Here is a 142,757-nt window from a genome sequence, read left to right as displayed (position 1 = left end):
GATGGCTCTTGGGGCTCTCAGAGCCATCGGGTTTCTCCTCGGTGGAACAAAAGGCCCTCAGGGCACGGTGGGGAAAAACCCCCATGGCACAGCTCACCTGTGGGGATCTGTCAGGGAGATCACCCAGGAAAATGCACAAGGCAATAATTAATGTGACACACCGATCAATAATCGAGATCATTTCTCAGAGCAGCCCTGCTCGCCCCACTGACTCTCTTCCCGGAGAGGCTCCCACTGCATCCCCAGCCCAGGTGGCGAGGCAGAACACCTCCTCGTTAGCCTCCATGTCCCCATTTCCCCCCCTGACGAATCCACCACTGCGTTATCTTCACATTGATTTCCACACTATCACCACGGTCAGACCTCGCGGCACCCTCTGATGGAAACCCACCAACACCCAAAGCTTCGCCGCAGCGCTTTGGTGTTACGGAGAGCCGCATCCCCCCGATCCCCATTAATATGATTAATAATTAGGGAAAAAAACACACCTCAGCTCGGGATAAAATAAATGTGTGAGTAAAAGACAGATCTAATAAACCTGGATAGAATTTATGATTTGTTCAGACATCGCTTTGCAGGAGATAATGTTGCACAGTAATGTTGATTTGCTGGATGAGAACCATATAATTTATCCTGTCACTGTACATAAGAAATCTTATCTATGCGGGGAATGACTGATGGTCTCATGAAAACTGGCAGGGAAGCAAATAAAATAATTTTGTCCTTTTAAAAAATATCTAATTATCATGTCCTTGTTTATGACAACGCATGAGGGTGAGGACTGTGGCGATAGCTACGATATAGATTTCTGGTTGGTGCCCAAACTTTCTTTTCATTTCAACCATTTTCCAAGTTCTAGAATTTTAAAAACTAATAATTATAGCTGTTAGCTCTCTGCTCTGATGCGAGCTGCTCTTCTGCAGAAGCAGCTCAGATATGGAGCTGCCGCAGCTCCCCTTGCTCGCATCTGCTGCTGACTTACCCCAGTGACAAAAGCACAAGCTCGGGTCAGCTCTGAGTCACCAAAACCTCATGGAACAGTTTGTGACTGCTGGGGGGGGCAGGCATGCATTTTGGGGTGCAGGCTTTCACGTGCATGTGCAGCAGCTTGCATTCACATAAACGGATGACGCCTGGCTGTTAGGGTATCAGAGGATATACATTAGGATAACAGATTTCAGCAGCCCCAAAGGCTTCCCCTCACTCTTTGGTTTTGCACATCTGCACGTCCGTCCTGCTCTCCAGGCAGCGGGCACATCCAGCACCAGCACACCCAGCACCTCCAACCCAAAGCTCCCGGGAAATTAAAGTTCCCCGCGGTGGAGCAGGACAGGAAAGCTCCAGGGGCTGCGTTTGGCACCGTGTGGTCCCAAAGCAGAGCTGTGTTGTCGGGATCTAGGCTGGGGCAGGATGGGGCAGGATGCTCCAGGAGGACTCATGCAGCAGGACGAGTGCCCAGCCCCGGAGGGTAGCAGCCCCCCCGCCGCCAGCAGCGTGCGCTCCGCTCGCTTCCCATCCCTTCCTTGAGTGCTCGCAAACACAAAAGCACAGTTTGCCTCTGCAATACGTTCTGCAAAGCATTCTTCCTGCCCATATGGGAAACGGCGGTGGGTTTTATGGCTGGTAGGGTTTACTCAGCTTTTACAGCTGGAGGAGGAGCGGGCAGGGAGTGCGAGGCTGGGAGGAGGCTCCGAGCACGGTCCGGAGATGTGGCACCTGCCTGCTGCTCCTGCATCCCCACCCGCACTGCTTCACCCACACCCGAAGCCTCCTTCCCACCCTCGGGGGCTGCACCCCCAGCTATTTAGCATTCCTCCCTGAGAAAAACAGATCCCAGCTGAAAGCAACCTCTTCCCCAACAAAATACCCCTTTGGATTGAAGTCCGAGGGCTTGAACAGGAATTAACATTTCCTTTTTGTTTTGGTGTTTCTGGAAAAAAATAATCTGCAACTTGTTATTTTCTCCTGAAATCTCTGTTATTGAAAGAATACACGCCAATGAACAAGGAGAGAGAGAGAAGAAGGAGGCTTCCCATCACATCTTCCCTTTTCCCTACAAATTTAGAAGTTACTGAGTAGGAGAAAAAGGCAGCAGAAAGCATTTATTCATTTTATGTTAGACTGTGGCAACACGGGGAAATCGTCAGCAGCAAAATCCTGACAAACCTTAAAATAAAAATGCTGTTTCTTTTTTGACTTCCTGAAATGGGAATGATTTTTAAATTACAAATGTTTGCCCATGCAATAAAGCTTCTATTTTTTTTCAGCACCGTCGAGCTGCAGCGAGCTCCTTATGCAGACAAAGCCCCGGAATAGAAGGAAGCATAAAAGCAGAAATGAAGATATAATTAAAATAAATAAAAGAAACAAAAATAATTAAAGATATAAATAAAGAAAAAGCAGATCCTCACTGACTCCTGCTACCTCTGGCTTGACCTGGGGGCAGCTACCCCAGCCCTGCAGCATCCTTCATGGCCTGGGGGGCAGAGAGGGGCACGAAGGTTTGGGCAGGTGGCTGGGGGCCCCAAAATAAGACTGGCCTATTTCAACCCCCCTGTGGGCTGATCCTCGAGCACCATGTGGGTTCTCCTTGCTGCGGGGCCGAGGGGCTGCCAGCTCTTCCCCAGACTGCTCCCGGAATAGCTTCGTGCAGAGGGAGAGGATAAAGTAAACAGCGAGAGGAGCTGAGGTGCTGGAGAGCTGTATAAAAATCCCTGTTTGCTGAAATCCGGCGAAGAGAAATAGAAAATGCTCTTCTGTCTTAAAGCCACTGCAGCAAGAGCTCGAAAAGGTCACAGGTTTTGCATTTTTCTTGCTGCGGGAAGGTCTGCTAATCGTTATTTAAGCAGGGTTCATCGGTGAAGAATGGTTTCTGTGGCAGGGCTCATTCCTCGCTGGGAAGAGGAGAGCCAGGTTAATAACACCTTATTTTGCAGAAAATTCCACTTCACTGGAGCATGTTTGAGAAGAACTTTGATTTGAATGAGGATTGATACCAGTCCTGCAAAGGAGGGCAACTAAAACAGCAGCGAAATGAAGCATTTATCACCAAACTACCGAGCTGTGCACTAAATTGTAAACTTAGCGCCCAGGCTGATTACCTTGCAATAATCTGAGAAGAAGCTTCGTGCTCCTCTGCCCACCGCAGATGTATCGTCAGGTCATAAAGCCTTCCTGGAACCGGAGCTGGGGGGGGGGAGGGCTAATTGGCATAATTACAGCTGATTGATTGCCAACAGCAAATGCTGCTCGGAGCAAAGCTGCTGCCGCAGTCCAGGGGAGCACCCTGGGGGTACAGGAGGGGGATCAGCACCCCAAGACTGCAGGGAGGATCCCCCAGCCCCAAACACGCTGCTGGTACATCGCAGGGGCTCTGCAATCCTTGCTGATACAGGAAAGCAGATTTTTGTCCCCAAGGCTATTCCCACAGGGAGCTGGGACACAGGAGGGTCCTGGCAGTGCTGGATGGATCCCTAGCGCTATTTTTAGGACACGTGCGTGCAGGATTTTTGGTGTCTGTTTTGTTTTTATTCTCCTTCCATATCAAAGCAGGGAATGAGAGGAGCACACTTCATTGTCCTCACACGCAGGGCCTGATAGGATCAGAAGTGGCAGGTGCAGCGAGGTAAAATGCCAGGAAGAAAAACTGAAAATAATAAACAGGTACAACAGTGCAATAAATAAAGGGGATTAAATCAGAACAAAATCGGGTGACATTTATGTAGAGCATCTTCTTTGCAGATTACTCATGTAAAAAATGTACCCGTATCATCACACACATCAGTTTTGCTCCACGATTAGATAATACTCAGGCAAACGACTCTCATATTTCTGCATTTTATGTGCCAGGAGCGAATCCTGTTGGTTTCCAGAATCACTTCTGCGTGCAGCTGTGAGCCAAGGCGCAGAAAAACCCAAATTCCCAGGGGGACCCCTGTGCCACGGGTGGCTGCAGGGCAGAGGGTGCCAGGGGTGGGCAGGAGCAGAGCCCCACGCTCTCGGTCCAGGTTCTCCTGCTCCTCTGGATCAGCCATCAGAGCCCAGCGTGTGCTAATTACTGAAGCATCACGTTATGGGCTCGCAGCATCGCCTCTCTCAGCATCAGCAGCACCGCTTGGCTTGCTGGGCACCACGCTGCCCGCTCCTGCTGTCGGGGTACTGCTGGGGACAGCCCCTTGCCAGGTAATTTGGGGGCTGCAGAGCCTCTTCTTTCAGAGTTAGGAGTCATTCCTGGCGCTGGCCATGGCTGTATCCGTGAAATGAAGACTGTGCCCAGCCCAGCACAGTCCTGCTTGGACACAAACCGGTTCCCTTAAAAGCACATCTGCTTTACTGCTGTCTTAATCTCTGCTCCTAAATCCTTCTGCCACCTGTTGTGCCAGATTCAAAGCTCAGAACACCAGACTTTGCAGAGACACCAGCTTTTTGCTGCATGTTTGTACAGTTTAACAAGGCCAGAGCCTAATCAATGTCTTCGAGCACCACCACAATGCCGAAAATCACGATAACATGCAAGCAATAACACCACCACATCCTCTCCATCTGGTTCACAGCAGGGCATTTAGGGCTATTCTTCTTGGGAATCTCTGCAGTAAGTGTACTTTGTGAGTGATAAGGGCCATAACTTTCCTTTTTTCCCCCCCCCCATACCGTTTTTGGCTTGCATCCTGTGTGGTTCTTTGTGTCATTTTTATAGTGACTTATAATGGCCCCAGCGGAGCCGGCCGTGATTTACTTCGGCGAGAGGCGTGCTCGCTTTTGTCTGCTCGGAGCTGAAGTGGAAATTTTCCCATTGTTGAGACTCGTATGGTACTTAGCTAAAGAAAAAAAAAAAAAAAGAAAGAAGAAAACATTGATAGTCACTTCGTATTAAACACTTATTCTCCCTCAGAACACTGCTGCTCTCCGTGTTTATGCGCCCCTCCAGTGCTGTTGTGCAAGGACTTCAAATCGCCTGTGCATATTCCAAAATAAAAGCAGCCCCTTCTGGCCAGATGCCATCCCATGCTTCCAAAAAACACCTGTGAGCAAGAAGTGATCCCCCCCGGTCAGCTCTTGCTGCTCTGGCTCCATGCTCCTGCTGGCCACATCCTGCACCATGAGGCTGAGCGCAGCCGGGCTGGGACGGAGGCAAAGGTGCATCTGTTGAGGTTCATCTGCCAAGTTGCTCCTGCTCCCAGTGGAGTGCAAATGCCAGATTTTGGGGGAGATGCCAGCAGCGTGCCCTCCTTAAACACGGAGAGAGACGAGATGAAGAGTTGCCTCCGGCTGTGAGCCTGCACCGCTGCGCACCGTGCCCATGCTCGGTGCATCGCCATGGCAACTTGATGAATAGATGAGGTGGGAAATTAGGGGGTCGCCTGGCCCCCCCCCAAACGCCAGGCTGGTGGCTGTGGTGCCAGGGGATCTGCCTGGGTGCGAATTCTCTGCCTGGTGCCCCAACACGAGCTTTCCTTCCGTCCTGCTGAGCTCCTTTCCATGCCAACACAGACCCGGCTTCAACTCTGGCCACAAACAACCAGGACACGGCGGCAGCAAAGCCCCATGCAGGGTGAAGGCTCTGCTGCTAAAACCACTCTCCCTGCTCTTGCCCACAAGAGGAATTTCTCTCAACCAGGTTTTTCTCAGCACGCTCTAACTGCACCCCCAGAGTAGGAGCACACCGGCAACTTTTTGGAGAGATTCGGGAGCCAGCTGTTGGAGCAGGAATGCAGGACATCAGCTGAGCCATCCAATCCCCATGGAATTACAGATGTGCTTTTTAGGCAAAAGGAAGAAGAAAAGAACAAAGACTCAGGAAAGCATCCAGAACTTCTCTTCCCATTCAAACCAAGATTATTTACTCTGTCCTGGCCTGTCCAGCACTGATTTCCCTTGTGTAATGCCCTCCTTCGCCTTTACGCCTTCTGGAGGTTTTGCCTTCCTCCTGCTGACAAATTACCTTCTGTAAAGCACGTGCTAATGAGCCAGTCCTTCACTTCACCCATGGAAAGATTCCTTATTGACAAGAATCAAAGAGCAGCTCTGTAGCTGTGCGTGGAGTTAATTCTGTTACACAGACGACCATTGATTTGTTGTCGCAAAGCATTTGCTAACCAAAAGGCGTTTCCAGCTGAAAAGGATGGAAAAAACCCTGCTGAAGTTTAAACTTCTCGCAAATTCAACAAACTTTGTTTTACAACCAAGTGCTTATTTCCCAAAGGAGATGTGGCCAAGGGATGAAATCTGCTGATGGCAGCTACGCTGAGCATGCCACCAACAGCACCCGCACACCAGGAGCCATCAAATGCTCCCCTCCCTTTGTAAAGCTCACCCCTAGCATCTGTCTGTCTGTCTGTCCATCTGTCTGTCCGTCTGGCCCCATGTGCCCCCCCCCCTTCTCCCCATTCTGCAGGGGAGTTAGCCTTGCTTTTAAGTTACATTTATTTAAATGTAAAATCCCGAGCTTAAATTGCAGCGGGTTTTGTGATATTTAATATCCAAAGCTAGGAAAGGTCACGTCTGTCTGAAAATAAAGTGAGGTTTAATCTGGAGATTGTGTGTGGCAGGTTTTTTTATGAAAATTTGGTTTAGAAATAGATCTTAAATCCATAAGGTCACGAAGAAGAGCGTTGTTCTTTCTGAGACTTATCACTCCTGTATCTCAGAGGAACTGAGGGCATTTCAGAGGAGAGCAAAACAAAATCCTGTCTTCTGTTCAGTTCCGCACCTGCCTCCAGAACTGCTTCCTTCAGTACCCATCCATCCTGCTCTTCTTCTATTTGTTTGAGTATTTGTGCTCAGGGTGTATCAGATAAGATACCTCTGCTGCATTTTCCAACGTTTTAACACTGTTTTTCAGCACCTTCATGTTAAGTTTGTGACAACTGCTGTTTTCAGTGACCCTGCCAAACAGAGCTGCAGGAGCCATCCCAGCTGAGACTGAGAACTTCATCATCCCTAATAAAAACCTCACTTTGCATCCTGCACCAGGGAAACACAGCACTGAGCTGGAGGACAAAGCCACTGCACCCCCATGAAATTTCAGCAATGTTTTGGGTACCTCAACGTCTCTCAATCCCTTCCTTTTCTGACCAGAACTGGGAGAGGTGAGGCGGTCACACATGGGCAGCTTCAGCTCCACCGGGGCCATCAGAAATAAAGGGACACGAACCCAAAGCAGGTGCCTGGGTGGGCTCTGTGAGGACAAGTCAGGGGTGCTGCCTCCTGGGGAATGGGGGATAGAGCACAAAGCAGTCTCAGACGAATCTTATATCCTTATATGAATATCAAACAGATGTTTTTTAAAAAAACTATGTGGTTAGCTTCATTCCTAGCTCTCAACAGCACCTGTAAACCCTCCTGCCTGATGTCCAAGAGGATCTGGGTCCAGCCGACCCCATAATCTGGACGCAGCCAGGACATGGAAGGTGCTGTTACAGCTCTGCTCATGCAATGAGCTGAATTTCCCTGCAAACTCCTCTCGCCTCGCAGACTAGCAGAGAGCTCCACATATTTAATCATTCATGTACCCAGCATCAGAGCCTGGGAATCACACGTAACGCAGGGCGAAATTATACAGCGGGGTGATAGCTTCCTACTTGTGCGTGCAGCGTTGGAATAATTGTGCGGAGCGGGATCAGATCCAGCCCCTGTTATGCTGCCAATGAGTTGTGTCGTGCTGAAACATCATTACTCTGCTCTCTTTGCATTTACCCAGAGCAGCCTCATGCCTGTTCACTGCCTTGACCCATTTTACCCTACACACCGAAGCAGGACCCAAGGGAATGCAGGGGGAAGGAGCACGGATCCCACTGGACACCGGCGTCCCCATGCTAGGCATCGGCATCCCCGAGCTTCTGCTGGGCACTGAGAGCTCAGCCATGCCTCTGGCCCATGCAGATGTCCTTGGAAAGAAAGAGGTGCTGACCAAATTGCTTTCCCAGCATCAGTTCCTCGAGATGCAGTCCCTCTCTGCCTTCACAGAGCATCGCCCCGCAGCCAGCGCTGCTTTTAGGCGTGAGAGGCAGATATATGCATCTGCTGGAGTAAGTGAGCATTTTATGAAACCTTTCACTGGCATTTCTGTCATTCTGTTTGATCTTGTTAAGAATCAAAGAAAGCAATTACATCCTTAATCTTGTTGTATAAAACTGTAGCTACAGATGAAACCACCACAGGCAGCGTGTACTGTAGCACGAACACAAAACAAAAGAGTCGAAACGGTACCTGATCTTTGATGCCAGCCTTACGACACCTATCAAGGAGCTTCAGAAGTTCCTAAAACTTCAGATCCCTCTCAGACAGCTCGAGTGCAAGTTACAAGCTTGCAAGCTTTTTCTTCTGTCACTCGTGTACCAAGAAAAGAAAATATTTGCAAGACCTAAAGGTACAGCTTCCTTCAATTCTAGATACGTTTACTGATACTGCTGCAGATCTACCAGATTTCAAGGGCCCAAAGGGGAAGCAAGACAAAAGGAAGAGCTAAGAAAGGAATTTCAGCTTCATAAGGATGGGGAATGACAAGACTCGGCGAGCTATGTGCATAGCACTTCTTGTGCTGAAAAAATATATTTTTTTTCAGTTTGGGTGAAATTCAGCACCATGGGAGTGCGAGCTACTACTTGCAGTCTCATCTTAGCACCACAAAGCCGCTCTCCTGCTCCAGTCCCGTGGCAGAACTCGCGCTGCAGACCCGCCTCGGGTTGGCTTCTTGTGCTCATGTGAAGTCGCTCGCGGCACAGCTCCGAGTGGGAAATGGGGAGAGCGGCTCGGATGGTATTTGCTTTTTGCTAAGTACCCAAATCCTTGTAAAAATATCCACTTTAAAACCAGAACCAGTGCAGAACTGACGGTCATTGGTGCCGGTGATTCCAGGCACCTGGCACTGCTGGAAAAGGACAAACCATGGAGCAGGCACTGCCGAGAGCTGCCCAAATTGTGCACCAGGGGCTGCTTCCCTGGGGGAATGGCATCAGTGTGCCACCAGGGCATGGCTGTGGCAGGGCACAAGAGCTCTCCGTGATGAGGCAAGGAGGGAACAACACCCAGATGCTCTCCTACCCACCCCCTGGCCTTGCTGGAGTTAGAGAGGGGTCAGGAACGAGCACTGCCCGTGTTATGATGCCTATGAGCAACGCAGAGCCCACAGGGATTGGTGTCTCCCTTTAAAAACAAAACAAATGCAAGTAGCTCTAAACCGATTCCCGCTAGGGAAGCGATCATGTATAATTCAGTGATAATGGCGACTACAAGAAGATGTTAAAACCACCATGTGCTCAGCCCGAAAATCGCAGAAATAACTTAGCGCCTGCTTCCATCCAAGAACCCTCGGGTGGGGAGCTTTTGCCACGGGGAGCACAGACTGTGAGCACAGGGGGATGGGGCTGGGGAAAATTTGGGGGGCTGATGGGGCTAAGCATGTCCTAGGGGACTCGGGTTTGGTGGCAGCACAGCGTTTCCATCCCCTCCTCTGGGGCACATCCCGTGGGTCCTGCCTCGGGCGATGGACATAGGAGGACCCCTTGCCACGGAGCTCAGCCGAGCAGGCTGGGAAAGCATTAAAACAGGCATTTGGAGAGGAAATGTGACACCTGGATATTACACCACGTAATGGAATCAGCCAAGTGGTAAATGTAGCTTTTAAATAGGTTTTGTGTTCCCCATTAGCTCCTCTGACGCTGATCAGTCCTGACGGGGAGGAAAGGGGCTGGGCAGCAGCTCTTCCCTGAGGAGCTGCTCTCATGCCCTGGGCAAGGGATGCTCCAGTCCCTGTGGCCTCAAAAAACTCAAGCAATTGCTGGCATCATCACCGCAGGGTGGGTGCAGGCATCCAGGCAGCGGGCAGAGCAGCAGGTGGAATTCCTGGGGGAATTTTGGAATCGCTCCTGAGCACAGGGGAAGAAAGAGGTGTCCTCACAGACACCAACACCAAACGCTGCAAGCCAACTCCAGGGATTAAGGCACGTATTAAAAATGTTCAGTACTGAATCAGAAACAGGTTTTATTTAAACACATGAACATTATTCAACAGACGGGGCAGTCCCCGGCCACCCCAGGGGCTCACGGCCACGCTCCCACGGCCTCCTGTAATGCACCCTATTTGCTGGGCACCCCGAGCCTGGCTCCTCTCTTAAAAAATATAAAAAATTACATGTTCTGGAAGGATTATCTATATAACTAATTTCTCCTTAAGAATCCGGGTTTATTTGTTGTGGTTGTTCTTTTTTTTTTTCCCCCCTCCTCTGTGGTTTCAGCATTTCACGCTGATCCAGTGTGCTCTCCCCTCCTCCAGGAGGAATTAGTCCCCAAACTCCACGTACTGCCATTTAGGAAGAGAAAAAGGATGTGGAGGTCTCCTGCTGCTTATTCCCCTATCTGCAACTCACATGAGCACTGTCACAGGTTTTTCTAGTGCTGTTACTCTGCATTTTTTTTTCAGCCACGCAAGGTTTGCGAAAAGGTTTTATCTTCATTCACAGTTTCTTATTAGAACAGAGCTAAGATTTCTTCATTGCTTTGCTTTTTACTATGAGCTTCCCAGTACTTAACAGATTTTCAGAGCTATGCAGCAACTGCCTTTATTCTTTTCACTTGCAGTTAGCTCTCTCATGTTTTCCCAGGATAAAGCTTATTAAAAATGCATAGAGAATAGAGGCTTATGTAGAAAAAAAATGCTATGAGAAATGTCTAGTTAATTGGAATTTGGAAAGAGTTGTACTATCACAGGTTTAAAATCCAAATCAGATTTCCAAACCCAAGCTGGTTGGATTTGCTTTGGCCCCAAACCCGTTTTTAAGGAAGGGATTCAACCAAGTGGTGAAGGAAACATCCAGTTGGAGTTCCTTAAAATCCTGTGGCAGGGATGCTCCAAGTGGAAAAGCCATTTTGCTTCAGCGTGTCTAACTTCCAGCCCCAATGTCCTCCACAAACCCTTATTCCAGGTTCTGAACCCTGAGCATTTTCTGTTCCCAACATGGGGATGGCATCGTCATGCTCCTGCCTTCCTTCCCTTCTTCTCAGCAGGTGAGAGCAGAGAGGAGCGAGCAGCGGCGAGGACAAATCACGAAACCCTTCCCAGCTCCTTTAGGAAACGTTCCTGATTTGAAGGGTTATTTCTGCCCAAAAAAGCAGCCTGGGGGAGCTTTCCTGTGGATGCTTAGCTGGAGGGTGGCTGGGTTTTCCATCAGCCCTGACCAGCAGCACCGCTGGGTTTTCAAGCCCTGAAAATCCCGAGCACCCCCACGGCAGAGACATGGAGCTGCACCAGCGTTTCCTTTCCTCAATAAACCGTGCAGTTTCTTGGTGACGTTAAGTAAAAGCTAGTATTTTAATTGTACTCTAACATCTTTCATAAGCAATCCCGAAATTCACTGACTTGCTTCCTTTTTAAATGAGAGCATTTAGTCAAAGTGGGTAGAAGCACCCTCTTTGCCTACTGTGACGCTGGAATATTGCCTTTTTTTTTTTTTTTTACTAGAATAATTCCTGCTATTTATGCAAACACTGATGTGTTATTGATACGCTGGGAATTTTCATCATCTGTTTATGAACTTGCAAGCTTAAAAACTTCCCCATTCAACCTAATGAAAGCGCTGCCTCACAAGTGCATAGCGGCTTCCTAACCAGCTTCCAAAGCATTTGCTCACGGAGCTAATTAGAGCTCTTGTTAAGCAGCAAAGAGAGCTCCGTAGCTCAAGCTGCGAGGGGATTGAGGAGAGACCCCAAATTCGGAGCTCAGGCTTCAGTGCCATGGGTGGGGGCACTCCGTGCCTGCCCCCAGCAATGCCAAATTCAGGCTTGAGGGTCTGCAGCGCAGCCGTTCTCCCAGCGTGTGCACCACTGAGCCCTGAGAAGCACAGGGAAGCATCACAAAGTCTGTGGGGCTTGCTTTTATTCCATATGTAGAACATCTTGGGGAACGAAAGGATAAAGGTTTTGGGTAAAGGATAAATAAGGTTTTTAGGATAAAAGATAAATATGCTACGGCTTTTTTACCGGTGCTTAAGAGTTCATCAATATGCTACGGCAACGGTTGCTTAAACTTAAAAAAAAATAGTAATAACAACGCATGGTCCTTTCAAACTTTACTCCTGGGTGTCACCAACTTTACTGGGGGCAGCCCTGGGGCCGTGCCGCAGCCGCTCCCTCGAGGACCCCTCGTGGCCCCTGCTCTACGCGCTGCTTATTCCCATTTTCCACGTCAGAGTTTCCAGCATGGCTAAGTGTTTCCCTATAATTTGCACCATATTCGTACCATAATCCCCTTTCCCAGCACACGGGGTAATACCAGAGAACTGGGAAGCCAACTCGCCGCAGCGAGGTGTTGTGTGGGGACATTGGGGTCTGCTTCCAGTCCCTGCAGCACCTCCAGAGCTGCTCCAGCGCTGCCCGAATGTGCCAACGCAGCAACTCCTAGCGCTGCCTACAGAAGCCATAAATGCAATGTTGATACAAGAACGGTGTTTTCAGCTAAATTGCCCCGTTCCTTTGAGCTCATTTCAGATACCCACACCCACATTTCAAAGCCGCAGTTCCAGCAGCTCGCAGCGCTGCAGACAAGGAAGCAGGAGGACTTTCCTAGGCAGCCGGGGAGCGATGACATCCAGTGGAACAAACCCAAAACTCTTCTTTCCAGGCTCTGTCTGAATTGCCTCCAGGGTCTCACGCAATCAATAAAATATCGCTGCAGATGTAGCCGAGCTGCAGAGGTTTTTTTTTTTTTGCCTTGGCTTTGTGTTTCAGGTGATATTTTCTGGTGAGCTCCAGCCAGCAGATCTTGCTGCATATTCCTGGCCGGTGCCTGGCACCACGCTGCTGTGATCCTCCTGGTGCCTGCTCTGCCGTGGTGCTCGGTTCTTTTGCCTCAGCCTACACAGACGTCCCTTAAAAATAAAATGTTGCCGGGGCAGCGATGCCAGAGCTGCAGATGTATTTGTTACGGGACTGGGCTGCATCCTGAGGGGCCAGAAGCGAGCGTGCAGAGCTGGCAGCATGCCCCGCTCCTCGCCGCGCTCGCTGGCTTTGCACCAGGGCACCTGAAGCATCCCCCTGCACGCCGCAGGTGCGAGGCAGGCTGTGGGGAGGCTGACGAGCCCAGCGAGCACCAGCAATCAGTGTGTGCATGGAAAAACACCAGGCGCCCGGGCTGAATTATTAACCACGGAGCCCTTTTATCCCCATCACTTTCTTCCAGTAAAACCATAAATAAAAATGGTCTCCGGCCCTCAGTCCTGTGTGTGCTTTGGGAGCTGGGAGCATCCCTGCTGCCACGTACCTCAGGTCCAAGCCACGAGTCCCCAAGGGTGTCACCAATACGTTGGTGCCTGCACCAACCTGCCTCTCCACACCTTCAGGTCCTCCATCTCAAAAACCTCCCCGCACTCCCCCACCGAGGCACCATTTCCAGCCCTTTATCAGGCTGGCAGCAGCACAATTCCTTGTCTACCACCCCGTCGTTAATTCAGGGAAAAAAATAAGAGGGTGTTTGGTCCAAAAGCGAGGGCAGTGCCCGGTGCAGCACCCTCCAGTCCTGCCCGTGGGTGCTGAGGGGCGCAGCCCGAGCAGGATGCGGTCGGGGCTGAGCTGCAGCTGCACCAGGGTGGCACAGGGGGGGCAAGCACCGAAAGAGAACCAAGCCAAGCCCAACCCAACCAACTGGGTCCCCTTCCTTCAGTCAGCAGAGTACAGGGGAAATTAATTGCGGAAAAAAATTGAAATTGATTAAAACTCCCCTACGCAGCAAGCCCTGGATGTCAGGAGCCCGCTGCCTCTCCCTCCACGGCAGGATCACAACCTGCCCTCTCCCCGCAGGCACTAAATTTCGCTACGACAGCTCCCTTTTATTAGCCTAATAAAATAATGGCCCTATAAAGCTTCTGGACCTTAAAGGTCATTTAGTCAAGTACAGGGGCAAGGGAAGGTGACAAGCGCTCGGCGCGGCGGGGGGGCTCTGGGGGCACAGCCTGTCCCTGGGGACACTCCCCAGCGCGGGGGCAGCTGGTGACAGCCTGAAAATCAACATGTGAAATACTTTACACAAGGGGCCGATCTATGCCACACTTTTAAAAGGGATCTCTCTTCCTATGGGGCTCTTTTAATTCATCTGCTCAGCTTTTTTTTTTTTTTCCTCTTCTTTTTTTTTTTTTTTTCCCTTCTTCCTTTTTTTTCCTCCTTTGCAAGAATCCTTTGCGGGAACTTGTGACTGAGGGGGAAAAATTCCTTTGTTCGGAAAATGGAAGAGGAGAAAAAAACACTTTTGAAGTGTAAAATCTATTTTTTTTTTAAATTATTATTATTTTTTAAATATCATCAAGTTTGGGCACAGCGGGCTTTTCAGTCCTGCATGAGAGCAAATGCCCTCAGAGATGCCAACAGGAGGGAACTCAGAAAGCAGCGGGGACGTCACCAACCCAGCACTGGTGTGGGGCAGGCGCTGACACCCTTGGGTGCCCAGAGGGGACTGAGGTGGGCTGCAGCCACACAGCCCCGGGAACACAAACCGGGCAGTGGTACCAGCAGCAGGGCACGGGGCAGAACCCTGGGAAATGGGGGGCACCGCTCGGGCTGGAGGAGCCAGCAGCTGGGGGTTCAGACGGGTCTCCTTGAAGGGGAAAAAAGGAAAAAAAGAGCCAAGTGATTCTCTACTTTTACAAAATTCCCCCTTCCTAACCTGTTTATATTAGCCGCAAATTGGCTGATTTCCCGTAATATGACAGAAGTCACATTAATGTGGCACATTTGGCTGAGACTTTCTGCGCTTAAAATCCGGAATTGAGAAGTTATGGTTCCCACAGCAACCACAGGTAGCAATTATCCTGGTTCTGCAAATTTCGAGAACAGAAGGAATATTTGCTTTCTGCAGCCCTCGAAATGTACAGCCAGGAGTGTGTCTGCACACAGCACTGAGTGTGTTTTTCTTTATCTGTGTTTGTATCTGTTTGCACCCTGGAAATCTTTTCTGTATCAACATTTTTGGACAGTTTTTTTTTTTTTTTTTCACCCTGCTGCTGAATGCAGAACATCCTAAAACACATCATGCTTAATTTATTTCCACTTAGCTCCACTCTTTGCAACAAATATAATTCATTGCACTGGCTGCATCGCGCTCCCTCTCTGTATATCACACATAATGAATATCACTACAATAAAATTCATAGTTTGTGACACTCCTTATTAATACCAGCTTCCCACAGAAAAGAAATATTACCGTGGCCATTACGAATTTATACAGATCTTGTGTTTCCCATTAGGAGACACAGAGTGACGCACGCTGCTTTCAAATAGGGGGGAAAAAATGAACATTTCTTGCCTGCTGGAGGAACCAATGCTGGGGAGAGGAAGAGACGAGCACAAATCCCCACGTGCTGAGGAACCAGCAGCAGATGAACGCCCTGTAAACGCCAGGCTCTCCGTGAAGCAGAAAGGAGAGGGGTGATGCCTCTGTTTGGGTTTGTAAGGACTGGACTCTGCCCAGAGCACGGCTGCGATTAGCAGACCAGCAGCTTGCCAGAGGGTTAGTGGTTTATGTCTTCCTTAATTAGCCAAGCTCTCCTAACTGGTAGCCCTTCATCGCCAGGACCTGGTCTCCCGAATGCAGATCAGTTCTGGGAAAGGCAAGTGGAAACCACGCCGCTGCCCGGGCTGCTCTGAAATTGGCTCTTCCATGTGGCAAAGCTCAGGAGCACCGCGATCGCCCGGAGAATGCTCTCCCTTGCTTCTGACTTGAGATGCAGCTATGTGCTCGTGCTGCCTCTGCAAATTCCCTCCGGTTCCCTCCCTCCCCTTCCTGCATTATTGTCAAAATTGCAAAGACTGAAACCTGCTTTCTCCCCCAGCTTTGCTCCCAGCAGCGTGAGCTGGCTGGGGCTCCGCTATCAGCACCCATTAACCCCAGCTCATCGGGGCTGGCTCGGGGGCTGAGCAGTCCCAGCACCACCACCCAGACCCTGCTGCGAGCCCTCGGTTCAGATCTCCCTCCCCGAGGCTCAGCTCGGTGGCAGAGCAGGGATAATTAAAGCCCACGGCTCAGCTGCTCGCCCGTGTTTAACACCGCGACCTGTCCAGATGAGTTTGGTGCGTTTGTTAGGTACTTGGCCCTCTTACAGCCAAGGCACAACACCTGATTTAAGTTTTTGCTGTCAGATTTGATTAAAAATTAATCCGAACACAGTTGTAGGAAGATTAAATTAACATTCTTTTTCTATAACACCGTATAATTTAATGCAACAATTCATACAATCGAGTCACGCCAGTGCTAATATATGTTTAGTGCAGCCCCGGGTTGGAGGCAGGCAGGGAAACCTTGCTCATTTTCCACTCCCAAAAGTGGCCAGGCAGATGTAGGGGCACAAAAAAGGGACTCACTCATATTTTGGCCCCCCAAATTATGGGAGAATAAATATTAGGCCATCAGAGCTGCACCGAGGCAGTTCCCTAGGGCACAGCCTCCAAGGATGGGTGGCGACTTCCATCCTTGCTTTTATTTTAGGACGTTTGGAGGACGCTCAGTCAGCTGAGCACCACAGATGTCTGGAGATTCCTTTCAGCCCAGCGCCAACGGATGGGATGTTGCTTATCCTCCTCCTAGTGCCGCACATGTTCCTTCCCACAGCCCACACAACCCACACACAGGAGGCTCGTGAGATCTCAAGGGGATGGGTACGAAGTCGTTCCTTCCCCATCACACCGAACAGACACCCAGATGATGGAAATTCAAAAGAATTGCAACGGGAAACACCCTGACCAGGTCCCAGCTGCTGCTCGTTCTGCTCAGGCACAGCTTGATTGATTTCCAGCTTTTAGCTCCGAGCACATCGGGATAATCAAAAACCCATCACGAGCACAAGCAGTTCAGAGCTCACTGTCTCCAGGACCATCCAGGCCGGTGTCTGAGCGCGGTGTTTTGGAAAGGAGCCAGGTCCTGTGTCCAGTGCAGCAGGGCAAGATCCTGGGGGGGTGTGCAGCACGGGGACGTCAATAGCATCAGCTGCCAAAACTTCATGAGGAAACGAGCCCAGGAGGAAGGCAGGAGGGGTTTGGCCCCATCAGAAGCAGCCACAAGCTGCCCAGGCAGATGAGGTTTCCCAGCCGGCTGGAGGAGCTGTGCCAACACCCCACACTGTACTGGGGCAGCCAGGAGGGGACACTGGGGTCCAGCCCCTCTCTGCTGGGTCACACATGGTCAGAAACATTGTGCTGGGGCTGTGCACACACAGCATGGCACGAGGAAGGCTGCATTTCACAGTTCTCCACCGTCTCCCCAAAACCTCTCCAATACACCTCGCCACGCTGGCATCTCGTGCACCCACCTGAAGTTTGCTCCACTTACTCTGCTCTGACAGTTTTCCTGGCGTGGTTTATCTGCAGCATCCAAGGGCTGCAGGACATGGGGTTTGCAGGAATATTTGCTGCTGTCAGCAGGAAGAGCTGGAGGCAAACCCTGCACCAGACACCTGCAGGGTGCTGCAGCCCCCAGCGAGGGGACCCAGTGCCTGATGTGGCCACGTGGGATCCCTAACGGGGCTCAGCAGAGCAGGAGCAGCCTGCAAGCTGTTCAAATGCAGGGCTGTAACCAGAAGCTGGCTGGTTTTTATTGTTGTTGTTGTTTAAATGGTTTCTTCAAACATTGGTGACAAGTTTTCAGCAGTGACCGGTTATCCCCAGGCGGTAATGCCTCCCCTGCCTGCAGCATGCTCCTTTCTCCAGAGGGTAGCCTGGTTTAATTCCTCCCTCCTAGAGAGAAAATCTGCCCTGGATGTGGTTCTGCTCCTGTCCCAGCATGGTGCCACCAAGGAGGGACACGGCTCTGACCTCAGCCTTCCCAGGGCCTCAGCAAGCCCTGGCAGCACGGAGGACCTTGCTGCGCTGCTCCCCATGTCCTGACACACAACAAAGTAAAATAAAAATAAAATCAAAGCATAGGGTCTATGATCAACACTCTCAGTCTGAAAGCCACAGAATTATGGCAGCTCTGCAACAAGATGGTTAAAACCATCTGCAGAGAGAGCCATCCCCTCTCCAGAGGCTGAGCAATTCCGGACGGTTTCTATTTCTTTGCAGCTTTCACGCTGAATGGAGACAGCTCATATACCAGGCTTTCAATACAAGGGCCATTTAGGATTGAAAAATAGAGAGAGGTTTATATACAAAATGGGAGCATTTCACAAAAACTCTGCCTCTCACTCCCTTCGAGAATTATTGTCCCTTATTATACCCCAACAATGGAAGGAGCCGCTTCCTCACCCAGGCGAGCACGATCAGTTCTGCTGTCATTTTGCACAATGGAAGAGGAAAATAACGTTGACCTGAAAGCTGAGCTGAGGGGCCCATGAAGAGCTGGCACCCTTTTTGCCTGCTGCTCCCCACCCCTCCGGGGCAGGAGGGCACAGCAGGATGCGGCCACCTCCAGCTGCCCGGGGCGGGGGGCTTCATCCTGCAACGGGGGCGGCGCGGAGCACGGCAGCAATTTCTTGCCATTAGCAGCATCCTGCAAATGTCACTCAAAGCACCCATCGTTTTTGTAGGTATTTTTGGCTCCCGGCAGCACCGAGGTCCGTTGTATAACCCCCTCACTGCCGTGGCTCTGTGTTATCTATTTATATCCACGCGGGCAGGGAGAGGTTGGGTTCTCCAGACAGCCAGGAACTGAAGAGCTGCGGTCAGCCTGCTGCCTTCTGCTTGATGCTCTCTGAAACCTGCCTCAAAGCAACCCAGAGACCCCAAGCTGGGCTGGGCACACTCACCTGGATGCTGCTGGACACGAGCAAGACTTGGAGGGGTCTGAGAGTCCTCGGCCTCACCCTGCTGTGGTGCAGTTCCAAGGGCAGCCGACCTCTGCCATGCCACAGGGCCCCATGGGGTGGGCAGGAAGGGCTTCAAGGGCTTCTGCTCAGCCCCCAGGGGATGTGGAGCTGGCTCCCAGTGCCCCAGACTGGTGCAGCCTCGTTGGGCTGTGTTAGCGGGGTCGGGAACAGGCTAGCATCAGAACCACGCCTGGAACAGATGGAGACTTCTACTGCGAGCACCAGCCCATGCCCCAGGTTTCTCTACAGCGATGGAACCAAACTGGGAGAGCTCAGACGAGCCTGCTGGGTTCTGCACAGCGTTTCCCTGCCCTGTGCTTCCCAGAGCAGCAGGCACAGAGACCTCGGGAGGGAAGCGATGCTGCAGGGAGATGACTGGGAGCAGCTGCTCCGTGGGCACGCACCCATTCTGCCCATTAGTGAACCTCGTGCAGGTACCCTGGGGGTGCCAGCAACGTCCTCCTTCCTTTGCTGGAAAGCACCAGGAGATCCTCAGGTGCTAACACATCACAGAGACGAAGCAGAAAGGAGCCAGGCTTTAATCACACTGAGCCCGGGCACGGCTTTCTGCAGCACCACAGGACCACGAGCAGGAGCAGCTCCACAGCACAATGTGCCCATAGACACCAGAACCAGCAAATCCTTCCCATACAGCTGCCATATCAGGCCTTTTAGGTCAATTTTGCATGCAATTGGAGGCAGCTACATTTAAAAAACGTGCCCAGAGCCTGGGCGTTCAAGGAGCAGCAGCGAGGCTCCGTGTGCTGCTGCATCGCCGCTCTGGTGTGCAGCCAGCTCGAGGAACTGCAGGACTTCTGAAGTGCCTTACCAGGCTTTATTAATTCTTTCTAGAAAGTGCTGCCAAAACAGACGGTGTGCAATTATCCACAGACGTATCCGCCACCAGGAATAAACATCTGCAACGAGACCTAGTAAAAAAGCTCTCTTCCCTTTGGAAACGTTCAGTCCTGAGAATTTACAGCAAACAGGAGGAAAAAAGGAAAGTAGTGAGGGGGCTGCAGCAGGACGGGCAGAGGCAGGGCTCTGCATCCCGAGCAAGCTGCTGCTGTTTGGAGTGATGGAGCCCCTCCACCACCAGGCTCCCACCTCCAGTGGCTGCTCCGTTACGCAGGGGAACAAAGCAAAAGGCGAGACTTACAGTGCCAAAACTCTGAAAGCAAACAAACTGCATCTTTTCGTGCTTTCCAGCTGGGATTCCAACGGGCACCTCTCCAAAACAAGGCTGAGGGGGGGTGTACCAACCTGCTGGCCACTTGTCTGCTCCAGAAACTATTTCGCCCTGGATGTTTTCTACCAGGCAACTCAAGCTGGACTCAGCTTTATGCCTGGTGCACAGGCTGAGAGGGACAGGTTCAGTATCCAGAAGCAGAAGATGACTTGGCCGGCCTGACCCATGGGACCTGGCTGTGGGGCAGCAGCGCCCAGCGGGCCCCGTCCCTTCCTCGCTGCAGCCGCACGCCCCAATTCTGCTGCTGGAAACCTGACTGCAGGCAGCAGGGATGATGAGGGCAGGAGGGCTGAAAATCCTCCTTGTAGGGGCTGCAGCTCTGCCCCATCCCAACCCCAGAAGCAGCAGCCTCATCTTACCTAGGGGAACGTTTCTGTTTGTGCGAGCCTGGGAAATAAAACAGCTTCATCCCCCCCCCAACGGGCATTATTCACCGCTTAGCACAGGTGCTCCAATTCTTCCTCCTCCAAATTAATGCCTGGCTCTTTGGATCTTGTTCAAGGTGTCTCACCCTGCCTCCCTTTGCTCCTCGCGGTGTCTCTGCTCCAGAATATAGCAGCTGAACGTTTTTGCCTTAGGTCTTTAATAAGAGGAGTTTTGCCATAGCTTATTATCGCTAAAATTAAATGTCACCTTGGGTTTTCCTCGCTCACTTTAGCACACTTTGCTGCTGCCTGCTCCATCTATAAAAGGAAATTTTATGGCTCTTTGCTCTCCGCTTCTTAAAAACTGCATGCAAAGAGGAAAATATCACCTTTCTTTCTTCCTTTTCTTTTCTTTTTTTTTTTTTTTTTTTAAATACGCAGAAATTGTTTGTGAAGTTGTGTGTTCATCACACAGTGACCTTCTGGGAAAAGCTGCGCGACCGCGCGTGAGTGATGCAAATGAGGCTCTACAGCAGCAAGGGGAAAACGGGGAGGAAGTAAAGATTCTTCACCGATTTTTCAGGCCTCTGGGACTCCACTAGCTCATAAATGCAGGTAGTATTAACCTACAAAGCACTTCATCCTGACCTGCTTTTACTGCTTTAACCCTGAGCTGAAGGAAGGTTTGCCTGCTCTTGGTGGGACAGGGACCACAGAGGTACCTCTAAGGAGAGCTCTGGGGACGTCGCTCCTGTAACAACGGGGATGTTGCCAGACAAGCATTTCAGAATGAGATATTTAAACCCAAATCCCTTTACTGCTTTCCAGCAACAAGAGCCTCATTCCACAAGACCACTGAATTAACCCTGTTCCCTTTTACTAAACCACGCTGGGGCACGAGAAGCCACTAAATAGTGCTCCTGCACTTGATTAAATCCAGGGAGGGGATGAGGCTTCCTCAGTCCTTCACCACTGAAGGAAAACAAAAACTGGGGTACCACTAACCTAACACAGAAGTTCATCTTTTATTCTACCCATTCACTGCTCTTTCAAGCCCAAAGAGAGCTGGGGTTGGATGATGTAGCACGGACTCTCCATGGATTCCACCAGGATTCTCCATCTCTCATCATTTGCATAATTTCTCCAACTTTACTTAGAAAAAGGACAAAGATTGAGCTAAATCGGAGTCCTAGCACTCTGATTTGCTATACAGGCTGGCATGGATGTATGGAGAGTAAAAGGGCCATGTGCAGAGTGACATTCAGGCAGATATTCGGGAATTTCCTGGCTGGTCGGCTCCTCGATGCTATCAGCTGCCCCCGGACCCATCCAACAGACTCAAACCCTCTGCACTAGCACAGCATCACATTAAGCATCGCTGCTCCCGTCTCTCCTGCCTCAAAGCAACACTCGGCTCTGTGCAAGCTCAGGGGCTACCCCCAGCAGTTATTTACAGGCTCTCCAAAGCCTACAGACAGATTTTTATTCATTTGTTTTCGGGAGGATCCCTAGGCAGCCTTCCTTTCGCCTGTGACCAATCCTTCCTTTAAACTATTCTCAAATGGATTCTTTCATCCGACGAGAACACAGCTCCTTCCCCCCCAAAATAACCGGGATACTTTTGAAGTTGTTTTGCCAGCATCCAGATCAAGCTGGGTTCATTTTTAATGATATCCTTATGCTTCTGTTACACAGCTACAAAGATTGTTTTGATACTTCAAGAATATTTGACTCACCCATCAAAATAAAATACTGGAAATGAAATAAAAAAAAACACCCTCGAATGCAGGAATCACTTATCATTACCACGAACACGTTCTGCGCGACGCGATCCGGCCTGACTTCCCAATTAGCTCCCATCCCAGAATCTTCTCTTGGAACCAACGTGCACCAGAAGTCGGGCTATTAATTAACTGCAGAGGCTTTCTGCAGCTTTTGTCAGCTCCTAAATTGGTTTTTCCTCGATGAGACAGCACGCACGGGTACGACGAGCGGGCAGCTGAGGAAGGGTGGCAGCGCGGGGCAGCACCGCATCCTCGTGCCTCCAGGTTTGGAGCTGTAGAGGTGCCTCCAACCTCCAAGTTTGGAGCTGTAGAGGCTCCTCCAGCCCCCAGGTTTGGAGCTGTAGAGGTTCCTCCAGCTGTGGAGCCCCTGGCGAGGCCACCGAGCCAATTCCCTGCCCAGCAGCCAGCTGGGGAGCTCGCTCTGCCCCCGTTCCCATCTCAGGCACGGATGCAGGACCCCTCCATCCCCCATCCCACCCCATCCACCTCCCGCACCCTCAGCCTCCAGCCTAATCCCTTTATTATTGCTGAAATACACACAAACCAGCCCTCCGGGGACCTTGCAAGTTTTTATGATTTTTTTTTTCTTTAATTTCGCTAAGCTGCATTTCTCTTTGCCAGGAACCTTATTTTGATGTAAATCTTGTAAACAGGGGACCGGCTCGTTCAGATGCTGAGAAAAAACAAAACAAAAGCTCTTCCAAAGAAGTAGATCAGAAGTCTGCAGTTGGCTTAAATAAAGCCAGACTGACAATTAGGTTGGGAAATTCGGCATGGATTGAGGGGGGAGAAAAGTGACAGATTTAAGGGCTTTATTAATAGGAAGGAGAGGTGCAAAATAGCAAGAAAGGGTAGGGGGGATGAACACATCTTCAGTTTTATTGCCATAAATACCCTCCTGTAAAACGCCCATTGTTCAAGCCGGTACAAAATGGCTGCACAAAAAGCTAAGTGCTGAGGCAAATAGAAAATGTAGACCTTCAGAAAAAAAAAAAATTGTTCAATATTTAAAGTGTTTTCTTTGCAATCAGGTGTACCCATTTGGATTTCTTTTCAAGTTGTGTGCCATTCCTGAAATGACTACCAGGGGATAATTACAGTACTTTTCGCAAATGAAGTATAGACGATGCAAGGAAAGAAGCCAAGCTGTCAATATCATGGCAATAACGCACAGACATTGTCTTGCCTCCACACAGAAAGCATTGATCCTCCCTTCGCCGCGACGAGCAACATAAAAGAGAAACGAGCAGGGGAGGACCCCGCCGCGGCGAGGCACCCCGCTCACACGCCGGGGAATAATGCTCTCAGCCGAGGTCTGAGCATCCCCCAAAGCCGTGGTTTGCATGGCTTTGAACTTGGAAGGGCTCAGTCACTTCTTGTGGAGGGAAAATAAAGCCTACTGGACACGCTCCGTCATTCTGCTGGATGCCAGCACGGTGCCTGTAAGCTAAATTCATCTCCTTAGGGCTGCCACCATGCCAACGGAGGGCAGGAGGCTGACGGCACGTGGTCAGCAGGGAAGTGATGGACTCCTCGGGTCACCTAATTGAGAAGGACGAGGTTTCTGTGATGGACACAAAAAAAGTTCAACCCAAGCACAACCCAACCAGCCGTCGTTTGAAGCCATCCCACCGAAGCCAGGCAGGGAATTATCGCAGCCCCAAAAATTTTGCTAGGAGATTTCTGCACTTCACACCACAACCTGAAGGAGGTGGCTGCTGTAGCACCTGCACCAAGCAGCAACCACCCAAAAAACAGCCATCCCCATTGAAATCTAGAGCCAAGAGGAGTGCGTTAAGCACCGAGTCCTCATCTCTGGGTAAGGAGAAGGAAAACAGTTAATGCTGGAAAGGAAGGAAATGATCCTGCTGTTATCTGATCTTAGCTGGACACAGCAGATTATGCAGAATACCAAGGAAAGTAGCATAAGCAAGATCCTTTGGAACTTGAAATTATCCACGTTATCTTAAAAATAGATCAGGCCCAGTGCCCCTTTGAAGTTCTGTCACTATTTTTAACCGCGGAGTTGCGACTTGGATTTTTAGGTGAATTCATCAGTAATTTATGCTAATGGATCTCTGCGCTAACGCTCCATGCCTATCTCCAGATCTGTCTAGATGCCAGCACCACGATAACCACGGGAACAGCAGTGCAGGCCCCTCGAGCCCACAGGAGCTGGAGCACCCCTGCTCTGCCGCGACCGGGACCGCATCCTGCCATCCCCTACGCATGGCTCACATTCACCCGCGCTCTTCCCACTGCATCAACGCTTGGAAAAACTTGAGTTTTCTTCTTGACAGGCCTGCACCTTTCTGTTGTGGTGTGGTGGAGACTGAGCGTGCCAGGGGGCAGCCAAGGGACCAGGGGTTTTGCTGCTCTCGCTGCCCCCGCGGCACTCAGCAGCCTCGTGTAACTCCAGCACTAGATTTTATTGACACATCAAAGAGCTCCCTGTAAAACGTATTGAAGTTACGGTGCCGAAAGGAGAACGTTTCAGCAAACTTCTTGTAAAATAAAGCCGTAAGGAAGAGGAAGCCCCCAGCTGGCTGCATGCACCCAGCTCTCGCAGCAGCACACGCTCACCCAGCTCAGCGTGCTGGAGCTGGCCCAGGAGCAGCACCACTTCCACGCACCCTCTCCTGAGCCACGCCACCAAAAGGCACCATTTAAATCTCCACCTTGTGCCTCCTGGAAGGGAAACAGAAGGAGGGCTGGAGCCCAAGGCTGCTGGTTGCTGGTCTGGGCAGCATTCAGGTGCAGGAATTTAAGAAGGGGCTCCTGCGAGCACAGGCAGGTAACACCAGGATGCTGTGAGCCCTCTGGATGGGAGCAATCACCCCAAGGAGCGATTCATTCTGAAGCAGGAACAGAGATGGTTTCTTCCGAACACCAAGGGATGCAGGGCTGCAAACACCACTGCTGGTGGAAATCCCACCCAGCTGCCTCCCTTTGGAGCGCAGATTCCACAAGCAGCCGGGTTTGCTGCCACCGATCCCCTCTCCTGCTTCCCTAAGAGCTGCCATGAGAGCTTGGTTGTCCTCTGCTGACTCCTGAAATTAAATCAAAACCATGAGAATCCCTCTGCTTTCCGTTTCTTGGCTCATAACATTAACGTCTTGACTTTTTTTTTTTTTTAATATCTATAAGAGCAACACCTCCAGGTGTTTTTCTGCTTCCATTGTCACTCGAGTGTCACTGCCAGCAAACAAGGATTTTCCCCTCTCCCATACTGCAGGGTTGTTTTGTCAGGAGTGTAACAAGCTGTCTGTTAGCTTGAATTATTCAGCCACACAACATATGTAAATCTGACCAATTTACAGCAGCTGTAAGCCTTGAACCACCTCCAGAGTTGACCCTAGAGGTGTTTAACCATTTTGATAAGGGCCCTGGAGGCAGCACCAGGTATCAGCCACCCCAACCCCAAACAACCCGGGGTCTCACATCTATACAAAGCACGGGCACGACACCCGCCTTGCACCAGAGAGAAGCGAGGAATCATTTCTGTGGTCCCATTACTCAGCGACAGGCGCATCCACGAGCACCCCAACACCCGCAGCGTGCTCGTGCCGAAGCAGTGTGATGTCTCGCCCTTCTCACCCGCCTCCTCCTTTTAATACAGGCACTAAAAGTTTAAAGTGAACCCGTTTAATGTAGAATAATGTGAAACGAATCCCCACAGAATATCTCACCCGTGAAGGGTGATTACATCCTTCGTGTAAGAAAGACCTTAAATAATATCGGGGCTTACAGTCCTCGCCTTTGGTTTTGGGGAGGACGAACAGATGCGTGACCTTCATGGGTGAGGGGCTGTGTATTTATTGTTGAGCGGTGCAGGGACAGAAGACCAGACCAGATCTGTTTAGAGGAAGGTTTGTGAAATTATTCAGACAGTTGGCAGCAGGGGGACAGCATTATTTAGCACTGGGGAGGGGAAGAGGAGCGTGCACGGAACCCCTCATCCCCAAGCCCAAACCCTCTGAGCCCCCACTCAGCCCCATGAGCAGAGGGACAGAGCAAAGCCCATGTGAGCAGGAATTGGTGATAATTACCACATAACCTGCCCAACACCAGTAGTATCTGCCCTGTACAACTCAGATCAGACTCGGGATTCTTTTTTTTTCCTTGGCACTCTGGAGAACCCGTGAAGCATCCAGTGTCACAGCAGCTCATGCCTTTTGGCATAAACTTTCCCCACGTTTCAGTTCAGCTCCACGCTTCCCAACTTGTTCGGCAGTAGCACAGAAGTGGAAGAGAAAGAAAAAGCATTAATAAAACCTAAATTAAAATCAAATCTCAAATTCTACTGGAATTTGCTCAAAAGGAAGGAGAATCAATTGCAGCCCATTCCCAGTTCTTTAAGGCAGTCTCATATTGTTTCTAACGGAACAGAAATCAATGAGAAATGCTTCTGATGGTTCATTTTTTAAGCTCAATACCAGCTATGCAATTTGGTTGACAATTATGAATGATCTGTTATGTCATCCAGCCCTTTTTCTGCTACCCAGCTTGCCAAATCCTGCAATCATGTGTTATTGCTTGCAGGTACATCTTTAAATATTGGTTTGCTTTCCACTTTTCTACAATGATCACTCAGAAATAAACTGAATTCGCTGATCAATTCCATTGACTTGAAAGCAAAAGTTATTAATGCCTTCAGTTTGATGCTGGCTCCTAAACTTTTCTGATCCATTAGTTATGAGAGCCCATTGATTGAAAGCACACATCCTCCTTTCTTTGTTTTTTCAATGAAAAAACAATGCTCTTTTTAGAGCCCCTCTTCCCCAGGAGGCACAGCTTGGTTTTTCAAACCAGCACGAGACGACAACGTAATTCCACCACAATAACCTCCTTTGTGGGTAAAAGTGACAAAGCTATTTTTGAAGCGCCTCATTACGGATGATTTCATTTTACTTCCAAACTGTGCATTCTTCTTTCATCTCCTGCGTGCGTTTTCCTGGATCCCTGCGCTCCAGTCTTTGGGAGGGTGGATGTGCAGCTACAAAGGCAGGGTGCTCCTCAGCTCCGCTCTGCAACGCCTGCAGGAATTCATGTTGGCTTCGCTGTGAGCATCAGAGCAATCACGGTGCAGCAAGTTGGGCTTCAGGCCCTGCTCTGGACCCCGATCGATGCAGATCCCGCAGCACTGGGCTGTGCCCCAAGCTGCCCTCGAGCCCTGTTGCATGTGAGGGGCTCCTCCAAGCCTTCCAACCCCAGAGGAGAGCAAGAGCACGTTCATTTCTGAGCAACACATAACCGAATGCTGCCCTCGGCGAGCACAACCCTCCTCCCGTCCCTGCTCAGGCAGATTTGGTTGCATCAAACAGAGAGGGCAAGGGAAAAAAACTCTTCCTCCTTACCCAGAGGGAGGCACCAACTAGAAGCCTGTTGCTATTAAAGATGCTTTTCTTCTGAATTTGCCCCCATTTTAAGTTACTGTATTTTTTTCTTCTTACAGGAGAATAACATTTGAGCTGAAGTGTGCCTGTTCAGAAAGCTGCTGTTGATCAGTGGAGACACGGGATGGACTCACCCAGTCTCTGCTCTAAAGCAGGTCGTAGGAACTGCCACAGCCTTCCCTCCAATGTCCTAACCATCTAATCAACCTGAGGAAAAGAAAAAAAAACCACTGAAATACATCTAATTTGAAAACCACGCTGGCTCCATTCTGCAAATCATTAAGCACATCCTTAACTTGAAGCTAATGAATCAACTTACTGAAATCAAAGATACTTAAATGTCTTTGAAGCTCCAATCTGAAGCACTCAGCACCTTACAAGCTCAGAGCCCTCCAGAGGTCAACAACAACGAACTGCTCCAACAAACTTGTTCAAAGCTCACCGCAGGCCAATGCAGAAATAACAATTTCTACATCTCCACGCTACAAACTTAGCCGTTTTCAGTGCAATTTACAAGTGTTTAAAGTGGTCATTATGTCTCATTTGGTGATGAAAAAAATCACGTTTTAATTTTATCAGTCAGCTTCCCTTAATATATCTAATCGTGGCAGGGAAATCTTGTGCTTGAGCAAGTCTGACATCAGTTGCCTTTCCTTTCAGCTGAAGATATTCCTGAAAATGTCCTATTGATCCTGAGGAGAGAGCCATTCATTCTCCCCTGAAGGCTGAGCTGGAGCCGATCAACGTGCTGACATGAACGTACAGCATTAGATCAGCATCAAGGGAAAGGCAAACCTATAAAAAAGGCAAACCCAAACGCCATGCCAGAAGCCTCCACGAAGGCTCTCAGGATTTTCCCTTATTAATGGCTCATGATCTGGAGCACGCCACGTGTGCATTTGATGGTGGACCAGAGGGGCAGGAATGAGAAAGGAATGGGAAAGAGAGGAAAAAACCTCCCCAAAGCCCTTTCTGCTTCTTCTTTTTTTTTGCTTTTGGAGCATCTTTGGGGATTGCCCTTCTCATGGAGGAGCGTGGTTTGGAGGAGAAAGAGGGCGACACGTTCTCAAGGAGGTTATTTACAAGTGCTCTTTCGCTGGAGATCAATGTGTTGAGTCTGGTGAAGAACGATTTCAATTTTGCCTCTAGAACTTGGATCAAACAATGCTGACGATGCAAACTTCCCTGCCATCCAGAGATTAAACTTGTTCTGCTGTTTTTAATAGGGGGCTGAGCACATCACTTGCCAGCGGGCACTCAGTGCCGTGCTGCTTGTCTTTAAGCAGGCTCTGGGAGCAGAAATAACTGATGTGCGGCTGCATCCTGCTCGAGATGCTCCCGAGGCATCAGCGCGGTGGGGGGAGTGCCCCATAGGACGGAAAAAAAAAAGCATTCCTGAAACCAGGTACAAAGATGAGACAAAGTTAGGGCAGCCAACCAGCCTGGATGTCATTCTGGGCTCTTCCTACGACCTTGAACAACTCGCAGTGATTGAGGGCAGGATGACAGCGCAAGGACACAAGCGTCCTGTGCAGTGCTGGAGTTTATAAGAGGTCTACATTCAACCATCCAAAGCCATTTATAGCACGAGGTACCCTTGGCATGCAGCATCCCCTGGGAACTGACTGCCTCGCTGAGGCTGATCACCCTTGACTTCACCTAGAGCTGGTTCCTCCCTGAGCCAGGCATTAATCCCACTGCCTCCCCATCCTGGACTCAGCTGTCAGAGGAGCACAGCCCGTGAGTGATGGGCTCCTGCTGATGTGAACGGCAGCTCCTACCTAGCAGGAGCTGCACCTGCTTCTGCAAAATCCTTCATTCCACCAGTGTAACACAGAGCAATGCAGAAGTCCCAGGACCCCAATGTTTCAGTAACCACACAACCCAATTCTTCTGTTTGCAAGGGCTCCCCGATACACACAGCTCATTGTCCAGGAAGGACAAGGTCAGAACCCCTGCCTGTCCTGCGAGGCATCTCCTGGCCACATCTCCACGGCACTCAAGCACGAGCCAGGTCTGCCAAAGCCTTCTCTTTCTGAAAATAAAGATGTTCCTGCTGTTCTTCTGTGCCTCAAGGACAGATCGTAATCTTCTGCTAGGATTATGTTACGATATTTCGGTTGGCTATAAAACGATAATAAGCGCTGGATTATGCTTTGGAGCACGTTAATATCAGCTCAGCAGGATCTGCGGGTGCTCCACAAAACCCTGGAGAACCTTCAGCCTTCGCAGCCACCCGCGCTAGCAGCAGCCCTCTCCGTGGAACGCTTCCCAAAGGCTTTGATGACTCATTAGCTGCCTTCAGCTAACTAGCAAACAGCAGCAAACAAAATAAGGTGCATTTTGGCTTTTTCCAGAACAGCACCATTCCAAAAACATACTTAGAACTACCCCTAGGAGCAGATGGCAATGCCTCGCTCCCCGTTACTTATTCCAGCACTATTGAATCCAGCACCAGTTAGAATAGCCTCAGCTCTATCCACGCCACTTTGAGAGGGGCATGGACTTAATGCCAAGGATCTCAGCTCTCCTTCCCTATCTGCAGGGCAGGACTGCACAAGAATTTTACCTTTTTATCTTTACCTGCACAAGAATTTTGCCTTTACCTTTACCTGAATTTTAGCACAGCCCCCCAGTAGGGAGGACCAAGCCAGGAGAGCACCGTGAGTGCCTGCACAGAGGCTCCAGCCTCCTCTCACCATAATCAGCAGCTGAGGCTCCTGCTCATCCCCCATCCCCTCTCCTGCACTGTTCTGGAGCTGGCAGGCGTGCTACTTTTCCCTTCTCTTCCTGCAGCCTCTGCATTGTAAAGCAATATTAAACTTGTCCTTAGACCCCTCGGCGCAGCAGACGAGGCGGCCACGCTTCACCAGAGGCTGATTAGTCAGTCCTGCAAGACGTTAATCTACTCGGAGGGTTTTTTCCTTCTCCTTTCTAATTCATAAATGGCTATCTTTATATTTAATCTCTAGTCAAACCACTCCTTGCTTGATCTTTAAACTGCTAACACGAGGGGATGTAATTGCATCTCTCCAGGGCCGCCTCGCCCAGCGGTGAGCGGCGCTGGCAGGAGAGCCGCAGCGTGCTGCTCTCGCCCACTCCCGGGCTGCATCTTGCTGAGATGTACTGAGATGTGCCAAAATACTGCCTTAAAATTGGGATCACTTTTCGGGAAAGATGTACTTTAGATTCACTTCCAATCTAAACATCAAGGAGCCCGACACCCGCGTTGCCCCCAGGTATGACAGGCAGGCAAGTGTTAACTGATGGATTTGGGGTCATTTCATCCCTAATTGATTAAAAGCAGGTGCCCAGCACGGTGTGCCGCCACACTGGGATGGAGCAGGCAGCACCAGGCACTGGCACACCTCTGGGACACAAACAAGGGGATAGATTTTGATTCAACAAAAAACCCATCCAGAATGCTTCATTTTGCTTTATTCCCATCCGAGTCCCCCTCCCCCATATAGAACAGAAATAGTTATGCAGAATTAATCATTTTTTTTTTTACATTTGATAAAAGCCAACATGAAGTACTCCTCTATATGACATCTTACTTTAAATATCCAATGTTCACTGGTTTACTGGACACGGTTCCGTTTTTTCCTCTTTGCATTTGAAAAAAAAACAAAAGCTTCCCATAGAAAATTATGAAAATAGGCTGTAAAGAGAGGCTCTTTATTTTCCAGTCGGGTTTCAATATGCTGGTCATGTTCTCCACCATGAAATGGAAGCGGTGAGGAGCACAGATACAATGCAGGGAAGATTCTGCACACTGGCTAAAATAAAGCCTCATCAGCTCTGTTTTATTTGTACTAAGACCCGCTTATAAATATTATTCTTCTGTCCCACCATCAAGCGGAAAGGGTATGTAGAAATAACAGGGGTCAAGTTTAAGCAAGGGATTTCCAAGCCTAAAGAGTCCCTGGTTTTTAACCCAGAGCTCCATCACTCCGGTCCCTCCAGCTCTTACAGCACAAACACGACTGAGCGCTTGGAAACTGGGCAAATTCTGAGCCCTCCGTCTGCTGCACGGCCAAAGGAGGTCTCCAGAAATGGTGCAGAAAAGAGACACAAAGTGCACGGCCCGAGGCATGCGAGGTTTCAGCTCCTCACTCAGGATGAAGCTGGCAGTCCCCAGAGGAGCTCAGAAAAGGGGTGCTGTGCCGTGCATGCCACCCCAACACACGCATCCATCCCTGGACACATCCACCCACCCACCCCAGCCCCTGGGTGCCTCACAAGACGTGGGGAAACCAGAGCGCATCTTACAAATCCTATTTCAAAACGCAATGCATTTCCAATCTTTTTTTTTTTTTTTTTTTTCTGTTTTCTTAACACTTCCAAAATACCAAATAAACATCAGATTTGAAGAAGTAACAGCAGAACATTCCTCCCTTCCTGCGAGGAGGGCCGCAGGGTGCGCAGGAAGCCTCCCACGCTCCCCTTTCACTCCACGCACACCACGAGCTCCCTTCCAGCAGGAGAAAACAGGAGACTTTATTGCTTGCTAAGCTGAAAAGCACCAGAATTCACCCTGTGCCCAGGCTCTGACGGGCATGAAAGACAAGCATTTAGCTGGTGCAATTGCTCAGCACCAGCTTTACGAGGAGCCCACCTGAAACCTTTACTGCAGGGACTGGTGCTGACATCTCCTCACAGCTGGTGTGCCGAGTTAGGAGCCAAGTGCTGCTGCCAGCAGCTGCTGGAGGTTTTTTTCCCTCCCTGACTGCCTCCATCTGGGCCATCACGTCCAGAAGAGCATCTTTCCCCATGGCTGATGTTTCTGGGAAAGTTGTTTTCCCCCCAAATATCCCGCCCCATGCCCCACATCGGGTCACGATGAGCAGTGATGCCCAGCCCTGCCTCGTTTTGTTCTGTATAGGAAAGGCCAGATGCAGGCACAGATCCCCTGCCCGACATTTAAACTTCCTCCCTTGTTCCAGCACACCCAGAGAAGTTCAGCACGAATTGGAAGCAGGCCTGAGTTTGTCAGGGGACTGGGAAACACGGACGGGCTGCAGCTGGCCAAATTAATTCCCTGCATAATTCCACCGACGTCTGATCTGAACAGGCATCTGAAACAACATGCTCTTTCCTTGCCCTTTGCATGCGTGGTGGGGAAAAAAATAAAAAAAAGGTATTAACAACTCGTTCTGCATCTTGGCACGGGTAATTAGGCACGTGGGGAGCAAAGAGCCCTGGCCACTGGCAGGTCACAAACCTTTTGTTCTGCCACCATGCGAGGAAGCGAGGAGATCCCTCCCGGCCTTCAGACAAGGGGACACACCTTGATGTTGACAGGCCAAAAATAAACCGCTGGAGAATTTATCAGAAAGCCAAGGAGCATACCAATGTTTTATGTTTTATTTTTTCTGTAAACCGGTTCCATGTAAAGATAATTGCAAGCAGAGTCTAATTCTGCAGTCTCTAATTTTCTTGTCTGACTAAGCAGGCATAATTTACACCCATCATTCGCAAATGGCTTCTCCCACCAATCCTAAAGATAGGGATTTTATTTTTTTTTAAGGAAAAAAAAAAAAAAAAGATGATTTCCTACCTCTGCAGAAAGAGGACAAAAAATGCACACGAAGACCATTTGGCATGGATGTGCATCTCCGCTCAGCCTAGTCCAAAAGATTATATTGTAGCGCAGGAAGGGGAGCGCTTGACAGAGCTGACTGGCCAAAACAGCTCCTCCTGTCAGGTGCTGGGATAAAGATAATAATTTGCACTGGTCTTACTTACTCATTTGTTCCCCGTTGCCCTTTTCAGCCCGTAAGACACGCTACAATTTCACAACCCCGCCTGCTGCTGCGCGGACCCTGGGGTGCTCGGATGCCCAGGCAGCTCCTCCCTCACCCCAGCACCTCCGTGGCTCCAGGAACACCGAGCCCCAAATTTCCCAAATTTCTGCTGCCTCTGATAACTTTGCTAAAGAAAAACACCTGCTGATGGGGGAGCTGGCTACGTGCAATGTGGCACTGTGCTGCAGGGCCACCGACCCCGCTGGGCTCCTGCCTGGAGCTTTACGCAGGTAGGAGCCACAAGGGCATCTCCAGATGCGTAATTAAAATAAAAACCAAGATCTCTTCCTGCCCCAGTTATTATTTTCTTATTTTAAGGGTGCCTCTCAGGTGTAATTAAGCCATCCCCAGGTGACAAAGCCCGGCACACATCCCCAGCATTGTGGTTGCCCCAGTGGCTGCTCGCTGGGCTTCCCAGCACCCCTGGAAAGGGCACAGCGAAGCAGTCAGGACGGGTGCAGCACCAAGCAAAGGACACACACATCCCCACCTCCTGCCCACCCAGGAATGGCTCCACCATGGAGAGGAGCCCCCCGGGACCAGGGCAGCCCCAGCCCCAGCTGCATCACCAAGCGGCAGTGACAAGGTTTTGATCCCCAGAGATGTGCCGGCCACACACCGGGCTCTTGTCGGCGTTTTCGCTGCAGCATCGGCTCCCCGCGAGCACCCATGTAAAATTAACGGAGCACAGCAGCAGGTGTCAACGCCCTTCTCCTTCTCAGCTTCTGATCTCGGGTTTGACAGGAGCTCACATTCTCCCAGTGTTTGCCTGACTTCCACGATAATATATTCAGCAGAACTGGATACATTTCAAACCAGCTATTACACCACAGTGTGTTCCAACACAAATATATGCAGTGTAGCACAGCAACAATTCTGCTAGGAGCATTATTCAGTAACACAGATTGGGGGAAAAAACCATTTCCCTCCATTCCGGCATCCACTCCACCTGCCCAGCGGCTGCACGGAGCGGAGCGTGCCACAAAATGTGCTTTCCTGGCAAACTTGTGTGAAGTTATTTACAGAAAATAGACCTGATAAAAAAAAATCTAAGAAGTCGGAAATCCGCAGACTTTTAAAGCACCCTGGGTTTGAAGTCTGGTCTGTCTGCTTCTGGCATTTTCCTAAACCCTCCAGGGCAGGAAGGGCAGAGCGGGGCAGCAAGAGCTTGCACCACCTGATGCACAGGGACAAGACAAGCTGCCCCATTACGAGTGAGGATTTGGAGGAATAAAATCAGCACTGCAATTGGTTTGTGGGGGCCAAAGCGGTTTTCTTGCTGTCTGTTTTCACAGGAGCCCCACTGGCATGGGTTCTCCCTGGCCCAGGCACCAACACGAGCTGTCCCAGGCAGCACCCGACTCTCCCCAGCGTGGTCCTCGGCACCAAGCCACGCATCTACAGCCACGCACTGCAGAAGGAAACCTCACATACCTGTGCTCACCACTCAGCAACAGATGCGTTACAGCATGTACAGAGCTGCAGGAGCCAGAACCAGAACCAGAGAGGTCAAAGAAGAGAAGCGAGCGTATGCTGAGATGAGAGGAAGAGGAGCAATTTTTCCCCGATGGGTGAACTTGCCAAGTGCAGGTTTGGGGCTGGTTCAGCAGCCCGTCCATCACGCCGCGAGGTGTCCGAGCTAAGGGATAGAGGAGAACGTTTCAGTAGAGGGCACCCAAGCCCCAGAAATGTGCGTCTGCCAGCCCCCGTGTTTACTCGCCGGTGTTTTAGGAGACGACTTCGGCACATGAATCTCGGTAATGCGAGCGCTGGGCCTCATAACTCACCCTGATTGTAGTTGTATTACACTGGATGCATATAAATCTGAACAAAATACATGTGGATGCAGCTAATTCAAATGAACCCGTTTAGGTGCCATTAAAGAAAAAGAAGCCTCTTTTTCTTCATTAGTATGGAAAATTGTCAGAGCCATAGAAATGCTTACGTCTCTCTCCGAGGCTCATACGTCCTCTTAAGCACAGATCTGATTTGGAAAAGTCCTTACTCCACCAGTATTTTCCCCTAGATATCAATGAAATTATTTCAACTTCTTTTCCTACTTCTGCAAGCGGTTCCTTTCATACTGAGCAGTGAGAAGCCTCGCATTAAATTCATCTTCTTTAGAACAACCACAAGCCTACAGCTTTATTTAGGGGCGAGAGAACCGAGGCTTTATGCATCTAGGAAGTGTAAAGCACACTTGAGGATCCTACACGTGTGGGAAACAGAGCTTTAAATACCACAGGCAGTCACTGCGAAGAAGGCAGCATGAAAATCCCAACGTATCTCAGCACCTCCCTAACTTGGAGTAACCAAACAGTCCTAGAGCACAAGTGGCACCCTACGAGAGGAAGTTGTATTTATAACAAAGAATTCACACTAACTGGTACCAAACACACTACGAAGTGATGAATCACCACGGTGAAGCCACTTGCGCATCAGCTGGGAGCTGGACAAACACATCGTATTTTTAGCAACACAGCAGGGAACCATAAGAGAACACCAGAGCCCTTCTGCTGCGTCTGGATGTCCTTCAGCAGGGCGCCAGCACAGACAGCTGCAAACGGCCCCAACTTTATCCTCTACAAGCCCACCCCCTGGTGTCCCCCACTCTCTGTAGGGCCAAGGACCACCGTGACCCCACAGCTCACGCAAAACCCCAGCAGCAGCACCAAGCTGGAGCCCTGTCCCCAGGAGCTGCTCCGTTCATTTCCCAGACCCCCTGTCCTTTGGCACATCCATTTTGTCATGCTTTAATTAGAGGATAACGATGTAACCCCACCAGAGCTGATGGGAAGATATGGCCTAATTGATAAAGATCATTACTCACAGGGGGGTGACAAAAAAAAAGGGGGGGAGGGAGAGAAAAAAAAACCCTAAGGCAATTATGGCACGTCACCTGGTAGCTTCAAATCGCCCCTTTTCCATCACTTGAGGAGCAGCCCAGGGATGGCCCTAGGGGGCAGCTGGGGGCTGCTGAGGCTGGGGGCAGTGCAGGAGCTCAGCACCACGAGGGGGGCAGGATGGGCAGCGCTGCATCAGTGCTCGGCTTCTTAGGGGAGGGGAGGATGTGCAAGTCCCGGGATGGGGCTGAGTGCACCCCTGCCTCGTGTCTGAGGGTGTCTGATTTCATACACTCATCAGATGCTAATCGACTAAAACAATATGAAACATATTCCATATGTTTGTGCTGTTCCTGCAGCAGATTCCAGAAGCCGAAGCAGAAGTCAGAGCCTTATTAGAGCCTGGCGCCAGCAAGCAGCAGCACCTCGTCGCTAATGAGCGGAATGCATCATCCCAGCAACTTCTTAATTTGAAGTTTACAAAATCAGAACTTCTTGTCCTGAGTTGCTGAAAAGCAAACTGTTGTCGATGTACAGCTTCTAAAAAGAGTAAAATAGCAACAGCCCTCTCTGCCCTCTTCCTCCCACTGGATTATTTTTTACCTCCAGGTGCAAAGATTTACCAGATTGTGACATTTAATTTTCTAATAATTCCCCTGCAACAGCTGTCCCTCATGTAAGCAATAAGTAAAGAAAATTCCTTGCATGCACTTTTGCCGAATCTTATCCTTTCTGGTGCCCTGAGAGATAAAACTGCCCTTAATGCAAGGCTCCCTTTTTGGTAACTCTGATTTGAGCACGGAGATTTCCTGCTGGCAGTCGGAGCCCGGGCTGCCCCCAGGAAAAACAGCCCCGGAGCTCCTCGGAGGCTGGACATTTGCACAGGGCTTTGGAGGCGTTAAGCAGTGCCTTTGCCTCTCTGCCTCGGCTCTTAGGGAGGAGCAAGCAAAATCCCCTCCGTGGCGAAATAAAGCAGAGAGCCAAGGTCACACTGGGGGGTGCCTTCCCCTGCCCCAAAGGAAGCGCAGGCAAAGGCGAGTTTTTGGGACAGTGGGGCCAGCATCCTCCGGAGGGGCTGGCGCTGCCCTGTGCCTGCAGCTCCTCCCCAGCCCCTCGCAGCCTTTCCTTGGGGCTCGTGGTAGCTGCAGCCGCCCTGCCCAAGCTCCCTCCTCAGAGCAGGGACCAGACGCCGCGGTGACGGGCGCACCGGGTGTCCCCGCGGCGCGGGTGCCTCGTCGGCGTGCTGCGTCTGCTCCCGTCAAATGCAAACCCCGGGAGCTTTGCTTTGGCTTTCAGACCACAGCGATTCGCATTTATCCCCTCCTCCAGCTCATCAGAGGCGCCCCAGCCGGGGTGAGCCGCCCGCAGACAGGACAGAGCTCTGCTTTCCTCACGGCGCGGAGCGCTCCGAGCTTTGCTGCCGAGGAGCGAGAAAGACAAGGGAAATTAAAAGGATGAACAGATACGGACTAATAGTATGTTTGTAAGAGAATTAAAGATTTGCTCTTCAGATGTTCCAGGCGATGTAGTTAGCAGACAGCTGGCAAATGGGAGCGATTGGAAATGATGGAATAGATCAAATTATTTAAATGAGAAAAATAAATTCGCCCTAGCCTAGCCCAGCAAGTTGACAAAGCAGCCTACTTACCCGGTGCCTTCGCGGCGCTTTGTCTCCGTCACCGAGGTCATTACACTTGGCAGTGACAGCCCACGGGCACCAAACAGAACCGTCCCCAGGCCCCCTGCACCCCCCAGCTTCAGCCCCACTGGTCCAAGCCCCCAGCCCCACCACCTCACCTCGCCCTGCACCTGCTGTCAGGGACACTGGGGACACCGGGAGCTCTGGGGACACAGCAGAGAGGGGGATTCCCAGGACACAGGGGACAGCGGGGACCTCGGGGGACACCGGCATGGTGGGGTGGCCGGGGCTTAGGTGGGAGCTGTTGGGGTGGGTTGGAGCCACCCCTGTGTCCATCCTGTGTCCCCCGTGACCTGTGTCCCCTCTGTATCCTGTGTCCCCTGTGTTCATCCCACATCCCCTGTGTCCGTCCCGTGTCCTTCCCTGTGTCCTGTGTCCCCTGCGTCCATCCCATGTCCCGTATCCGCTGTGTGTCCCGTGTCCCGTACCCTACATCCCTTCTTGTGTCCTGTGTCCCCCGTGTTTATCCCACGTCCCCTCTGCGTCCCGTGTCCCCTGCGCCCCCCTCGTGCCCCGTGCCCCCCTGAGCTGCTGCTGCGGTGCGCGCAGAGCTGGGCGCAGCGGTGCGTGTGCGCGCGTGTCCGTGTGTGTGTGTGCACGCCTGTCTGTGCGCGTGTGCTTGTGCTTGTGCTTGTGCTTGTGTGCGTGTTCGTGTTCGTGTGCGTGTGTGTGTGTGTGTGTGTGTGTGTGTGTGTGTGTGCCCGCGTGTGCACGCTCCGCGCCGGGGCTTTGTGCGAGCTGCGCGCAGCAGCGGTAGGAGGGGACAGAGCCGCTCCGCACCGCACCGCCAGCCCCGGCTCCGCAGGTGCCTCCCGACCGCCACCGGCACCGGCCCCGGCCCCGGCGGGACGGGAGCCCTACGATGAGCCCCGGGCCGGAGCCCCCTGCCCCGCTGCCCCTGGGGCCGTAGGGCCGAGCCCCCCCCCCCCTCCGCCCCAGTGCCCCCCCCGACGATGCCCCGGCTCTGGGCGGCTCTGGGCGGCGTGCTCTGGGAGTACTGCGCTGCGCTCCTGCTCGGCGGCTTCTGGGGCCAGGGCTCGCAGGGGATGCCGCATGTCATCCGGATCGGTAAGGGGGGACATGGGGGGCTGCGACCCCCCGGGGTGGGGGGGACGGGGAGCCGGGGATGGGACCCCGGGATATGGGGGGGGACTGGGAAGGGATGGGGGGGGATATGGGGACACAGAGGGGACGCGGGGGGCAGCAGCACGGTGGCCGGAGCGGAGCGGGGTGGCCCGGGGGGGGGTGGCCCCTGGTATGGGGCAAGGGGTGAAAGGCTGGGGAGGGAGCTGGGAGTGGGGAGAGGAGGGCTGGGGGCTGCTGGAGAGGGGGTGCAGGGATCCCGGAGATGGGGTGCTGTGCCCAGAATGGGGTGCTGTGCCCCCCCAGGAAGGGGTGCTGTGCTGCTGGACACGGGGATGCTGTGCTCCCGGGGAAAGGGGTGCTGTGCGCCTGAGAAGGGAGTGCTGCGTGTCTGGACGGGGGGATGCTGTGCCCATGGAGAAAGGGGTGCTGTGCTTCGGAGAAGGGGGTGTTGTGTCCCTGAGAAAGGGTGCTGTGCCTTCAAGAAGGGGGTGCAGTGCCCCTGGAGAAAGGGGTGCTGTGCGCCTGGACAGGGGGATGCTGTGCTCCTGGAGAAGGGGGTGATGTGCCCTGGAGAAAGGGGTGCTGTGCCCCCCAGATGGAGATGCTGTGCCCCGGAGAAGGGGGTATTGTGCCCCAAAATGGGGATGCTGTGCCGCAGAGAAGGGGGTGCCACGCCACGGAGAAGGGGATGCTGTCTTCTTAACGAAGGGGGTGCTGTGCCCCAGAGACGGGGGTGCTGTGCCCCAGAGACAGAGGTGCTGTTCCCCAGGAGAAGGTGGTGCTGTGCCCCGGAGAAGGGGATGCTGTGCCCCCAAGAAGTGGAGTACTGTGCCCTGGAGAAGGGGATGCTGTGCCAGTGCAAGCAGCGTGCTGGGCGAGTGGTGTCAAGGCTGCTGTAGCAGTGGTGCTGAGCAGAGGTGCAGGGCCAGGAGCAGCCCCTGGTTTTGGGGTCCTGCTGTGGGGTCCGTGTGCCCAGCACAGGGCTCGGGCAGTGCTGGGGGCCGAGGCTCGGAGCCCCGCAGCAGGAGGGTGCCAGCAGCTGCCTTTGCCGCAGCCGCTGCTGGGGGCCAGGCGTTTTTCATTAAATTGCTGAGGTTCTGGGAAAATTTAATTTTTAATAATGTTACATAAAGTAATTGCACAGATAACAGCTCGGGAAAGAGTCTGCGATCTTTCTTTTCTCTAATTAAAGTAGATTCTTAAGTGTGTCATGTAAAGAAAGTCTGATTTCCAGCTCCAGCCTCTGCACCTCGCCGGCAGCGCGCGTTCCCGGGGATTTGCTGCCTGCCCAGAAACACCGAGGACGGCTTTACCTGCCTGCTCGGGGAGCAAATCCTAAGCCAGGGAGGGAAACAAGTGGATAACGGAGAGATGTCTGAGTGTGCTTGAGGGAAAAAACGGATCTGATTTATCCCGGTGCAACTACACGGCAGCCCAGGGGAAGGAAGGAAGAGAAAAGGGAGCGCCCTGCGGGGCAGCTGCTGGCTGCCGAGGTGCTGTCACCCCTAGGAGGGCTCCGAGGGGGTTGTGGCCCAGAGCAGCTCACGGACTAGGGCCCGAGCCCCGCAGGGTGACCGTCTGCCCCCCCACGGGCTTCTGTGCGGGGTGCTTTGCCCGCAGCCGTGGTGCTGTGTGTGCTGCAGCACCACCGATCGCGGCTGGAGCTGCCTGGGGGGCCCCCGGGGCTGCCCAGCTTCCCGCAGTGCCCAGCTGCTCGCTGTGCTCAGCCAGACCTGGGGGCTGCTGGAAGCATTTTGGGCAACAGACCCCACAAAAAGGCTCCCCAAAAAGCCTCCGCTACCACGGCCGGGGTGCTGCAGCGGCGCTGTGCAGGCAGGGGACGGAGGCTCAGAGGGGGACAGGGTGAAGTCAAGACTGGCGGTGCCGAGAGCCCTGCGAGCACCACGGCTCCAGGGGGGCGTTGGGGGCCAGGAGGAACCCCCGGGGCTCTGTTCAGCCTCCCGTGTCCTGCAGATGGATTCAGGGCAGGCGCAGGGCTCAGCGGGTGCGATCAGGCGGGTGCTGCAGCGCGGCCTCGCTTTGTCCCGGAGAAACGACGACAAATTCAGCCCCTGAGGACACCATCCCTTGTCAGGAGGGAGAGCAGGGACCTAAAAGTCAGGGGGAAGCTCTCGGTGGGGCTGCAGGGAGCTCTGTGTTCACCTGTGCTCTCGGCTGCAGCTGGAATAATTCTGACCTCTCTCTCAGTTGGCTGGGAAATTGCAGCTTTGTGTGTCCCCCCCCCTCGCATTAATTTGTGCCAAGCTGCCCTGGCTTTCAAGCAATTCGTTTAATTATTAGGTTATGCCAAGACGCGGGAACAATTGCGTGAGAATTGTTTTAAAACGGCAAATTAAAGCAGAGGGAAAACAGGTAACTTTTCAAAGCGCCCTTTTTCTCTGTGAAGCTGACTATTAAAATAAATACAGCGGCATTTTTTTATCTACAAGAGATAACTAAGAAAAGAGAGGAAAAGCCAAAAGCGCCCTTTTTCTCAGAAGTAAAATATAAATATTTAATCTGCACATCTAAACATAATCTACACGTACAAAGAAAACCTATGCCTCATTGCTGGATTTTTTTTTTTTGGCTAATAAGTAGGAGTTTGCGTCTGAAGCTCGCTCAACAGCTGTTTAATTATTATGCAATCTGCTAAATATTTGAGAACGCCGGAGCAGAACGCAGTGCCCAGGTCTGCGCCGTGCTCCCGGTGCTCGGTCTGGCGCCGTGTTATCCTGGTATAAGGATGGATAAGTAAGGATGGGAGCGCAGTTACTCCACCTTTACACCGCCATGGCTGGGAGCCTTACTCTGCGTTTACACCTCCGGGAGCAGGCTGAGATGCGCGGATTGTACCCGTTGTAAACACCGCACCGAGCGGCTGGGTATTTGCAGGATCATCCCCTCGGTGAGCGCACGGTGATTGCTCTACTCACGACATCCTGCTCAGGGGGTGGCTGTGGGACCCCCCCAAGGGACAGCCGGGGGCTCGGTGCCATTCTGAAGGGCCCCAGAGGGGAGGCCTGGGGTCAGCATCACGCTCCCCAGCCCTTGGTGTTGGATGGCGCCGTGATCCCAAGCGCCCAGCTCTGCTGAGGCACCGCCAGAAAGGACTCGGCGCCCTGACGGATGGCCCACGAGCAAAATGCATGCACGGATCAGACGCGTGCCAGCGGTGTGAGATTAATAAGGGGTTATAAAAACCAGACAGCGGGGGCAGCCCGCCCCATTCTACCACTCGTGTGTGTGATCTTTGGGGCTGTTGGCACTCGGGAGCTGACGCCCAGGCGGTGCAGCCCGGCTCTTGGTGCTTCCCTCCCCGCGGAGGCAGCAGCAGTGGTGGCCACACAGAGCCCCCAGCGGGTCCAGCACCGTGGCCCCCCCAGCCCTGCACCCCCTCGCCCTTCCTCTGCTGGAGAAGCTTGGCCTGGAAGAGATTTCATTTTGCTTTCTACTTTTTTAAAAGGAACCACCTGCACCTCTGGCTTTTTGCTTTTTTTCTTTGTATTTTTTTGCCTTTTTTTTTTTTTTTTCTATTTTGCTTTGATTGGTTGATTGTTTTTTTCATTTTTTTTCCCTACGATCATATTGCTGCTGATGTTTGCGACAATAATCATACATCAAGAGGTTCTGAAACTTCCCCTCTCGCCTCGCTGAAGTCTCCATGCACGGGGATGGGTTTTGGCCGAGCTTTACCTGAGCAGCCCGGGTTTGGTTCTGGCTGCCTCCTTTGAAGCTCCGTTTGCCGAGGAAAGGGGTCAGGGCATCGATTGTTTGTGTGATTTGCAAGTAACACAGAAAAGACAATCAAATTGGATTGGAGTCTGTGCGGGGAAAAAAAAAAAAAAAAAAGCATTGATTATTTTGTAGAAATAGGCAGAAAACAAATTCTGTGGGCAGTAATCCTCCGCCGTGCGATTGGCTTTTCTGAGGCTCGTTCTGCCTGCCTGGAATTTTATTTTGCAATCACCTTCCCACACTCTGCAAATGAAGTTTCACATTAAAAAAAAAAAAAAAAAAAAGACAAAGCCAGGCTTTTCCAGGCTGAAAAAGGCAGTGGGCAAGGGCTGGGGACCGCAGTGTCCCCGGGTTGGGGAGCCAGGAGCCCCAGATGGGATCAGAATTTGGAGCACGAGTGCCCAAAAGGGGAGCTGGGGCCGAGCTGCAGAGCATCGGGACCCCTCCTGCCACTTGTGGGGTCAAGTGCTCACATGGGTTTCTTTGGGATTCTGTTTTCTGCGTGTTCACTGCTGCAAGTAAAGTGCTTTTTTTTTTTTTTTTCCTATTTTTTTTTCCTCTCCTATTTTTAAATCACTCGATTGCCTTTGTGGCTTCTGCAACATTTCGGTTTGTCCTCCCGTGGCCGTACACCCACTGCTCCGGCACTTGGTGGCTGATGAAGTTATTTCAGGTCATGAGATGCTTTGTGTGTCAGATAACGTATTCGAGTAATTTCAGCAGGATATAAGGACGGCAGTGTAAATTGTTTGGTGGTAAATTAATTCTGAATACATTTGAATAACAATGTTACCTCTTTATCGCAGAATAGTCTAATTATTTGATCTTGGCATCCTCTTGAGAACTTCATGCAGGAAATTAAGATCAAACCGCAGAGCAGAAAAAAAAAAAAAAAAAAAAAAAAAAGAGCCCCTCATTCATCCTGGGGGAAGGAGTGCCGCCAAAACACACAGCCCTGCTTAGTGCTGGGCTGCTTCCTCGGACACAGCGCGTGCTTTCTCCTGGCCGCGTGCCCCAAACCCGCAGATTTCTGCAGAATTTGGGGGCTGGGGGTGGCTCGTGGGGGTGTGCAGGGAGCCTCCCTGCTCTGTCCGTGCCGCCGGGAGCCCCGCACGCAGGCGGCTCCGCGGTGAAGCCGCGCGCTCGCCCCGCGCTGCCGCTTTCTGCCTCGTCACCAGCAGGTGCAAATCCTGAAATCCACCGCTCGGCACTTCATTTCTCTGTCTTTTTTTTTTTTTTTTTTTTACCAACGGGGCCAAACGGAGGCTGGTAGCACGGGAAGATTTTTTGGTAAAGCCTTCGTGATGCAGTCCTGCACAGGACAATACAAAAGGGATGGGAGCAAAGCTTGTCTCGCCCTGGGAAGCGAAGCGCTCCTCGGGCACGGGTCGGCAGCCTCGCCAACTTCGCAATCCCAATGCAATGCTGCTCTTCCCTCTCCCAGCTCCGGGCCCCGCAGCAGCAGAGGGCACTGTTCCTCGCCTCTCCTGCGGCTGCAGGTGGGAGGCAGCCGCCTCGCCGGCCACCCTCCTGCCAGCTCCTGGGTGCTGCTCGCCTGTGCCAGCAGCCAGCAGCAGCTCCGTGGAGTGGCTCTGCCCGAGGAGCCGCTTCTCTGGGGCGTTTTGGGGAGACACAACACCAAGGAAAGCCCGGCCCCATGCAGGCTGTCTGTAGCGAGCGTTAAGCCTCCTAATCCGCTGTATTGCATTTCTCCGCCCGTTACGCCGTGCAATCATCTTTCCCTCTTTCTGGCTGGAGGTTTAATGGGATGCTGTCTAGACTCCTTTTCTTTTCTTTCCTTTTTTTTTTTTTTTTTTAATTTTTCCCTTTGCATAATTAGAAACCGGAGCGGTTGAAGTCTCTGGGCAAGGCAGGAAACAAGCAGAAAGCACCAGAACTCGATGGGCGTGGGGGGAACGGGGCAAACGATGAAGAGGAGCTGGGGGCTGAAGGCGAGGCTAAAAGCTCTGCTACCAGCGATGCTGCCAGCCAGAATACACATGAAACGAGCAGTGCTGGCTGGCAGAGCTGCTGAATTTCAGCTGCTGCAGCTCTGCAGAGGCTGCTGTTAGTGGGGGCTGCACGGGCAGCTGCAATGATCTGCTGCTGAACAGCGCGGGCTTGGGGGCCCAACTCGAGGCTGTGTTTTCAGACAGGAACTGTATTTTTGGGCAGGGATTGTTTTTTCAGGCAGGGATGGTCTCGTTTTGGATTATGTAGATGGGATCCGAGCATGACGGGGTGGCACAGTACTACCGATGTTCATTAACAGTAAAAGCAGATAATGTGCTGGTGTTTAGTGCTCCTAATAAAGTCCCAAATAGATTCAGGTCATTGCTGCAAGAAGGAGCCACCTTGCCCGTGGCTCCTTGAAGCACAGCCAGGCCTTCTTGCTGAAGTCACACCACGATTAACACCAAAACAAAGAGTATTTGCACCTTGGATTAGGTGTAGTCAGCGCAGGTACCACATCAGCAAAGCACCCCCAGCTAAAAGTCTTTAGCCATTGACATAAAACCAACTAATATCAAGGGAATAAAGCAAACACCCCAAAATACAGAATTGCCCAGGTGAATTCTTGAATGAGCACCTTGCTGCTGGCTGGAAAATGGGCACCGGGGAGCCCCGTAAGGGGCCTGCAGAGCACCAGGTGCTCCAGCAGTGAGCCCACACCAAGGCTTTTGAGGCTGATTGTTGAAATTAACCTTCCCCATCCTCGACATCTGCAAACAGCAGCTTCAGGAGCGTTCATTAGTGCCGCTGTGGTGGTTCGGGTTATCAGGGTGGTTGGTGATGTCCAATAAGGAGCGGGAAGAGGCCATCGGCTGCTCGCACATCGGCCACGGGGTCCTCGTTAGCGGTAATGACGTTTGATTGCTGCAGCACGTCCCTTGTGCAAATCAGGGCCGTAGAGGTGAACAGCCCAGCTCTTTGAACTCACCAGCGCCCAGGTGAGTAGGAACAGAAGCCGTTCTTAAAATAACAAAGCTAGTACTGCGGAAGCCAAATTTGCTTGAAGACGTGGAAACGCGGCGCGAGAACCAGCGCGAGCTGTGGGCGGCTTCTCCCCCACTTTAATGACTAGATGGCTGTCATCTCTTACTGATCTCCGGGATGAAACAGTAAATAAAATCTGGTATAACCCACAAATTTAGCTGAGTTATGACTGTCTATTGGGACTGAAGTGTTAGACTTGGTGGTTAGTTCTGCAGCAAATTCAAAGCACTCAGTAAGTCACGGCAGTGATTTTGCATTTCACCCCCTGCTCGATGCCGGGCTGCCTGGCTGCAGCCTTAGGTAATTTTCCCTGGCTGCAGCAGAAGTTGCATGCTGAAACGGGGCTGGTTTTGTTACCAACAGAGCAAATGGCTACAGCACCTGCTTAACTCAGGACCCCAGAGCAGATCTGCAGATTTTCGGGCTGTGCTGCCCGCCTGGGTCCTGCCAGGGGGTGTGCTGGGGGGAGCACACCTTGCAGACATCCACCCGAAATGGTGTGTCCTCGCCCCATGGTGCTGGGGGCTGGAGAAGCAGAGGGCTCTGCTCAGAGCCCTATAAATAAAGGGTTTCTTCAAACTGAGCAGGTGCTGCTCGGCCTGAGTGTCTCTGATTCACGTCCTGCTAGAGGTGAATTATTAATCTCATATATTCTGCGCAAAGACGGCTGGTATCTATCTTCTAGTAAAAACCTGAGCAGATCGAGACCATTTCCTAATGGTTTCGGTAACTATTTGCTTTCTTACATCCATTTAAAGAGTTCTGACAGCATTACAGGACTGCTGCGGGTTGGCTGACAGCCTGACCACAGCACGGGCAGCGAGAGGTTCTGGGTCCTCCATGGTGGAACGAAGGAAAAGCTCTCCCCAAAGAGCTCAGCATCAGCTCTCACCTCGGTGCCTTCCCTGCCTGCCACCTGGCAGCGTGGCCAGCACAATGACTTAGCCACAAATTCATTTTCCTGCAGCATTTGGTGTTTCAGCCGTCCGGGGTGGTGTCAGACCCCCTGCAGGACGTCCTGCAAAGGTTTCCATCACCACCAATGCTGCTGCTTTGTGTGCTGACAGTCACAGGCATGTTAAGGCACCAGGATATGATCTAGAGATTTTTAGAAACACCTGAGCTCTGCAAGATCCTAGCCCTGACCTGCAGAAATATCTGTACTCTTTCCTGCAGATTCCTGTTACAGGAAGTTTATCACAGACTGTTTCAAGTGCTTTTCCCTAGGGGAAGCATCCAGCCACCAGGCATTTCCTTTCTAAAGCACGGCTGTTATCTGAGCTTTTGCTGTTGTTTATTAATACTGCTGTAAGGCATTCCGACGACATGCTTTGCCTCAGTTTTTTAGAAGCCTCTCCCTTCACCTGTTTCCTCCTTCTTCCCTTCGAAGGCAGATGTAAGCTCACCATGGAGAAAAAAACACAAGAAAACCAGCCAGAAACAGACCCCAAAAACCTACCGGCCAGATCCCTAGAGTGACAGAGAGGCAGGTGGTTTTTCTGAGCCACTTTTCATTTTGATTTCCCTTTATCCTCCCTTTCTGCTCCAATTCTTGTGATGCTCCTGCTTCCTCTGCCCGTCCCCTCGCTGCACCTGACCCTCTGGCCCTGCATCGGTGCCGTGCATTGCGCTGCAGCGCCGAGCCCAGCTCGGGGCAGGTACAGCCACGCTCATCTTCACCAGGCTTGGAACCCAGGCCTCTCTGCAATGTTGGATTTGATGCTGTGTTTTGGGGCTCTTTCTTCCTTTGCAGTGATCTTCCCTGGCTCCCCAGCCTGGCAGCAGGGCAGTTTGGGGTGCCCAGGGCAGCCCGCAGCACTCCCACCTTGTCCTGCTCCACGCTCAGCACGTTGCTGCCCAAGAGAAGGGCTCGGAGCAGTCCCACGGCCCCACACCGATGGCAGCTGCAGGCGTGGGCACTTCCCAGAGAGCCTGGGCAGGAGAAGTGGGAACAGGGCAGGCAGGAACGCAACGCGCTCTTCCTTCACTGGAGGGGCAGGTTAGCCACGCATGGTTAACCTTACAAGTGGAGGCTGCTTCTTTGCCTGCACAAGACAGGTTTATAATGTTTTCCCTTCCATTTTTTTAACACTGGGTCCTTAGTGCAGCTGGTGATTTATTGATTCAATCCATTTCCTTATTGACAGAATCACAGAATCATAAAATCAGAGCGTGGGTTGGGTTGGAAGGGACCTTGAAGCCCACCCAGTCCCAGCCCCTGCCATGGGCAGGGTCCCCTCCCACCAGCCCAGGCTGGCCCTGAACACCTCCAGGGCTGGGGCATAATGCACTGAAGTGCCCCATCAGCGCCAGATCATCAATCCAGATTGTGATTTTAAGTGTGCAAACCTACATCTATGCGTACTTGGGTATATATTTTCACCCTGCACCACGCCGTGTCATTGTCAGAGCAAATACAGCCTGCCTCGCTGTGTTCCCTTTCCAGTGGCTTTTGTTTATGGTGTGTAAAAGAAAATCACGACGTTCCATTACACCTTGTAAGTTTTACAGTACTTGAGAGGTTTATGCTGTATGAATGTAAAGGGCAACGCAATAATGCAAAGGGCAGTGAGACATTTTTAAGCACAGACGGATACACAAGGAGCTGCAGAGATAAATCTGGGTGGATAATCATCCCAAAGTGTCTCTCCTGTTTATGGGATAAAAAGACATTCACTGCAAATCGTGCTCCAGGTCACTTCTGCCCTGGTTTCTGGCTCTGCTTTGCATTATAGGCTGGCTAAATTGTTCTTAATCGTGATCTCTGCCCTGGCGTGCAGCCCGGTCTCTGCTGTGTCCTGCGCACAGCGCTCACCCCGGGGTGATGCTGCAGCTCCCCATCACGGTGTGGCATGTTGGTCTTGTCCAGTTCAAGGACTTGTGCACAAGGATTGCTTTGTTTGTTGTCCTCTGTGAATTAGGAAGGGCTCATCTAAACAATTAATGACGGGAGGAAGCAAAAGGAGTTGAAATTACCACGACTGATGCTCACAGAGAGTTCAGATGAGAAAGAAGAGCCAGGGTTCAATGTCTCCTTGCTGGCTGGGTGTTCGCTTCTCCGTTTGATATGGGCAGAAAATTGCCCGTGAGCACAGGTCAGGAGTTTTGGCAAAGCGGTGGTCATGCTAAAACATCAACTTCACAGCATACTGCTGCTCGCAGAATTTTTAAATGGTCGGTCCATGAACCCTGCTCCAATTTGAATGCTCAGAATGAGGCACTTGTAAGTAGAATATGAGACAAAATGTCATTACTTTCAGAGGTCACACTGGGTGGTACACACGGGTCACTGTTCCAAGTACTTCATGAAAAATCTCATTTAATGTTTTGTGAGCTCACAACATCAGAACCCCTGATTTTTTATGCTATCTCCATGTGCTCAGCACTTTCTGCTGTGGGTGAGGATTTTCCCTTCATTACATTCAGTTCTACCAGCCTGGCACAGAGACAGGATTTTCCTGGCCGCAGCCATCTCACCACAAGTTGGGAACTGAACTGCAGACTGAGGTCCCGAGGTGAGGAGCTCCCGAAGCAGCAGGCGCAGGCTGGCTCCTGGGTCCCCACCTGATGGCAGGGGGGTGGCATCGCTTCAAAGACCCCTGCAGTCTGGATGCCATCCCTTCTTTTTCCTCCTGCAGTAATCCCATCACAATTCAAAGCTGTAAAAGGGAGGTTCTCAGTTTAAATTTCTGGTCTATAAATTCTTTAAAATCTTTTCTTCCCTTATAGGGAAAGAAAACCATTTTCGTCCTCATTTTATGCACTTTTCTTCTTACAAAGTTTTATTTCTGCATGATCAGATTTTGTCATCTTTACTTTGAAGAAATTCAAAGTGAACCCTTGGACGTTTAGCTTCAGGGTGCTATCTAGGTCTGCCTCCTAATATTTGAATGGAAATTGGCACTTACATTTCTTTTCCTGTTCACCTCCAACATGGGGAAAGAGTTGTCCAGAAAGCGTGCTGCATGACGTTAAATGAAGCTGGTAACATTTTTTAAAATGTAGAGCTTTGCACAGGAATCAACTTCAATTAAGATTTAAGTTATAAATAAAAATGTTGAATAAGAACAGTTCTCTGCTCTTCTAGCAGCTACCTTCAGCCCCAGTGATGTGTTTCCGTAGACAAGGCTGGGTTTGTACACACGCCCATCTGGCTGTAGGCTGCTCAGTAAGGCAGCAGTTATATCCTGAGATCCGCTTCTCCTTCATTTACTTCTACATTAATGCAGTGGTGGTGATTTGAGGAAAAACGTGGCACATTTCCATGTCTGCAGCGTAACTTTAGATCTTAAGTGTGGCAATCTGAGGGGCTGGCTCCATCTCCTCCAATTAGTCGGAGAGCAATGGCATACTAAAATCTGAAACCCAGCCTGATTCGCACACCGTCCTCTCCACATTGCAGATTCCCATTTAATTTTCACACTTTTTGGAGGCAATTCCAACCTGACTAGCTCCTCCCCTCATCCCTTCTCATCCCCCTGCCTGCTGCTGGGCCACAAAGAAGCCAACGACATTCATTTGGGATTGGCAGAGGGGATTTGTTGCTCAGCCCCGCGCAATTAACCCCTGCTTCCCTCCCACCAAAACGCCCCTTCAGTCTGGATGTCCAGCTCCAGCCCTCACCCTCTGGCCTCAAAAGCAGAGGGAAGAAATTCATACAGTTGAAGTCCTGGACAAACTGTGCTTTCTCCTATTTTAGGACAAAATAAATAAAAAAATAGGATTAGGGTTAAGGTTGGGTTAGTGTTAGGGTTGGGTTAGGGTTAGGGTTGGGTTAGGGTTAGGGTTGAACCGCATTACTGAGGTCACTCTATGTAGTTACAGACCTTCGTGTGTTCTGCGAGTTTTTGTGGGAAAACCTATTTTGGTGTGAATTATGGAAGTATATGCCGACAGGATTGTAATTCGTAAATCATTATGACAGCTGCATTTTGAAAAAGGCACAGGGAAACCTGAGTAATAAAACTTGCTATCGAGGGAGCAGACTTGTGGGTCCTGGAAAGAATTCTTGTCCAAGGGTTGTTTATGATTATTGCAAAATAAAATGTGTTTTTGCATTGTTATTGCTAGCACATTACCTGTAACCCCACTAGGGAACTAGTAATTTTTCCTTTGTGGCCATGCTACTTCAATTTAATTTTTTTTTTTTTTATATATACAATTTTCTGACCAGATAAGCCATCGCTTTTGATTTATAATAACAATAATTATTTCTAAGTGGTCAAGATGCTGAAGGGTTAACCACCCTTTGATTTCAGCTGGCAAAACCCAGGCACTGACAGTGATGGATGTCAAGGGGGGAACGGCTGGTGGCGTACGTGCCTTTTTTTCTCTGGTTTGCTTTAGCGGTGCTAACGGACTCTAATGGAGAGCACAGATTATTTATGTTCTTCAGCACTTCCTCATTAATCTCACACTGTACTTGGTTTGGAGATTCCTGATTTCTTTGTTTCTTAGTTAGCATTACACACTCAACAATGCCGAGCGGTGGAAATGACTTTAGAAAGTGCAATCCATTTGGATTCCCATTTGGAAGTAAAATGATGCAAGAACGCAAGAATGCAAGAACGGAATCGTGGCATCAAAGCCTCACCTGAGAGCAGCAATCGTGGGGATAATTAACCCTGAGAGGCTAGCGAGGATGCAGGATTGATGCCCAGGGTGGCATCAAGTGGTGACCTCCTCTAAATACCTCTGCACGCCATGGATGGGGATTTACTGGGACTACAACAGAAATTATGGCTGGAGCAGAGCAGGACAGAGCTCCAGCAGCTCTTGCCATCATTTCCCTGTCCAGAACATGCCAGGGATTTTCCTGCAGCCACTGCCCCAGGGGCAGAAGCCTGTGCCCACACTGCGAGCATCTCCTCCAGGGCACCGGGAGGGACCCGCGCACACCCCGCTCCTTCTCCAGGTGCTGGCAGTTGGCTGTAACAACCCTGCCTGCAAAAAGCAGCAGGAAACTCAAGATCAACCTGAATATGAAGGTGAAGCGAGTCCTAAATTATTCATTGCCATGGTTACTGGGATGATTACACCTGTTGTTTCCGATGTGCTACCTCACAAGGTCCCCCCGGTGCAAGGCGGTGGCAGGGGACCACGGCCCCTGCACCCCCCGAGCTGCCCGCAGCCCCCAGACCCGCGCGCCCTGGGCACGCGCTGCCACGTCCACGAGGTGCTGCCCATGGCAGGGACAAAACCAGCCCGTGACTAATTGCATCTCTGATGGCAACACAGCGATTTGTTAGAGCTGCATTTCCTTTACAGCCTTTCAAAGCCTTATTTTTAGAAAAGTATTTTTTGATCTTTCGCTAGCTCTCGTTGCGCGCTGTACCAGGCTCCCCGCGTGGCTTTGAACAAATGACTTTGCTCTTCTGGGCTTCAATTCCGTGCTTGCACAGGAGGGCTAAGCCCATTCCCTGCTCCTCTGGGCTGTTGGAATTGGGGGGGTTTAAGGCCTGTGACACGTGCGTGCAAATAGGTGAGACTTTGGGGTCTTGGAGGCAGAGCAAGTAGATGGGAGCAGACACAACCCTATTAAGTGGTGAAATAAGGAGATTACAACCCGGAACTCTCTCAGTTGAGTCGTTTTGAAAAAAAAATATAAAAATAAACATGTATCCTAAATATGCTTTACTGCTTATTTAATGTAGATTTTAAAACTTGTTTATTGAAATTTAACAACTGTTTACTCAATATAGGACTGTAAAGCCTGAAAAACATACTCTTAATAATCCCTTGGTATTTAACTAATGTACAATAGCGTGTGCTATTACATCCCAATTAACTCCCTATTCGAGACACTTCATTAAAAAGGAGGCCGGCTTTAAAGAAAAGTTAAAACATCATTAAAACATCATCGGCTCCCCATCACTTGGCTCCCCCCCAGGATGCAGGGTTCTTCCTGCCGATGCTGGGGCTGAGCGGTGCTGGGGCAGCCCGGTGGGGGCACGGCCAGGAGACCGGCCTCCGAAGGGCTGGGGTGGAGGCTGGCAGCCAAGACAGTGCCCTCGTGTTGCCCTCGGGCCCTGGAGGCAGCTCCCTGCCCTATAAAGGATGGCTTCGACCCCATGGAGCAGCAGGGCCAAGGTGCGAGCAGCAGGAGGTCGTGGCGCGGATATTTTACGCTTTCGGGATGCCAGAGCTCTGCAGGGACTGAATAATCCCACTGGGATCTGCTAAGGTTAAGAACACCCCGCAGAAACAGCAACAGCAGCTTGGGTTTTATCACTGTCATGGGCCACAGCACGAGGCCACCCCCCTGCAGGACACAGCCACCAGCCTCACGGCCCCTTTTCTGTGCCACGAGCGCTGCGGGGGAGCAATCCTGGAAGCTGCACCAAGGCCACAATACGGAGCAATATTTAAGGGAATCTTGGAAATTCGGCACTGCTGCCACCCCTGCTGGGTGCCCGAATGGTGCCCTGCCCTGACTTTCTCTGCAGTTGGTAGGAATCGAGCTGGCAAATTCAGCCCCGTATCCTTGTCCTGCCCTGTGCCAGGCTTCCTCGGGCAGCCCGCGTTAGCCGGAGCCCTCGGGACATTTCCGTCTGCAGACAGCTGCTTGCCATCCAGCCAAGAGGCTTCTCCTGCCTCTCCGGCAGAAAAAATCCAGCCTCCCTCTAATTCCAGCGTGTTTGAAATGAGAAGTGACAATAGCTTTGTGCTAGCTCCCCAGCATGATACGATGTTCATTTGTCTAAGTGCATTTTTTGGTTTTAATTATCAGCCTGAGATTCACAACTGAGGAGTACGGGGGCCCCACAAGGCATGCCTGACTGCTTCAAGGATGAAGTTTGTTTGCTCATTCAAGTGCTTAAATACAGCTCTTAATTGTGTGGCTGATACTACAGCACAATGCAAAAAAAAGGGGAAAGATGGGGCAGTGGGATCCAGGAGCCTCAGGTACAAGTCCCACATCCCCGTTTCCTCCCGGAGGCAGATGCACTAAGAGACGGGTCTGCCACGTGGCAGCTCGATGGATTTTGCAGGGGATTTTGAGGCCAGCCCCGGTTTATGAGCAGCCCACTGACACATCGTGTACAAACCCTCAGAAAAACCCTGCTTTCCCCCATACAGCCCACAGCTGTATTTCATTCTCAGCCTAAATCTTAGAAGAGGTCAGCAGAGATTTCGGCAGGGGAACCTCTGCTCCCCCTGCAGCGCCAGCAGCAAGGCACCGGGGATGCCAGAGGAAAAGCCAAAAATGCCCTCCTCTTCTCTGGGATGCTTGGGTCCGGAGGGAAAAGCAGCTTCAAAGCGAAAGGGAAATGCAAACATCCACTCCTTTTGGGTGTTGTTGCTGTTCCAACCCCTTTAAAATAATGTTTGGATTTCGTGTATTGCTAATTACATACACTGGTGTTCCGCGGTATTTAATGCCAGCCCGTGATGGATGCTCTGTAATCTTATATAAGAGAGAGCACATTTGTTTTCTAAGGCTAACTGCACACAATCTGTTATTGTATAATGCTGAATACTTCGAGGGTTGGTGCCTTTCAGCGTGGAGCATAAAAGCCAGGCCTCCCTGACAATAACCTTCATTAATCAGGCCTCCCCAGTCCGTGAGCGCCGGCGACCACGACGTCTCCTTTGTATGGCAAAGCTTGCTAGGATCCCACTTTGAAAAACCTCCCCCCGATCTTCCATTCTTTCATTTTTCTTTATTTGCTTTGGATGGGAAAACATCCTCCCGGTCCCTCTGCCACCGTTTGGGTTGTGTCCCCGACGTGGCAGAATTGCTGCTGCTCTTTGACGACCAGGCAGCTTAAGGGGAGGGGGGGAGGGCAAAGCAGCTGCAACTTGCTGAGAGGAGCGAACTTCACTTCAAGCGGATTCAGCTTCTTTTGTTTTTCACAAGAGCTGTGGAGTGGTCCAGAGCTTTAAAAAATGCGGCCACTTCTCCAGGCTCCTGAAACATAGGTTGAGGGGAGAGGTGTTCTCAAGGCTTTCCGGAGAGTTCGAGGCGCAAGCGAAGGTGGCAGGGAGCTGTGCCAGCATCCTTGGGGACACCGGGGTAAAATCCTGCAGGAACCTCACCTTTGGTGCCTCACCTCTGGGTTAGGGACAGGGTTTAGGGGGTGATGGTGGTGGTAAGAGGATGGCTGGACCTGATGATCTCGCAGGGCTTTTCCAACCTTATTCTGCGACTCTCCTGGTTGTCTTGGAGTCCACGGCTGTGATTTTAGGTGCAGCCCAAAGTCACTCTGAGCAGATGAAAATCACAATATTTAGAAACACCTGAAAATGAGCCTGCTTGTACTGAGGTGCCTGGATGAGTAGGGAATATTGAGGTGCCTGAATATGTACCGTGAACAGGAGCACTGTGGCTGCAGCTGAACAGTTTGGACTTGGGCAGTCTGTAAGCCCGACCTCATCCCAGCAGTATTTTTCTCTGCAAGGCAACCTCAGCGGTCCTTGCCTGTTCTCTATGGGCAGCTCCTCCGTGCAGGCAGAAGGAGCTGCTAGCCAAAATGACGCTAATTATTAGGCTGTGTCGGAGCAACTCGGAAAGTTGCTAGTAACAGCTATCTCGTGCCATTCCCATCAGCAGAGCTTCAGCTTTAACTGTTAACTGTGGCTTCGAAAGAGCAGTTGGCTTCCAGCTCGGAGCCTCACAGTCGTTCTCCCAGGTTTCGAGATGCAGGGAAAGTTTTTGGGTTTTTTTTTTTTTTTTTGCACTGTACGTTTCAAATGCTTCATTGTCAAACTGGTTAAAGGCCCTTATTTATAAAATGTGTGCGTCTCTTTCAGCTTAACTGAAAAGGCATTAAAATAACTGCAGCTGTGGAAAGAATAATTACAGCGAGATTTTGTCAAGGACTCTCTTGTCTGATGTTGCCATCTGTGACATGGTGAATGCAAAGATCATTTTAAACATAGGCAGTTAATGTAGAGAATAATTTGAGAGCTTTAGATATTTATGGTAAATTATTTAACTTTATAGTTTGGTTTTATGGCCTCATTATTCCATGTAGGAAGGATCTCTGCATTCTCTGTTGTTCTGCACTTTGATTTTCACTTTGTGACGGAAAAGTACACCGCAGTGCAAGGAACACTTCACGCGTTTCCGAAATGTTTCAAGGAGACCTCGCATTAATCAGATTATTTTCATGCTCTTCACTATCATCCTTGGTGCTTTTTTAAAAAAAAAACCTTCAGGGAAGGATGTTGTTATTGACCAGGTGCTAATAGTCAGCCCTTCAAGCATGGCCGGTGACAGGGGCTTGTGAACACCCCATTTTCACATCAATTCTCTCCCAGCTCCTGGAATATTGGTTTTCAGACTCCCACGAGGACATTGCCGCATTATTTCCTTCACCAAGCCCCTAACTGCCAAATTAAGGGCAGGCTGCCCTACTGGCAGAGAGGAACTGGCTGCCAGAAACAAAGCAAAAAGGGAATTTGGCTTTCCTGATACGCGCTGCTCCGTCAGCGGAGCTGAGGCTGGAGGGAAGCCGGCTGTGCTAATTAATCAAATTAGGGCGCGAGCAGCCCGTGGGGGCTGGCTCCTGCACTGGGTGCCGGGCGCTGCTGTGCTCCCAGGGCTCTTCTGTCTCCTGCTGCCATTTCCTGAGAAGTCATCGTGTCCTGAAACGGGGCAGCAGCCCCCAGGGAGCTCCCCCCTGCCCATGCACCCTTCATGCTACTCTCGGGGAGATTTCAGCTGCTGTCCCCGACCGGTTGCCTCTGCCAAGGAGGACGTACAGATGTATAGACACATATCTAAAGTGAACGAGTGGCTCTTAACGTGCGGTTGGGAGGATGTTTCTGCTGACTGAGGACAAGGTTTGCTCCTTCTGGGAGGCTTTAATGTGGCTACATGTGAAAAGCAGCGCTTCCCTCGGTGGTGCTGCACGTCGTGTCCTTAACCTCGCCGTGCCTCCCCCTGAGCTCCTGTGCCAGGCTCCTGCTGCAGCTCTGCAAGCCCAAGGACATCCAAGAGGGCACAGAAGCCTTTTAGTGGATGTGAACTTCACAGAGGAATTCAGGTTATTTTTCTGGATGCTGAAGTTGTGTGGCTGCAGCCCTCGCCCGGCCTCCTTTGGGACTTCCAACATGTAAATGGAAGGGGAAAGGCAGTGCCCTTTTCTGCCCTGCTGCCTTCAGCACCGGGTTCAAGCACACACGTGGATAATGGTTATCTCGTGGTGGAGACAGTGGGCAGCTCCAGAAACCATCCAAGCACTTGGTGACTGCCAGAGGCGGGCAGGGGAAGGAAGGAAGGTTCCCTGCTTGCCCCTGGCTGTGTTTGTGACACGAGGAAACATCCGGAGCCTCACTGTCCTCTCCAGGCTGTAAAGGAGTCGATGTCACATCTGGCTCCATCCTCCCCATTTCAGCACCGAAAACTAGACAGCCGGCTCCACCCGTTATGTACCTAGCTTCAGATGCAAATATTTGAGACCACGTGAAGGAAGGTCTGACAAACAGCATTTGTGAAGCCCTGGAAGCCTGGCACTGCCAGGTGTGGGAGCAGAGGTTTGTTTAAAGGAGGAGTGATTTTGCGTGCACAGGTCTCTTGCACTGTTTGGTGAACTTCGGTAATTTGTGCATCGCTGGTAACCTGCCTGCAAACAAAGCACTCAGCAAGCAGTTCTTGGCCAGCCGCTCACTCCTCGTGCTGCAGCAGGTAAATAAGCGTGGTTTAAACATCAGTTCTCCCAGAGCAGATGTGCCTGCTCCTTACACCCCAGTATTTCATGTCCTCCTCTGTGTCACCTTCCCCTGCGTGCTGGGCCATGGGAGATGCTCCCATCCTGCAGCCCCTGGCACTAGCCAGGGAGCCCCAGATCACCTGTGGGACCCGAACCCCACTGGAGCTGCCAGAGCTTCGGGCGATGAACACAGAGGCAAAAGCTGCAGCGATCCTGGGTTCCAAGAGATTAGTTAGTGATGGGAATGTAGAGGCCATGGGAACATCTCTAGGCAGCAAAATGTGCTCATCGAGTGTGTGCTTCTCTTGCTTGGCATCCTTCAGTGCATGCAAGACTGAAGTCTCCACCCTTTGTCAGGTGAGAGGTTCGCTCTGTGTGTTGGCACCGGCATTACTTTAATGGATGCGCAGAGCAGCCTGGCGCCGGCGCTCGTTCCTGAGTATGAAGGGCTGTCTTCTGCTGCCTCCCAGTTTGGGTACATAAATAGAAAATCTAGGAGGTGTTTGCTCTGGAGGTGGAGCGAGAGGCCCTGGCGATGGATGGGGATGTGCAGAGCTGCCTCCCCCTGCCCGGCTCGCGTGTGCACAGCCCAAGGGGGCGGAAATCTCCCCGCGCCCTCACCCCTGCCTACTGAATCGACGTTTGTTCGCAGCCGGCTCAGCCCATGAAGTGAAGATACCCTTGGCTCTTTTTAACACAGCACTGCTTAAAGATGTGTCTTATGGGAAAAGCCCTTCTCTGAAGATCATAGAAGCCTGGCCCCGCGGGGCTCTGCCAGCGGCATAGGCTCCTTTTGTCCATACGTTCCTTTTCTCGGTGCATAAAGGCACAGATGGGCAGTCCCTGGAGGCTGCCATGCGGGGTCTGTGAGGACACGTGTGTGTGTGTGCACGTCAATACACACTTGTCCACTTGTCTGAGAGGGAGAAGGGGAGCATGCATGGCTCCGAGCACGGCAGTGAGATGCACAGGGAAGTAACAAAAATTCCCAGTCTTGCTGCAGGCTTTGCTGTTGCCTCCGACAGGAGTTTTCAGCTCGGTACAACTGCAGCGTGAAGGTGTGTAAATAGCTATTTGTGCACACCAGGCTCCTTGGTGAATTGGTCTTCCTTGGACCCGATGACCAGATATTAAGACAAATTTTTTGCTCTTCTGTTCCCACCGGTGTCCTACGGCTCCCTGGGGTCTGCCGACAGAAACACCGGAAGATTTGAGCTACTTTTACCTTCTCTGAATGTGACTTTGTAGCTGAAATTAAGGGAACAGGGGATAATGCAATGGGATCTGGCAGCTCTCAAATATCCATCCGCATACCCCCTGGCCAAAGCACGAACCTCCCGCTACATCCAGCTAAACCTGGGAGACCAGAACAGGGAAATGAACATCTGCAGCCCACGAGGCTGTCTGCAACACGTGGCCACGCTTTCATGGCCCAGCAGCAGCAGCAGGACCCTCAGTCCCTGGCCCAGTTAGCAGGAGATGACCCAGCGCCTGTTGTCTAAAAGTCCTCGTGCTCTTTGGTTTCTTTTCCTCTAGCTATCTTCCTCGTTAACTCAAATTAACATTCATAATGCAACATCTATAGGAACATGCCTTCCAGACTCGGAGACATTTCTGTTATGGTCAGGATTAATCACAAGGGATAACTAGAGTATTAAATGAAATAATTAAAGCATTATGACTCTAATAACCAAATTCATGGATATTAGCTTCCAAGAAAAGACAAATATCAGAACCAGAGAAGTTTTGATGGATGCCTCTGGCTGCATTTATTTTTCTTTGCATTTTCAATTCAAAAGCTCCCAAGCATCTGCCACAGCAGAAGAACTCACCTTAATTTGAAAAGGCTGGGTAGCAGACAAGCAGTGGGGCTGATAGAGCAAAGGGCTACTGCAGAAATACTTCATTAGTGGTGATAACGAGGGGATGGCGGGCACCGTGAGCTCTGTAATGACAGAGCTGGGTGATGTGGGAGAGCTCCTCCATCTCCCTGCCCCTCCACAGCTACAAAACGCATCCAGGTGCCACCAAGGCCAAATCCCTACCCCGATTCCTTGTCCTCAAGGGTCTCCAGGCTCTGGCAGCTCCACTGAGGAGCTAACGCACACACGGTCCCCTTCCTGCATCCCGCGTCCTTCTACTGGGGAATAAATGAAGTCTTAAAGTACTGTGCAACTGCAAATATTTAAAAATACCAACCATGGGTATTTATGAATGCCTGCAGAACACAGTACTGAGAGCACCACGAGCTGCTGTTACGTCTGCCCGCGCATCTTCTCAGCCAAGGGAATGCAAAACACTGCTGGGAAAGCAGACGCAGGCACTGGTAGCTATTTGGTGCACAGCTCTCAGCACGGGCAGATAGCCTGTTACAAATGCAGTAACATTCAACATACCCAGACTAAGCAATTTCATCTTTTCAACAAGAAATATTAATTCTAGATAATAAATTAGGATTTTTATCTTACAATCCCTCAGTGACTTAGAGCACGGCCAAATTTATATTAATACTGCATAATTCCTCTATCAGGCAACAAAAGAAGGGTTCCCTTTGGTGTCTGGAAGCGGTTCCTGCGGTCGGTGGCAGGCATCAGCTCAGTGTGAACTACTAATGCGCCGTGCTCCACATGCAACCTCGCATCTCTGTTTGCAGCCTATATATGCTACTCGTTGGTATCGTTCAGTTTCCCAATAGAGATATGACTTACTGAGCATTTACACTTCACAGCGTGCATCCATATGCATTGTTTCCTGTGGACACGCAGCTCTCTTTCTGTGCCCCAAGCCCTCATATTCATGCGCAAGTTCCCCCCGCACAACGCCGAGCAGCAGCTCCCTGCTTTGTATTTGGGTGCCACTCGAGTCCCCTGCCTGCAGAATACATTACGCCACTTCAGGCCCTGAATTCCTTCACAATATTACACGACGAGAAAATTTGTGCAGAGTTCTGACAAAGCAGACAAAATCCAGTTGCAAATGCTGCGCTGTTTATTGATAGCTCCATAATACCGGCGAGGTGGCTTGCCAGACAGCTGCATTTCCTGGCATTTAAAAAGAATTCACTGTAATGTATTGTAATACATTAGCATAATAATTGGTAAGCATTCGCAGATGAATAGTTTACTGACTGATAGATTTTGTACAGAAACTGTGAAGGTTACGTGGAGGGTGAAAACATTTCACTGTGTCAATGAACACACTTAATTTTTCTGGAAGTGCTATTTAAATTGTGCAGTGCTGGGACATTAGCATAACAAAGACATAATGCATTAGTTTGTGCCGTAATAGGGAACACTGCCCTACAGTGCCTTCACCAGGTGACCCATAAAAGATGGGGGTTCGCAGTGTTCCTGTACCTGCTACTGGAATGTGGAGAGATACCTCTCAAGCTGCAGCCCCGTGGCTGCCTCCTGTCCCTGCACTGCCTTCTGCATGGGCAGAGCAGCCTCGGCACACTCTGCTTCGCTGTCAGATCAGGTCTGGATCCTGCTCTGCTTTCCCATGAGACCAGGTCTGGATCCTGCTTTACTTTCCCCTCAGATCAGGTCTGGATCCTGCTCTGCTTTCCCACGTCATCAAGTCTGGAAGTCCATGCCACTCTCCTCCCCATCCCCTTCTTGTCCTAATCGCTTCCATCTCACACAATCACAGAATCTCACATCCCTTGGGCACGGACTGGGTTTCTCCCTGTGCACATTCATCAAGAACCACCCTGTGGAGGACCCCCGATTCCTCCTGCAGCTCGCAGCGAGCGCCCAAGCCCCAGCAGCCGCAGGGCTTGAGGTGCCCAGGGGAAATACAGTCCCCTCTAACCTCATGTCATCTCCTCCTGGGATAACTTGGCTCCCACGTTTTCTCTGGGTCTCCCGCGTTCTTGGACATCCACAGATGTCACCTGCATCCCCTCAAGACACTCCTAACACTGGCAAATGGTTTGCACTCCCTGCCTTCTGCCTCACTCTTCCCTTTCCTTCAGCCCACAGCAGGCTGTTGGGAGTGACAACTTGGCAATTACCTTACAGAAACCCAAAAGTGAATCGAAAGGGACAGAGCTGAGTCTTTTGGGCAGAAAGTGTTTGTGAAAACATTCTAAGTCAGGTTTTTGCTTCCTTTATGTATTTTAATTCCACTGGCATCTCGAATAAATTGGGAAAAACGGATGTGGAGAGGAATGAAATATTCCTGCAAGGAGAAGACGAAGCTTTTATCTCCGCTGTGACCAAGCAGAAGGTCAGACATACGCAGAGACTTTGCCCGATATGGGATCCCAAATCATTTTACGACGCGGTTACTGCTCATCTCCACATCAGGAATGTGTTTAAAGAAAATAATCAAAGGAGCTTTTTGCCCAGGTGACAAACCATAGATCCTTTCTTTCCGCACAACTATTTGACCTGCAGTTCCTACCAGAAATGTACAAATTTTAAGTGTTTCAAGCTTTCATCTGAAAGCCTCATGAACAGCAAACTCTGGAGTTCAATGCATTTCTTCCAGGAATGATGGAAGGATGAATCAAACCTCATTTGCCAGAGATCTTTAATCTTCAACAGCATTTGTGGCTCTCGCTTTTGCTTTTCAGGACGTTCCTGTGACATAAAGAGGGAAGGTGCAACCCGACTTGTATTTACCTTTAGTGCTGCTAAGGAACGAGACATCTTTCTGTAGATTCTTAAAACCACTGTACAACAGGAAACACATGAGATATGTATTAGAGATTAAAATCCTTCCTAAAGGTAAGGATATCTAATTGCCAGAAGAGATGTCCTATTAAAAATTGAGATGTTTAGGACTACAGGCAAATGAACCCACTGGCAAGGGGGTCCCACGGACGGACAGACAGACAGACAGACAGAGAGCCCCCCTTGAGGGTGTCTGTCCCCCAGGCAGAGCTTTTCCAGCAGCAGTGCTTGAGCACTGACCCGCTCCCTTGTGAAAGGCAGAGTAAACAATTAAACAGCTCTTGCTCTTGTTATTTTAACTGTGAAAGCTGGCTTCTGGCGGCTGTACACAAATATGACCCGGCTGGCTCCCTCCGTCTAATTGGTAATAAGGAAATTGAAATGCAATTTATAGTAACAAATTCCTTCCTGCCTTACAGCCGCAACGTGTTTCATTAACACACAATTCCACAGCAATTTGCACTATTAGGGACACATTTGCTTTCAGTTAGAAGAGATAAAATTGAACGATATGGAGTGTAATTATGGGGTCAACGCCATACGTGTCAGTCCTGTCGCAACACACTGGGTATCCAGCAGGGAACCGACTCCCGTAAGGCACTGGGATCACCGCTTCCTATTTGTGCCGCTGTGTCTCCAGGAGCCACGGTGGTGGGTACAAAGCCTACAAACAGCAGCGTTGCCCTCATGCCCCCAGAACTGGTGCCTGAAAGGGGATGGCTGGTCTCATGAACGAGCCCACAGGTTTCAGGTTTATGTTTGAAAACTGACCCCACTTCTAGAAGCGCGTCATTGATTGAATGGCACGGGAATACGGCATTTCCTGCTCCCTCTTCCCCAAACCCGTTTCTATAACGGCAGTATAACATCGTCATTCTTTCCCATTTCCCTTTTTCCCCACTCACTGATTTCATCTCGGTGAGGGGAGAAAGGGAACAAATCCCCCAGCCCACCTCAGAGGACCGACTGTGCTGTCCCCTCTCACCCACTCCAGCCCCCGTCGGGCTCCACCAAAGCCCTTCGGGACCTGTGCGGTGTCACAGAGCAGCCTCCCTGTGCTTCATGAAGGTTTCCAAAGAGTTTAGGGCTGTTCAGACAGCGACATGGGAACTGTGCCAGCACCTAGACGATGCTTGTCTACATTACCACCTCTGTGCCGTTTTTAGCTGCTGCATTAGGTGCACGATGCACATACGTCTGCTTCATTCTGCACACTGTATTTTAAGGGCGCAGCACTAGGCAAGGAAGGGCACCGTATTGCGAGCTGTTTTGTGAACTAAGTATTGCTGTTGATCCTGAATATCCCTTCCCGTGGAGGCGTGAGGCTAGCTTACAAGGAGGAGGAAAGACCGAGGAAACTGAGCGTGTCCTGGTTGGGTTTGATGGGGCAGCTCTGCAGCGGGTGCGCTGGGTTCAGCAGCCCTAGGAGAAACCCCAAACCCATCCGGACCAGCCCTTCAGCTCGGTTTGGAAGGGGCTGGCAGTGCCACACAACATGTGTGCACAAAAGCACCGAGCTGCCAGAGCCAAGGAAGGAAGCAGAAAAATGTGCACGGGGCAGCTGGGGGAGCAGGCGGCGCTGGGGGCGAGCACGATGCCTGTAGGGCAGGAGGCAGTAGGGCAGCTTCAAAGGGAAACCCCGCCAAAACAGCAAACACTCATCAATTTTTACTTCTGCTTCTTTAGAAGAGATCTATTATTTATTTCTGCTCAGACGTATTTGATAATTAGCAGCAAAGGGAAGTCTAGCGGCAGATGGGGACATTCCTGGGGAAATTTCAGTGCTGAATATTTCATGGAGTACAAATGTAACTTTCAGCCCTTTGCTTTGGACCGAAAGTGTTTGCAAACAATTTGAGAAACTGAAAATTAAAAAAAAAAAAAAAAAAAAAAAAAAGTTATTTGCTAAACAAATAAATTGTACTTTATTAAAACCACAAGATTTTGTGTTGTCTTGAGGACACTGTTAAAATTCATTTCAACACTTTGATGTTTTACTCCCGATGAGAACAGATCACTCCAGCAAATGGAAATGATGGCAATCCCTTGAGAATGTAAAAAGGAAAAAAAAATCCTGAGTAATTGAGTGATGAGGAAATCCTGCTGGTAATTGGGATTTTACAGAAAAGGAAGGAGACGTCTGCAGGCACAGGCACCCCGGCACCTTTTCAGGACTGGCGGGGCGTGAGCTGTGCCTGGCTTCAGACAGGGACCGCAGATTACTGCACTTAATTACTTTCTGTCCCAAAGGACGCCAATTGTGAAGTCTCATTCTTGCCTTTGTTGCTCGGGGTGAATCACTCTGTTGCTCAAATCCTCAACTGTCAAGTCGTCATCAGGAGACGGTAACGGGGCTGCTCGGCAGCAGCTCTGCAGTGCTCGCTGTGTGTTCGTGGGACAAATGCCGGCTTCTCCCTCCTCTTCTGGCACGGTTTCTCCTTGTCAACGCAGAGGGGGAGCCCACAGAGAGACAGCCAAAGCCTGATCGGTTCTTTATTTAGCATGCCTTTCACGTCTTCCACGCTCAATATCTATCACTTTCCTCTCTTCCCTTGCCTTCTTACAAATTCGCAGAAAACTCAGCTTTTAAATGCTACATTTTAGTGTAGCAGATACCGTTTGCCAAAAATACTGACGGTCTGCCATTGGAGACTCGACAGATGTTAGATATGGCATCAGGACAAGAAGGGTGCTGCCCCATAGCTCAGCACCACGACACCGGTGACTCTCAGACCATGTACATTTTCCCGAGTGCTTCCCTGTGGGTTTCATAAGGGCTCAGTGAGCAGTGGTGAACGGAGTGATGCAGGAACAGCGAGAGCATGGGGGGAGCAAATCTGCAGTTACATGGTCAAGGAACCACCGTGAGACTTGGATTTCATTTGAGAAGCCCAAGTAGCAAAGCGAGAGTGCTAAGACAGTTTGGAAACGTCTGTTGCATTCTCCCTTCAACACTGCTGCTTTTCCTGAGCATACTGAGTGCCACGAGTGCTCTTGATTAGGAGATGAGCTTTTGGGGAGGAGAAACAGCCTCAAGTGTCACGGCTGGAACAAGCTGAGCCTGGGCAGCGTGGCGCAGTGGGATGGAGAGGGAAAGAACAGATGAGCAAGCAGAAACTGGCAGAAACCACATCTCCATCTACACCAGGAGCCTCCTGCAGAGCCCTTGGGGTCCCCGCATGGGGAGCCCTATGGGGATGGCACCATCCCTTTGCTGAGGACACAGAGAGTTTGTCACAGCACGGCTGGCACCAGGCAGCAGTGAGTGAGTGCACTCAGGACTGAGAACACCCTAGAAATGAACGGCGCGGCGCCACGTCGTAAAGTTGTATCCTGATATTAGATGCTTTGTGTGCGCAACACCAGGCTGCCCCCATATATATCGGGTAATAAATGCCCCTTTGGTAGGAGGAGACCATATTTCATTGCAAAAGTAAAAAATAATAACGGGGGAAAGTGCTATCTCAGCTTGCTGCATAAACAGCTAAAATAAGCAATATGCAGGCGTATCATTTCGAACACAGATTAATAATTTCTGTTCTGAGTGGTGGTAGCTAGCCTGATTTATCGTGGCGATGGTATTATGGTCCCAGACTTTATTGTCCTCTAAATTATACCGCAGTCTATACAGGAGGCAGACAGGGATCTAAATCAAGGATTATTGCCTGTAAATTTGGAAACAAATAGTAGTTTTCCCCTCTTTAAATCACCGAGTTTGTGGCTTTTATAAGGTGAGCGTTACGACTTGTTATGCGACCGCAGCGCTTGCTTCCCTCGGTGCCTTTTTGCGCCCCGTGGAAGCCCCCTCCGCAGGGTGACACCTTCGCTGCTCTCCGTGTGGCTGGAGTGGCCGAGGAGCTCCATTGTTTGAGGATTTTTGAGTACCAGAGATGCCTTTTGACCATCTCACAGCCCCGCACGCAACCTCTGGATGCAGCCCGGTGAGCAGGACGGCCACCCCCTGCTCCCTGCCCTCGTGCAGCCGGCAGGGAAGCGATCTTTGCACAGACATCCATGAGCATGGATCGTAAAACAAGCACCACGGGGAAGCCCTTTCGGAGATGCTGGGTGCACAGCAGCACCCGCATCCCCTGGGGTGAGCAGCACAAAGCAAGGGCAGCGCCGGCTCCCTCCGAGCCCCAGCAGAACGATCAGCAGCGCCCAGGGACGGAGAGCTCAGCAGCCTGCTGAGCTGGGCTTTATTCCTCAGCTCTCCGAGGAAGGGAGGACCAGCTGCTGGTCTTTCAGCTGCTTTCTGTAAGGGCCTGTGACTTTTTTGCTGTCTTTGTGTGGTCCACTTTGCAGCAGGTAATTGAAAAGATGATAAGAGGAGCTGTCATTCTCCCTGTCAGCCCTGCTCGCCTGGCTCCTGAATTGCAATTCATTTACCGGCACTAGCATGCTGTTTATGTTTTTGTCATCTTCTACCTGAATGCCTGGATCAGACTCCTTTATTTCTGCCTTGCCCTTTGTATCTCTCAGTATATTTTCAGTCTCCCCGTCTGTTCTCTGCCTTGATTACACCGCGCTCCGCTCCTGCCCGTGCCAGGAGCGCAGAGCCAAGGGAGGGCTGCCCCTGGCAGCAGTGGTGATGGAAGGGCAGAGACCACCTGCAGCAGCGCCGTGCCCAGTGTGACCCCTGAGCAGATCCAGTCCCAAATTCATGGCATTGCTCCTGCGGGTGCTGTGCTGGGAATGCCAGGAAGGGTCCTGCTGAGAGGGGCTCTGCAGACACGCGGCCAGACAGCAGCAAAAAGGGATGGAGGGGGGGGAAGGAGCCTTGTGCCGCAGGTGGAGGAAAGGGTGACGGGAGTACGGCTGTGGAGAGGATGAGACATAGCGTGGCTGCACAGCTAGACTTGGAAAACGGGTTCAGGAATCCTCGTCTGAGACTTCCCTAAGCAGAGTATTTTGGCTGTGGGCTCAGTACGGAGGGAACAGGGCAGATCCCGGTGTCCTGCTCTGGCAGGGAGATTGAACCTGATGATCTTTCAAGGTCCCTTGCAGTCTCTTAACATTCCGTGATGCTGTGATTCTGTGTCACTTCGGTCCCCTGCTCTGTCCTGCCTGGCACAACTTTGGGCAGCGCAGGGCACAGACCGGGCAGGGCAGAGGTCACCAGGGGCAATAAGAGCAGTCCCCAATCCATGGCAGGAGATGTGGCCAGGCCGTAGTGTTTTCCTCCATCACTTGGTGGCTGTGGTGTTGCTTTCCACAGACCACCACTTCAGGCAAAAAGGAAGCCGGGGAGATTCCACCAGCTAAGCAAGAGGCGGGTGGGCACCAGCATTTGTTTGCTTGCCGTCTGTGCCGGGCCGTATCGTCTCGCTGCTGTCTGCTCCCCAGTCTATCAGGAGCGTGGGTGCCAAATAGCTCTTGGCAGAGCTGCCAGGCAGAGCCCTGCCAAACTCCCCGTCGGCACCCGCGAATTGCTGCGTTTTGGTGGCGAGGGAGAATGCTCCTGGGCTGGGAGGAGGCTGGGACAGGAACCCTGCACATGATGCTTCGGGTCCCGTCCTCCGTCCTCTGCCTCTGGTGCAAAGCTGCCGAGGAGCTGCAGTGGTGCCCACCAGTGCGCTGGTCACAACCTAACTAAAAGGTACCCGGTAATGCCACCTCGAACGCCAGTAGAGAACAAAGGATTACGTGTCAGTAAACTCAAGTCTTACACTATCACACATGCACCTTTTAGTTGAGCACCAGCCAGAGTTACGTGCAGCAAGAAATGGCCTTTAAGTGGAACAAGAAAGCTAAAACCCCAGCAGTAACCCCTTCCTGATTTACAAGCGCCCAGTGCCCCCGTAGAGCAGAAACAACTGAATAAATCCAAATACATAAAGTCCCTACAGCTCTCCTAGCATTCACTACCCACGCCATCACGCAGTTGGGCTTCCAGCAGCCTCTCAGCTCGTGCAGTGCTGTCACTCGGGGAGCCCCCTGGGTAGGACAGGCAGGACCCCGCTGCTCTGCTCCATGCTGAAGTGGAGATCTGCACTTGAGAGATGCAAAGAAGCTGTAAAATACTGCTTTTCAGAGGTGTAAGTGTCCTACGCTGCTCTTGCACAGGTAGAAGTGATGATAAGAGGCCCTAGGCCTTGGACTACTGAACGGTGTTTCTCCTACCCTCTTCTGCTCCTTTGTTCAGGCACTCAGAGCGATGACACAGGCGCAATCAAGGCTGAACTTAAGATGACTGAGCTGAGTTTTGAGCCCCTGCTTCTTGAGTGGGCTCATAATTTAGGCATCACATGATTCTTTTTATGCTTTTTTTTTTCCCCTTTGTGATCTATAAAAAGCAGAGTGAAAAGTGCTCCAGCAGGGCATCAACACCAAACGTCATCATTGTGAGAGCAATTTCCCTCTGGCTCCTATTTTTAACCAACCTCCCGGAGTCCCTGCTGCCCACACTCTGGTGAAAGCTCTCCAAAGCTTAACAGGTTTGACATTTTCATTTCTGTTTTCCTTGAAATCCCTAACATCACCGGATTGAGCATTACGGCTTCTTTGTGTCCTGCTGCCTGCAAACATCTAACCCAAGCCCTACTACCGAGGGAGGCTGGGTCGGAGACATCCCGATGAAGCGAACGACCGCAGTCAAGCTGCTGCCGACCACCCCGGCTTGGACGGTCCCTTCTGCAGCTGATTTGCTTTCTGGCTAATGGCTTCTGGCACGTAGCTCGAGAGGCGTGTTTTTATTTCATGAGTGCCGTGGAGGCTGCTGCCCGGCTCTGTTTTGCTGCTAACACAACTTTGCACTTTCCTTCCATCAGCACTGCCCGCGCTGCCTAATGGTAGCCCTCGACGCCCCTCTCGTCCGGCACAATCAGCTGGGAAGGAGAAACGCAGCCTCTTTGAAGTCAGCACTGCCCTTGACTGCCTGCCAGTGCTGCTGTGTCAGTAGATGGAGCTCATTTCAACCGCTTTTACTGCTGGGAGCTCTCTAACTAAAGAGCTGTTGTTGGGAACACTGTCCTGTTATTAATACTCCATATAGCTTCGCATCCAGACGCACTCCTCACAATTCTGTGTTCTTGTCTCGTGTTTCTGAGGCATCATTTTCCATGGAACCAGGTCTCTTGATGTGCTGAGTGCCTCTCGGCGGGGTCGGGTCCTGTGCACAGAGCTGGGGCCACGAGTTGCAGCCAGCGGTGCCCCGATGCACTGCACTGCCTCTGAGGAGGCTGGAAGCAGGAGGCGAAGCAGCACCCACCTGGCCCTGCTGCCTCCTGAGCTGCACCGCTTGCTGCAGCACTGATCTTCCCCCCACAGCCTGCTTTGCTCCCCCCTCCTCGCCTTCAGCACATCCATCACAGACAAAGCGAGTGCTACAGACTCCCCATCCATCCAGAAGCTTGTCCAAGTCCCATCCAGCTCTCAAAGGCACCGAACATCGTAGGAACCCGGTGTCCCTTTCACTGAGCAGCAACCACTCCTGCCAAAATCACGGTGATGACTGTCCTCGTTTCAGTGCTGTGCGCTGCTCCCCTGCAGGGACAGTGTGGCAGAGGTTTGACATCAAGACATGCCCGTGTCCCTTTCCCAGGACATATGCCCCGGGTGTTAGCACATCCCAGGAACTGTTTCACCTTTAATCTCTGTTTTTTAAACATCTCACCTTGTGAACACAGCCCCAGACCTCAGTGTTAGGGCAGCCTCTGCCCAGCAGACACAGCGTGCTCTCGGTGCAGGAGCTTTAGACACGAGCAGCTCTAGCAGAGGTGGCCCTGGTACGGCCGCCCCCACGTTGTCTGTCCTCCATCCGGGGGGCCCAGCGCATTGCAGGGTTCAAAGAACCCCTGGCAGCATGCTATCATCTCTGGGAGTGAGATTACAGCTAGTACTGAAAATTGCACAAAATGCCTCCCCAATGATGGAGATTGCAGGGAGGCTGGGAAAATTACCTTTTTCATTATGTCTTAAAAACACTGCAATCTCAGCCTGTGCCTGAGATTCTAGGAACTGGTACGGTGTTCAGAATAGCACTGCTGGAGTGGGCTTGCAGAGAGCAGGAAAATGGAGCCTTCTCTTAGACAGATACATCAGGACCCTCAGGACTGCTCCTTTTAAATCCCAGGACTTTGTGTATTGGTGGTTGCTGGAGAGCTTTCTGCAGCTCCCAGCAAACAGCAGGAAATGCTGCAGGCAGGTTTGCAAGAGGAGAAACTGGCCCCCAACAGCTGCTTTTGGAGGACCTCAGAGGGTGCTTCCCAGCCCTCTGCTAACCCAGGACCGGTCTGGAGAGGACCCAGGCACCAGGGACACCCAGGTGCCAGCACAGAGCTGCTGCATGGGGGGCTCAGGGTCCCTCGGGGTGCTGCATGCTGCTGGGAGCAGGGCAGCGGCTGTCAGCACTGCAGACAGCAGCACTGCTCATCCCCATTAGCAAAAAACAGCTTATGCTAACTGGCAGGGAGACATATGCTGAGGTGTGAGCGCTGAGGTTGCCAGCCAGGGCTCTGCACAGCAGCCTTGTTACCGTAAGCAAAGATGTGACAGCAGTTTTGCCACCTCCATCCTCTGGGACAACCGGGGAGAAGCACGGAGCCAACCTAACCCCAGGCAAACGCAGACCACGGAGCACCTGCGGGTGTGGGTACGGGCTGCCTGGGCTCAGATCCTACCTGGGAAAGGGAAAAACCTCATGAGGGGAGGGGACCCTGCAACAAGCAGCAAATGTAGGTGGTGCTCTGCGAGTGACACGTCGCTTCTCCCAGATCTCTGGGAAAATTTACAAGGAGAGAAATGCGGGAGATCCAGAGAATTTACTGGAGCCTGGAAATACATTTTCTTTGGCAAATCAGAGAAGGAGAAAGCTTTGGCTGGGAGCCCATCTTGGTTTATTGCTGAACCGAAGCCAGTAATAAAATTAAAAAACAGGAGAAAGAGAAAAGACATGAGAAACATAAAGAAATGGGAAAATATGAAATCGGTAACAATAAAGGTAAATTACGAGTTAGGCAAAGTAGAAAATTTATAAGAAAAGTAAAGGCATCGTGGTAAAATATTCATGGTTAGGAAGGTAAAGAATAGGTGAAATCCTATGCAACACTTATAAATCAGGAGGGCATTGTCAGCTGAATTTGGTGTAATTGCTAACTGCAGAAGTAATCCACAAATGACTAATAATTATTTTCTACATTTTACGCAAGAGGAAGGGTGATGTTTATTAGCACTGAGGGATGACAAAATGCATTCCTTCCCATCAGCAACAGAGGGGGAGCCGAGGCTGGGGCTCCACAGAGAGATGTCCCAAAAGAATTCAGCAAACCCAGAAAACCTCCCCGGGCCCCAAGGTGCTGCCTGCGGGTGGCTCCGGCTGACTGGGGGATGCTTGGAACAAAACCTGTAGGAATGGGGAACAAAACCCCAAACCTGTAGGAACAGGGAGGTTTTGGGTGCTGGGACTGTCAGCACGAGGAAAGCAGGGTAAGGCGGGTAGCACGAGCATTTGCAAGCAGAAATAAACACCTCTCAACACAGCTTTACAAAAAATGGTTGTCAAACCTAACTTCATTCCTGATGAGATTTGGGATTTGTGCAGTGCAGCCCCTCTCTTATTCTGTGTAGGGCTGTAACATCAGTCTGTGTGCATGGCCCCTAAGGAAGGACTGCCATAAAGCAACAGGAGGAGCCCCCTGGGAGGATGCCCAAGGGGCAGAGTGCCTGAGGAAGGTGCCTCTGGATGGGATGCATGGCACAGGGTCTGGTACCAAGGGCAATTCTTGCTTTCCTGCCAAATTTTATCAAGAAGTCACCATAAGACCAACTGAAGCCTCCCTAGAGAAGACACCACCCTGGAGGGTTAGATGAGTGGAGGCTGCACACAATTTTAAGAGCGAGGGATGAAGGTTTCTGTTTCTTACAGTGGATATCTGAAAACTGAAACATCCCCCTGCTTTGGGGCATCAGAATCAGAAATTTGATTTTGGAAGAAAAGGGACTCGAGGGCTCTTTCCCTCTGCTCATGTTATTTGGTGTAGTCATTCTTTTTGTCCCCTCGCCCTCCCCACCACGGGCACGTAACACATCCTACGTGCTCTTGAATGGAGAGCTGGAAACAATGTGCCATCCCCAGCTAACTGTGAATACAGCAGGAGTCAGCACATTTCTGAAGCAGTTTGTGTTTCTGCTATAAAAAGTTGTTTAGATAAAATGCACGAGCAGGGCACAGCTGCTCAGGTTGCTGTTGTTGCTCCATACACACTTCCTCTGCCTGGCTCCATTTTTTCTGTCATTTTTATCAGCCAGTGAATCTTATTTCCCCAAACAGTGTAATAGTAGGGTGCTAAATAATGTCATTAAGGCAGGTGAGAACAGATGCATCCTGTTTGTGAAAGCGTTACTTCCAATTGAATCAGCCGGGCGAATTCACTCCCTGTGCTACGGGGACACTTAATAACGGTGCCTCCTCTCCTTCACTCGCCTTCCTGGGGCACAGACCTGACACACCACTTCCCAGTCTGCTCCCTACTCAATTTGCACAGTTTTCGTGGCTACCAGAAACAGTGAGTGGCTCCAGACTCGGGGTTTTGTGGCAATGTGGTGGAGCCAAACACCCCCCTCCAAACCCAGTGCCCCCAGGCACCAAGGAATCCCCGGCTGAGCTCGGTGCTTAGCGCAGACCCACGCAGCACTAGAAAGCGAGGTACAACCCGGCAGCCCTGGGACCAAGCAAAAAGGACAGTGTCATTTCAGAAGGCTGGGGGCTGGGTTGCTTTCTGTGTGATTACTGGGGTGCTTTCCATGGGATTACTGGGATACCCCAAACCCGCAGGAATTTACAGTCCCCCAGATCCCTTTGTAAGGAGGGGAAGCTCCTTCCCAGACCCAATTTAAACCCGTGAGGTGGGCTCAGTGCTGGCTGACTGCAGCGACACCCAGCTGCTCCTTCCTCTCTTTGAACCAGCCTTAGGGAAAGGCATCGCCGGGTCCCCTGGCACTCACTACCAGCATTTTCCCCAAACAAAATGTACTGCTGCTGCTGTAAATGTTTTCCAGAGGAGACTCAGGATTGTCATTTTTCAGGGAAAGACGTGAAAGCAAATAAAAAAAGAACAAAAGCATTTATCATCAGCATTCACCGCTGCTACGCCTGAACGTTTCAGCCCCCGTCACCACGGCGTTGCTCCAAGATCCCGGGGCAGGTGTCGCACTGTGGAGGACAGAAAGGCATTTCTGCACGGAGGCTCCGCGTCTATCACCACCCATTAATTGAAAGGAGTCCTCGCCCCATAAAGCATTCCATTAGGGAAGATGTGCAGAGAGCTCTTTTGTTGCCACTTGACCCTCACGGTCTGTCCTTTTTGCCGCACGCCTCCAGACCTCGTTGCACGCCCGATCGCTCGGCGGATAACCACGCTGAGGCTGCAGGAGCACACTCAGGGAGGTACACGCGGACCTCGGCTGCTGCCCGGAGCTCGCAGGGCTCCAGGAGTTCCCAGCCCCGCTGTGGAGACACGGCCGGGAGGGCTCCTGCACAATGCAACAGCAGGCAGACCTAACAAAGGAGCTGGGAGGCCTCAGACATCTGCTTTGTAAGGAAAACCTTTGCTGCTCCTGTATTTGCTTGCTAATTCAGAAGAAGAGATGAGTGAAACCAAGAGGGTTCGAGCAGCTGCCCGCACCAGCCTCGGTGACATGTTCAGTGAGCGCTGCCCCAGCGCTGTCCCCGTGCAGCCCTGTCCCCAGAGCCCCACGAGCCCTCTCCCTGCTCCCTGCTGGCCCCATACCGCCTCCAGCCCCATCCTACCGCAGTCTGGTGGGAACAGGGCTCAGCTCCCAAACCCTGCAGTCACCCCGACCCCAACCCCAACCCTGTGGCACAGCCCAGCAGATAAACTCCTGCGGTGAGCTGCTGGCACGGAACAGAGAAAAGCCTCCGCTGCATGTCAGCTTGGCTTGTGCACGACGAGCTCTTCCAGACCACGTGCAAGAGGCAAAGGGGATGAGTGCTACGAAGCCTTGTGAAGCACGAGGGTTGTGGCACAGAGGCAGGAATGACCCAGCAGCCCACCAGCAGCCCAGCAAGGCTCTGCAGAAGGCTGCATGGGGTGCTCTGGAGAGGGGACTGTGGGCAGCGTTGCTGCCATCGGTACAGACAGGTCCACTGGGACACAGTGACACCTGGAGTGAGGTCACCGAATGCCTGGCACGAGCTGAGACGCAAGCAAAGCTTCCAAAGCACCTCCCGAATCTTATCTGAGCAACCTTTTGTTCAGCCAGACCTTACCTGCCCTGCCCTTCTCCCTTGCTTACCGCATTACGCTCGCAAAATAGATTCAAAGCATTCCAGGGCATGACCTTGTCTAACAATTTGCCCCGCTGGGTGTCTGAAGCGCAGTTTAAAATAATGAATAATAAATGTAATCATCAAAATGCAGTAAGGCAGAAAAAGGGAGCAGCAGGTATACGTGACCTAGCAGAGAAGGGAGGGCTGGGCTGGCAGGAGGGGTCAGCCTCACCGCACAGCCCCGAGGCAGGATTTGTCCCACGGGGAGCTGGGCTCAGGCTGGGGACGTGGGATGGTGAGCAAAGCCCTACACTGAGATCCACAGATCCCAGGGACAGGAGGGTATTCGCCTCTTGTGCTTATTGGGTTCCTGATGGAAAACTGCTTCTGCTCCAGGTCTTTATCCACACATGTGCTATTCCCACGGATATTTATATCCTGCCACTCACTGCTCTTCCCTTTGCTGCAGCTTGCTGGGACCACACCGGGTCCTTATGGGGCAAAGTGTTTTCCCTTACTGCCCAAACTAGCCAAGTATCATCCCCTGGCTAAACGCACAAGTGAAGGTGCTCATACCAGACCGATATGCATAAAAGGCTTCTTTTAGCTGGGTTTCTGAAGACATTGCATTTGAAGTTTGCGTCTCCTGTAAGTGCTTGGCAGTAGAATACCAGTGATTACGCATTCTCATTAGATTTTGGTGTTAATTGAAAATGCTGTTGAAAGCTACGGAGTGTTGTTGTGCTGCAGCGTAAGCGACCTCAGCGAGGTACGAAAAAAGGAGCCTTTCCTTTGAAGAGCTCGGGGAAGAGATGTCTGTCACCGAGATGCTGAGAAAATGCACTGCATTATTACTTTAGGAGCAGAACAAACCTGGCTTGTGCACCATCAACGCACAGCGGTGTGCAAGTGCCTGTACTTGGTCCACCCAGAGGGGCTAAGGCCCACAGCCCTTGCACGAGATTTTGGGATCAGCTCTGACCTGGGAGGGGAGACGTCCTCCTGCACAGCCCGTCTGCCCGAGGCAGCCATGCGGGCTGGAAGCCAGCAGTGTTTGACTGATGCAAGGCTGAGCCTTTCTCTTCCAAGCACTTTCCATTTCCTTCATATTTAGCCTGACAAATGCAAGAAGTACTCGACTAAGTCAGACAGGGCTTCATGCAGAAATAAAGTAGAAGCTATCGCGTAATTCTGCTCTGACAGGAGGCAAACACAGTAATCTGGGCAGTGTTTTCCTTTAAGTTTCTTCAGACATAAAACCTGAAGTGACAAGGAGCATGGCAAGAAGAAAAATTGCTCTCATGTATCCCCGGAGCTGAAACTGCTGAGTGTGGCAGAGCTTCCCCAAATCCCCTTATTCAGGGCACGCTGCTGTAACGCGGGGACGTGGGGATGAGATATGCCAGCGCCACGTTCGGCACTGAACGGGCAGGGGCTGTTTTCTGTCCAACATGTGCATAGTAATGAGGGCTAAGGATGGCGTTTCACAGGCAGGAAGGTTTCATGCAAGCTAATTTTATCATCCTGTGAGCTCACACAGTCACAGAAAATTGGTACCTGACCAAACGAGGTCTGTACAGCACCAACAGAGCGGAGAATGTGCGCTGGGCAACTTCTGAAGAGTTCAGCTCTCAGTACCTTGTGCCATGGGGCCATTGAAGCCTCGTGACCAGTACATCAGCACCCTTTCATGTTGTCTAGAGGAAAACTACTGGGCTCGGGGAGCCAGGGCTCAGTTTCAGCATGATGAAGTTTCTCCTTCCTTGAGATGAATCACTGAGCGCCAGCGAGGGAGGGCTGTGATGCACGCATCGGCTCTCCTCGGATCGGGGTTGGGGTGGGATCTGCCTTCTGATAGGGTTAGTAAACAACGCTCTTCTGGCCCTGGGTCGCTGCTAAATATACCGTCCTGTGGGAGAAGGTCATGCTAACAGACAGCACGCAAGATGCGTCTGTCAGGCAGCTTTAAAAACGAAGATACAAGAGGGTGTCTGCAGATCTGCACCGCCACGCACCACGTACATGGCAGCGGATTTAGAGAACAGGCTCCATAAACAATGGAGCATCTGTTTGCAAAAAGCAGACAAAGCCAATAATCAGGCCTCTGCTTATTTTTATATCATAATTCACTGCTGGAGCGCGAGCGCGTCTGCGGCTCGCCTCCTGATAAGCAGCAGGCAGACAGGGACGTGGCCACCAGCTGCTGCTGCTGGCACCGCTGCCTGCGCTGCAGCACGGCGCGAGCCCCGGCAGCACGGCGCGGGTGGGAGCTGCTGGAGAGCAGAGTGATAAAAAAAAAAGTGCAATTCTGTTAGAGGTGAAGGAAGGGGGCAGGCAGCTGAATTGCGTCCCTGCTGCACGGATTTGGCAGGGACAGTCCAAGGGCCCTGCAAGACCCACGGTGTGAGGCGTGACCCCCGCCGGCTGCCGGAAGGGTGCTGAAGGCTCACGAGCCGGAGGAGAGAGGTATTGGCAGAGAGAAGAAAAACGACCCAAATATAAGTGACAAGTGGTGTTCGAGTAGGAAACTGCGCCTTGCTGAACTCTGCACATAAAATGAGTGGAGAGAGTGGAAAACGTCTGAAGCAATTTGAGGAAGTTTATTGAATCCCCACAGGGAGCTCCAGATGGTTCGTGTGGCTAGCGCGGCTTTTGTTGCTCAAGGAAAAGCTGCCCTGAGTTTTCAAGAGCCTTTGTGATAATACCGGGTCTCCCTTTTCCCCACGGACACGCGGATTTTGTCTCTTTACCCCCTGAGGCACTACCAGGGGTCCTCACTCCCCACCCCAGTGCCTGAGCCCCCCCAAGAGGAAGGCATCTCCCTGAGCAGCTCGCCACTGCGGGACTCCTTCCACGTTCTTGCGAGACTCCTTCTCAGCTCTGCATTTCTGTTTTATGATGCTTCAAGATGTCTTTGTGGCCTCTATAACCAGACAAGCTGTTGCCATCGCACTGGGGGTTGTTCCCTGAGGTTTCTCAGCCATCCTAACGCTGTGATGTAGCAGCTCCCCCAGCAGGACAAGCCACAGGGCTGGGGACAGGCTCCTGATGCTTCCCCTGCGGGTGGCCCTACAAGCACAAGCCCCAACCTTGTCCCATCCCCAGCCGGAGGTGCAGAAGCAGCAGGTTTAATGACACCCACACTGTTCCCACGTAGCCCAGCACCTCACAGCACCACCACCACGGAGGTGGAGTCCCTGCACAGCCCGTGGAAGATCACGGGGCAGGTGAGGGGAGGTGAGGGCAGCTCTTCCCTGTGCTCCGCTCCCCATCCCATCCCAGCCTCACGCTGGAGCAGAGCCAGGCACGTAACTGGTGGAAAGCAAATGAATCATCCAAGTCCAGGGGCATCAGCAGCTCAGGAGCAGCTTGCGACTTTGCAGGCTGTCTCAGAGGCAGGGAGAAGTCTTTAATCAATCGGACACGCACGCCGTTATTTCCTTGCACTTTCCCGTGGTCTTTCCCCTCACCAGAGATGCCACGCGCTCGCTGTGTTCTACCTGAAGTGGGAACAAAAGTATTTGAGGTTGTCTTTTCCCAGTTGTGCATTTTTAATTGGGCTATAAATTCCGCTTTGTTGTGGTTCAGAATGTTATTTTTATTTTCCAATAGAACTGTCTCTTCTTTGATGAGGGCAGAGATTTATTACCCAATTTCCAAGTTTTATGTCTCCCTTTTGGTGTGTTGTTTTAGCTGCTTCCTAGTTATGCACACAACCCCTTTTCCCCATCTTTTTATAGTTGCATTTCCTCAAGCCCTTACTCTGTGCTGCTCCTTAATGCCCGTGCCTTTTAGCCAGTCTCCTTAGGATTCATCGTGGACCCATCCGCCAGCCTCCGTTCCCCCTTTACAGCTTCTTGAGGATGTCTTTGAGACTTCCACAATTAGGCAGTGTATTGCCATCGAGCTGTGCCATGTTAGGATGATTTTATGGCCGAGTTTATGCTCTGGCCCTGGGCCCTTGCACAGAAATACTGAGAGGACATCTTGCGTGTTTATTTTTATACACCCGTGGAGAACATAACGGTGACCTTCAGTCCAGCTCCTGGTCATTAATCAGTAGATAAAGCCGCAGCAAAATACTAGAGGAACTGTTAGAGCCCACGCCGTTATGGGGTGTGCTAAGTTTGTGCAGTGGGAGAAAAACAGAGTCACAGCTAATTGAGGCACAAACACCTCGTAATGAAGTAATTAAACCAAGTCCTTGGGGTGCTGCCCTGGAACGCCTCGCCACTGCTCGGTGCGGGGGGCAGAGCTGTGGTCAGGACACGGGCAGGACGCCGGCAGTGAGAGCAGTGGGAACAGCACCGTGCTGGCCCTGAGGGTGCTTACGGGGACCACGAAGGGGCTCCTCTTCCCCACAGACCTCCCTGGAGGAACCCTCGGAGAATGGAGCCTCGGGGACTGGGGCTGGAGCAGCGAGGAGCACGCAGGTTGGCACAAGTCAGAGGTGCGGCCATGCTCCGGGATGCTAAGCCTGCTGGGGCACAAGAAGCGTTTGGATGATGCTCAGATGTAGGGTTTGAGTTTTGGGTAGTCCCACGTGGAGCCAGGAGCTGGCCTCGATGATCCTCGTGGGTCCCTTCCAACTCGGGACAGCCTAGGATTGCCACCACCCATCACAGCCGTGCTCAGCTTTGGAGCAGGCTGGGTTTATCACCAGCCTCTCTCAGTTTGCTGACCTTTCTGCACACATTTGCTGTGTTTGTTTAAGGAAAAGCCCTTTTTTTTGCTACTGAACTGAGGAAAAAAGCATCATCCCTCAATATTATTTCAGTCTATTTATACAAAGTATCTCAGGGCAGACTTCAAAGGTCACAGGAAGACTCCAGGAGCTAATTGGCCCCATTGTCTCTACCACTGCTTTTGACATGGGGAAGGCTCCTCATTATTAAACCCGGAGAAGCCTTGGTTATTAGTATCTGATATTTCTTAACAGAACAATTCACAGCGAGATTCAGTGCGTGCAACTCCTCAGCACAGCTGAGAAAAATGGCTTTTCTCCCCTGTCCTGTGGTTGCATTATTTCCACTAGTGGTAAGTGAGCATCGAGGGGATGAAAGAAGTTAAGAGAGGCATTTGTGTTTATCCCTTTAGCTCCAGACACAGCCATCGTATGTTCTCCCTGTGACCTTTAGCTTACGTTCCTCCCGCAGAAATAGGGCTTTACGGATCTTTGTCTCAGTACTTAACAAGCAAAGATTATTTGAAGAACCCTGCAGAAAAAAAAAAAACACACACACACCAAGTTTTTCACATTCTCGTAGACTTGAACACGTTTCAAATTTGCTAGCAAGTTATATTTGAAATAGATCAAAAATACGTGCTTGTGTGAGTTCCAGAAGGCAAAGCTAAAAATAGAACCAAGAGTAAAATCTGCATGGGTGGAAGAAGCAGCGCCCCGGCACCCGCACGGCCACCCGCGCTCCGGCACGCTCCTCACCCGCAGCCAGCGGGACATGTCCTTGTGTCCCCACGGGGGAACCAGGAGAGCTGTCGTGTCCCGAGCACCCAAAGCTCTGTCCCCAAAACCTCCAGCACCCAGGGGCTGCATGGTGTGCAGCTCCGAGCTGCCCCAGCCCCAGTGGATGCGTGGAGCTGTTGCCGCACCTTGCTTGGTTTACAATCAGGCAAATCGCTTCGAGTTGCCCTTGATGAGAAACTGGCACCGTGTGAACCTGGAAATTAGCAAAAAGCTCTTCAGCCCCTTGATTAGGGGAGGGCTACGGCAGCAGGAAGCTGCTCTCGGCAGTGATCATCAGTGGCTACTTGCTTACACGAGGGCGAACGCATGCAGGAGCGATCCCCAGAGCCGGCAGCCCCCAGGGACCTGTGCCACAGCCCTGGGGGGCAGAATACCCCAAAAACACCCCAAAAGCCCTGCTCCAGCAGCAGCATGGCCTGGGGACACTGGGCACGGCTACACGATGCAGCAGCTGCCCAGCAAGGTGGTCCTCAGCACCGGGTGCTGGTGGTGAGCTGTCCCCTGCAGGATGAAGGCAATGCTGCTGCCCACCCTGCTGCGTGCACCCCGCCAAAGGATCCTAGTGACCAACTTTAATTGCTGGAGATCAACCTGGCTGCTCCCAGGACTTGCATTTGAATTACTCCATAGGAAGAAATTAATATTTGTATGCTTGCTTAGGTGAGGAAAAGACCAAACTCATGTTTCAAACCTACCCAGTTGTTTTAGCAGCGCATGAGTGAGTTCAGACAAGCCCCTATGAGCTCTGAAAACTCAGCTGGAATAAACAGTTCAGCATGCTAATCCAGTTAGGGTTTCCATACTCCTCTCCGAGGGTACTGCAATACCATTACTGCATTAAGGCTCGGCTACACGAACCAGAAGGAGCAGAGGTTGAACCAGGGGGATTTGGGGTTTCATCAAGCCTGCTGTCTCTGAGATACCACATCATTTTCATTTCCGTTTGAAAGCACTAATAAAAATCTGTTAGTTCAACGTGAATGCTTCAGAAGTGCTTCCTAAATCCCCAAAAAATGAACACATGAGCTTGGATGCACCCAAATTAACTCATGGGTTTGGGGGAAGCGAGCACTTAATTACTAAAGCATGGAGAAGGACTACGGCAATGGGAAGTTCTGCAGCGAGCACGGAAGGGCACTGCTGTGGCTATGGCAGGGGGGGTGCAGCAGAGGATTTGAGGCACTTTCTGTGCTGAAGGCTGGCAGGGGGAAGGGGCAGGAGCTCTCCTGGAGGCTGCGCCAGGCCTCCAGGCACAGCAGGACCAGGGGTTGGGGCCAGGGAGCTGCTCCGCCAGGCTCAGGCAAGGCTCACCTGGGCTGGATGGATGTGGATGCGCACGGCATAGAGCTGCAAACCTTCACGTGGGCTTCCCGTGTGCAAGAAAATCTGATTTCTCCTACCTCGTGCATTTCCCTGGATCTGTGAGTTATGTACTTCACTTTGCATTCAATTCCCGAAGTTTTGATGTATTTGCTGTAGCTTTCAGCTGCACCAACAGCCGCTTTCTGGGCTGCCATGCTGCCATCTAGTTACGTCTGGTTACAGGTAGCATCTAGTTACCTGCACACGCTTACAAAGCGGCTGTCATTACAAAGCACCCACCTGAAAGGATGCACAGGCGTCTGCAAACACGGCTGGGACAACAAAAGCTGCAAAGCAGCTCGCTATCAAAGCCCTGGCAGCACTGAACGAGAGCACAGCGCTGCCGGTCGGGTGGCTGGGCTCGCTTCTTACCCTTTGCTCAGTGCCTTTAATGCCTGCCCGGAGCGGGGGGGTTAACACCGAGCACAGCTTCTCCTTCCACACGTGGCTCTGTGCTCCTCAAGGGTAAGAAACACCCGCAGAGCAGCAGGCCACTGGCAAAAGCTGCTGTCTAAAAATAAAAGTGCTTGCGAGCTGGAGCCGGGCAGAGCCGAGCCCCCCAGCACAGCAGAGCGCAGTGCAGCTCCCCTGGGGGAGCAGGGAAGCTCCAAGCATCCCCCTGGCCCAGGGAAGCCCCCTGCAACACCCCCAGCCGCGTCCCATCAGCAGGAAGGAGTTCGTCCCCAGCTGCCAAATGTGCTACCACAGCTCCCATTTTATTCCCAGCTCCCATCAGTGTTACTTCTGGGAAAAAAAAATAATAGCAGAGAGTCTGCACAGCGCTGCCCCGTGCCCATCACGCTGGGGAAAGCTTTTGGGACATGAATTCCCTGCTGCACTGCCACAACTGCTAATGAAGGTGCCTCAAATCCAGCCCACTGGGAGCTAACACCCTGAGAGGCTCACCCTGCCCGCTGGGCACGTGGATGCTACCCTGGATCTTCAGTCACTGCTGCCAGGTCGCAGGAAAGGAGAAGGGAGGGAGCTGTAAATGTGGTAATATGGATAACTGGAGCAGGTTTCCACCCCGGGGATATCTGTCCTTCCTGCGGCTGAGGGAAGCTTTCGGTGTCCTCAAGCTCCTTGCAGGAGCTCAGAAGCAACATAAAACCCAGGGCTCCTGCAGAGAAAACCTGGGATTTTTTCCTCCCGGTGAGCTTCCAAGTGCTTTCCTGGCTGGCAGCATCACGAGGCGTTACAGCACGCCTCGGAGACTGGCTGCTCCACTTCTCTACAACATACCAGGAGAGCATTTAACAGCAGAGCTTCTTTTACGATGTAAAAGTGAGGGTTTCTTTTGCTGCGAAGTGATGGGTTACCTGCTAAAACAGGCGATCCTTTGCCCCAAACACTCATCTGAGGCCCTGTCCCCCAAAAAGCCTGAGCAGCTGCAGTGACTGAAAGTGGAGCGAGGTGTCAGGAGACAGACAGATGCGTGCACAGAAGCAGAGTGGGACAACGAGGATGGGTCGGAGCTGGGTCTCCGAGGGAGCCCAGGCTGTTGGGGACAAGGAGGCAGCTCCCCAGGGCTCACAGCCAGCCCAGGCTGTGACAGTGCTCGGCACGGCCAGCTTGCCTCTTACGTTAATCCTCTCATGGTCAATTTAGAGCGAGGCAATGGGAAAGCTGATTTACCTAATAGTTGTCAGGCACCTGGTGCTTCTGAAATGATTCCTCCAGAAGCCCCAGATGCTGCCTTATCGGCACAAGTGGGACAGGCTGCCCCAGGGGGTCTTGTTCCTCGCCCTCCCTACACAGCTCTGCCAAAATAAATACCCGAGTTAGTGCACTGCTTCTGACCCTGCCACAGGCCTTGGTGCACACCCATGGTGATTTGGGGTTGTCTGCCAGCTGACAGCACAGCACGCCTTCCCGGCTGCACTGGGTCCCTGCCTGGTCTCTGCCAGGACTCTCCTGAGGACACGGACCAGGACAAAGCAGAAATGGGGGGACAGCCCCATGAATCCATCTTGGCATCACGACAATTCCCATCCTTGGGTTGGGCAGGACCATGGGGAAAAAGGGAAGACGACACCTGCATGAGGGAGCCTTGCATTGCACTTTATGGCTGAATTTCAGAGCTTTTCCGCATTGTTGCTGCATTTGAACAGCAAGGGCTGCAGCACAACCAGAGGTAACACCACTGGCTTCCCATGCTAACTGATAAGCTTTCATTATCAAGGCCCCAAGACGTTCTTGGTTGATTTTAACCACGGGAACCCCACAGATCACGCAGGCTGAATGCTCACCCTGACAAGTTTCGATACCAGCTTTCAGAGAGCACGCACAGGACGCGAGCGATGCCGACACTTCGGCTCCCCAGGTTTGGGCACAGCCACCCAGGTGAGTCCCACTAGAAGGTGCTGGCAGCGACTCCTCCGAGCAGCCTTTCCGTACATCACAGGCAGCAAGGAGAGAGCTGGGGATAAAGCAGATGCTCTGCATGATACCAGATACACCTCTGCAGCATCCTCGCCAAAGCTGCTTTCCGACGGTCCCGCTCTCTTTATTCATCTCATGTTTTCTTTCCTAGCTCCTTGAAACCGAAGGGATTACTTGGATTCTGCACCAGTGATCTGTAAATTAGAGGCTCAGCCAGGACGTCCCAGGGCTAAGCCCCGAGCCCAGGCATGGAGGCAGCAACCCCCTGAGGGTGCCTGGCCCACACGGGAGGAAGACGAGGAGGAGGAGGAGGAGAAGGATTGTTTTGCCCAACTTCAGGAGGTTTCCACACAATCTGTTGACTGCAGACACACTGTGGGGAGGAGGAGGAACGCTAGCGCATGTTCACTGATTATAAATAGGGTGGGAAAGGGGAAGCCTTCACTCCCCAGCTTTCCTGTCTGTCAGAAATCTCTTCCTTGAAGACTCTTTTTAATTAAAGTCAAACTCAGCTCAGCTGTGTTCTCAGCTCCCTTTGCGTCTCCCCCAAGCCTCCCTTCTTCCCCACTTTGCTCAGCTCCCAGCACTTCTTTTTTCCATTGAATTCCATCCCATTGATGCTCCTCTGTCCAGTGCTCCCAGTTTGCTTTATGCCAAACAACCCCTACATAGGAGGTTATCATTGATTCACCTAAAATGAAGGAAATGGCAGGAAAAAGCCAGCAGGGACAAGGTTATTCCTTGCCCCACTGGCACAGAGATCCCCACCAGGTGCCGAGGAACAATAACTCCTGCATGTCTACCTGCAGGCTCCGGGCAACAAAAAGCAATTCCTGCCTAAATACATTCAAAGTTTAAAGCTCTACCTTGTGCCTGCTGGCCTGCCTTCCCCTCCCAGTGCTCCCCCACCACTTTGGGAGGCCCCAGCTGCCCTGGGGGAGGCAGAAATCCAGCTAAGGAGTGACAGGGGCAGCCTGAACTCAACCTGCAGCCCCCCCACCCTCCCAGGTGCAGTTTGCCTGATGCTGCTCCTCGTTCATCAGCTCTGTGTGAATCCGTGTGGGCCACTGAACGCAAAATCCTGGGTAATTCATAATGCCGGGTCCTCAGCATTAAATAAGCACTGATCGCTGTGATAAATCCTAGGATTATCACAAAACAGCGAAGCTTTGGTGCGGATGGGTGCGTGGTTGGGTTGTTGCCGAGCACAGGAGTGGGGCAGAGCCGTCCCATGTCACTCCTGACAAGGTGTGAAGCACCAGACAATGCCTAACATCCCTTTTTAATTGGACTTGAATCCATTAATGAAGTTTCCCTACCCCACCTCCTCTATAATTGGAACGTTCTTGAAATTTCCCCTTTTCTGAGCTACCAAACTAATAATTTACCCACTTTAATTTGAGATTCGCTTAGTTTGTTTAGTCATAATAATGAATATTCAGCTTCATTAGCACATTTTTGGCTCAATTCATACTTCAATGGCTCTGTCAATGCGACACTTGGATCGCTGCAGAGGAGGCTCCCGTGCTGGTATGGACGTGGTGGTCGCTGGTGTCCCCCCTCCATGAGTGGGAGCAGGGGATGTACAGAGTCCTGGGGCTCCCGATCACTGAGCCCTGGGCTTGTAGGAGATGGGAAGGATCTCTAATTGATCTTCTGATCATTTAGGGGATACCAAAGTCCTTTTGCAGTCATGCTGCTGGGCAGTTTTCAACACGACCCTTTGCGCTCCCCGCTTGGCGTGTGGCTGTTGGTAAACTGAGGGACAGAAGACAGGAAAATAATGGAAGTATTTTGCAGACCTTTTTGTCATTCCCTTTTCTCTTTCATTCCCCAGAATAAAGCGCTGCTTTTAACCCAGCAATTCTTTCAGCCATTATTACCCTGGACATTCAGAATTAAGAGATGAAGAAATACAGATAGAAAGGAAGGGAAAGCAGCCACTCATAACGTTTTTCAAACAATACAGGTTTATAAAACGCCTCCCCTGGCAGATCTTTCCTGCTGTGAAAGGTGTTGCTGAAGGCAGATTGTGAAGGAATTTCTATGAAATCCCCCGGTGCCCAGTGCCCCCAGTACCCACCTGGAGACACATCCCATGGAAGATGGGCTCGTTGGGCTGCCCCATCCTCTGGGCACGTAGGACGAGCCCCAGACTCTGGCAAAGCCTCCTTTCTTTTTCTCTGTTTAACTCCATTAAAACGGAAGATAAAAAGGCTGAAGTAGGGATCTAAATCTCCCAGTTACATCTCTCGCCTGCCCCCGAGCACCAGCAGCACAGGGCAGTTTAATCACTCATTGCCTTGCGTTCACTCCTGCAGCACACAGCTCTTGGAAACCTGTTGAAATCTATTACAGACCTTTGATCTTTTCCTGCATAAAGGTTTTTCTGTAGGGAGTAGATGGGATTAAGCAGAAACAATTTCGCCAGAGAACTCTGTGCTTTTCCCCCCCTTTCTCTCTGCTTTCTTTTAAGAAGAGTGGGGGGAGAAAACAGACAAGATGCTAACAGAAAAGACCCTGACAAGGGCTTGGGATTTTCAGCTCCTGAATGGAATCCATTTTGTCAATCAAATTCAGCATCTATCAGGAGCAAAGTCTCAGCATGTGGCAGAAAAATCTTGCAAACCCGAACTGTTAAATATTTAGGGCAGATGACAAACAATATGTCATAATATTTGTAGAACCGCATTTGCTATTCAATGCATCATCTTCCTTAAAGTGCTGATTTTTGGAGGCATCAACACAAGAATGAGAAACAATCAGTCAACTGCCGGTATTTGGTTACATTGTAAATGAAGTGTAGGATTTAATTGGGATTTCTTAAGTCTAATATTATACACTACATGCCAGGTGGGTATTAACATTTATTAGCTGGGGCGTAGCAATGAATATTTAAGAAGAATGTAATTAACATGCGGCAATTCTAATTTTAATTGGGTTGAAGTTTTATTTCAGACTTCACGCCATTGCAGGACTCCTTCTACTGCATAGTTCTATTTCCAGGTAAAATAGGAGCAAGTGACTGGCAGGCAGGGAGGAAAAACAGGGACCCTAAATCCCCCAGTCCACCAACCTGCACCACTCGAGGCTGAGCACTCGGAGGAGCCCCGGTGGTCAGTGTCACTGCTCTGCCTCCGTGTTCACCCCGACAGCAGGTTGCATGCATAGGAATGAGTCCTGGCTCCTTAATTTCGGGACAAGGTTCAGACTGGGCACGGCTGCTGGTGACAGGGGTGGGTCATTGGTGAGCACCTTCGCCACTGTAGTGCCGCCAGCCACAGAACTGCCCGCTCCCATTCAAGGAGAAGGCAGCTTTCTGTCAAAATGGAGCATTTCTGGCTTTCAGCGCTCTGTATTCGGTTTGGTTTTCACAAATTAAGCACTGAGAGCCACTTGTGAGAAGCTCAGCAGAGGCTCAGGTGCACCAGCATGGGGACAGTCCCGCAATGAGCTCCACGGCGCAGGATGAAGACAAATCCCGAGCATTTCATCATCCTGCACTTTCTGCTACAAGCCCGGTCAATCACAGCCACGAGCCTGGATTTATTTCAGCTCTGGCCTTGTTTCTCCGCTTCATATTTTGCTTGAACCGTGCGCCAGATGGACATCACATATAACACCAGATTACACCGCAGGGCAATAAAACACGATAGAAAAATGTACTTACAGCTGTGTTGCCTAAACCCGGCATCGTACATCCTTAATAATTTTAAGCTTTCAAACTTTTTTTTTCCTCCCATACATTACAGTTTAAAATGTGCCCATAGCCCAAAGCACGGCTGTAAAAATGACACCTGAGCGTGCCTGATTTATTCCACCACCAGCCATTTCCAGGACGGCTCTGCCGATCTCACAGCCACGGTGAGGTTTTGGGGAGGGGACATCCCATCTGGACTCTTGTGCCCATCAGGGCAGCAACAACACAGGGGGTGACAGCCCCAGGGAGCACTCCCATGGGCACATTTGGGGATCAGACCCAACCTGCACCTGCGAGCATGACCAAATCCATCTCTTCTCCCCTGGGAGCGGGGGCTATTAGCCAGAGGCAGGCACAAACACTGGGATTTAATTCCACACTGGCAGCAACCCATGCAAAACGAGAACCAAATGAACCAAAGCGAGCGCGTGGTGAGGTGTCTGACAGCAGTTTGCACGTGGGTAGCCCCAAACTTGCAAGTTTGATTGTTTTGAGAGAGAAGGCAGCTTAAAGCCTAACTGCAGCCTTCGGTGCCACCGTGAAGGACACTGGTGGTGGCTGTCACTGGGCACCTTCCGACAGCTCTTACCCATGGGGATTTCTGGGGCTGGCACCCAGCGACTGGAGCCACCTGGTGCTGTGGTACACACAGTGGGACCAAAAGCTTCTTGGCATTGCCATTGCTGCATCTTGGTAGGAATCTACTCCTCGGAGATTATGGGGACACGTTTTTGTTTTAATTAATTAACTGAGCCTGCTTTAAAAAAAAATTAAAATGCCCGTTTCATTTTAATCATGTATTATGCAAATTAGAAATGTAAATATCATTAAGAAATCTGCTGCTAACTCAATTTATTTCTGCTGTAGCACTGCTGAAGGCCTTTGATCTCCGATTAGCGCTTTGATCCGCTCACTTGGTCGGGGTTACGCACTGCTGCTGCGGTGAGCGCGCCGCCCGAGATGTACAACATGCAGCAGGGGCAGCTCGCTCGCAGAGCACGCGATGCCAATCAGGTCGTGTGAGCTGCGAACCAGGAGAAGTTCACTGCCAGAAGCTGCCAACAGCACACGTGTGTGCAGACAGGAGCCTGTCCCCACCCCTCTGTCACCGCTCTGACAGCCCCCGGGGTGGCGAGGACACAAATCCCTGCACGTCCCAGGGAGGCACCGAGTCGGATGCATCCCGTGCGCCGAACGTGCAGGTCCTCTGTGAGGGCACGGCTCTTCAGAGCATCCCTATCTGCTTTCCATTACAAAGCAAGGCGCCATATTCCATTAATTTCTCATTTAGGGTGAGTAAAGTGCTGATACATACATTTTAGCTACAGTGCTTGTAATCAGTTAATTTAACCAGAAACATTAATAATGTATTTCTGTGCCACTTGACTGCTCGTCCATTAACAGCTTATACATAGGAGAAGAACGCCACCCCTTGTGCCACGGAGTACCTAATACAGTGCAAACGAAATAAGGTTTTGCATATTTTATATCAAAGCGCAGAAAGAGGGAGGTGCCGTCTCTTGGGAGCACAGACTTTGGGATGGATCAAACTACTGCCATGGGCTTCCTGCGCTGGCAGGCAGGACAACCCCTCCTTACAGGACACAAATTTTGCAAATTTCATTCATTTTCTGCTTGAGTTCATCCCCTTGGCATTACTCAGCAGATACCTGGCTTGGCATCCTGCCACAGAGCGTGGCTGCGTCTGTGGTGCCGGGGCGCGACTCCCCACCTGCCAGCCAGGGCAGCAGCCTCGGGGCTGTGGTCAAAAACCTCAGCTCTCACCTCTGTCCTCTTTATAAAAGAGAAGTGCGATGCACACAGGCAGCCCGGACACAGCAGCTTTGAGGTCGGTGCTTGTCCTGGGGTCTGGGCCCCAGCTTTCCATCGGCAGCCCCGAGGGAGCAGCCTCCGTGGTCCGGGGCTGCACCCTGGCACGCGGCGTGTTTATGAGGCCTGAAATTGCTTTGGATACTCGGCGGTGTTGCATCACATTAAGCGGCGCCACGCTGAAGTGACAGGGCTGATGCGTGATCAGGAGCAGTTTAAGGGGACGGGAATTCAGATCCTGCCTCTCTGTCAAAATCAGAAACTGATTGATGGACCTACGGAATTATTTTCAGTTCCTTTGCCAGAAGGTTTGTTTCAATAAGCCTGGAGGGCTGCTCACTGCACATAGCCGAAGCTGGAGCGCTTCTGCCTTTGCCCCATACGCTCTGACCACAGGAGCACACCGCGGGCTGGGGGCAGAGGCTCCACACCAGGCATGGGAAAGGTCCCTGAGTGAGTGGGTGCTGGAGGCTGGGAGCTCCCGGTGCCTCCCCAGCACTGCCCTCCTCGTTTGTCAGCTCGGAGGCTGATTTTGTTCCTGTCTGGAGCACAGCAGCTGGCATCAGCCCCCGGCTGAGCGAGGGAGCAGCTCCAGCTTCGGCTGCACTTTGGTTCTGGAGCATTTTGTAGCAGCAGCTCCTTGGGGAAAAGTGGAAGGAGAATCATTTTGAGGGAATAAATCAGTTGTTGCTTTTTTTCTTCTTCTTTTGTGTTGTTGTTTTTGTGTGCTGGTTTTGTTTGCGTGTGCTATTTATTGCCTTCTGGATTCTGCTGTTCTCACTGCATCGGTGCCACTGTGCGTGAGACCGTCACGTGCTGAACGGGCAGCTCTGGGGAGCTCCAGTTCCGTTCCCAGTGCCCAGCCTCGTGCTTCTGAGATCTTTCCTTTACCTCCCGCCAGTGTGGTCTCACTTCCCTCTATCAGCACCAACAGCAGCCCTGGAGGAGATGTGGGGCAGCTCAGCAGGATCTTCCCTGGCTCATCCTGCAGGAGGAGGCTCCGGTACCGGTCCCGTGTGCTAACGCTGCCCCCAAACCAAGCACTTCAGAGTACAAATTGCCACGGCCCCGCTGCTCGAGAAGACAGGCATTTTGTGGCCTTGGAGAGCAGACACAGCAACCAGAGCTCTCTGGGCACAAGAGCTCGGTAAGAGGAGGCAGGAGCTCTCGAGTCTCTGGAGGAGCCGAGGCTGGCTGCATCCTCACTACGAGCTATTTCAAAACAAGTATTTCTTCCAGGATGTCACATGGAAAGAGACTGTCAGAAAGCTGTCTAAATGTGTTAACAACACTGTCAGCGGGGGAGAGAAAAGTGTTATCAGAAATAGTTGTTCTTCAAAGCTAAATAACTCCGTGATTTTATAAGGAGTAAAAGATAAGAGATCACACCACACACCGAGGGCTGGAGGAATTTTCTTTCTGAGAAGGAAGCCGTTTGTTTTGTTAAAGAGAAGGAGAGGGGACAAAGTGAAAACCCCCAATACTAAAATACTTTGACTTTCTTGACTTGGCTTTCTACGGAGCTAAAAATAACCGGCTGCACTCAGCCTGGGCGGTTGCAGCTACAGGTAAGGGAAATCACGAGAAAAGGATTTCCAGCCCGCTCGCCAAGGCTCCCTCCTGGCTCCCTCAAAGCTCGTCCAGCCAAAGACGGGAGGGGGACAGCAGATCTGTGCTCGATGCAGATCACTTGGGCCTGTTCTGATGGCCATCGGGGGGAATTTTGGTGGGACTCGGGTTGTACCCTGGGCAGAGGGGTTCACCCGGTGCTGCTCAGCCTCTGCAAGCCTCCCTTCCCAGTGGCTGCCCCTCTGCTCGGCGCCCAAGGGGCCATCTCGGGCATTTGCTTTGGATCTGCTGTTTGAATTTTGTAAAGTCCCCACGTCAGCACCACTGTCAGTGGTCATCAAATCGAATCAAATCGAATCAAATCATACAAAATAATAAGACGTGCAGTTGATTCTAATTAGTGTGTTTTCTCGTTTGCGGATTGATGTTCTCTGGAGAGCAATTAGCCTACTTTAAAGGTAGAAGACAAACACTTCTTAAACGTGCCTGGCGACTGACGTCTAAAACCCAAGCAGCCAGAAGTAACAACGGAGAACACGCACAGTTTCCCACTGCGAGGATGGCCTCAGCTTGTCCTCCCCATGCCTTTTCCCATCTTTTTTCCACAACACCAGAGCTGCACCGCTTTGGGATCCCAGTTGGAGGAACGCAGAACAGATGACACTCACCACAGATGTGGAGGAAAACCAGTTTGGTTCCCCATCCGATAACGCCGGAGCCTTTGTTTTCCCCCAGGCTTGCTAACAACTGTCCCAGGTCCTTGGTTTCCCAGTTCTCCCAGTTCTCCCAGCAGGGACCATGACGTGCCGTCCACCTGCAACCTGCAGCAGCGCAGCCTTTCTTTGCTGTGGGAGCAGGGGATGCGTTGCAGCGCAGTGCAGGACATGAATCACACAGCCTTCGGGTTGCTGTGCAGTCCCAGGCTTCAGATCTTCAATGAAGAAAACTTCAAACGCCTCCTTCTGCCTTTTTTTTTCCCCCCATTAAAGCAGTGGGCGCTGAAGCCTGCGGCAGCCATCTGTTGAAGTGGGGGACTTGTACCCTTGGCTGCCATCCCCAGGAGGGATGAAGGGCTCTGGGCACCCTGCCCTGCTGGGAGGTGTCCCTGCCCATGGCAGGGGTGCAGTTGGATGATCCTGAAGGTCCCTCCCAACCCAAAGCACTCTCTGATTCCGTGGAGCTCACCAGCACGTGTCCTGCCTCATGGCTTCATGCCTGTCCCACCAGCTGGGTTTTGGGGTGCCAGGGGGATGCTTTGAAGTGCGTGGCTCTGCTGGGTTTCCAGTGCCGAAACGAGGAGGATGGATGGCTCCAGCACCAGAAATGTAACAGCAATAAGAACTGGTAGCATTTGATGGTATTCTGTCTGGGAAAATACCTACAGGCTGGACTGAAGCATCTTCTAGAAGGCTGATTCCCAGATCTGGTTCCCGTCGTACTGACTGCTGCACAAACATGGCATAGAAACGAGGTTTTCAGGAAGAAACACGCATACAAACAAACCCAACCCCAAACTGCTAAACCTCACCGTGTGCCCAACAACCCGTGGCATTGCAGGATGGGGTCTGTGGGCTTCCCTGCCTGGGGAAGGGAACAGCACGGTCCCTGCCTGCACCAACCATGCAGGCAGTGCTCTGCCGGGCGCTGTGGGGACGTGGCAGTGCTGGGAGCTGTCGGCGTGTCAGACCTCGTAGCCACCTCTTATCTGCCCGCCAGGCTGGGGAGGCGAGGCAAGGAGGACGAGGGAGCTGTGATGTGAATAGACAAAGAGGCAATGCCGAGGAGAGGTCGTTAGCACCAGCCCAAGTGAGCAGCAGCAATTCATCTCCCCGGCGTCGGAAATAACTTCCCAAACTGGGCGGGGGCAGAAATGGTTTCAAGAGACAGCAACAGCAGAGACCCTTCAGTTTTACTATCTCTGATGAAACTTGTTTATAGGTATATAAAAGTGGGAACTGTTTTGTTGTTGACTTTTTATAGCCCGTTGCTTTTCTGTATCTCACCAGAGTAAAGCCCCGGGGAAGGTCCTGGCACAGCCCCACAGGCGATGGTGCTCCCTGGGGAGCACAGGGAGGGCTGCAGGCATTTTGCAGCCCCCCCAGACTTTCCCCTGCTGTCACACCGGCTGCTACAGCTCCTTTCCCCTTTCCTGGCACCAGCAGTGCTGGGGAGAGACAAGGAGAGAGCAGCACAAGGGGGAGGTGGCTGGGCTGGTGGTGGGGCACCGTGCCCAGGGCAGCTCCTTATCTCTTGGGGAGCATTCGTCTGCCTCGACTGTGTGACTGCTTCCCTCCCAGCAGCGTCTCACTACGGTCACTGCCGATGGATTTTTGTGATTGGAAGTGGTGAATTCGGCGAGATTTGCCTCATGTTGTTTGCTGCAAAAAAATAGCAGGTGTCCAATGTCTTTTGTTTCAAGGGAAAAATGGGTTTCTGCCTGGAAGTGTAAAGGCCTTTTTATGGACTTTAAAAGAATCCAAAGTGAGGACAGAGAGAGAAAAGGTTTGGCTTTCCTGCGAGCTGGTGGGAGCCTGAGCTCCCTCTGCTTTCACCATGGGCAAGGAGAATCCTTGTGTGTAAATACAACCAGGAGAAATATTTCCTTTAAACAGGAGCAGTGACCATTTTGAGGGTGAACGTACAATTTTCAGAACTGGTGATGACTTCACCGTGTTGCTAACCGAAGGGCAAGGGAGGTGCCTTTGCCCCAACACCTTGCAGCAGATTGCCTAGTTTAGTTTTAACCGTGGTTGGTTGTGGGGCACACACGGGGTCCCCAAAACCCTACGATCCACAAACTGATGCCACATCCCTCATCCTCTCCGCAGCACGAGCTGCTATTCTCCATTTTGCTAAAATGGAAGAGCTGCAACAATTATTTTCGTAATTAGCTGGCTTTTCAAATTAATGCCAGTTATGCTATGTAATCATGATGAAGATTATGCATTAATCAGCTGTTTCAAGCCGGTTATTAGGCTCTTTAAATAATGATTGCAATGAGCAGATCTGAAGGAGAGAGGCAGGAGCCAGCGAGGAAGGGAGGCTGCTCGCGGCGCGGCGGCTGCAGCGCGAGATCTGCCATCAGATGCTCCCCTTCCCGCCGCGCCTCCGAGAAAAAGAGCAGTCTGTTGCATGCGGTGGCTGCTTTTAACACCTTAGCAAATGCCAGAGATTTCACATTGTCCCGCTATTTTCAGCACCCAGCAGTGTAGCCAGAAATATATTGCTCGTGCCTGTCTGCTCGCTCGCTGCCTGGTGCTAAATTCAAGCTATTGGGTGGCTGCACAGAAAATCCTTCTCTGTCGAGAAGCCCATTACATCCAATTGCATGTCTGGGAGGTGAATTTATTTGGGCTCAAGCACCAGTAACCCCCATACCCAGCCCTCCTGTATCCATCATCACAAGGCATGCTGCACAGCAGCCCTGCGAGCTCGGGGCTGGGAGGCTGCCCAACGCCAGCTGCTTGGGAATCAGCACAACACAACCCCGTTAGCACTTCAGGATGATGCTAGAAAACAAAAAATGCTTTGCTAAAATGTTCTGGACAGCAAGGCTTTGTACAGGAAGGATGAATCTCATGCTCACTTTATTTCTGTTTATTGTTTCTGGTGTAATATAGAGCACGAACCTTCCCTACCTTATGAAACTTGGATGAGCTACCAGCATACACAAACACTGACGTGGATGAATCATTTCCTGTGCACCAGTCAATACCCAAAGGTTTCAGCGTGATACATTGAGAATGAAGCACCTGGACAATTTTTCCAGGCTCCTGTCTATATTGCTCGGCATTCTGGATTAAAAATGTGGTCAGAAGGGATTTGTTGAAGATCACATGGGATTGAAAGGGGGCTCCAGAACAAGCACCCAGCCCCTTTTTCTCTACTCTTTCCCTTTTGCCCACGTTATTACTGAGATCAAAAACATTTCTTCCCATCAGAGACATGCAGTGAACACCTCAAACGTTTCTGCATGTTTATCAGTGGAGATTAAGCACCATGTGCTACAGCTGGGAACACAGACACACAAAGTGTGCAGGGAAGCAACTTGCCATGATCACAGCGGGCGCTTCCTCCAACCTCCCTCGTGTCCTGGCTGTGCAAAGTGCCGTTGGTGCTGAGGCTCCTTCAGCCCCGGCTTCGGGTGGGTTCCTGCAGGGGGTGCCGAGTTTGGCTGCTGGCAGGATCGTCAGCTTGCCTCTCGGCACAGCGGCAGCCTTGGCTAAGGCCAAATTGCCACAAGAAGTATGGCTCACGCCTTCTGGCTCCTGGAGGAGGATTCCTGCAGTTGCCTGAAAACTAGGAGGGCTGACTAGACATCTGTTGTCTATAACAAAACATTTTAGGACTACCTTAAATTGAAGAGGAAGATTTTCTTTCTGCTAATGAACCCAGAGACCATCTGTTACCAATTGCACTTGCTTATCTCGCTCATCCATTAATTATTTTGGTTTACTTTTTAATAAGACAGAGTGAGGTTTATGTGTCTTTCTGTGGTTCTGGAAGGGGCACGGGACTGTGCCGAGGCAGAGACAAGGACGTCCAATTACATAATTTACGCCTGCACTGAGTCACTTCAATTAGACCGGCTGTCGGTGGGGAATTGAGGACGAGACTTAGAGCCATGGAGCCGAGAAGCGCAGCAATCCTCCGACATGAGCTTGTTGCCCTTGGGGAGGTGCTGTGGCATTAACAGCTCCCGAACACTGGGAAGCGTGCGTCGAGGATGTGCATTACTGAGCAGAGGAGCTGTAGGGTTGGCAAATTCAGAAGTCTCTGCTGGTTGGAGTAACAAACCTGGATAAGCCGGCAGGAGGAAGGGCAGAAGATGCGAAAGGCACTAAAAAGGGCCCCAGAGCAGCCAGCAGGGACAGGGGCAGCTCTAAACACAGGGGCCCTGAGCACGGCCCCCCAGTGCCTTCACAGCAAAGCTGGCAGTCCAAATACTGCCATGAACCAGCACGTAACAAAACCCCAGATGTTTTTATGTCCTTACTCAGAGGGGGACATGTCCTTGTTCAGCTTGCAAGTGTCACGGGTCCAGCCAGGGCTTTTCTTGTCCTTGTGACACCAGGGGATGAATCCGGCTTCCCCCGGCTCACTCCTGCCTCTCTCTTGTCTTCCAGGAGGAATCTTCGAGTACACAGATGGCCCCAACACCCAGGTTATGAGTGCGGAGGAGCAAGCCTTCCGATTTTCCGCCAATATCATCAACAGGAACAGAACCTTGCTGCCTAACACGACGCTGACCTACGACATTCAGCGGATACACTTCCACGACAGCTTTGAGGCAACCAAGAAAGGTAAGAGCACAGCACACGCCTCGCAGCTTGGTGGTATTTGTTCAGCCCAAACCCACATGGCTTGGGTCCACCCCAGCACCGTCCTGCTCCGCTCAGCACTCCCGGTTAGAAGTCAGCCCAGAGCTGACCTTCCCCAGGCATTTTAGTACAAGGAACGAGCATTTTTTCCTTTTTCCTCTGCAAACCTCACACAGCTCCTTTCAGCATTTGCTTCTCATCCCAAGCGAAGGTCTGCAGGCCATGCCCATGCTTATTTTATTGTATCCCCAGCAATTTGCACACCCCCAGTGTTCTCCTCCTACCTCACTGTCCCTTTCTAACAGCAGCGGCACATCTGAAGTGCCCTGGGTGAGGCACCAGAGGGGAGGGCAGGAGAAGGACCGCACAGCACCAGCACGACCTGGGGGCCCAGCGAGCCTGCTTCTGCTCTGGCAGCACCCAAAGGTGCTGTGGGAAAGCTCTGTGGCAGCTCCCAGTTCGGAGGGAGGCTGCAGAGGGAATGGAGAAATTGTGCTCCTGTGAAAAATTTGCACATTTTTTTTTCCCCTAAAAATGCCTCCAGCCCTAACTGCAGTTGTTCTGCTTTAATTTCTCAGTGAGAGCCACGGAAAGCATTATTCTGCAAAAAGCAAATTCTATTAAACGTGATGGGAAGACGCATTTGTCAGGGCGACGCCGATCGCCTCCGTGTTCGCACCAGGCAGGGCCCCGCTGGCTGCGCTCCCCGGGCAGCCCCTGCCCTGCTGGCGCTGAGCTCTAATCGCTCCCCGGAGCACACTCAGCTAAGATCGATGGCAATACTTGCCTAAACGTGGCTCAGGACGGGTGGTGTCAGTCCCCCGAGGATGGTTTCATCCCTGCAGAGCGGATGAATGGCCCCGGTCGTGGCTCAGCCCCATGCTGCTGAGGAGCGCAGCGGTGCTGGTGGCCTTGGCCCAGCTTCTGCTGGCTGGGAGCATGGGAAGGAGGGGGACACCAAAGGTTTGGGAGCTCGGTGATAAATCAGGAGCTGCTGGGGAGCTGCAGGAAGAGGCTGAGGAAGGAAGAAAGGGCAGGCAGCCTTCTGAACACATGCAGGAGGACGGAGATGTAGGAGATGTACCTTGGTCATGTTTCTGGAGGCTCGGCCAGCTCCAGCACCATCCTGATGTCCACGGGTCCAGAGCCTGACTTCCTCCCTCTTCCTGCCTCTCTTCACTGCTGTCATCACCCGGTATCTGCACTGATAGAGCCCAGGACCTTGTCTGTCCGTCTGTCAGTGCCCCCGTGTCCCCCAGAGCTGCCTCGTGCTTCTCTGACCTCCTCTTCCCTCCTCCAGCCTGCGACCAGCTCGCCCTCGGGGTCGTAGCGATATTCGGCCCATCCCAAGGCTCCTGCACCAACGCCGTCCAGTCCATCTGCAATGCCCTGGAGGTCCCCCACATCCAGCTGCGGTGGAAGCACCACCCGCTGGACAACAAGGACACGTTCTACGTCAACCTGTACCCCGACTACTCCTCGCTCAGCCACGCCATCCTGGACCTGGTGCAGTACCTGAAGTGGAGGTCAGCCACCGTGGTGTACGACGACAGCACAGGTAGGCAGAGGGGGTGCTTTGAAAGGGGGGAGCCAGGGTTTTGTTGTTGTTGTGGGTCCCATTTAGGAATTTTTCTAAGGAACCCTTTAAGGGGCAAAATGACATCATGTGCACTAATCCCCGGGACCCTTTCTGAAGCATTTTATTCACAGCCCACTTGAGCAATGGGTAAATCCTCGGCACCAGCTCCGCCAACAAAGGGTCAAGGGGAGGATTAAGTGTCTGGGGGCACGCTGCCCCCACCCTATTGTACAGGGCACCCCCGTGCCAGCAAGGAACCCGCTCCGTGCCTGCCACTGGGGATGCATTTTCCCAGCTAAAAGCACAAGTGGTTCTGGAAAGTTTTTTTTTGTTTTCTGGCTAATTCTCTAAAACACAGCTGACAAAGTTTTTCACATGAAGAATGCTGTTGATGCTTAAACAAAGCAAAGTGCTGCACAGCACTGCAGATAAAAAGAAAGGGGGAGAAAAAAAAACAGAAACAAAAGACACATTGGGTAGCCTGTCCAACCTAATTCCACTAAACCAAATGGTTTCTTTAGGGGAGGGCTGATGAGAACACAGTTTGACATTCCTGTTTTGCAAATGTGGGTCACAGTATGTTCCCTTCATGGCATATTCTAATGCATTTCTTCTACTATGCACAGGGACATGCTTCTATTTTCCTCCCTGCAATAGGCATCTGCTGAATTTCTTCTTGCAACATTAGATACCAATAATTCCTGTGCAGCTGCATCCAGCCTGGCTTTGTACCTTCTGCATAAAATAGAAATGAATTCCGAGGGCAGCAAGACAGTTACAAGTTGTGATTAAGTGACCGTTATGAACTATGCTATTCATAAATCCAAGTGCTTTTTCTTTTTTTTTTTTTTTTTTTTTCCCCTTTCCTGTTGTGTATGGTAAATAATGTGGATTTTAATTTGTTGTGTAGATGATTATCACAGCCTGTCCTTTCTCAAGGGCGTATCGCTAAACAAAAAACCAGCGTGATGACAGAGATGGCAAAGGTTAGGATGGATCCACTGCTCTCCTCTTCCTACCCAGTGCAAGGACCCCAGCTCTGCATCAGCTGGGTGCAGAGGCAGCAGGAAAATACCAGGAAAAGCCAATCTGCCTCAGAATAACCATCCTGGAAATCTGTGTGTGTGTTTTTTAATGATTGATGCACACCTTTACCTTGCTATGTCTTTAGCAATGGCCATTTGGGGGAGGGAGCAAAGTCTTGATGATTTCCATACAACAACAGGAAGAAAACCCCGTGCCCTGCTGTCCTGTAATGCTGTCCCTTTGTCTTTGTGCCATGCCCGAAGGCCTGATTCGGCTGCAGGAGCTGATCATGGCCCCGTCGAGGTACAACATCCGCCTGAAAATCCGCCAGCTGCCGCTGGACACGGACGATGCGCGGCCGCTGCTGAAGGAGATGAAGCGGGGCCGGGAGTTCCGCATCATCTTCGACTGCAGCCACCTGATGGCAGCTCAGATCCTCAAGCAGGTGAGCAGGGCCAACAGGGGCTGTGGTGGCTGCTGGAACAGGGCAGGGGACAGCCCCACGGGTGGGTGTGTGGACCTACAGCTTTCCTTTCAGGTACGACGGGTGATTTTACTCCTAGACCCCGCAGCGCAGCCTTTGAAACCAAGGGCTGTCTTATTGCAGTAAGCAAGGAGGCACCAGCGAGAGCTCAAAAAGCAGCAAAGTCAAGGTTAGGGTTACGTCTCGGCATTCCCAGCATGAAACAACCCCAGCCCCGTCCTGGTGAGACAAACACCTCGATATTTCCTTTTTTAAGAGCGTGAGCCGGAGCGCAGGTAACGGGCTGCTAATAGAGGTGGTGAACGAAACCAGCCCACGCCTTTTTCATCAAAACCTGCCATTTTCACCCAGTGTAATTTTACAAGGATATGACTGGATTCTATAAAAAAAGTAATATGTAGATTTCAATGAAAAAAACACGTCGCAGAGAGACAGACCCCTGGTAAGACGGAGCAAATGTCAGGGGAGCAGCCAGCGTGCCAGCCCTGTGCCCCCAGCCCATCCATCGGGCCCCTTCTGTGGCTGCTCATTTAGCCTGACACGAGCTGTTGATGCTCGCTGATTTTAAATTTTTTCTCTCCTTTCTGTGCTGCCGCATGCCCCGGGGCTGTGACTGCACGCAGAGGGGCAGGGTGTGACGGCTTCGTGTTGGTGCTTTCGGGGCTGTGCTCGTGGTCCTGTGCCTGGCTGCAGCAGGAGCGGGGCAGCACAAGGAGCGGCTGCGTGCCCTGGGTGCTTCCCAGCACCGCGTGCAATTCTTGCACTTTAAGCCAGATGTCAGTGATTTTCCATTCGCTGGCCTCCCGTCTGCCTTTCCCTTCTGCCACCGGCATTTCTCGCAGATCGAGAGGTTTGCTGCTCGCCCTGACCCCTCGGACCCAAATGCCAGCACACTGTGGGGTCACTGCAAGACAGGAAAATGGTCCCAAAAAAGGCTAAAAAGCAGCCAGCGGAAGAGCTGCTCCAAGCAGCTCAGCAAGACGCTGCCACACAGATTAAATAAATCCCCTGAAGGGCTGAGAAAGCAAGCGCGTAGAAAGAGACTTCTCCTGCAACCTGCTTGATGCAAAATGAAGAGAAATCAGAAAGCCTAGGAGGGATTATTAAAGAAAGCAATAGAAGGGACTTATTGTCTCCTGCCTATTATTTTAACATGCTGGCTGTGTTTGGTGCTGTTCACTTATTATGCGGTTTATTATAGTTTATTGTGCCATCTGCTCTGCTCAGCCTTGCGAGCACAGAGTGAGGAAGATGGAGGAGAGGGGGGACTGGAGGGAAGGAACTTCTCCCAAGTCCTTCTGGCTGGTTTTGGGGGGCAGTTTCAGGACCCACAGCCATGCATTTCTGCTTAGCAGTATTACACAGTGTGTACAGGAAAAAAAAAGTAAAAATAAAATTAAAAAAATAAATAAATCAAATATTTTCAGAGTTTGGCAAGCTGTACAAACCCAAATCACGCCCTGACTGCCCTCTGCCCATATCCGTGCAGTGTCGAGGCTCCAAGCAGCACACGACACAGACCCCTCGTCTCTGTCGTCCTCATTTGCTGAAGAATTAGGAAGCTCAGGAACCTGATCTCCTAACTTTTCTACCCAAATGAGAAATGCACACCTGGATCTCCCAGCTTCCCTTGCAGAACGGCAGGAGGGGGCAGGAAAAGGCACTTCCAGCCCCGACCTCCGCTGCCTCCTCCCGCTGAGCCTCGCACGCAGCCCGAGCCTCCTCCCAGCAGCAGAGCAGCCAGAGCTTGATTTGTGCTGGTGGAGGAACAATGACACGCAGACAAAAACTGAACGGCAAAAATGTCAGGGAAAAATGGCCCAGCACTCTGTTTGTCCCAGCAGCAGCAGCGCTTACACGCCAGGGTTATCACCTGCTTTTTGTAGCCTCAGTTAGCTCTGCTTCACTCAGCCTCTGGTGTCGGCTTCTCCCATGGAGGTTTTCTGCTGCCTGTCCCCGTGCAGTGCCGACGGATGGCAAAAAGGGCTTGTGCTGAAATTCCCAACACTTGGTACTGGTTTTAACTTCAGGTAACATAAAATGGTTTGAGCAACTACAGCTACCACTCACGAGGGCAGCTCTGGCTGAGCACGCAGCACCAAGCCGGTCCAGGTCTTGCCCCCAAGTAATTCAGTGGCAAACCCTCCCAGAACACGAGTGGCAAGCAGTTCGCTGGTGATGTGGACAGTGCTTTGAAATGTTACGAGTCCAGGAATCACAACCCGAGAGCTGGCACAAAGATGTGCAGACACTGCCACATCCAGCCTGGGCTCCTTGGAGACACCAAACAACTTCACCCTCTTGGATGCACAAATCATTACAGAAACCCATCAGAGAGCTACACCCACTCATGAGGCCCTCCCAAGTTACCTGTGTTTCTCTAGCCTTGCTCATTTTTGGTCCCTTTTTAATGCTTTACACCTGTTTTCCAGCTTCCCAGCTTCTCCGCTCTCCTTGGCAGCTGTTTCCGAGCAGTTGCCGCACTCCGCAGCGCACAGATGTGCCTGTCTTAACTTTAATGGAGCTCCCGTTCCCATCCCGGGGCTCACCCGTAGCTCATCCACAGGTTTATCATTTATTTATTCCCCCCCAAACCCAGCTGTCTGCTGCACTTCCAGCACGGGGAGCTGGGGCTTGCTTCTCCCAGCAGCACCGGAGCGCGCGTCTTCCTCCGAAAGGGCTCCGCTGGGGAACCACCGGAGTCCCTGGGGGGTTTCACGGCACCTCCCCGGTGGCTCCCGTGCTGAGCTGCCAGCGAGCCCCAGGTTTCTGCACCCAGCTGTGCAGGGCAGACACAGTCCCATAGATCCACAGGCACCAGGTTTTCTAAAAGGTACTTCCAGGCCAGGAAACAAGGGGTAAAGACCCGCTCCAGCCTTACAGTTTTGAGGCTTGTAATCTCGATCCTTTCCCTTCTCCATGTTTTTGACATCCTACTTCTTTGCAAACTGTCACTTCCTTCCTCGGAGCTAAATTCTGCCCTAGTAATTTTAGCAAAAAAACAAGGGAAGCAAACATTTCCTGGGGGACTTGAAGTTGCTTTCCCATCAGTGGAGATTTTAAAGTGGTCTCGCATGCGTTTTCTCCAGAAAACAAGCTCACAGAGCCGGCATCACAGTGCAGACCTAAAGCAGCCACCAGCCTCAAGGTGACCTGCTCCTGGGCACAAACCTGTGCCCGATGTGCTCTGGAGGGTCTGCACGAGGTGACCCCACCTTGGACCCTCTGGGCCGTAACGATTTGTGACAAACCCCACAGATCTCGGTGTGGTTATGCAAATCCCAGCAATCTGCATGAGCAGAGCCGTGTCGGGCTGGCACGCGTGGGGCTTGGAGGGGATGCAGAGCACCAGAAATACAAGAACTAAAAATAAAAAGCCTTTTACTTTGCTTCTAGCCTGGAACGCAGCTGCTGGGCGTCTGGGTCTGCCTCCTGCCAGACTCCTGAGTTTTATTTCGCATGGCTGGTGTTATATTCTTGTGCCCACTCTTACTAACTTCCTTTCCCTGCTCTCCCCAAGGCCATGGCGATGGGAATGATGACAGAGTACTACCACTTCATCTTCACCACTCTGGTAAAGTATCTCAGCGACTCAAAGCCCTTTTGCCCTTGCTGCTGAGCCTGTGGGGAACGAGGAGGGGCCTGGAGGGGCCAGGGAGCAGGCTGGGTGCCCATCCTCTGCGTGCACTGCACGGCTGCAGGGCATTACTGCGGGGAGGGGAGAAGCAAGGGAAACAGGACCAGCACCCCAAGAGAGGTGAGAGCAGGGCCAGACTCAGCTTTGGGTTAAAACCAGACAATTTGGTCATCCCAACTCCGCCACCGCAGCCCTGAGCACTTACTGCGAGAGGCTTCAGTCTCTGCTTCGCTGCTCTTGGACGGCCGCAGCCCTTTGGAGCCGCACAGATTTGCACAGATGCAGCCTTTGGTTTTATTTCCCCTCTTGCTCATTTGATTTCAGTGCAGCTACCCGCACACTGAAAGATGAGCAGACGGGTGAGTCTGTGAGGTTGTTGGGATGGGATGGGACCACGTTTCAGTAAGACCCGGGTGTGTGTTTTTCTGTGCTCATCTTGGTCTCCCTTAAAACCCAGCCCCAGCCCCACCATGGTCAGAAGTTCAGTGCTGCGGGTTTATTTTGCATGAGAACTCAGCTTGAGATTAACTCCACTCTCATTAAACACGGGCCAGTTCTTCTCTGACACCAGGAGGCATTTTGGTTTGGGTTTTTTGGCATGCCACTTTTGTTTCCATTTAGGATGCTATTGTCTGGTATACTGTTGAATTTTGTGTGATTTCAAAAATCCAATTTATCTTTTTGCCTTTAGGAAAGAAACAGAATAAACTAACCCTTAAAAACTGCAAAATTTATTTTTCAAATGCAAAAGACATGTTAATTACCCCTGCTGCCATTATCTATTCCAGGCAGCTTTAAGCATTTCCCAGATAACCTCCTATTAATCAGCCCCAGCTGAGCCTAGAGTACATTTCATGTGTAGGTACAGCCTGGAGGTGGGGAAAAAAAAAGAATTATAATAAATTAATAGATAAGCAATCACAATTAATGCCACTTTCCTGAAATAACAGTTATATCATGGGAAAGATATTTTAATCTGTCATTCCTTAAGGCAATGTTTTCCTAGCTTGCAATGCATGTGCTGCAGCGTCTACAGTACTAGACCCATGGGGTGCTAATGAATTAGTCTATTATGTTATACTGAATGTTTCTAAAAGGTCCCTAGTCAATACTGAGTACAGTGTATCAACACTTGGCATGAAATGCTTCAACATTTTGCTAGGCAGCAAGACTACAGTTCACTGACTTCAACGTGATGAGCCCTACTGCAGCCTCTCTGCCACAGCAACCCTTCTGCGCCCGCGCCTAACGCACGGGAGGCATTAATGTCCTACAGAGCCCTGAGCAGGGACAACCCCTTGGAGCTCCACGCTTCTGGGAATTTCCCAGCAGCTTGTGCAAACGAGTCCTTGCGAACCCAGGGGCCTCCCTAATGCCTGCTGTCACTTCTGCTGCGAGTTAGGGAGGTGGAAGGGGGAAGCAGGAATCGCCTCCCAAGCCTCGGGCTGCCGCAAGCAGAAACCACACGCCCAGCCCTGCTTCGGAGCAGGCACCGAGCTGGGAGGGCCTGGTTCCCACTGGCACTGGTAGTCAGGCGTTCCTGCAAAGCTCCTGAGGCTCATGACATGCTTCCTGCTTCGGATGCTCAGGCACGATGAACTTCGGCTTGGGATTGTAACTGGGGAGGTGGGAGAGCGAGGGGAAGACCTGGCAGAAACACTGAGCAGAGAGCTTGAGAATAGATGGAGGGGAGAATTATCTGCGGTACAAAAAATAGCAGAAGAGAATGTAGATGAGGTGGAAAATAGAACCAGATGTTTCAATTTGTGGCTGTGCAGGAGCAGAAAATGCAGAAGAAACTGATACGGCAATTCCCCCCCCACCTCTGCACGTTCCGCCACGCAGCCCGTGTTCATCACCCTGCTAATGCCAGGAGATGCTAACGTGGGTTTGCAGCTGGGATTTGAACCGGCACCACGAAGGGAGCTGGGAGAAAACTGAAATGGAGCTCAGTGGCAAGCAGCAGGGGGAGGGCGCCCCAAACACCGGTCCCATCGGGCAGGCGGCAGTGCTATGGCACCGCGCTCTCTGGAGCTCGGTGGATTTCCCTTGTCATGGCTAGCCAGGGGGGAACAATCGACTTTCTGCAATCAAAATTTATTTGCCCACAGCAATTTCCAGAATACAGACAGAAGTATCCAACAAAAAGATCCAAATCCTGATAAAATAACCCATTCCACTGGGTCTGGCACAGTTCCGCCGTGTCCCACGTCCAGATGCCACCAGCACGCTGAGGTCAGGCAACCGCATTCGCCCTCAGCTACCAGAAGTCATCTGAAAGTCAACACTACGGCCTGGCCTTCACGATGCCCTTTAACAAGACGTGGAGCTTTATACTTGCGATTTTTCAGGAAAAAAAAAAAACAACCAACAGCCGGGTTAAACCACAGCAACCCTGCGCTCTTTGGTGGGTGTGATTAATGGCTCAGGCCCGGGCTGCAGCTGCAGACCGCACCATGGCATCCATCAGCAGCCTGCCTCGGGGGTGCGAAGTCAGAGGGCAGCACTTAAGGAAAGATCAAACCCCCAAAGCTTATTAAAGCAAAACAGCTGTACCAATTCCTAGCTCTCCCACTGAGAGTGAAGTCTCGGCTGCTGGCAAGTGCGGATTTTGCTACGCTTTGCTCAGGGCAGTGCATTTTAGGGGCAGTGCTTTCGCAGCCCCTGTGGGCTGAACAGAGCTTGCTGCCGTGTCTGGGTGAAGCCACAGCCTGCTGCGTCCTACTGGTACGGCCAAAGCAGCAACAGCCCCACATCTCCTGCTGCATTTCAACTCTTGGGCTTCATCCCTTGTGATCAATGAACACCGTGACCGCATTCAGCCCCCAGCCTCCATCACAGAAGACAGTGGTGTTGCCTTTCCATCTCCCTCCAATTTTACTAGAAGACATTGTTCTGGATAAATTCTGGTTAAGCTCCATCCACCAACAACTCCCAGACTCAGAGCCCCTCCAGCCTGCCGCTCATCTCACACGCCCCTCACCCTGCTCCATCCCCCAGGCAGCTCTCACTGCTCCGGCTTTTCTGGGCAGGCCAGCTGCTCCTGGCACCTCGTCTAACCCAAAACTACTCCAGCTAGCGACTAGGCATTGAAGCCAACCCCTGAACTGAGCTGACTGTGTAGATGTGCAGCGGAGCCAAGAGATGCATTAAGAAGCGCGCTCGCAGAGGGCTCCGAGCGCCCCGTCTCTCGCTGCCTGCCAAGCCGTGTCTGTGGGCTGGCTGCCAGCAGGGCTGAGGGCTGCCTGGCTGGGGGGGGTTTAAATAGCATAAAGGGCACCCTCATTCATTTGCAGACTGCGTAGGCTGGTCGTAATGTCAAGAAATGCGTCTTAGTTCCTCTTTGAGAGCTGTCTGCAAATTGGCATGCCGAATCCGGAGTTGCTCTGCCCTCCCCAGCACGCTGCGGGCCTCAGCACCGATGGCAAATTCTCACGGAGGAGCCCGAGGGAGCTTCCAGCACAGGAGATCTGCCTCCCCCCCCCCAGCCCTCGGTACCAGCCTAGTTCCTTGTGGTTTCAGCTAACTCGATGCCTTGGGGTTGGGACTGAATTGTCCCAGCCCCAGGGAGCAGACGGGGAACTGCAGCCACTGCCACAGCCCCGCGGCAGAGCTTTCGGCTCGTGTCCTGGTGCTCGCACGCTGTACCCGGAGCGCTGCTGTCACTGCTCTTACTGCTCCTGCCCTTACTGATGTCGAGGGACTGGTTCGGAGCATCAGGGATGTAGGATCAGCTCCTGGCCCCTCTGCAGTCACCCCAAGGGGGTCGTTTCACCTCCCGTAGGCTCAGGGAGGCAGAGCTGCCGACCCTGGCTTTCCCCCCACCACTCATCCGTCCCCCTTACCAGACAGCGAGCTCGCAGAAAAGACAAGCACAACAGAGCTAAACAACATGTTTAAACTGATTTCTCTCTTTTAAGGATCTTTATGCATTAGACCTAGAACCATACCGCTACTCTGGGGTGAACCTGACCGGATTCCGGATCCTCAACGTGGAGAACCCGCACGTGGCGTCCATCATCGAGAAGTGGTCCATGGAGCGGCTGCAGTCGGCGCCCAAGGCGGAGCTGGGGCTGCTCGACGGCGTGATGATGGTACGAGGGGCTTAAAGGACGTGTGGCGATGCCTGGGGAGCGAGCCCAAGGGGCAGGAAGCCTTTGTTAACGCCTGTTGTATTTATCCATATGTATAGATTTATGTATGTAACGCCCAAATGTTATGTAAATGTCCTGTACTGGTCCCAGCTTACTGCGGGTGTCTTCCCCAGGCAGTTACTGGCACTCCAACATCTGTCCCTCGAGTGCAGCGAGTTCTGCTGGCGAAACCCCTGCCCCACACACCCAGCTGCCGACTGATGTGCCAGTTTGGGAAGCCGGTGCTCCTTCCCTCCTTCCCTTCTTCCCTCCCTCCTTGCCAGCACAAAGCTGCCTCCAGGACCCGTGGATTTCAAAGCTTTCCCTTCCAGCAAAGCCGTAGCACAGCGGGGAAGTGCCCAGGCTGTTTCATGCTGGGAGCAAGAGGGAGGGAGCTGCAATCAGCTGCCCTTTGTGCCCCTTGCTGGAGCTCAGCGGGGTTTCCCCAGGCTAGGAGCGCCTGGCAGGAGTGAGCTGTGTGTGCCCCAGGCCCCAGCACACCGAGCTGGCTGGGGAAGCCCCTCTGCAGTCACTTCCTGGGGAACGGCAGGCTGTGCAAGTCCCTGGAGCAGCACTGGGAAGCAGAAATGCTCCAGCAGCCAGGGCCTGCCCCCTAGCAGGTGCCAAGGCTTGCGTGGGTCCAGCCCAGGCGGGATTACTTCCCCAGGCAGTCCCCAAAAGGAGCCAGACTCCTGGCTCCCCAGGGCTGGGAGCACAGCACGAGGTTGGACTGGGCCAGGCAATTCACCGAGATGGATGAATGGAAGAACAAGGCAAAGCTGTGCCCAGAGATGGGCTCTGCTGCAGCTCCGATGCCTCCTTTTAGGGCCCGATGGCAGCTCTGCTCCACCGAGCTGCTGCTCGCAAGGTGCAGCACCTGCTCGCCCATCTGGCTTCCCGGCAAGGCTGTCTCCGACCCGTAACTGCCGGCTGGCTGCCTCCTTTCCTCCTCTCCTGCTCTGCCAGAGCCTTCCCCCCGTAGCAAAGCCTCCCAGACCTTCACCTCACATCCCTCCTGTCCCTTTTTGTTTTCCCTTAGCGGACAGATCTTCCCCAGCTGCCCCTGGTTCCTCTCATCCTTGTCCTGCCTGCTCCCTTCTGCACGGGGTTCTCCTTTGGCTGTTTTTCCCTCAGCTGGGCACTACAGCATCCACTTCCCCATGAAATTGCATAGCCAGATCCTTGTCCCCACTCTAATTCGCCATGAAATCGCATAGCCAGACCATTGTCCCCCTCTCTCCCAGCCCCAAACTCCCCAGATCTGTCCCTGCAGCCCTACAAATGACCCCCCAGGAGCAGGTCTGCTGCCTGCTCTTCATGCTCGGGCTCTTCAGGAAGGGAAGGTCACGGGGATGGCTGCCAGTGCTGGAGGCTTTTCTCCACGGCCACGTCCTGACAGATATTTGCCCAGTTGTTTGCTGTGTTATTTTGTTTTGTTGTGGTTTATTGCTTTGCTGCTGTACTCACATCTGCTTTGTAGCCTTGTGAAGCCAGCAAACAACGTGTTTTCATTAGCAAGACCGACCACATCGGGGGGGGGAAATAAACGTGGTCAGTGTTTGGAGGAGAGAGGGGGCATCTCAAATGGAGTCTGAACCCATTATGTTAAATAGAAGGCGAAAAAAAAAGAAAGTTCTCCCTCGATCAAACCACTGGAAAGTGGGAAGGTGTTACACACTGTGATGCTCTGATTTCAGTGCCAGTTGGGGGCATTCTGGAAAATTTTGAATGCCCAGAGACAAGCCACTTAACTTTCCTGATTCCTGTTTCCCCACACATAAAATAGCCTGGATAAGATGTTCTCATGCAAGTTGCTTTTTGCACTGCCTTGGACAAAGCAGACTAAGTAAAAAAACCTTGTATCTGCATTTAGAAACAGCTAGCTTCTTTGTGGCCACACAACAGCACTAAAACAACCAGAATAGCTGCAGATGGACAGATGACATTTTCCCAGTCTCTGCCTAAAGGAGCTGCATAACACAGAAACACGCTCGTGGGGCTTTGTCATGTGTCTGAGGATGAGTTTTGCATGAGAGGTCAGCCCAGAGCCTTACAGAAGTCCTATTTGGTGTTAAAGCTTACGCACGCATGGCAATCTCTCGAGATCCCAGCCCTGCCTCTGGTGGGGACTGCACCAGGACCCCTCTGCTGGTGGTTCCTGCGGCTTCTCAAGGAGATGCCACGAATTCCCCGTGTTGCTGTGTGAATGCCTCCTCGCTGCGGAACCACGACCAACACAAATGCTGTTCCCTTTACTTTAGACAGACGCTGCCCTGTTGTACGACGCGGTCCACGTGGTGTCCGTGTGCTACCAGCGAGCCCCCCAGATGACCGTCAACTCCCTGCAGTGCCACCGGCACAAAGCCTGGAGGTTCGGCGGCCGCTTCATGAATTTTATAAAAGAGGTAAAAGCACCATTTGCAACCATGATTGCTTCCCACTGCTGCAAAAGCTCCCCAGCAGGAGCAGTGCAGCTGCTCGGAGCGCAGGTACTGAGGCCCGTGGCAGAGGGGTTGGCAGTTACAGGGCTATAAAAAATCCTCCCCTGCCTGAGTAGGTACAAAGGGATGGAAGTGTGGATACACATCAGACTGCTGTGTGTCCAGAGAGACAAAATCCTGTCTTTGCCTTCAGAATAACACTCACACTACCACAGCAAAACAAGCCGAGCACTTCCACGGTGTCACCAAGACTGGTCCTTGCCTCCTCTTGTGTCAAGAGCAGCTGGACCCCTCTCTCTGCAGCCACCCCTGCCCCGAGCCGTTTGCCTTTTCTTTTCCAGCACCATTTGCTTGGGGCCCACCAAAGGCTGTCGGAGCAGCCCCCTCCCGGTGGCTCAGCACACCACTGCCTGCGTGCTGAGGAATGGCTCTGGCAGCGTGCAGCACTGAGCGAGGGGGAGCCAGGGGAGCCGAGGGGGCAGCCCCGTTCCCTCTCTGTTTTCAGTCATTATGATTTCTCGCCGTTCAGCCCACGTATGGTTTGTTTGCACCTGGCTTAAGCACGCAGGCAGACTCAAGCGGCGGCTGTCTGGGTGCGGAGAGCTGACCGAGGGAGGGGAGCAGCGGCAGGAGGCAGCCAGCCCTCCCGCAAGCCCCAAGCACCCAGCCCAGCACGCAGCCCCAAGTCCCCACGCTCACACCCCAGGCTTTGCCTTGTCTGCAAAAAGCAGCCCTCGCCTGAGGAAAAAATGAAGGCAGAGCCGCAGGGAGATACCGCAAACCCTGCCAGATATGTCTTCGTGAACAGTAACACCCTGTTTACCCTGAGGCCTTTTGAAACTTCTGTGGCTGCGGCTCTTCACGTGGGAAGTTGTGATTCCAGCAGCAGTATGGGATACAAGACGGGGGCCACACTTAAAAGGCTGGGGATTAAATCCCCTCAAGTTTTTAGACATAAAGGAGCAGAAGCACACTGTTAATGGTTGTTAGGACTGGTGCTGCAGCATCACCTGCAGACCACGCTGGCGCTGAGGCCGGCACACAGCAGCAGTGACAGGGCGCCCACCCAGGGGCTGCCGGGTGCACGGAGCGCACGGGCGTGGGGAGGAGAGGGAAGAATCGTTCCCATTGCAGAGAGAGAAAGAACTTCTTCTTAATAGGCTCTGAAGACTGTATCTCCTCTCTCTCTCTCTGCCTCTCTCTCTCCTTTTTCATGTTTTGTTCCCTTCTGCGGAAAGCTGCTCCAGCTGGCTGCCAAAAGAGAGTGTAAATAATTTGTTTGGTTGGCTCCTTTTGCAAATTACCCTGAGCTCACACTCCGGTGCCTGCCTGTTGTTTCCCTTCCTGGCACCGTGTCAGCCGGTTGCAGGGACGAGCCCCCCCACCAGCAATCAGAACATGCCATAATTACTCCCTCTAAACTCCTGCCCAGACAAAGCAGGGCACGTAGTGGGGTGCCTTGCCGTGGCCACCGGCCCCGCGCTCCTCGCAGCTACAGCAGTGCCTGGGGCTGGATGAAGACACGCACGGAGGGGCCCCCAGCCGCCCCCATCGCCGCAGTGTCGGTGCCCCGAGTGCCCTTGGGGTTCCCAAGAAGTACGGGGTGGGCAGGCAGAGCGGGGCACAGCCCCATCTAGGTGTGTTCCCCCCAGCTGCCGGTGCATCCCCTAGGAAAAACCTGCGTGCCGAAATGAGCAACAGAGCACTATCTTCCCCAAAACCCAGGGGTGGCGAAGAAGCTGTCATTACTCCTTAGGAATTAATGAGGACGAGCCAGAGGAGAGTATTTATGGGAAAATATGCCAGTGGTTCCCCCCTTGAGAATGCGTTATGCCACCTTTATCACAGCAGGTTATTTCGAGCTGCCCTGCCCATGAAGGAGGCAGCTCCATCAGAGGAACATCCAGTGCCCAAGCAGCAGTGGGAACATCCCCGAGGGGCCACGAGCACCCCTTGGTGGAGCAGCCTCCACACACCCCACTGTGCCATGGTGCCGGTCTGCTGGCACAGCTCCTGCCCAGTCTGGGGGATCTCCCCAATATTCCCGTGCCTGTTTCAGAGCACAGAGCCTGCCAGAAGGACGGGCTCCTGGCCTCTTGTGCTCTGCTTTCCATCTGAAGGGAGGAAGAGAGGAAGTGTTTGGGACATTTGAGCTTCCGTGCCCCTCTTTTGCTGCGAGAAAGGATTCTTTATTCATGAGCTTGGCTGGAGTTGTCCCAAACCCAGGCTCCCTGCAGCCTGGCATTTATCAGGACTACAAGGATAAATGCAGCCCGCAAGGATGCCGTGATAAATGCAAGGAGTTTTCTCCTGAGTCATCATGTCCTGCAACAGCTGTTGAACACAAAAGGTGCGAACGGAGACGGTAGCAAGGACTGCAGAGAGTGGTGAAATCTCCAGCCCCGTCTGCAGTCTGCACAGCGACGTTGGTGATTATTAATTAATCATGCTCTTTGGGGAGAAAGAACTAGTAAAAGGACTAATTAAAAGAACACACGGTAGAGGGCAAAAGATTATTCATGATCCCAACTAACGGCCCGGCTACTTCTTCCTTCTGCAGGCCCAATGGGAAGGATTAACTGGACGAATTGTCTTTAACAAAAGTAGTGGCTTACGGACAGATTTTGACTTGGACATCATCAGCCTCAAAGAAGACGGTCTCGAAAAGGTAAGCGGGGTTTGTCTTACCTGCGGGATGCGGCGCGGCACAGCTCTGACAGCCACATAGAAGGGGAGATGGCTGCTGGTTGTGTTGTTTCTGTGTTTTCTGGTTTTTATATGAAAGGAGATCTGTTCTGTGGGATTGCTCTGATCCTTTTCCATGCCTTGTCAGTGACTCACTAGCCCCGAAGCGACGTGCAGCGGATTAGAGTTCCCAGCTGCAGAAGCCTGGGGCACCTCCCTGGGACACGAGCAGTGGGAGCACAACCTCACAGCTCAGCCTCTACCTCTGTGGGCCCAGGCCAAAGGGGATGGAATAAAACCTCTCCCACCCTCCACCTCGCTGGGCTTGCTTACAAAACCTTGAACAACTCCTGAAAGCATCAGCTGGGGGTGATTTCCACCAGGAAAGCTGCCCAAGGCTTGGAAATAGGGGGATGGTTGGACCCGATACCGGGCATTCGTGGGGATTTCATCCCCTTTCTTCAGGTATTTTTGAAAAAAAGAGCAGCACGCAAAGCTCTAAAGCTCCTAAACCACTGGTTTCAAGGCGAGGTCTGTTCATTTCAGACAAAACACAGCAGCAAGGGCTGCACTGCAGCCAGCTGGGCCCCAAAGCCACCTCTACCATGGATCAGGCTCCAAATCACGGCCATCGAGGCTGCCGAGGGTCCCGGAGCCCAACCCCTTTTTGAGAGCAGCTCTGAGCCCACGTCCTGCTGACGGACATCCTGCAGACTTAGAGGAAAAAGCTGCCTGCAGGGCAGCAATTCCCTGCCAAGAGCACAGTCTGCTTTTAGACACGCGCAAGGTGCCTGGCTGGCAGCGAGGGACGAAGTGCTGAGCTTGTAACCTCTGGGCACGGAGACAGGTTCGGAATCCCGCAGGAAACGCCAGCTGGGAGCGGAAAGGAGCAGTTTTCAATTAGCCATGCAGCAAGCGGCCCGAGATGCACAGATGACTTCTCCAGTTAAGGCTGGGGAATTAATCACAGAGTGCTCGCAGGCAGCCCTGGGAGGCTGGAGGCTCGCTCAGCCCCGCCGGAGCGGGCAGATCCGCGCTGCGGCTCCCTGGGACCCAACAGCCCCGCTCCCCATCCCCCTTCTGACAGCCTGGTTTTCCTCCTCCTTAAAATAAATTGTCACCGTGCTTTCACACCACTGCGGTAGGTCTCTGCTTCACGTACAAAATCTCAAGGTCACCACAGCACTCTCCTAGCGGGTATTTTGGGTGTCAGATGCAGAATACAGACAGCGTCATCCCAAATAAACCCGGCCAGCTTCAGGCTGCAGCCAGCCGAGCCTGGGCAGGAGGGAGGCAGGCAGAGGGGCAGGGGAAGATGCCATCTTTTCACACAAACCAAGCACCAAATGATTTTTGTAGCTTTGTTTTCCCAGAAAACATTTTGTATAGAGTCTAAACCCCCAAAAAAAAGCATTATGGCTTTTTGGAGCACGGTGCTCAGAGCACCAACAGAGTGCCTGAGAGCGGCGTCAGCAGGGTAACAGAAAAATGTGCAGGTATCTGGATACCGGGCGAATCTAAATGTTTAAGTACAACTGCAATATCTGTCTGTCAACCTAATCCTCCTCAGGTGTACCGGAGAATAGCTGGCACTAGCTGCATTTATTACTGTTGTGTGTCACATAAAGCCCGCAGGAAGCCACCAAGGCTTGATGCATATTCCGTGCACTCGTTCAACTTTTGTCTCCGACGACTCCAAGACTTCACAGCTCCCACTATTATTTGCCGAAAGCTTCTTGTCAGCTCTAGAGGGGGTTTAAAGTATCGATGTCAAATCTCTGTTGATGCTACGGTTCTGTCAATAGTTAATCTGAAATAACAAAATGCCAAACTACAAACAAATCCCAGACGGATTCTGCATTATGTATAATAGCTTATGTTTGTTGAGCTTTAGGATTGAACTCCTGATCCTTATACCTCCTGGATGTTTCAGGGATTACAGCAGTATTAACTAAACCTAATTACATGTAGTTTGACTATCTGAGTTGCACAGTTCTCTTAATGCACTTTTCTCTTTTTCTTCCTTTTTTTTTTTTTTTTTTTTCTAATATTTTAAACTGATTAGTTCAGTCTTAAGTCCCGTGTATTTCCTTTTCTTAAAGAAAGAAGTCTGCAGAGCTGCTAGCAGGAGACTCTTAGCCTCTTGCTTCTCGCTGCCCATGCGCAGTACAATCCTTCTGACATTGCAGCTGTTGTGTGATTGAAAGGAGACGCAGGGGATTGCTTGGGTTTTACCTGAAATATTTAGAGCCCTTCACAAAGTTCATGGAAACTCTTTTAGAATTTATGAGGTGGTTGGCTGGTTGTGGGTTTTTTTGCCAGGCAGCATTGCTCATTACAAAGTCTCTTTTTTGGGATAGAGAAAAACCAAGTCGTCTCCTTGGACTGATGAAGAAGTTGGAGAATCTTAAAAATAGCAATAAATAAAATATGGGAAGTTCCTGGCTCCCCACGGGTTCGAGCTGTCTGCCTTTGGTTTCTCTCTAAACCCCATCTCCCAGCATGACCCTACAGATGGGTCGTTCTGTTCCCGTTTCCACCTGCCCTTGTGTTTCTTCTCACTGCCAGGCTGGCTTTGTGGCATATTCCTCCAGCTCTCCTGACACTTTATCTCACCGTCACAGTCCTTTAGCCAGCTCTGCCTTCGAAGATTGTTCTAAAGCCTCCCCTGCACTGCGGAGATCAGGTTAACAGGCTTAGAGTTGCCCAGATGACTTCTCTTAAATAGAGACATGTTCTGCTATTTCTGGGTCAACAGGCATCTTCAGAGTCTAATGACACATTAAAATTGACAGCTTGAGAAAGGCAGAGCACCTCCAAGAGACGAGGACTGTGGCTGTGTGTGCCAGTGCCAGAGCAAGCCCAGGGCCCTTCCCTCCATGGGGCTCACCACCAGCGCCGAGACCTCTCGCTGCGGAGGGGTCGCTGGGGGGCTGCGCCTGTCGGGCTGCCCCCAGGTGGGGTCCTGCTCTGAGTTGAACCCAGACCTGGGATCCTACTGATCAGTGGGTGTGCACTTACCCTGTGTGCTTCACAAGCTCCGAGCTCCTTCCTTGGGAAAGGCCCCGCCGGCTCAGGGTTGATGGGGGATTAAAAAATACTTTCTGTTTTCTCTTATTCTGCTTTGGCCTTGCCCAGAGTTGACTTTTCAGTGTGTTTTGATTGATTGCCTGCTCTATGCAGTACTGTTCCGGATTGTTCCTTCAGCTCCTAATTCCAGCCATCGTGGTCCTTCCTCAGTGCACCTGCATCTCTCAGAGGGCAGCACAAGGGTTGCTAATTGTACACATGCAGCTGGAGTGGCCTGCAGCAGAAGAGCTAATGTAAACCTTCTGTTTAGCTGAAACAGGATGGTAATTCCAACTCTGCTTCTGTTTCTTGCAATGCAGGATGCAAGCTCCCTTTTCCCAGGCCAGCAGGATCCTGAGAGCAATGAAGGGACGCAGGGCAGGTGTTGATGCACTTTGTTTCGTTTCAGGTTGGCACGTGGAACCCTGCCAACGGTCTGAACATCACAGAAATTGCCAAGGGACGAGGGCCCAACGTCACGGACTCGCTCAGCAACAGATCTCTCATTGTCACCACTGTCCTGGTAGGAGACCACAAGCCCGTATTCCCCCCCTACCCACAGCCCCCGGGGTTAGCTGATCCCTCCAAAAGCCAGGCAGGGGCATGGAGAAGCCCTGAGCCCTGGGGCGAGCTGAGCCCCAGACGAGTTGTGGATTGGAGCCGGGCTTGTGCTGGGCTCGTGCCAGGCTCTGGGTGGCCAACAGCCGGGCACCAGGCGCTGCCTGCCGTGAGTGGAAGCACTCGGGGTATGCCAGGCAGCACCAGAACACGCGGGGACCTTGGCTTAGCTGTGACAATCCTGTTTCTTTCCCTCTCCTAAGTACGTATTTGATAAGCTGGCTAAGAGTAATGCCATTATCCAGCAAAGCACGGGTGCTTAACAGGGCTCCTGCGCTTCCAGCTGTCACGTTGCATTTTGCTCTCACGTTCGCTATTGGATTTGATGGCAGGCATCAGATCAGAATGAATTTTTATTTTATATCTAATGAATTATGACTAGTGGCATTGGTTTCTATACAGCTGTATTACACAGTGCAGGCTCGTGGCGTGCTACCAGGAGGGAACAAAAAATATCAGCCCCTGCACAGCCAGCTCACAACTGGGTCTGAATGATGGCTCTGCCTACCCGAATTTTCTGGCCCTTTTGTATTCTGTATTTTTGGGGACTGAGGGTAAGGAGCTGCCCGCTGGGAGATGTGTTCCCCAGCCCCAAGCACCGTGACCCCTCCTGATGTCCTCGCCATCCCAAAAGGACTAAAAGGTCTGTAACACAACGTGAGGGGCTTGGTGCTAGGGAAGGAATGGGGCCAGGAAGTGCCAGACAGTGCCACCCTTTCTAATGAACTCCCCGCTCATCACACAATAGTTATTCCACTGAAAGGCTTTCACATGCCAACATGCAGGGGAGACTGGAAAACAAAATTCCCCCCGGCTGAAAGTTTCAGACCGTGCCACTGGGTGAGGCCGCGGGTCACACACACAGGGCTGCCTGCCCGAGGCGGTGCTTGGTGCCACGTGTGTGGGCACAACCAGTGCCAGCAGCAGCTCCCCACCGGCTGCAGACACAGAAATGAATCAGGACTCACATCAGGAGTTCCTGCACAGGCATCAGAGAAATGACAAAGCAAAAGGCACCGAAACAACTCAGCGTGCATCAGATCGGGAGCGTGCTCCTGCTCAGAGCCCTGCAGCAGCGGGTGCAGGCAGACACGACACACACCCGCCTGCTCTCACCGTGTTCCTTTGCATTTATCTGGGTCTGTTCAGAAAGCAGAGGCTCAGGTCGTGTTTCTCTGCTGGGTCAAACAGACACTTGCCAGGCCAGGGTTAATTCATCTCAGCAAGGTAACCTCAGGCACTGCCAGTCCCCGCACAGGGGAAATGCAAACATTTAGGGCACCGCAGCGAGCTGCTCTCAGGTACAGGCTCAGGATCAGCCATAAGGGAACTGGTCAACCCATACTGCAGCTGGAGAAAAGTCCAGAAGCTTTAAAATGATGTCCCTTCTGCCCACACTCACCTTTCACTGGCAATTACCGGGCCAGGATGGCTGGTGGTACAGGGAGGGCATGAGAGGCAGCAGCAGAGGGGTGCTGGGAGGTGGAGGAGCACCCGACAGCGCCGTGAGACTGAGGGATGGCAGGTGAGGACGGGAACACAAGAGGGAATTGTACAGTCAGGGCTACGGAAAGCAGGGAGGGCACATCTTGCCAGGGATAAAACCATGGCCGGAGCTGGGGACGTGTTGGGGTTAGAGTGCTACCATCACTGCACCTCAAAGACCTCAGTGCGATGCCAGGTGATGGACCAGAAGGAGACCTGCCAGCCACCTGCCTGTGACGGGCTCCTGCTGGGCAGGATTTGCATCTCGCGGTCCAGGAGCGAGCACAAATCACATGAAGCACAGGGGTGGTACCAGTTCCTATGAACTGTGCCGTTCCTTGGGCCTGCATGCGTGCCGTGGGGCATCCTCCTGCAAGCCAGCACTGCCCTGCAGCCCGCAGGAGCAGGCAGTGTGCTCGGACCCGAGCTCTGCACTAACTGCATTTCGTATCCTGGCTTCCAGAACATAAAACACAGCCCTACACTTCATTTGCATTTGCGACATCCCTTTGTCCCTTCGCATTGGTGTAACCGGTTGTAGGAAAGCCAGAGGAGGAACCTTTAAAAGGGAAAGCAGGAAAGGTTATTTTTTCCCCTTTTGCTCATATTGCAGTGACTTGTTGGAAGAGAAATATTACCCCAGCAGCCAGCGCCACTCTCCCCAAGCAATATGGGAACTGTGAAGTTATGAAATTGAGGGCACCTTCACTGAGAAATCGATTAGCAAACCGAGAGAGCTTGTGAATTGGATGTCTGGCCATTTTCAGTAATAAATTGTGAAATAGTCCGTGAATAAGTGGTTCACAGAGTTCAGAATTACCCCCTAGGAAATGTTTGAGACCTGCAGATACATTACTGAAGCGAGTGGCGTCCTAATGTTCAGCGCTTCGGCTGTTAAATATGTATGTAATCCCTACAGCGCTTCCCAAAATTAATAGTGCTTTATGGCTGCTCTGGAGCTGCTGTATTTATAGCGAGATCCATAGATTCAGCTGATTCACAAACAAAGCACTAATTCCAAAGGAAAAAAAAAAAAAAGGAAGAAAAAACTGAGGTGGTGGCCAGGGAGAGCAGGGTTTAACAGAGCTGCGAGTGCCAAACCAAACTCTGTGGGCATGATGTTTCCCACTTTGCTTTGTAATTCTGCAGTTCCAGTCTCCGTGAAGCTCTCTGGTCACTCCCCGAGGCAGAGCCACTGCTCTGCAGCACAGCAGGACCTCGGTGCCACCTTACGGGGGCTCCGGCCGCCTTGCAGATAATTTTAATTCCAGCCATTCATTCGCTGCCTCCCCCTATCTCAGCCTCCCCCTGCCGTCCAGTTTCTGCCTGCTGCTTGCCATTTTTTGCCACTTCCATCTGTGCTCTGCACATTGCTTCCCCCCGGCTGCCCCGGTGTCCCTTGTCCTCAGCCCCTGGTGGCTGCCCAAGCCTGACAGACACCAAAGGGTTGTGCCGCTTGCTGCGCGTTCCTGCCTTCACCTGCAAAGAGGCAGCAATCCGTAGGGCAGAGCTGGTTGGAAAGCACTTTTTTAGTTATTTTCACATGTGCTGGTGCTTGGGGTTGCTGCGACCAGAGACATCCCCACTGTGCATACAAACAGAGCCCAAGGCAGCGCCTCTCGGGGCAGCAGCAGGGCCCTGCACCCCTTCAGCTAGAGCTGGCAGAGAGGAAGCAGAGCTCATCTCAGGGACATTTGGGGCTGGCCAGCAGCCGAGCACAGTCCTGCAGCTGGTATTTAATCCACCAGCCTCGTAAGGGCCAGTACCGCTGCGTGTCGGTGGCGCGGGGCTCGCGGTTCGGTTTGTCCCCCCCCAGCCTTTTGCTGCTTCTCAACACTCTTCATTTGCAGAGCATGAAATGGTTATTTTTCTCCCTGAAATTCCACCAAATGGAAAACAGTTGGCTGCTCAGAAGAGACAAAATTAAATTTTGTGGGGTAAACAAGGTTGCTAATTAGCTGATGCGCTGTGCAAAGCTAATTTATTCCCAGCGTGTCACCGTGCCAGCCCAGCCTGCAGAGCCGGCGCTTGCAGCTCAGGTTGGCTGCAGGGGTGGCCCTACCTGGGATGGGAGCTGGGACCACGGCCGAGCCCTAACGGGGTTTTTGCTTTGTGGTGTGCAGGAGGAGCCCTTCGTCATGTTCCGCAAGTCCGACACCGCCCTCTTTGGGAACGACCGCTTTGAGGGCTACTGCATCGACCTGCTGAAGGAGCTGGCCATCATCCTGGGCTTCACCTACGAGATCCGGCTGGTGGAGGACGGGAAATACGGCGCGCAGGACGACAAGGGGCAGTGGAACGGCATGATCAAGGAGCTCATCGACCATGTGAGTGAGGCCGAGATGCACGGAGGGGCCCAGGCAGCCCCAGGCTTTCTGCCAGGGGTGGGATGGGGGCTGCAAACGGGGGCCAGGGCACAGCAACGAGGTGGCTCAGGGGCACCAAACACAGCCCAGGCACAGCTTGGCTGAATTCAGATCGTGTATCCAGAGAGGAAGAGCAGGTGTGTAGGGCGCAGGTCTCTCTATATATTTATAAATGCAGCTTGTTTTCCTAAAATCTCCTAAAACACAGAGCTCCCCTGCAGCAGAGCAGCTGTGCCCTTCCTTCCATGCTCACTTCTAAAACCCCATTACAAACCAGTGAAGCTCCAGTGGCAGCTTTCCCCTCGCAGCTGCCAGAAGTCACCTGGACTCACGGCCAGCAGACGCTTGGCCTCCTAATGAAGTATTTTGCCTCCAGCACTCCCTGTGATCCCCAAAGCCCACTTAGGGAGGTGAGGAGAGCTGGTATATTTCTGAAGCTCCTATTCCAGGAAAAGGTCTCTGAAAAGAACAGAGACAAGACTCCTCTCTGATCCCCACCCCAGGGAGTGTTATCAGCCTCCCTGGAGGTACCGCATTCCCTCTCCTCCTTCATGTCCTGGCCGCGTGGCGCAGCCACTGCACCACCTCTCAGGTTCCTGGCTTCATTTTGAAAACATTGCCCGAGCGGAAAGGGACAAAAATAAGCCCAGATACGTAGCAGCTGTGATGCTCTTACAGCTGATGTGAGAGGAACGTGTGTGCTGGGTTTGAGTCACTCCAGCAAATGAGCGTCGCTGCGAGCGGCTAAGCGAGCGGTGTCTCGCGGTGAGATGGCAGAGCTGGGGCTCCGAGATCGAGGTTGTGTTTCCAGATTTGGCTCATCTGCCTGAAATGACATTGGACAAGTCGCTTCTGTGCAGTATTTCCTCCATCTGCAAAATGCAGATGATCATGATTATGCCCCTTCTAGGGACAGTGACGCTCAATCAGCCGGTGAAGCAGGCGGTAGTCCTGAGATGGCTCGCCCTGGAGAAGCACGAAGGGCAGGCAAGGACAGCCCGGGGTGCTTTTGCTCCCAGAAAAGCCCGTGCAGCCCTCAGTATGGGTCTGGTGGTCTCCTACATAAAGGCCTCGCTAAATCGGACAAGAGACTCTCAGCTCCCAGCAGAAGATGCTGCCGTGGTGCCCTCCCCGTGCTGAACGTGCTGTGACCCTGCTCTGGGGGCCGGCCTCCCGCAGCCCCCAGGCTCGCTGCTGGCAGCAGAGTCCGTGGCTCTTACCGCAGGGCATCCACCCTGGGGGGCTCTGGAGAAGTAAACAGATCTGACGGAAATTAGACAAGGGGAATAGCAGCCAGGCTGTCATTTCGTCTGACCCATGTCACTTCCAATGTCCTGCAAGACGTTAGAGGCCTCCCAGGAGGTTTTCTGAGCTCCCCAAGGCTGCGCTCAGCTTAAAGAGACAGAGCAAGAAGGAGATATGGGGATCAGCCTCATTCAATGATGCCCTAAATTCATGGCCAGCCTGCACTGAAGTATTTCTTGGCTACCTAATCAAACAGCAAATTAACAGACAGCAACAGGAAAGGACCGAATCCCCTCTTCTTGCAGGTTTAACTCGCAAACAAACATCAAGTTCAAATTCTGCCTTCAAACAGGTGCAGCTGGGTACGTGCCTTGCAGTGATTTACAACCATTGCCCAAACCCTGTATGAAGCCATTATTTTATCTGCATGTCATTGCTTTTTATAGCAGTGTTTATGTAAAGCATTAAAAAGTGAAACTGCAACCAGATGGGGCCCTTCTTCAGCAGCAAAGCATCTTCACGTGACGTGGGGAAAGGAACAACTGACTGGCATTCGCAATGGGAAAGTTCAACCTTATTTCACACCTTGGAGGAAAAGTGTTGGAGACACCACTCAAACAAAGTGGTAATGATGAAAACAGGACTGCCTACACTGCGAGTGTGTCTGGGCTGGCTTCCCTCCAGCATCTCCTCCTCGTAAAGGAATTTGGATCCTTCAGGTGCGAGCCTAAAGCACGTAAGACTTTGTGAGGTCCGAACCCCCAGGCCAAGATTAGCTCCGTGCCCAAAGTCTGTGCCTTGCTGAAGATCCCCTTACCTCTTGTGCAGCTGAGACTGAGCCCCCAGGGTGCTGTGAAGCACCTTCATGGGGGGCTGATCTGAAGCACAGGCTTGGTCCTATCCCATGTAGGTAGGTGAGGTGTTCCCCAGGTGAAACGAGAGGCTAAAATGGAGGTCGTTATCACATGGAAGGGCTGAGAGCCCTGGGAGCAGCAGATACTGTACCAGGAACATACAATTAGGATGTATAATTAGTGTCTGGGGGTGATGGTGCCCACCACAACCCCCAGGGTACCTCCCAGAGCACATGACGGAGGACTGGCTGTTTACGCTGCAAGCTCCCACTGCTTCTTTTGGAGTCACGCATCCTCCTCCTGCCGTCCCGTCTGATCCAGACATGCCTGGCCACAGGCAGTAGCGCCTTGGGCTACAATCCTTTGTAAAATTGCTTTGTTTCTAGTCTGGCCTTAAGCATAAACAGGAAAAGCAACAGCAGTCAGAGCAGCTCCCAGCATGACCCCATCTTGCAGGTCCCCAGCAGCAGAGCTGGAGAAGACAGCTTTGCGCAGTACGATGCAAGAAGTCCTGCCCCACTGCCTTTCATCTTCTGCTCGTCCTTCATCACAAAAAATATCTGCTTTGGTGTTCAGTCTGCTCCCTCGAGAGCCGGACGCTTTCCTCAGCACAGTTTGTTGCTTGTTGTCACTCTGCCTGGCCACTTCTGCAGAGGGGCTGTAAGCAGAAGGGGCCGTGAAAGCTCACTTCGCTCACATCACCAGTGTTTCGGGCAGGTTTCGGGCACCAGGTGATGCAGAGAAGTCACTGTGCTGTGCATCAGTAATAAACAGGGAAGCCGGCAACTGTCAGATCTCCTCCTTTCATCCGTAGTGAACTGTTCCTGCTATTTATTCATAGGAATTGTTATTGATACAGGCAAAACTACACCGTGCGTTGTGGCCCATCCATTCTGATTTTTAAATTTTAGCTGTCTGGCACCAGAGTGGCTGCAAATCTCCCTTCTTGTTTGTGGGCAGAGCCACATAAAACCAGCAGAATGAGTTGTTCTGCACATTTCGCACAAACTTGTTCACAAATAAAACTTGTCTTCTGCCAAGACAGTACATATCAAATTTCCATTCAGTCTGAAACTTCACGTGGGAATAAAAAAGGCATGAAAAATAATAGGGTTTCTAATGGAAATCCCTGCCAATGGTAACTATAGAGAAGATGTAATATCTATCCTTAGGGATGATTTATGACAGTTGATTTAACACTCTCACAATAAACGGGCATTTATTGACAGTAAATTCTGGCAGAAACACATATTGCACCACATTGCCACATTCCCAGTAATGCTCCTGCACTGGTGGGTGTTTATTTCAAGTGCCAGGGAGCTGGGGATGCATTTGGAAGCCACTGGGCCAGGAAGAGGAAAAAAACATTGCTGTTGGATGAGGTGCATGTCGTCCCTTGCTTACACCCTTGAGAAACTCAGCACCAGAAAGGAGATGGAAGTAAGCTGGCTGCGCTTTCTCCTTTTGGGCTCAGCATCATTAATTTGGTGAATTCACATTTATCACCGTCAGAGAAGCAGCCGACAGCAGCACACTGACATGCAGTTGGGAGCCCCAAGTCCTCTGCTTGCTGCCGCAGGTCTCTGGAGCTGCTGTTCCCTCCCCTGGCTCGCTCACCTGCCAGGCACAGGGCCTGTCCCTAAAGCTCCGTTTGCTGTCACTGTGATCCCACAGCCTGGTCACTCTCTCTGAGGAACTTCCTGAATAAAAAAGATGAGAAGAGGCCCAGCTGGACTTCACGCTCCTCCTTTCTCCCCTTCAGCTTACAGCTAGGTTTTCCCTGCCGACACCCATTCTGAATTCACCACTGATGTTAAATAAATTCATTGACAAAAATGATGTCTGAACGACGGCTGGGATCCTAAGAGCAGCCATTAAGGGCTGGAGGCAGCCAATTAGCGCTGACCCACTGCTCACGGTGCCAGACGAGGAGCGTTTGGGGTGGTTCCTGCCCCGGCCTCGCTCCTCCTGGAGCATCACTTCGTGCACGGGGTGCTGCCTGCTGGGCCCAGCAGGATGCTCAGCCGCCTGTTGAAGCTGCAGGCAGACCGTGCCTGCCCTCGCCACCTCCTCCTGTGGCCCTGCTGGGACAGGGTGGGCCAGGAAGGGAGCTGCTGGCCGTGCTGTGCCCCGGGATGTTCAGGAGCAAACAAGACTGAAGGATGCAATAGTTGGTGCTGCCAGACAGACAGCTGAATAACAATTAAATGAGTAAAATATGCACTATTTACCTGTCTCTCAGGCAACACACACATAATTAGTTTATGTAAACACCTAACTCAGATTGGCAAAATAAGCGCCGAGGCAGCTTACTTTCTTGAATAAATATGTATCTTGGTGCTTATGCTGTTTGCTGGCGCTGCTGCGAGAGGCTGTCACACCCAGCTCCGCTCCGGGTGCTGCACAACTCCAGGGACTGTGCCCGAGCTGTTCTGACCCGCGGCCACATTCCTGTGATAACTGGGAACTTGCAGATAAGACCTAGCAGCTGGTGCTAAAGCCAAACCCTTCCGCAGAGAACACGATTCTTCCTCCACTGAACGCCCAGCGAACTCGCATCGGTTCCACCCGAGTGTGAAGGCTGCAGCCTGCTGTGAGAAAGGAGAGCCAGGCCTGCGAGGGGTGCTGGGGAAGTGCCTGCACTTGGTGTGTTGTTGCCTTGGCAAAATTCAGCTTTCTGGCCTCAATTCAGCACCACACTTAAGATACGCAACACTTGGAGTGTGTGCGAGCTCTGGGAAGAGAGAAGCACGTGCTTAAGTGGCTTTGCTGGATAAGGGCCTTTAAGCCGCTGGCACTTGCCATAATTCCTCATTTTTAATAAAACCCATCTTACCGTGCAACGGCATAAAAGCTGGGGCTGAGTGAAGGAAGCCATCAGGGCCCGCTACCCGACTGCCTGCTTGGGGACGGCGGAGCACGACGAAGTGAAAGCTTCACCCTTGGAGGGTTTTGATTCCGATCCTCCCATTCAGCAAATCCCTAATTAGAGGCCACCTTCCGAAAAATCTGCATCGATAAAAAGGATATCAAAGTGCAGCCCTATAATGCCTTTCAGAGCGGAGGACACAACGCCAGATTGGGCTCCCTAATACCTGCTTCATCCTGGTTGTGTGTGACATTTACTGCCAAGGACGTGGGGCTGTGATCAAATCGCAGGAGCTGCTGAAATGACACAGTAAAATTTTATCTCTGCACTAAAAGCGGTTTGATCCTTGAGCATCCATGCAGACTTTTCTCTCTTCATTTTCCGTGGTAAAGCATAAACTCCTGGCTGTTATTTAGCTCGCTAGATCATTTTGACAAATCTGGCTTTGGAGGATCTCTCAGACAGGCAGCTGCTTGCTAGTGCTGACCTCAGAGCTGCCCGTTTCCTTCTTCTGGAAGAAAAATCAGTAGCCAAATTCTTCAACATCTCCTTCAGTTTCCCTGTTAGAGCAGGACATGCACACAGACGTGATGCAAGAGCTGAACATCACTGCAAAGTGACGAGGAAAAGGAACCAACCAGGGCTCAGGCTGAAGAAAAGACCTAGTTCTGTGCCTCCTAGAGAATCCCTGCTCCTTCTCTGCTCAGGACCTGTAATGCTCTGTTCTCACCAGCTTCTGCAGCGAGCCCCCAGTTTCTGTTGGAGCAAAGCAAATTCTAGCGAGAGCGCTAACATTGATGTAAAGGTTGCAAGTCACAACGAAGCCACTGTGCCTCTAGGAAATGATCAGTAGGATAAGTGATGATGCGAGAGGAGCTGCATCCCATGGGGGCTCCCTCCAAGCTCCCCGCACAGCACCGCTCCTCCCACACACCCGGCATCCCCAGAATAGGAATTACAAGTTTTGCCATGAGGTCAGCCCACGTGCGGTGCCCAAACTTTGGGGCCGAGCAGCCAGCACAGCAAGGCCCCCTTGGTCTTGGTGCCCTGGGCACCTCCCTCACACCCCCACACCTTCAGCTTCTGCTCTGGGCTCTGGTGAGCTGTGCCCTGCTTACAGGGGGAATGGGAGCAGGGAGGAAAGGATGGTGATAATGCAGGGTTTCAGAGCTCCCAGGTGCAGGCAGCGAGGATGAAACCTTTGAATATTTGCAGTACGGTCTCTGCTGGGGCTTCGGAGCCAGCTCCAGCAGGTGCACGTGGAGCCTTTGGGTTTTGGGGCAAGGCGCTGCCTCTCAGCAGCCAGAACAACCCAAACCCAGCCAGCCCTCCTGTCCGGGGGGCTCTGCAGAGGCCAGAGCAGCTGCGCTGCCCTCTGAACCTCGCAGCAGTAGCAGAGCAACCCGGCAGCTGTCAGCTCTTCCCAGCGCCGTTCCTCGTGCCAGGAACAAGACCGACCCCGCAGCAGGGTGTGCTGGGGAGACAGAGGGCTTCTGAGGGATGGCAACAGCTTTCTAATGGCTTCTTTTTTTCTCCCTTTGTGTCTCTCTCCCTCCATGTCACGCACAGAAAGCTGACCTGGCCGTCGCTCCTCTCACCATCACCCACGTCCGGGAGAAAGCGATCGACTTCTCCAAGCCCTTCATGACCCTGGGGGTCAGCATTTTGTACCGCAAGCCCAACGGGACCAACCCCAGCGTGTTCTCCTTCCTCAACCCCTTGTCTCCCGACATCTGGATGTACATCCTCCTCGCCTACCTGGGGGTCAGCTGCGTGCTCTTTGTCATAGCCAGGTAAGGGGACGCCGACGCCGCGCCACCCGGCTGCCACCACACGATGCTTTCCCCGTGCTCTGAATCGTTTCGCTGCCGGCACGTCGCGGGGATCTAAGCACGCAGTGGGAGCCGTGGCATTAAACCTGTTTCATTAATGAAATTACTTCTGGCCCATTACCCAGAGGCAGGCTGGTCTGCTAGCGTGGGCTTGCTCACGACTCGCAGGCTCCCCTGTTCTGTTCCATTTCGCTGCCACCCTTCCCGTGGAGGGATAATCAGAGCATCAGCCGAAGCACGGTTTATGGTTTTTCACGGCTTCAAAACCAGAGCACAAATGGCTTTTTGCTCAACTGTGGCGTTGCTTTGTAAGTGTTAAACTGAAATGGGCCTGGCTTTTACCTCCCCGAGGCTGGCTGCACACATTCAGACCAACGCCTCTCCTCCTGCTCGGTCCATTTTCAGCGAGGGCACAGCACGGCTTGCTGTTGGAAGCCCAGCGTCAGCACAGGGGCTCGGTGCTGGCAGCTCGCTGGACACGAGGGGCTCCATTTGAAGACCCTTTCGAAATGGAAACAAAGAAATTTAGGAACAGGACTTGCCAGAGGGCAGCAGGCTGCAGGCTGTGGGATTTCTATCTCCGAGTGGCTGGAGAGGTGATACAGAGCCAGTGGAGAAAATTAAAGATGGGCTATGCACAGGGGAAATCTGGTTCCTTCTTTGCCAGCTCGACTCTGTTACATCCTTTGTGCTGCTCCAGCAAGCTAAATGCAGTTATTTGTTTTATTACCATAAATCCGTAAGCCTCTTGTGCTGTGTCAGGGCAGGCAGCTGCACTGGTTAGCAGACCTTGAGCACAAAAGAATTTTAAAATGCTCGCTCTTTTGTGATTTTAGAAATTCACCTGCCTTTCTGTTTTGTTGCCTGGTGCAACGAGGGGTGACGGGACATGGTTTTCCTGCTCATGCTCCCGTTAGGTGACCTCTCAGGCAGCCTCCCCAGAAGAGGCTCAGCCTCCCACTGCCCCCTGCCTCAGCTCCTGCTTCTGACCCCCCCAGCAGCAAAGATCCCCGCAAGCCCTCCCCTATACCAAAAGGATGCAGAGCGCAGGGCGACGATCTGACAGCGTCTGTTTACAGAAATTAATATGCATCTAATTAGCATGTTTAAAACCTCTATATTTAAAAGCAGCGGAATTTGCATCTATTTGCATGAGTTATTAATTTCACAGAGTCTTTGATGCGATTCGCAGTCCAGGGCTGCTCTCAATGTGCAGTGCTGCCTTTCCAAACCCGAAAAAAGCACTTGCTTTCTCCCTGGCCATGTCCCCAGCCATGCCCAGCTTCCCGGGTGTTTAAATATTTTGGGTGAGAGCTGTGCCCGGGGAAGTTTCCTAAACACATCCTGCAGTTAGACGCTCGTTTCTCAGTCCTTCCAGTCCCAGCCATGGCAGCGGAGCCTCAGCAGCCTCCCCGCTGCCCCCCCAAGCCGTGGCTCTGTGCGGGCCCCTCCGAGGAAGGGCTGGTGGGCTGCGTTTCCCTTGGAGCCTCCTTCAGAAACCAGCCCCTACCTAATCCACTGACATCAATCAGACAGTCAAAGTGAAGATTAAACATGAAACCGCAGCAACCAGAACGCATTAACCCTCATGTTACAACAAATCTGCAATTTCCAACATCCCTCAGGTCCTCGGAGGCATTTAGAGATGATTTCCTGAGTTTACTATGTAATATCCTAATTACACATAACAGCAGTTGTCAAAGTAAACTCCGCTTAGCAGACAGCATTAGTGTTCTTCAGACCATCTGGGACGGTGAAGCAGCCACCGCTCTGATCCTTCCCCTGCAGAGGTGCAGGGCAGGAGGGGCCACACGTCCCTCCTGCAGACACAGAGGGTCCCCAGGTGTCTCCTTCCTACTCTGGTCTCCCAAAGGGGGCCACTACACCGAGCCACGTGCCAGGCTTCCAGGCACTGTCCTGAGGTCAAACAGAAGCCCTCTGAGCAGGGACGTGAGCAGGCTGCCACTGTCCAGGGCCCACGGGGAGCCCAGCATAAAGCAAGCCACCAAGGTAACCTCACAGCTCAGTTCAGCCTGCGGGCGGTGTACCACACAGGAAAGGCACCCGACTTGTGGAGAAGATGAGAGTGGTGTTGCCATCACCACCCCGCGCTTCTGCCAGCTCAGAGCCAGCCAGAGCCAGCAGGGCTGGCTGGGGAAGCAGCTGGGGGGACAGAAAATGGGGGGCAACTCGGCTAAACCGTGCTGCCCGCGTTGTCAGGGCTGCAGGATGAGGGCCTCAGTGGTTCTGCTTTGTGTCGGAGAGAGAAGGCACCAGATGCTCTCAGCAGGGAAAGATGCTCATCTGGGAAAGTGAACCCAAGGTAATTACAAAAGGGAAAAAATATTGTGGTGATTAATAGGATCTCTTCACTCTGTGCCTCTGTTAGCCATGCAGAACATAGCCGGATGGACTCTGCTGCCCTAACTCTGGGGCTCCAGTGCCAGAACGATTACACTGCTCAGGCAGCTTGGGATCAGAGCTCACAGTTTTACTTTTATGGCTTTATTTTTCTCTACTCGCCTGAGGCCAAATCCAACCCAAATTATCCAGACCCCACTCTCAAAGCGTGTTAAATGTGCAAATTCCATCTACGCAAGAAATTCCCTGCACTAAATACTGAGAACAGGCTGAAGGAGATGCTGAGCCAGGCTCCCACGTGGAAGCACCTTTGAAGCCACCTTCTGCAGCCAGGGAAGTCCAGAGGGGCTGTGCGGATCGCAGAGGGGCTGCTCAGCCCCCAGCAGCCCCTCCACACTGTGAGCAGTGGCCAAGAGACAGGGACATGGGCTTGCAGTGACCCAGCACGTGGTGGCCACACTCCCGAGCCCTCGGAGTCTCCTTCGGCTGCTCGCCATCTGTGCCTCCCTCCCTTCATTTTTGTTGTTCTCTCCTCCTACTTTTTCATCCAGGGTCTCTCATGCTAGTTTATATTGCCACAATGAGCCGTCCTGCAGCACGATTCATGTCTTTCTTACATCGCAGCAGTTACGAGGTAATATAACATTTTTTTCCCGTCAGGCTGCTTTGGGGCTGAAATAGAGTCTCTAAAACACTGCTGTTACAGTTTCTTTTTCACGTGCTTTGCTCCTGACATTTCTTCTGTCTTCATATTCTCTTAAAGAACATCAAGTATTTGGTGTAATTAAGGTTCTGCAGGAATCTCTCTTAGCACACGGAGATGGAGAGCAAGAGATTTCACGGGGAAGATACGGGGCATATTTATTACATTCAGAAGTAATTGAAACAATATCTGCTCTGACCCCAGCGAGGCCTCTCAAATCCAACCCTCAGGAGAAAACCACAGCCAAAATAGCAAAGCCGTAATTCAGAGACGTGAGTCTCCTGAACTAGGCACCGGAGTCCTCTGCTGATGCTATAATCATAGGTCAACGCCACTTAAAACCAACTTAGGGACTATTTAGAGGCAGGCAAAGGATGTGTTTGATCCATCTCTCCTTTTAATCAGCCTTCTTGCTTATCCTCTCTGCTCCAGCCACCTGGGCACCGCAAGCACCCACGTCGGTGGTTTCATGGGGTCCATCTGGTGGCTCTGGCTGTCGTGAATTATCACCTGGTCTCGGACTCACAGGGCCTTCAAATCACAGCCGAACCCCTTCTGGTGCTCGCCAGGGCCAGGGCGTTGCCATTCCTCTTAATTGAAACAAGGACTGGGTCATCCATAGCAGATTTCTCCGGGGATGCAATTTAGGCTCAGAAGTGTTTTGTGTTAGATCTCATCTTTAACTAAACCTTCTTTGAAATGCTCCCGTTTCCCTGCCAAAAGGAGACAGGAAAATAATCGCACTTTTTGATGAAATATTTCTCAGCCCCTGTTTGCACCTGCGGAAGAGGGAAGCCAGCCCAAGGTGAATCCTGAACAGCCCCCATTTATTATGGCTCCAGCTGCATGGGGTCATCGAGCTCTGCTCACTTCTTCCTTCATTACCCCTCTGTTTCCTTTAATGGTCCCACCAGCTTTTCAAGCACTGACGACTGTTGCTGCTTTGCAGTTTTCTGAATATTTCTCTATAATTTGAGCAGCACCAGTAGGTTCTCACTCAGAGACCTTGAAGTTCTTCGGTGTGTCATCTTGTCAGGCTCATTTGATCTTACCAATTCCCTTTCCATCTCGCACTCTTTCATTGGCAGCCCGAGAAAGTTTTCATCTAATTCTTGAACTCTGCCTTTATTCAATAGACAGGGCTTAGGCGCCATCCTTTATACACCTCCGGCATAAATTTACAGCAGGTTTAAAGGACTAAGCAGCACATAAGGCAAGGTCTCAAAACAGCCTAATTTTTGTTTTCCTCTCCAATTTTCTCTTACTTTAAGAAGCACAAGGAGGCAGGCGGTCTGGATGGTGAACAAGTGAGGCTGTTAGGGTGCAGCCCGAGCCCAGCCAAACCTCTCTGGGGACACATGAGCTCCATGCCATGATGGCTGATTGCTCATTCACCATTTTATGGGTTCTGCAAGAAGGTCCACAGCATGAGTGTGCGTGGAAAGCAGAGATTAGGGGTAACTGTTTGTTTGGGGGAGTTTTTGTGCCAGGAGGAGCGTCTGAGAGCTGTTGTTCTGTTCTCCCAAGGCTTCCAACCGCCTGCCAGAGGACACCTGGGAAGTTAAGTGACAAGACATCCCCTTGAGCAGCAGCACGCCTGGCAGAGGATTGCACAGAGCAATGGCTCCTAATATGAACTGGGGGTTGGGCTTGGAGAAAGGGCTGTTGTGAAGCTACAGGGATTTCAGAAGGAAGCGGAGATGATAATTAATGCCTGGTTCAAAAGCAATTATGCCAATTATGTTTTTAATTTAATCTGCGCAAAATTTGGGACTCTAAGAAAACGCAAACAAACAGCTCTAAAAACATTAGCATCTATCCTGATGAGCATCCTCCCCGGATCCTGGCTAAGAGCTGTATTCCAGGCGGTGCTCACATGCCCGTCGCAGGCAGGATTCACAGGCAGATGTGCAGAGAAAATTCCCTTCGTTTTGCCCAAGAACTGCCGGGCTGTCCGTGAAAACATGCCCCCTGCTGAATGCCTGCTCTTCCAGGGTCCGAGCATTGCAGCAGCACACGGTGAACCCACACCGATTCCCACTGTGCTGATGCCTCAACACGCGGGATTTGTGTTTGTCAGGTTGGTGGCGAGCTCGTCTTCTCGCCTAGTGAAATCTCACACAGATGCCCACGTGCCCTGAACACATCCTGCCCACTGCTGTGTGCACTGGTTGTTGTTGGGTGATGTGGTGCTGAGCAGGACATCAGCAGAGACCAAAGGCTTTGGAGAAGCAACCCGAAACACCTCAAAGAAAGTTCTGGCTCCCCCCAGGTTTCCTTACTGTCTGCAGTGTGGAACATGGGGCTTCCAGCCACACTGGGCACTTCCAAAAATCGTGACTGAATTTACCTTTCCTTAACAGGCCGCACACCTGAAGGGTCAGCGGGCCCTGTGCAGCAGCACCAGATGTATTACGACTTTTCTCCTGGTCTTTTAGGGTCTGATGCCACATCCTGACTAACGAGCTCTCTCTTTCCTTGTGCCACCACAGGTTCAGCCCATACGAGTGGTACGATGCTCATCCCTGCAACCCCGGGTCGGACATCGTGGAGAATAACTTCACCCTGCTCAACAGCTTCTGGTTCGGGATGGGCGCACTGATGCAGCAAGGTACGGTGGGCAGCTCCTCCCCACATGCCCTGCTGCTGCTTCTCCACCACCAGCCTGTTCTTGTGGCTTTTTGAATGCAAAATTTAATTTAGTGGTGACAGGAACAAGATTAAACATCTTTGTGCCTGTCAAAACCAAGCAGCAGCTGCAAAAAGAATACCGGTGGCACCCGCCTCGTGCAGTTATCACAGTGCAGGGCAGCGGGGCTGGCTCCGAGCAGGCACGGTCAGCACCGAGCTGTGTGAGAGGGGGTGGCTGCCAAAGGCAGCCCTGGGGTGCCAGCACCCCTGGAGTCCACGGGCTCCAAAAACTGACCTCACCAGGGGGAACCCACGGTGGTCTGCAGCTCAGGAGGGCCCGGTGGCTCTGTCTGCTGCTATCTGCTCACCTGGAGCTGCTTCTCCTCTGCTGGGATGGAGGAACAGAGGGACGTGTGTGGGGCTGAGCCCTGCCTGCAGCCCCCGAGGAGAAGCATCCGAAGCATCCGAGGTCTTCTGTGCCAGGAACGCCATCGGATTTCTTCTGTGGGAGAGCAGGCTGGAGCATCTCACCCTTTTTTTTTAATTTTTATTTTTAGCACCTGCCTCTCTTTGTGCTTTCCGTGGGTCAAAGCCCCAGCCCAGCAGCTCGCCCCACGGCTGTGGGCACAGGCTCATCCCTCACCCAGCTGCAGCTGGCTGCCCGCACACAGGTGCCCCACTACCAATAATTACTATTAATGATGTGTGCACGCTCTGGCAGGTGTCAGAAGGAGCAGCTCCAGAGTCTGCCATCTGGAACATGCTGCTAGATGATGGAGAGGCGGCGTGGCTGCACGTGCACTGCTGCTGTGTGTGCAGAGCAGCACCCGCACTCTGTGCCCCACGGAGGAATGCTGGCTGAGCCCCCTTTGGCTGTCTAAATTCCCCAAATAGCCCCGTCCCACAGGCTCTGTGCATTTCTGCTCCCATTAATTCAAGCTATTTGGTCTAATTCAGGATCTCTGTCCTGACTGGCTCTGCTTTAAAGCCACTTTACAGAAGACAGGGCTTCTTGCACTCTGATCTGTCCCTGTTTTTATCCTCTTCTGTCAGTCTGGCCATTTTGGTCATTCTGGTCATTTTATCCTTTTCTGGTCATTCTGCACACTGGGAAATGACCTCCAGACAAGGCAGGTCACAAGGAGATTCTCCAGACAGCTCTGCCTGGCCCTCACTACAGGCAAGACCGAATGCTTCTCGTGCTGCTGGTGTAGGACACCACCATGGCAGGGACCTCCAGAACGGAACAGGGATAGGATGGTGCTCGTGTACACGGATGGAGAGGTGCAAGGAGCAGCATAAATCCATGGGGAAGACAGCACAGGGTGAGCTTGAGAGCGGTGCTGAACGAGGAGCAAAACTCTGCTGTGATCTAACTGCAGAAAATCCAGGAACGGAAATAAGTGGAAAATGAGCAACGCTTGTCACACTTTGATTTATCGTGTCTGGGCAGTCACGGCCAAGGAGTAAAGGACCCGCAGCGCTGGCTTGGCGACGTGCACAGCGCTGGGGCTCCGTGCTCCTCCTGCTGCAGCGTGGCACAGGCTTCCCAGATCTGCTACCCTGATGGACAGTGACAGCTCCCAGCAGGGTGGTTTAGCTCGATGAATCATCCTCTTATCAGATGCTTAGAAATGAAAAGAGCCGCATTCTCTTTAAGTCTATTCTGCATCTAAGAAGAAAAATATTTCAAAGCCAGACTGATGTCACACCTCGCAATGCATCAAAGGGCAAGAGATGGAATGGGAAAGGAGCAGGATCTTGAGAAGAACTAAAGCAGCGCTGAGACCCAAGGCTCCTCTGCTTCCCGGTGCCTCCTTGCTGCACTCAGATGGGAGAAAAGCTGTGCTCCACACTAAGCTTTAATGCCACACTGCCTGAAATTGCTTTGCCAAGCCTTATCTTTGTTGCAAATTCCAGGTTGGATATATCCTCTGAATGCAGTTGTTTTAAACCCAGAGCTCTTTTCTGGCTTTAAAAGGTGTCTTGGGTGATTACAAAAATAGCACAACCCATTTAGTCCTTCATGTCTGCTCAATAAAAGTCATTCCAGACCTGTTATACACCTTTTATGCTGCAACATCTCCAGCTTCCCTACTTCTAACCACTATTCAAAGCACTGGACCCTGATAGTTCCTTTCTCTCACTGTTTGATTTTTTTTAAATCATGTGTATTTGAACACACTCCCTAGAGTGAGTCCTTTGAAAAGTAATCCATATAAAAGCAAAGCACTTTTTAAATGGCTGGACAAAACACTCATAAAAGTTCATAAATGGCTTGCTATTTAAATCTCATAAAAGCTGCCTAGTTAATTACTTCAGTTTGAATGTTTCCTGTAAATTGTGCACTGTACCCAAGGTCAGCATTAAAGGGAGAGGGTTTTTCTGTGAATGCTACAAAAAAAAACAACCACTGATTTCCTTGCATGCAAGATGTCTGGATAATTTGCCTCGAAAACAGTTGGCTTTAATTGCGTCGCTGTTGCAGTCTGACAGTGAAACCTAATCCTTCATCTGTACATATGTATATAATGTACCCACGTACGTATAAAACGCGTCCTTTCTCGCTTTTGTTTCCTCTTCCCTCCCACTCCCTCTCCCACCCCAGGCTCGGAGCTGATGCCCAAAGCTCTGTCTACACGGATCATTGGTGGCATATGGTGGTTCTTCACCCTAATTATCATCTCGTCCTACACGGCCAACCTTGCTGCATTCCTGACGGTGGAGAGGATGGAATCCCCCATCGACTCGGCAGACGACTTGGCAAAGCAGACCAAAATAGAGTACGGAGCAGTGAAGGATGGAGCTACCATGACCTTCTTCAAGGTGAGCCCCGGCACAGGCTTTCCACCACCCTGGCAGAGACGCAGCCCTGCCCGGCCAACAGGAGCGAGAACAAGACCAGAGACAAAAAGCCTCTTAAGGCACCACTGCAGAAGCAGGTTGCTTCTGTCTCCCATCTCTGTTAAGACCTCGATCCGTCAGCTTAGCTTGCCTAGATTCATATCACAGCTAAATCCCCCTCTCCCAGTAGCTAACTGAGGTCACAGTTATAAAATCATGTTGATTTTACAGCTGGGACTGTACCCAGCAATCACTCAGACACCCAAAACGAAGCACGCATTAGGCAGAACAGGACAGGCGAATCTTACATTAAAGCCCTACAGCAAACTCTTCCATTCCTTATGCATCACCCCTATTTTTGCATCCCACTGCCATTCCTGCCCCGTGTCTGCACTAAGAAATGCACGGAGCCCCCAAGGCTGCCCGGCCAGCCTGCAGGGGCAGAGAGCAAACAAAAACTGCCTGGACACATGCTGCAAAGGGCTCGGGGCTTTTTAGAGCTGAGGTATCTTGTCTGTCCTTTAGGTATTCATATTAACATAGCCAGGTTTTATTTATCTCTGAAACCGATGTGAGCTAACACCACCAGTGCATCACACTCAGACTACGTTTATTTCTTCTGCTTAAAGCGAGGTTTCCCAAGTTAGTCAACAGAGCAGAGGAAGGTGCTAAGGACACTCATTATTTCACTGCTGCCTGAAAAACTGAAAGAAACTGGGAAAGTTAAAGACACCTTTGGAACCACAGCTGGCCTGTAAAAACACGCTTTTAAAAAAGAGACAAAAAAGGACTAGAATTGAGGGGTGGTTAACCTAGCAATGAGCACCCTGGCTCTGAGGGGAATTCAGGTTTAAAGCAAGGCCGTGGTGCACGGTGCAGGCTGGGGGGGGCTGAGCAGCCCCTGGGGAACTGTCCTTGGCCATGACTCGGTGAAGGAGCCACGCTCCCCTCCATGCTTATTGTGACAGGCAGCAACACAGCCTGGTGAAGCCGCATGGAGGGGTTTGTTTGGTTTGATCTTTAATTAATCCGGGAAATGCAAATATTGCAGGGAAGAGCAGGCTGCTGCTTGCTCACTGCAGAGCTGGGGCACCACGTTTGTCTGCGGCAGGGCCAGCTGCCTCACGCTGCCATCCAAACCCACAGCAGCTGTAGGAGGAGGCTGACTTTTACTGGTGTGCTTTAAGTACCCTTTCCAATAAGAGTTTTATATGGAAATAAAAGGAAACTCTATATTTTTCTTTTTTTTTTTTTTTAAAGTCATCAAGGCCGTAGCATCTTTATTGCTTCCTATCATTATCCATCAGAATCATTCCTCAGGCTCCTAACGGGCATTTGGCAGGGTTTATTGACACAGTGTATTTTCCTTTTGCTGTTTTATTATTATTGCTGTTTGGAGATGAATTATCAGGGATGTCCCCTCTGACAAGCGTTCAATTACCCATACAGTGGGAGCACTTGTGTGGGATGCCATGCTCACTTGTCCCTCGTGCACAGGAAATAGGGGAGAGCAATTTAAGGCCCCCACAAGCATCCCCCCACCCCGCAGCGAGTCCTTGGTGAAATCACTGGGCAAATCCTGCGGCGGGTTTGGGCGTCACACTGTCAGAGATGCTACCCCAAAGCACGAAGGTCCTGGAGGGTGCAGGGCAGTGACCGACCTTGTGCTCGGTGTTGGAGAAACCCTGGTGGAAAGCACGGTCCCAAAACGCTGAACGGTTCTGCTGCCTGGTGGAGGGCTGGTGGAGGGCTCGTGCTGAGCCCATCGTGTCCCTGCAGAAGTTCTCCCGTGGGCCAAGCCAGGGCCGTGTCCGTGGGTGTGCCAACGCGGCCCCATGGGCTCACCCGTGCGGCCCCACCACCTACAGCAAAGGGGAAGCAGAAGCCAGCCTTATCCTAGCTGCACTGGCAGACTTCGACTTCATGAAAAGAACTTTTGAGAAGCTATTTATTCCCTGGCAATGCAGATTGAGTTACAGGAATAAACAGATCAATTAATTTAGGAGCAGCATCTAGCTTTCATGGCAAATCATGCCAGGAATCCTTCATATCTTGCAGAAGATGCTCTCTCGCTCTGAACAAATGCTGGGTTTAATGTGTCGTTTGGCGTACGGGTGTGAGAGTGTGTGGATGTGTGTACATATATATTCACTTGTACAGAAATGTTAAATCCTCAAGAGTAAGTATCTTCAGTCGGTGCAAATCAATTTATTTTTTCATACAGGCTGGAATTGAAAATCGTAAGCCTGAAAGTTACTTTCTTGCCAATTTCACTGATAAAAAAGCATATATGTCTTGGCAAGATGCCTTATATTGGCTCCTCTAAACTATTCCATTAATTTATTTGGGTGACTGGTCTTGAAGCATTGGTTATTAAAGACAGCTTCTGAGCTGTGACTCTAAAGAATGAGCTTGGAGGCGTTCTCAGTGCCTTTGCTGCATTCCGAGGGGCTGGTGCTCAGCCTTCCCTACACGCGTTTCACTTGGCACCAGGGCAGGGGCTGATTCAGATGCTGTCTCAAGGCCCAGATTCGGACGTTATTTTACCCTGGCCAAAACTCGGACGAGTCGGTGGGAGAGGTGCAAGCAGGAGACACAACCCCCTGGTGTGAACCCTGGCGGTGATTAACAGCTTTCAGCCTCCGCCCCCGCTTATTAGCAATGATCTGCGCTATTCCCAGCGCTGGGGATCTACCGATGGAACTGCTCTCAGGGGATTCATCTCAGAGCCACCCTGCGGGTTCTCTTCATCTGCCCTGGGCAGCAAAGCGAGGATCCCATGGGGCAGGGATGCCAGGGCGTCCCACAAGGGCTCGCTGCCTTCCACCACCTCACCTCCTTGTATACAGCTCACAGCAGCACGCGTTGCTTCCATCGAGAAGGAATGTGCACCTAGCCACCACACCACAAATACCAGTTCACACCAGTAACAAACCCCAGAGAGCATTTTTTTTCAGGTAGATGACGAGCCATAAAAAGAGAGGTTCTACAAAATAAAACATCCAAAAAGAACCATCCAAAAAGAGCCAGCGACATCAACGCAATTTATGTGCATTCCTTACTGGCAATTAATTTACTACTAATGAGTTGTTATGCCTAATGAAGATGGTTTTGCCTATCTGAGCAGTATGTTCCCAGGTGCCATCATCCCCGTTCCCATAAATAAACAGCCACCTCTGAAGTATGGCCGAGGAGCTGAGGAGGGAAGGGAGGAAGGAGGAACTTTGCTCCCTGATAAGCACAAAACGGATCGTGGCTGCAGCTCGCAGGAAGGAGCTGGGAGCTGGAGCACCACACGCTCCCCAGAGTTGCTCTTGCAATTTTTGACTGATGACTGCTCTCCCGATGACTGGCAATTGCTCCTAAATTGGACTTTTAACAAATAGCCGTGTCCATCAACCTGCTAGTCCCGCACTGAGAATTACAGCTGGCGGATTTGTACTTGGGAAAGAAGCGCTCTTATCTCCCGGTAGCCAAGTTAAAGAAATGAATGGGAAATAAATTCTGAGGAGGTGGTGGCAGGTTTGAGACAACAGAGAGAGCCTGCATCGCCTCACCTTCTCTGTGGGTTCGACCTGCCCTTGCCAACACCAGTGACCACATCCTTCTCTCTGGGGAAGACGAGGCCAAAGCAAGCAGCGGCACCCGCTGCGGGGAGACACAAGGCCACGAGGAGGATTGGGATGGGAATTGCTAGGGCAGGGTGTGCTCACCGCTGGCTCCGTGGTCCTGCAAGCAGCTCTCGCTGCGGGGAGGCTCCTGCCCCAGCCCACGCACCCCGAGCAGTGGAGGATCTACGAAAGCAGCGCTCATCCTGGCATCCCAGAACACAATTAAGTCCTTGGAGCAGGTCAAAGGGAGTGAGTTAAGAAGAGAAAAGTGTTTTTTCTGTTCCAGGGAGCCCTGTCTCATGTAATTTAAGTTGCCTGAAGAGCTACAATGCCTCATGCAAGTCCTATTAGCTTCACTAAATGCAGCCTATTGATTTTTTGCCAGTTTATTTTGCTCTGTGCTTTAAACTGGGAGAACACTGATGTTGTTTAAGAGCCCTGTGTCAACACCCGAGGAGCATTAAATGCAGGAAGAGAAAGAGCAAAAGGGAGAGCCAATGAACCCAGAGGCCTCTGATCCGAACTATATAAATGTTAAACAAGTCGTTATCAGCAAGTCGAGTATGCTATTCATTTCAATTACCCATCGTAATGCACAGATATTTAATAATCCTTTTGGAGGCTACATTTCTTGCTGCTCTTTGAGGCTTGATAGATGCCACAAATCTACCTTACAGGCACTGGACCGGATTTTCGAGTGAAGGAGATTATCCTGCCTCTTGAATGCAGTTTGCTCCAGAGCTGCAGGTTCATCAAGTGGATTATAGCAAGTATGAATTTTAACCAGCAAGAAACGGGTCCATAATAGTACGTTTGTTAAACACACTGAGAGAAGGAGGTGGCTAGGCAAAGCATTTGGAATATCAAGCATGATGAGGGACTACACAGCAACAGCCTACACAGGGACAATTCAGAATGTGGCCGTAGATAAATGCTACATTCAAAGTGTTGTGGAAAGATATAAAATATCCATATTCTCACCCAACACATTTCTAGAAGAAAAAAACATTCATATGAGCAGCAAGCTAGACAACACATCCCCCCTTTTCTAACACAATGCCTACTGATAGTGGAAGAATGTCCATGTTTATTTTTAGCCGTAAGACAATCTTCTTGAATATTTCTAAGCCTCTGTTTACGTGGATATGTTAAATTTGTTTGGCAGTTGCACATATCTCAGAGGAGACATGTTTCCTTGTGATGCTTGGGGAAAGACAAAAATATAATAGAGTGTGTGAGAGGGAGAAAAACATGCCCTCTGAAATGTTGCCTGTCTTCTCTCATTGTGCAGAAACATTACAGGATAAGCAAAATTCTGGTTAGGAAACTAATACATTCAAGCAGATATACTGATAGCCTGTCACACCAGCAGGTCTGCAGGGCATCACGGCAGGGCCTTGCTGAAGCGGAGGAATAGTTCAGTTCCACCTACAGTTCCTGGTCTGCAGAGCTGTGACTCTTTTTGCTGAGCATTTATTTGCATAAGGTGAAGTGTGCTGGAATCTGTCTCTTTTAATGGCAATTTGATGCCACACATTAGTGGGCAGTGAAAGCAGAGAGGTATTTAAGACGTGGCAAACTGGCAATGGTCCCATTAGGGAGCCTGTTCTCAAACTGGAATTTATCTATTTATTATAAAAAGACCATCTTTTGCAGCAAATAGGCTATTAATTTGTATTTTGGGGATGGGGGGTATTGTTTTTCCAGAAATCCAAAATTTCCACGTTTGAAAAAATGTGGGCCTTCATGAGCAGCAAACCCACGGCACTGGTGAAAAGCAACGAGGAGGGCATCCAGCGAACGCTCACGGCCGACTACGCCCTGCTGATGGAGTCGACCACCATCGAGTACATCACCCAGAGGAACTGCAACCTGACTCAGATCGGGGGGCTCATCGACTCCAAAGGCTACGGGATTGGGACTCCCATGGGTAAGGGGCACTGGGGGGGTCTGTAGGTAGCCCAGGAGGGGGGCTGTGCAGCAGACATACAATGGGTGGGATCACAGAACCCACTCCCAACTCTCCATTCCCAAATACCCAAGCTCAAACTGTCTGCCTGTTGTAGGGATGTCTGAGCAGCCCTCCCAACAGACAAAGTCCTTACTTGGTGTGATTTTTGTCTGACTTTCCCATCCGTGTGTACTGGTGTTCCCCCTCTGCAGGCTCCCCGTACCGGGACAAGATCACCATCGCCATCCTCCAGCTGCAGGAGGAGGACAAGCTGCACGTGATGAAGGAGAAGTGGTGGCGGGGCAACGGCTGCCCTGAGGATGAGAACAAGGAGGCCAGCGCTCTGGGCATCCAGAACATCGGTGGGATTTTCATCGTTTTGGCAGCAGGCCTGGTGCTCTCAGTCTTCGTGGCCATGGTGGAGTTCATCTACAAGCTGCGCAAGACGGCGGAGCGCGAGCAGGTACTGATCCCCTCCACCTCCCTGCACCACCACAAAGCAAAGCAAACTGGAATTAGATAGGTAAAGGAAACCTGCCCCCAGCAAGCCCGCAGGATTCGCTACCCCTGACTCACAAACCCAGCAGACCCCAGCAGCCAGCCAGCAGGGAGCACCCAGAGCAGCGGCACTCCAACAGGCACCCCCAGCTCTGCCTTTTGGCACGGTTTAGCATGTCAAAGGCACAGCTCTTCCCAAAGCAGAGGGTCAACCAGAGGCCCAATGAAGTCCCACCAAGCACAGCCGATGCCTTAAACGCAGCCCAAACCTTGTGATTGCCCTCTGCAGAGCCTAGCTTCAGCAGCCTCCTGCTCAAGCAGAGGCGAGTGGCACATTCTGGGGTGATAACGGTGCTTTTTGGGGTGATAACAGTGCTTTTTGTCCAGTAACAATGCTTTCTGTCCCCATTTCTCCCCAGCGCTCCTTCTGCAGTGCCATGGCTGATGAGATCCGGCTGTCGCTCACCTGCCAGCGGCGGGTCAAGCACAAGCCCCAGCCCCCTGTCATGGTGAAGACGGACGCCGTGATCAACATGCACACCTTCAATGACCGCCGGCTGCCAGGAAAGGACAACATGACCTGCAACACCGGATTGACGCCCGTGTTTCCCTAGGGAATGGGACCTGGGGGGCGGGAGGGAAGGAATCGCGTCAGTCAAAGCTGGATGCACTCTTAACTAGGGAAGAAAGGATTAAAAAAAAAAAAAAGAAAAAAAAAAAAAAAGAGAAAAAAAAAAAAAAGCTTGGTTTGGTTCATTTCAAGATCAAGGCCTTTAAAACACAGCTGCATCAATCACCGGCACAGAAGCACCAACTGCAAAGCACGGACTGTAACATGGGTCTTGGGGCTTTTCCGTTTCATTTTTGTTATTTTCCGTTCTTTATTTTTTTACAGCTTAGATCCTCCAGGCCTCATGGAGTCCAAACACACTACCATCCAGGAGTCTGATGTTTACATACCGAACACACGGAGGCAAAAACGAATTGAGCCAAACTGACCCTCGGTGGGTAACGAGGAGCCCCTGAGCAAGGCTTCTTTAGCATGGCAATAAAAAGAAACACTTTGCCCCTCCGGGTGTGGAGTGAGCAACGGTCCGAGTGAGCACCCATCCCAAAGTGACGGACACGACACATTTAGGGCACGCTGGCCAGGAACGGGAAAAGCACCTGCGAAGCTCTGCGATGCTCCAGGCTGTGCCCTACATCGACACAGCTCGTGGTGGCCCTTTGCCCCCCAGCCGTGCTGGCTGGAGTCACCACAGCACGAAGTCCATGCTGGGGCCTGGAGGGAGAAGGCAACAGAAAAGCTCATCAGGAGACCTGAGATGGCTGACCCTGAAGGGGAGAACAAGCTCGAGTGACCAGAGTCCCGGCCAGGAACGGGACCACGTGCATGGGGACTGTGCCACCTCTGAGTGCAAGCGCCCCAACACCAGCCCACGGTGACACTGCGGCTCCGTCGTGATCACACTCAGACCAGGAGAGGGCAGTACGTGTGGTTTAGGACTAAATGCTCCACGTGGCACCAGAGACCTGCGAGGCGAAGCCTCAGCTTGCAGGGCCAGGGCTGGCCCGGGACAAACAGCACTGTGTGAGCCAAACCCGACACCCCCTCGCCCTGCCCGGTGACCCGCAGTCCCACTGGCAGCATCTCCATGCCATTTACACAAACATACTGACATCTTTTGGAGAAATCTTCCAAATCTTCATCTTCCCCGGACTGTGTTCTTATTTTCAGGTTGCTCAACCCAGGAGGCTGGTCCTGTGGATGATCTCATCAGAATTACCAAAGACCCCTCTGCTGACCCAACGGCTCAAGTGCCGCTGTGCCGCTCCATCCCTCCGTGGATGAATTTCTCCCCAGCCATCTGCAAA

General features: G+C 51.7%; 1 protein-coding gene across 1 annotated transcript; it reads left to right on the top strand.

Annotated features, from left to right (window-relative positions):
* Positions 1 to 38,878: 38,878 nt before the first annotated feature.
* GRIK3 (glutamate ionotropic receptor kainate type subunit 3) lies at positions 38,879 to 141,496 on the top strand (the record flags this gene model as incomplete). Its single annotated transcript, XM_084300479.1, has 16 exons — positions 38,879 to 38,993; positions 95,766 to 95,942; positions 97,261 to 97,518; positions 98,829 to 99,010; positions 102,570 to 102,623; positions 106,607 to 106,780; positions 109,081 to 109,224; positions 111,821 to 111,928; positions 115,424 to 115,537; positions 119,241 to 119,444; positions 126,021 to 126,244; positions 131,840 to 131,958; positions 134,587 to 134,804; positions 140,141 to 140,363; positions 140,597 to 140,847; positions 141,302 to 141,496. The coding sequence occupies 16 exons, from the start codon at positions 38,879 to 38,881 to the stop codon at positions 141,494 to 141,496; spliced, it is 2,760 nt and encodes a 919-aa protein (XP_084156605.1).
* Positions 141,497 to 142,757: the final 1,261 nt, after the last annotated feature.

The sequence above is a fragment of the Netta rufina genome (assembly GCF_964035555.1).
Source record: "Netta rufina genome assembly, chromosome: 23".
NCBI classification, from domain to species: domain Eukaryota; kingdom Metazoa; phylum Chordata; class Aves; order Anseriformes; family Anatidae; genus Netta; species Netta rufina.
This window is presented reverse-complemented; position numbering and strand designations above follow the sequence as displayed.